At 39.2% G+C, this 142434-nt stretch overlaps 7 protein-coding genes and 5 long non-coding RNA genes across 24 annotated transcripts in view; 4 read left to right on the top strand and 8 right to left on the bottom strand.

Moving 5' to 3' along the window:
* The window catches only part of leng8 (leukocyte receptor cluster (LRC) member 8), a 41226-nt gene extending 5434 nt beyond the window's left edge, over window positions 1-35792 (bottom strand). The window contains exons 1-12 of one of the 9 annotated variants that reach the window (XM_051956746.1): window positions 35429-35743; window positions 29118-29250; window positions 27426-27560; window positions 7610-7687; window positions 6162-6588; window positions 4925-5084; window positions 4683-4853; window positions 3376-3624; window positions 3137-3301; window positions 1722-2016; window positions 1435-1536; window positions 184-252 (exon numbers count right to left, since the gene is read on the bottom strand). In XM_051956746.1, coding sequence (XP_051812706.1) covers window positions 184-252; window positions 1435-1536; window positions 1722-2016; window positions 3137-3301; window positions 3376-3624; window positions 4683-4853; window positions 4925-5084; window positions 6162-6588; window positions 7610-7687; window positions 27426-27560; window positions 29118-29250; window positions 35429-35469 — 2025 coding nt within the window. In that variant the 5' untranslated portion in view covers window positions 35470-35743. Of the gene's footprint in view, window positions 1-183; window positions 253-1434; window positions 1537-1721; window positions 2017-3136; window positions 3302-3375; window positions 3625-4682; window positions 4854-4924; window positions 5085-6161; window positions 6589-7609; window positions 7688-9819; window positions 9958-12816; window positions 12950-14360; window positions 14700-19334; window positions 20033-20386; window positions 20543-20757; window positions 20815-21755; window positions 21822-21916; window positions 22010-22118; window positions 24424-25147; window positions 25262-27314; window positions 27341-27388; window positions 27561-29117; window positions 29251-35428 lie in introns of those variants that run through there. The other 8 variants (XM_051956745.1, XM_051956744.1, XM_051956743.1 and 5 more) reach the window with 8 other exon arrangements.
* On the top strand, window positions 30359-31495 carry LOC127536431 (uncharacterized). The gene is made up of 2 exons (XR_007945423.1): window positions 30359-30612; window positions 30914-31495. It is a non-coding gene; the product is annotated as an uncharacterized LOC127536431 (long non-coding RNA).
* A 4975-nt stretch (window positions 35793-40767) lies between the features above and the next one.
* cdc42ep5 (CDC42 effector protein (Rho GTPase binding) 5) lies at window positions 40768-44373 on the top strand. The gene is made up of 2 exons (XM_022199702.2): window positions 40768-41075; window positions 42815-44373. Exon 2 carries the CDS (start codon window positions 42817-42819, stop codon window positions 43615-43617), a length of 801 nt encoding a protein of 266 aa, XP_022055394.1. The 5' UTR covers window positions 40768-41075; window positions 42815-42816; the 3' UTR covers window positions 43618-44373.
* A 730-nt stretch (window positions 44374-45103) lies between these two features.
* On the bottom strand, window positions 45104-56558 carry grwd1 (glutamate-rich WD repeat containing 1). Its single transcript, XM_051956757.1, has 7 exons — window positions 56312-56558; window positions 54640-54757; window positions 52219-52378; window positions 50856-51066; window positions 49836-49981; window positions 47087-47278; window positions 45104-45623 (listed from the first exon to the last, which is right to left on the bottom strand). Exons 1-7 carry the CDS (start codon window positions 56514-56516, stop codon window positions 45315-45317), a joined length of 1341 nt encoding a protein of 446 aa, XP_051812717.1. The 5' UTR covers window positions 56517-56558; the 3' UTR covers window positions 45104-45314.
* A 4070-nt stretch (window positions 56559-60628) lies between these two features.
* zgc:174888 (uncharacterized protein LOC558116 homolog) lies at window positions 60629-68082 on the bottom strand. Of its 3 annotated transcripts, none has more exons than XM_051956759.1 (5): window positions 67575-68082; window positions 64060-64288; window positions 63899-63970; window positions 62279-62425; window positions 60629-62201 (listed from the first exon to the last, which is right to left on the bottom strand). In XM_051956759.1, exons 2-5 carry the CDS (start codon window positions 64201-64203, stop codon window positions 61833-61835), a joined length of 732 nt encoding a protein of 243 aa, XP_051812719.1. In that variant the 5' UTR covers window positions 64204-64288; window positions 67575-68082; the 3' UTR covers window positions 60629-61832. The 3 variants fall into 3 exon arrangements, with proteins under 3 accessions (XP_051812719.1, XP_051812720.1, XP_051812721.1); XM_051956760.1 differs by having other exon boundaries at window positions 64060-64166; window positions 67575-68078; XM_051956761.1 differs by lacking the exon at window positions 67575-68082 and having other exon boundaries at window positions 64064-64166.
* Window positions 68083-69107: 1025 nt separating this feature from the next.
* On the bottom strand, window positions 69108-71069 carry LOC127536433 (uncharacterized). The gene is made up of 2 exons (XR_007945425.1): window positions 70179-71069; window positions 69108-70047 (listed from the first exon to the last, which is right to left on the bottom strand). It is a non-coding gene; the product is annotated as an uncharacterized LOC127536433 (long non-coding RNA).
* A 459-nt stretch (window positions 71070-71528) lies between these two features.
* Window positions 71529-91617, bottom strand: flcn (folliculin). Its single transcript, XM_022199703.2, is given in 13 exon segments — window positions 71529-71678; window positions 71681-71759; window positions 73326-73428; window positions 78527-78652; window positions 78730-78853; window positions 79978-80091; window positions 82226-82389; window positions 86475-86566; window positions 86645-86811; window positions 88685-88906; window positions 89593-89739; window positions 90394-90600; window positions 91398-91617. Coding segments are annotated over 12 exon segments (1671 nt in total). The 5' UTR covers window positions 91398-91617; the 3' UTR covers window positions 71529-71552.
* A 145-nt stretch (window positions 91618-91762) lies between these two features.
* leng9 (leukocyte receptor cluster (LRC) member 9) lies at window positions 91763-103730 on the top strand. Of its 2 annotated transcripts, none has more exons than XM_051956754.1 (8): window positions 91763-91902; window positions 92163-92312; window positions 95805-95898; window positions 96994-97121; window positions 98336-98662; window positions 98737-98881; window positions 99230-99305; window positions 100610-103730. In XM_051956754.1, exons 2-8 carry the CDS (start codon window positions 92171-92173, stop codon window positions 101228-101230), a joined length of 1533 nt encoding a protein of 510 aa, XP_051812714.1. In that variant the 5' UTR covers window positions 91763-91902; window positions 92163-92170; the 3' UTR covers window positions 101231-103730. The 2 variants fall into 2 exon arrangements, with proteins under 2 accessions (XP_051812714.1, XP_022055396.2); XM_022199704.2 differs by having other exon boundaries at window positions 91763-91964.
* On the bottom strand, window positions 103309-107520 carry LOC127536434 (uncharacterized). Its single transcript, XR_007945426.1, has 2 exons — window positions 106593-107520; window positions 103309-105152 (listed from the first exon to the last, which is right to left on the bottom strand). It is a non-coding gene; the product is annotated as an uncharacterized LOC127536434 (long non-coding RNA).
* On the top strand, window positions 104242-141205 carry ttyh1 (tweety family member 1). Of its 2 annotated transcripts, XM_022199706.2 has the most exons (16): window positions 104242-104441; window positions 104834-104931; window positions 111469-111633; window positions 116033-116262; window positions 120730-120841; window positions 123003-123340; window positions 125688-125783; window positions 129235-129307; window positions 131307-131382; window positions 131467-131522; window positions 132857-132949; window positions 133030-133122; window positions 133206-133345; window positions 135721-135879; window positions 138653-138731; window positions 140267-141205. In XM_022199706.2, the coding sequence occupies exons 3-16, from the start codon at window positions 111499-111501 to the stop codon at window positions 140348-140350; spliced, it is 1764 nt and encodes a 587-aa protein (XP_022055398.1). In that variant the 5' UTR covers window positions 104242-104441; window positions 104834-104931; window positions 111469-111498; the 3' UTR covers window positions 140351-141205. The 2 variants fall into 2 exon arrangements, with proteins under 2 accessions (XP_022055398.1, XP_022055399.1); XM_022199707.2 differs by lacking the exon at window positions 104242-104441 and having other exon boundaries at window positions 104457-104931; window positions 135721-135781.
* On the bottom strand, window positions 134282-138671 carry LOC110954937 (uncharacterized). Its single transcript, XR_002595959.2, has 3 exons — window positions 138552-138671; window positions 135570-136055; window positions 134282-135295 (listed from the first exon to the last, which is right to left on the bottom strand). It is a non-coding gene; the product is annotated as an uncharacterized LOC110954937 (long non-coding RNA).
* Window positions 136980-138102, bottom strand: LOC127536432 (uncharacterized). The gene is made up of 3 exons (XR_007945424.1): window positions 137985-138102; window positions 137588-137751; window positions 136980-137063 (listed from the first exon to the last, which is right to left on the bottom strand). It is a non-coding gene; the product is annotated as an uncharacterized LOC127536432 (long non-coding RNA).
* Window positions 141206-142434: the final 1229 nt, after the last annotated feature.

Below are 142434 nucleotides of genomic sequence, written 5' to 3'. Positions count from 1 at the left end.
GGGGTCTTTTTTCAATAGCGTCTGGGCACATTTATGTCATTTTTGGAAAGTTAAATCATTCTGGACACCTTTTCTTTTGTTTTCAGTCAAGCTTGTGTTGCTTTGGATAAAAAACGAAGATAAGTGGTATCAGAAACCTGCCTGCAGGCTTTGGGGTTGTTCAACGTGAAGAAAAACACTCACCTTTTCCAGAGCGATGCGAGCGTGACACTCGTACACTTCCACTGTGAAGTCGGTACGAACTCCTTGAACCTGCGACAGATAAAAACCAAAATGAATCAGCCACTGGGAGAAAAAACGAAGTCAGACACTAGAAGAGCCCTCAGAGAGCTCAGTACTCCTAAAAGGATCCTCAGCCATCAGATCATTTCTGATGGATGAAAGCTAAAGAACTCATGGTCCTCAGTGGATTTGTAGGGCAGGGCTGTGATCATCAGCAGGCAGCTGACGCAGTATTAAAAAAGCATCCCGTTGCTGTGTATAAGATGACAGCACAGTGATGCTGCAGAGGCAGTATGCTCAGTTTATGCTGATCAGATGAAGCTTTACTGGATTTTAGGTGAAGAGGGGTGGTGTTAGAGAAGTTTACCCTCTGTGTGTGTCTGTCTAGGATTTAATAAATATGAACAGTCGATGTGAAACCCTTTAGCCGCATGGTGGCCGTCAGTAGCAGGAAGCTGGAGGTCTCATGACGACCTTCAGCTCGATGAGTCGGATAAACACAGCAACTCGGCTGCAAAGTTTCTCTTCTATTTTGAAAACACTTCAGTGAGAAGCATTTCTGAAAGCATCTGAGGCAGAAATAAGCAGCTGAACCTGTCCTGTTTAGGTTTAGACGTGGCAGAGTAACTCAAAGTGTAAACAGACAGGAGTTTTTTCAGCAGCAGGTTCTCCAGGAGCTGTGACGTAAACAACTGACTGCAGCTTTTACTTGTACAACCTGTTTACTGAATGGCCAGTTGAAAACAGCTTTTTAAAGGTTGAATGTATAAAAAAAAACGCAGTCAGCACTGACATCATGGAGCAGATACGAGCTTAATGCTATCAATAGTTTACTGGTGTTAGCACCGGGTCCAGTTAGCTGAAGCTACCGATATGCTACGTAGCATTAGCTGGACATCAATATTTAGAGAATGTCTGTTTAACTTGTAAAATCTATTATGAGTTATCTTTAGGTAGTAACTTTTCTCCGGTAAGTCGCTGTCCTATTTTAAAGACGACACTCCTCTGCCTGGACGCTGGACGTCATTTTCAGGGCGACTAATTAACGTCGTATGAACCCGATGTATCAGAGAGTAGATAGTGAGCAGGATAGTTCTCTGTAGTTTACCCGACACAGAGCAGGACTCTGCTGTGAAGACGCAGACATGCGGTGGAGTATTTTCAACAATAAAAAATAAATACATTTTAAAAAAGGAAGAGACTGAAACCCACCGTGAGGTCCTGTCGAATGGACTTCATCTGCTCACAGGCGTAGGCGTAGTCCTGGTGGGTCTGCCAGTGAGCTTTCACAGCCTGCAGAGACTTCCTCAGCACCTGGACCAACACCAGTTCACAAACAGAGTTAAACCTCCGTGATGAAGAGCGTTCAGTCCACAGACCCCCCACAGGGTGAAAAACACAAACTGAGACTCAAAGACGATGATTAAAACGTTTCCTCCACAGATGAGCTGGATGTCCGACAGTATCTCCTGTAAACAAACCGACAGATGAGGACTTACGTGGACGGGGCGCACTGTGGACGGGTCGGGTGCACAGGTGAGCCTCAGGTAGTGCTTGGTGATGTCCTGACAGGTTCCTACGATGGGACAGTCCTCCCAGCTGAGGCCCTCCTGAGTCCCGTCGGGGAGGTCCAGGGCGTTGATGGACAGAACCAGAGGCTCTGAGCGAAGCTGCTTGTGGAAACGAGCCGCTCTGCTCTGCTTCTTCGCCTCCCGGTTCGGGTCGTGGAAGTCCAGCCCGGCGTTCCCCCCTTTCCTCTTCTTCCCGACAGTCGAGTTGGAATCGTCCATGTTCCTGGGAGGGAAAGTTAAAAGTTCATTCATCTGTACGGCAGACTGTTACAGAACAGAAAGGTGATGAAAGATAGGATCTAACATGTTTTTAACCTTCCTGTTGTCCTCATTTATGGGCACCAAAAAATTCAAACATTCAGGAAAAAAAAAATCCACAAATTTCTGAAAATTGGCAAAACCTTCAGGAAGAAAATTCCAATAATTCCTTACAAGTTTCCTTTAAAAGTATTAAATAAAAAAAACAATCCCCCAAATTTGGCAAGAAAATTCTTCTAAATATTTTTTAAAAATTAGTAAAAATCTTCCAAAAAAATCCTAAAAATATCTAAAGTGATTCCATATTTATCAGCAAAACTTCTGATATTTTCTTTAAGAACATTCACATAAAAATCAACCTAAATCCAGTAAAATTCGCTGGATTTTGGTTGATTTTTATGTGAATGTCTTAACCCTTTAAGCTTCAGTCAATTCCAGCCGTTTTCAGTACAAAAAATCGCTAATATTCTATTTTTAAATAAAAAAAATTACGAAAAATACGGGGAATATTGGACGCGCATCGGGAGGTGCATTTCCTTGAAAACGACCGATTCGGGGATTTTATATCGACTTCAGGTCATGTTTTGGACAAAATAGTTTCCTGGCTTGTGTCATCTGATGTAAAAGGTTGGATTATGGCCGTTTTTTGTGGAATCTTTTTTTTTGTGTGTAATAATAAACCCGGAAATGTGAGTCGCGCTGTGTGCGTTGAAGCCGTGTATAGAGAACGGATGGATGAATATTTGTTTTTGTCGGACAAATGTGTTTTTCTCACCCGCTGTGGTAATCACATCTGAAAGTGGTTTATACCGGCGGATTCATGAGAATCTAAGCTTTCCATCGGTGTATAGTGTTTGTATAATCGCGTTTGCACCCGTCGGACATTCTTGAAATTCCTATGCAAATTAGTAGGTGTACCGCCGGCGGTACACTGAAGCTTAAAGGGTTAAAGAAACATTTTTTTTAAACATTTCTTTTATTCCACCCAAAAATGTTGAAAAAATGTTGAAAATGTGGAAGTTTTCACTGTGAAAATGTTTGTTTTTTAAAAATGGCTTAATCTGACGACAGCAGGCTTCACTTACCGCCGTCCTCTGTTGGCTTTCCCTCCCCGTCCCCGTCCTCTCTCTCCAGCTCCACGTCCTCTGTCTCTGTCATTTCCACGTCCACGTCCTCCTTTCTGACTCCGTCTGGACAGCTGAGGTCGCAGGTCGCTGGAGATGCTGCTGTCTGACTGTGAGCCTGAATCACTGCAGCACAGACAGACATTCAGACACAAAGACCTCATAGAAACCCAAACAAACGGCGCTGAACGGCGTCCTACCTGCGTCTGTGTCTCTGGCTGCTGCGGTCTCTGTGTCGGCTGTGAGACGGCGACGGCGAGCGGGACGAGGACCGGGACGAGCTGGAAGACGGACTCCTCTGAGAGAAGATGTTCCTGTAGTGTCCCAGTCTGTGTCCCAGACCTCTGCCTCTGGAGGCTGCAGCCGCCGAGCTTCCTCCTCGGCTAACGGAGCCGTCGGACGTCCTCTGGGCCGGGACGCTTTCCCAACGAGACTGTTTGACCTTCAGTCTGCAACAACAAACGAGACCTCGATGTTAAAAAAAGTCTGATGCATCAGTGGTGTTCGCTGCAGTTAAAACTGAATTCACAAATACAGGAAGTCCTCCATTTACGGCGTTTCGTCTGAGCTGGTTACATGGAACTAGCCGATGAGCTGACAGCACAAATACGAGTAAAGTTCAAAAATGAGGTTAATTAAATTAATAAACAACATTGCTTCTGTGTTTACAAAGTAGAGAGACGTGCATCCAGAAAAGCTAAATATCAAAACAGCAGACAGGAAGTGACAGCTGTCAAAAGACAACTTCAAAATAAAGGCTAATAATTAGATCTAACCCTGGTGTCGTCCTGCAGGTCAAACTGATCCGTTTTAAAGTCTGAAAATGTGGAAAAAATCATATTTTCACAGTGAAACTTCTGATGTCCACATTTCAACACTTTGGGGAAATCTTTGAACATGTTTTGGTGGAAAATGAAAAAGTTAAAAATGTTTCTTAAGAACAATCACATAAAAATCAACCAAAATTCAGCGAATCTTACTGGATTTTGGTAGATTTTTTATGTGAATGTTCTTAAGAAACATGTTTTTGTAAATATTTACAATAATTTTCCTGCCAAATTTGGGGGATTTTTTTTTAATTTAACACTTTTAAGGAATTATTGGAATTTTCTTCCTGAAAGGTTTTGCAAATTTTCAGAAATTTGAGCAACTTTTTTGTTGAATTTCAGGATTTTTTTCAGACAAGAAAACAATATTTTTTGGTGCGGTAAACGAGGATAATAAACTAATTAATAAAACGATGGGAACAGGGCGAAACACCGACGAACCTCGACATTATTGGATCAAGTTGTAAAAACAGGTCAACTTATTCTGTAAATTATTCATGCGTGCATGAAAGTCGCTGGTATTCATGAAGAACTGATCGATACTGTGATGCACACAACGGCTTTGGTTGCATTTTCTCCAGAGTTCTGACTTACGGTGAAAATCTCCTCACATCTTTGTGTACAAACGGAACTGTGAGGACCTGCTGTGTTCACATCAAACAACTCGGCTCTAAACTCACTCTGGCAGCGGCTCTCGGGTCCAGTCGATGGTGTAAGCAGAGCCGTCCTTCAGCCGGTCCTGCAGAACCTCCTTCAGCACCTTCTCCGTGCGGTCCTTGTCCTCCTCCGTCTCACAGGCGGTGAAGCAGCGCTGCACGTACTCCTTCATGGCTTGAGGCCAGTCCTGGGGTCTGGACAGAGAGCTTTAAGGTCAGTATGGGATCTACAGATGACCACTGAACTACTGGAGGCTGCTTCTCACCGTGTCTGAGCTCCTCCAGCTGCAGCGCTGCTGGTCGCTGCAGTAGAAGACGTCTGATTCTGGTCGCCCTGAGCGAACGCCTGATTGGTCATCGGGGAACACTGGACCTGATAAGGCCTCTTGGGAATATTGAACTTCACAGAAGCTGTCCCAGGGGCTTCTGCCAGAGGAAACGGACAGAATCATTAGCGGATGCCTTCACTGAAGTCCTGCTGCTTACTGTCTGCAGAGTGACTCTGAAACACGACTGAACAGCGCTGAATGATTCGAGGACGACGACTAGTTGTGGGTTTTCAGACGTATTTTGGGATACATTTTTTATAAGATGTGCTCAGATGGTATTTTAGGAGACAGTGATGTGCCTAAAGCTAGCGGTGTTGAATGGTCTCTTTTTGCTGCTGTTCTCTCATTTGTCTCATGTTTTTTGTCTCGTCATTTTGCGTCTACTTTTTTGCTGTTTTGGATCTCCTTTTTGTCATTTTGTGTCTTGGTTTTTCAATATTTTGTCTGTTTTTTGTCATTTTGTGTCTTGTTTTTGTGTCTTGTTTTTGTGCTTCAGTTTGATATTCAGTGTGTAGCAGATTTAAAACATGAGATACACATCTCCTGAATCTGCACTTTACTTTATAATGATGTTTAAAGTTTACTAACGCTGCATTCATTCTGTTTCACTTTCATCCTTATACATATTATTATTACTTTTATTCTGTCAAACTGCTGCTGCCATAACGATGTAAACTTCCCCTGACATGGGGAACCATAAAGGATCATCATATTTTATCTTATTCCATCTAAACTGTGACTGTCAGACAAGGAGGACGCATGAATCTGTAGAAGCAGACATCAAAGTTCATACTGAATAACTACAGTGTTTACTGGGTTTTATTGGATGCTTTTATATTGATAGTCTTACATGTTTTTTGTTTGTTTTTAATGTTATCTATTATGCACTCTAAGGACTGCACGTTGAACTTGGTTGTTCTCGTACAATGACGATAAAGACGTTCTGATTCTGACCTCCTGGATCAGACGTGCTGCAGACTGCACATTCATGTTTTCAGTTGTTGTGTTTCTCTAACTGCTCCGTCCTAAACTACTACTTTAAATTCAAACTGACAGTTCGTTTGAATGAGGTGGATGTAAACGTTTCCCTCTGCTGGTGAAATGGACACAGAGAAGCAGAAATAATGTGAGAACAGCATCAGATCTACTGCAGTGAGAAGAGCACAGGTCTTACGTTTCATGCGGTGCCAGAGCTGCTGTCCTTGTTTCTGGTTCTTGCTCTTGTTGGCGTCTCCTCGGCCCAGTCCAGGCCCGTACTGACCCGGCTGCTGCTGGGAGCTGTTCTGGGGGGGCTGGTAGGAGTTCTGGGCCTGCTGGAAGCCCTGGCTGTAGCTGGGCCGTCCCGGGGAATGACTGTAGACCTGCATCTGGCTGGGGTCGCCGGGGGGGTACGGCATGGAGCTGCCGGCGCCGTAAGCGTTCTGTGACGGAGGCGGGGGGTACTGGGAGTTGGGTGGTGGAGGGATGGGTGGAGGAGGAGGAGGAGGGGGCTTCTCTGAGGTGGTGGGGCTCTGTGGGGGCTGGGGGGCAGCTGGGGGAGGAGGCTGAGGCTGGGAGGGGTAGCTGGGAGACTGGTCTTCAGTTCCAGGCACCGGGGGAGGCTGTGGGTAGAAAGCGGAAATGAAAATGAAATAGAGGAGCCGCAGTTCAGCAGGCAGAATGAAACCGATTTACACTAGGGATGGGAATTTCGACTAATTTCCCCACCGACTAGTCTCAAATTTTATTTGCGACTAGTCGAGTAGTCTATAAAGCCACATAATGACAGTGAAGAAAAATTTTCACTTATATTCCGCTCCGTAAGTCTGGATGGGATCTGCAGTGACTTTGCGCATGCGCGATTCACCTGCCGTCTGGCCGCGGAGGGATGAGTCCTCTAATCAGACACTGGGACTGCTGTGGGGTTACTGGACTGACAGCCTGTGCTCTGGGAGGGGGAGAAGCTCACAGCAGCACCTGCTGCTGGTTGAGGACAGTAACTGCAGAATGATCCCAGTTTTCCTGTCAGAGTCTCCAAAACGGCAGAAAAAGTCGCGAGATTTGTTGCTAGTCACTTTTGACAAAAAAAGTCGCTAGGACGCTTTGGAAAGTTGCTAGATTCAGCGAGAAAGTCGCTAAGTTGGCAACACTGGTTTCTGCTTACACAGCCGACAGGCGACCTTGTTGTCATCTGCTGCGTCAAAATACTGCCAAACGGTGCTGATTTTCTTACATGTGAGTGTCACCATCTTCCCACTTTACCTTTCCAAACTTTCTTCCCCAAACTGTGTGGCCCCGCCCCCTGCTACGTGTGCATGTGAGGGGAGGGAGTAATTCTCTGGCTGGCTGCTCAGCCTGTTTACAAAGAAGCCGAGGCAGAGGCGTGAAGAACAAGGAGCGTGATGCTTAATGCAGCGTTTAACCGACTAGTAAAATACTAAACGCTTAATAAATGAGAAGGCGGTTAAACGGTTAAATGACTAGTCGCGCACATCCCTAATTTACACCAAGCACAAATTTAACCAAATGTTCTGGAATTGATCCAGTGACTCGGGAAAAACAAGATTCCTCATCGGGTAGAACATCAGGGTTAGAGTGTCAATGAACAGCTCAACATGTTAAATAATGTGCCCCACTACACACCTGTCCGTTAGAGGCTGGAGTTCCTGCATATGGACCTGGAGGGACACCGTACTGATTGGGTGGATACGCGCCTCCATACTGGAAAATCAAAGAAAACCGTTTCGTCATTTCAGATTCACAATTTGTTCCCACACGGAGCCGAAGAACAGCAGGGAACCGATAATTAGATCAGATATTCACATTGTTCTGAACACTGGCATTGTTTGCCTTTTTATTTTCTTTTAACACTGATCCAGAATGTGTTAGTTTGGCTTCAGTCTGGAGGGAACATTGTGCTCTCAGCAGCAAGACAAAATGAGACAGAAAACAGCAAAAATGAGACAGAAAACAACAAAAACAAGACACAAAACAACAAAAATCACAAAATGAGACAGAAAACGGAAAAAACAAGACAGAAAATATGGTGCCATAATTGGGTCAAAAGTCACCGCGCGTAACATTCTCTCTTTCTCTCGCGCGCGCCTAACACACTCTCTTTCTCTTTGTGGGCGAGCACTGGTATCCGCCCACAAAGGGTCAAAAGTCTTCTCCCCGCGCACATAGATCAGAGCTCTGCACACGCGTAGCAAAGTCTCCGTGCGTGTAGGAGGCTCCTCGCGCGCGGAGACTTTGCTACGCACGCACAGAGTGTTTTTTGCGCCTGTGAAGACTTTTTTCCGCTCGCTCGGGGTACGTGTTTCGCACACGCGCGAGAGAGAGAGTTACACGCGCGTGACTTTGACCCAATTATGGCACCATAGAAAACAAAAAAAACGAGACAAAAAAAACAACAAAAACAAGACAGACAATGACACAAATTACAAAACGAGACAGGAAACGACAAAAACGAGACAAAACGACAAAAACGAGACAGAAAATGAAGACAGACAGACATGTTGTCATTTGGGATTCACAGTTTGTCCCCACATGTAGCCGAAGAACAGCAGGGAACCGACTGTTAGATCAATTCACATTGTTCTGAACACTGGTACTCTTTGTCTTTTTCTTTTAACACTGATCCAGAATGTGTTAGTTTGGCTTCAGTCTGTGCTCTCAGCAGTTCCACCCACAACATTAGAAGTTTAACAATAACTAACACGGAGGAAGAAATGCTAAAAAGCCGTCCTCTGAATAAACTCATGTAAAACAGAAATAAACAGGTATGTCAGCTAAGGTTTGTGGAGGAGTTTGTGTTGGTCTAAATCTTCTCACCAAGATTTTAAAATGTACGGCAAAAGTTCCAAAAATCACTTAAACGTGTAAAAACAATCGACCTCTCCTGTAGGGCCTTCTGTAAATCACTCAGACGGTATTTTAGGAGACACTGATGTACTCAAAGATAACAGTGTTCAACGGTATGTCTTTATCCTCTTTGTTTTGTTTACCTTTTGATATTTGTTTCAGGTTTTTGCTACCTTTTTGTCTCATTTGTGATTTCTGTCATTTTATGTCTCATTTGTCATTTTGTTTAGTTTTTGTCATCGTGTCTCTTTTTTGTCATTTTGTTTCTCTTACCTGCAATATTTTGTCTTGTTTTTTTCCTGACTTTTGCTTCTTATTTTTGTCATTTTGTTTCTTGCTTTTGTCGTTTTGTGTCTTCTTTTGTCATTTCATTTCTCTTATCTGTAATAATTTGTCGTTTTTGATTTTTTGTTTGATTTTTCGTTTTCTTATTTTTGTCATTTTGTTTCTATTGTCTAATATTCTTTTTTGTTGCCTTTTGTCTGATTTGTCATTTTGTCTCTTGCTTTTGTTGTTTTGTGTCTCATTTTTGTCAATTTGGTCTCATATTTGTTATTTTGTTTCTCTTCTATGTAATATTTTGTCTTGTTTTGTTGTTTTTGTCTGATTTCTGTCATTTTGTTTCTTGTTTTTGTTGTTTTTGTGTGACTTGTGTGTCTCCTTTTTGTCATACTTTGTCTTGTTTTTGTTGTTTTAAAGTAAAATCCTCTCTGGTTAAGCTCCAGATAGCTGTTGATGTTGTAATGTGGAAATGATAAACTGAGGAAAACATTGATGAAATGAATTCATTTTCCTAATAAATTTCAGGTTGTTCATGATGTTTTTTAAAAAGATAATTCCTCAAATGTTAACATTTTTGGAATGTACTTATTTGCACTTAAACAAAGGAAACATGTGGAGTTGTGGTTATTTCTAGGCTGCTGTGCTGTGACTTTACTGTCATTTATACCAATACGACCACATACTGATCAGCTCCTGTCAGCACTTACTGGACCCATGGGGTAGTAGTAGTTATAGGGGTAGGTGTATCCAGGATAATGCTGCTGAGTCTGCTGGTACCACGGGTAGTACTGCTGCTGCTGCTGCATGGCTGCAGAGTCAGACACCGCTGGCTGAAACTGGCCGGCCTAAAAAAAATAGAGATATTACAACCCATGTTAAAGCAAAGCCATCTACAGGGACACATATCAATACAGCGAGGACACACAGGAGAACACATTTAAGAAACTAACAGTCCCTCCAGGAATTCAAGATGTTACGATCGCACCAGTTCACAAGAATTCAGCCAGTCTGTGAATTCTGCAATTTTGTCCAATCACTTTTATCATTTTCTATCCAGTTGTTAGCCTAGCCGCGCTAGACCCAGGTCTGAAGACACAAGGGTCTAAGAACTCTCGACAGGGAGGGAGGCGGGCTAAAAGGTTGTCTTTCAAATCACTCTGCAGCAATTGGGTAGGTATACAACCAATCAGCGCAATGAATAGGCTGACGTAGTTCCTAGAGCGCCGGAAATCAGAGGATGCGGGAGTTCGGTGAAGCCTTATTTATACAGTCAATGGGTGAAGCTCAAGTATATTACAGACATGTTAACAGAAAGATTATTCAGAGTCGGTGCTAATGGAGCTCAACGACTGTTGTCGTTTTTGTTGTAAGAATTTAAGAATTGTTTGCGTTTTATCCCATTCGTCGATCATCTACGACAAAAGGAAATCAATTCCCAAAACGTTATCTTGAAAAACCTGGGCAGCCAACATATCTCACCAATCCTTCTGAAGAAGCCAGGAGTCGGGACTCCCAAAAATAAACTGACAACTCCCGCTTCGAATTTCCTTCTTGTCGTCCTTGCCGAGTTGCATTGCTTTGAGACCAAGGTTTTCCGCCTCTTTCACCTGGTCCTCCATTAGTGCAAACAGTGGTGAGACGACAATCACCATTGGATTGTGGCTAAGTCCCATTAGCTTCCCAACCAGCGGAGCCAACTGGTATATTAAGGATTTGCCATATCCCGTCGGCATAAGTCCAAATACGTCTTTCTTCTCAATGAAACACTTCAGTGCCGTCCTTTGTTTATCTTTCAAGTTGAATTTTAGCTTCAAATCTTTAAGGGCTGTGGCCAAAGCCGAGTCCAAAGATAACTGTTTATTGTGCGCCGGTTGTTTCTGTCAGAATCGTCACGCCTCTGTCGTCACTTCGTTACGCCCGCCTTCTGACTCTACACTTCATGGTGATTGGTCCGGCCAGTTTTAGGAGAATCCAGCCTCGAGCCTTATGGAGGGTAACTAGACCCACCCTGGCAGAGAATTAAATTCGTTGCTGTGGGTTGTCTAGCGGCTAGGCTATCTAGTTGTTGTAATTTTGTGTCGTGTTTTTGTTGTTTTCTGTCGAGTTTTTGTCATTTCATGTCTTGTTTTTGTCATTTTCCATCTAGTTTTTGTCGCTTTCTGTCTTGTTTTTGTCATTTTCCATCTACTTTTTGTTGCTTTCTGTTCTGTTTTTGTCATTTTATGTCTCATTTTTGTCATTTCATGTCCTGTTTTTGTCATTTTCCATCTAGTTTTTGTTGCTTTCTGTGTCATTTTTGTCACTTTGTCTTGTTTTTGTCATTTTGTCTCGTTTTTGTCACTTTCTTGTTTTTGTCATTTTGTGTCATTTTTGTCATTTCATGTCTTGTTTTTGTCATTTTCCATCTAGTGTTTGTCACTTTGTCTCGTTTTTGTCATTTTTCATTTAGTTTTTGTTACTTTCTGTCTTGTTTTTGTAATTTTGTGTCTCGTTTTTGTCGCTTTCTTTCCTGTGTTTGTTGCTTTCTGTCTCGTTTGTTACTCTCTGTCTTGTTTTTGTCATTTCATATCTTGTTTTTGTCACTTTCCATCTACTTTTTGTCCCTTTCTGTCTCATTTTTGTTGTTTTTTTGCCCAGATCACATGATTGTGATCCTACTACAAATCCACTGCTGAGGACTTATCAGGACTTATCCGTCACAAATGATCCGAGGAACAGATGATTAAACTGTGGGGGTGTCTCTGAGCCGCCTGCTACATGCTTAGGTCACGTGATCTGGTATCTGAACATAACGCACACATGCAGAACACACGCATGTGCTCGGGTTAAAGTCATGTAATAGACAGTCTTGGTGGACTTCTGCTCTCTCAGTGCTTGTCTTAATTGACGTGACGAGCCGTGAGCGTGTGTGTGTGTGTGTGAACACGCGTGTGCCAGGATATGGCATGAACTTTTTAGGCCACTGACAGACATGTCCAAATATTATTCAATCAGCAGTAAATGATCATTTAGTGCCTTAAATCTACCAAACACTTCATGTTAAACCGGTATCTGACTGCTGCTAAAGTCCCACCGTTGTGTTCCAGCTTTTGTGGAAATGGGTTGGAGCATCTTAAAGAATTAGTTTAGGAATAAATATTGTCAATAAAAATGTCAAAACACGTTCTAAAATCTGAAAAAAAAAATCAACATTTTAGCAACTGTCACTTCCTCCTGCATTTTCATTGCATAAAATACTACAAAACATCACAACTTTCAGCGCAATTTTTTTTAGAAAAGCTGCCGCAAATTCAGGCAATTTAGGACGCAACAGTCTGGAAAAAAACTGTAAAATCCTACAGGGACTGAATAAGAATAAATAAGAAATACTGTATGTTGACTTTTAATACATTAATATTTCAAATTGCAAGTGTTTTGTTTATAGTATTACAGAGCAAGCTTTTTTAAATACATACTAACCTTTAACGTTAATCTGGTTGCTAACCTGCCTATTTTGTCTTTTGTTGTCATATATAAGCTGCTGAATACTTGAATTTCTTTCAGGATTAATAAAATATCTATCTGTATAACAAACCAACATATGACTACATTCTGAACAAATCCCATTTCTGGTCAATTCCCAAAATAAACATCGGTTCGTATTTTTAGATCTCAAGCTGCGAGATGAAATTCAACGCTGGACGTTAACGGAGACAAACACAAACCTCTGCTGTAGTCCGGTTGGCTTGTGTGGTTTTAGCAGAGGTCTGACTCTTGTTAATAGACGCTAAAGCTTGTCTTGCTTTCTCCCATTCCGGGTTTTCATGGACCTGGTTGTCTCCAGCGGAACCGTAGGACCTGCCGACGACATGAGAACACTCGTCAGGTTAACGGGCTTTTACATCAACGGTACAAACTTACCAAGTAAAGCAAAGCTAATGATCTAACAATAATTGCTTTATTATGACAAAAACAAGACATAAAACGGCAAAAAAAAACACAAAACGGCAAAAACACGACACGAAACTACAAAAACAAGACAGAACGACCAAAACTTGGCGTAAACAAGGTACAAAATGGAAAAAAAACAAGACAAAAAGCAACAAAAACTAGACAGAATGACAAAACAAGACACAAAATGACAAAAACGAGACAAAACAACAACAAACAGAAAGCAACGAAAACAAGACACAAAATGACAAAAACCAGAGAGAAAATGACAAAAACAAGACAAAAAACGACACAAACAAGCCACAAAATGACAAAAATGAGACACAAAATCAAAAAAAAAAACCAAGACAGAAAGCAACGAAAACAAGGCAAAGCACTTTCACATGACTAGTTTGGGCTCCAAAATGTACAGTTTCAGCATTAATGTGTACAATATTCACACTGCAGACGTGAAATGAGATGTGTCTTTCTCCAACTCTGATTTAAGGTTTCTTGAATAAACCTTTTTCATTCTAAAACACAGTTTTTTAGCATGCAGGGCACACCTTTGAATAAGACTACGAGGAGCTGGAGAAAAAAACTGAGAGGAAGGTTTGGTTGCGAAAACAAGTCAGTTTTTTTGATGACATTCCTGTTCAGGGTGGATGGTGCTGACAAAACAGGCCCTGTGTCTTACAATCCTTGAAACACAACTAATCAGTTTCAATCCTTTAAATCAACAGGACAAAGCTCTGTTTGACGAGCACAGAGACACATCTGAATGTCCTCCAAAGCTAAAACAGAAACTACTTCGGATGCCTTTACCAGAGTTACACCATTTGAGAACGGCTCACAAAGTCCTCGTTCAGCTCTGTTGATTTCTATACAAGCACACTTCCTTTCAGAACTCATCACAATCACTCCACAATGATCGTTTATGTACAAACACAGAACATTAGGCCGAAAATTCCTGTACTTTCCAGAAAAACTACCAAAACAAAATGCCGCATTGTCAGTTATTTCTTCCAGAATAGTGAAGCCCAAGTTAGGGCTAAGTTAAGATAATATCAGAATCAGCCAAATAAAACAAACTGTAGTTCGAACGTGATGTTAATATACTTTGAAGAATATAAAGAACGAATGGGGTTATCTTCCTGCTAACCGAACCAACGGCCTGTACGAGGCTAACGTTAGCATGCTAACACTGTCAACAATCTAAACTGAGCTAATATCACCACCAACGCTAACTTCAGATTACGTGAAAACTACCCACAACTGACATTACGCAGGCTAACAATGTAGTGCTCCATCCGCCAGCTGGTCAAAAGGTGTGACTTACCAGTTAGTTGTAGGGGCTGCTTGTGTCGTGTTGGCTGCCATTTCGCTACAGATTTCAGTTAGCGTCAGAAAGCTAACGCTAAGCTAGCAGGGCTAGCCGGCTAACGTCGTTAGCTCTCCAACAAACCGGGCAGGAAACAGTGAGTCGACCGAGAACTCCGCTACCTAAACACAGAAATCACACTTTAATACACTTTAAAGCAACGCTGTAATTAAAAAAAACAAAACAAAACACCGTCTAAACTCGCATATTTGTTGGTTCTTCTTCGCCAACGGTCGGCTTCTTTCTGACCGGACTGTGGAGATACAAAATGGCAGATCAATGATACCAGCCAAGTCAGTGACGTCACGGTCTTCTCCTACAGGGTGTTTCCGCCCGGAAGATTGTCTGACAGGAAGAAAAAACATTGGAAAGTAAAAAAAAAATAATAATAATCTTTTGACAAATTTTAGCTTTAATAAAAAAAATAAAAATAAATTTACTATTATTTACAGATTTTTTTTCTGTTTTGTTACAGATGGCTACTCGTCAAATCACAGGAAAAAAAGAGTTTAACTTTACAGGTTAAGTGTAAACAAACAAAACAAAATATAAAAGCTATAAACAATGTGAACATCAAAATTAAGAGTAATTCACTATTTTACAATATTTAACAGTAAAATCCCTCTATTTTTAACTGCATTTAATTAGATTAAAAATAGATTTCTGTTTTAATTTGAAATAAATCAAATGTATGTCATGTTTTTAACAGCTGCTGTTCAGTTGTTTGTTTACATATGGTAATGGTAATGAAACAGAAAACGTGAAAAACAAGACACAAAGTGACAGAATCAAGACAAAACGACAAAAGAAAGACGCAAAATAGAAGAAATGAAAAACAAAATGAGACACAAAATGAGAAAAACAAGATATAAAACAAAATGAATGACAAAAGCGAGATACAAAATGACACAAACAAGAAAGAAAATGACAATGACTCCAGTTTTAACTGCATTTAATTGGATAAAAAAATAGATATTTACTGTGATTTGAAATAAATCTCATGTTTGTTTACATGTGGTATTTTGGTGTTTTCTCTGTTCTTCTTGGGCGGGGCACAACTGTAAAGCCTGTGAGACAAAACACAGGGCAGCAGCACTGAAACTCTGACTTTTCTCAGTGGAAATCAAAGTTTTCTGTCGGAGCTTCATCCTGTGGCTGTCAGCTGTAGAAACACAATCACACTCATTCATTCAACGTTTATTTAAACTCAGAACTCATGGAGGTCTGAGGGCCTCATTTACAGAGATATGATTTAAAATCTAAAACCAGCTGGAAGGGAAATAAACTGATTTTTCCTCTAGAACAGCTGCAGGAAACAAAGAAGGAGTCCCATCCTTTCAGAGCTTTAATCACATGCAGAATGTTTCCATCCTCAGAGTTTTCATTCTACATTCAAGAGGAGCAGCCAAATAAACCACTACTGCATTATTACTGCTCGGCAAAACTGCGTTTGCTGGAAGGTATTGTTTTCACCTGCATGGTCTTGCTTGCGTGTTTGTCTGTAACACTTTGGTTTCCGCGCGATAACTCCATAAAATATTGATGTAGCCTTACCATATTTGGTACACAGGTGTACCATAATAAGACACAGATCAAGTTCGAATTTGGTGACCGTAACCTCATTTTCAAGGTCACAGGGGTCATCTTTGTCGCCGGGCGGTCCAAGTTTGGTAAAACTTCTTGTTATTATTATTAGCACTTTGCAGAATTTTCTCACAAGTTTATCAGCAAAAACATAAAAACAAGTCTTGCTGGAAACAAACCATGTTCTGGCAGCAGCTTATTAAACCTTCTTTTCTTTATTTTTCTTGCTAAAGATGAATTTCTTTGTTTCTTATTAGTGCTGAAACACTGTAAACAGGTTAATGGACAAGGTGCTTCTATCGTATTAAAAATAATTTAGTAAAATGACTTAAAATCAATGAAACTTCACACACGTCAGATAAAACTAACGATTTATTGATTCAGACAGATTCTTTAAGCTGTGTTGACATGAATAACTGCATCAGCATGACGTTTTGTGTCGTTTTCTGTCTGACTTGTCGTTTGTCTCGTGTCGTTGCTGTTTTGTGTTTCCTTTTTGTCTCGTGTTTTTTTGTCTTATTTTGTCATTTTGTGTTTTGCTTCATTAATTGTTTTAAGCATCATTTTGTAGTTTTGTTTCTCGCTTTTGTCATTTTTTGGTCTCGTTTGTCTATTTTATTGTCGCTTTGTAACTTTTTTCTAATTTTTGTCTCATTTTTGTCATTTTGTGTCTAGTTTTTGTCATTTGTCTCATTTTTGTTTTTTCCTCTCGTTTTTATCGTTTTGTGTCTTGTTTTTGTTGTTTTGTGTCATGAATTTGGGAGTTTGAAGAGTTTACAATAAAATAATACCAAAAATACGCTCACCAGAGGATTTTATTCCTTTTCTGTTGCTCTTTTTGAGGCTGCATTAATGTTTTAATGTCTTGTTTTCTAATATTTTGTGTGTTTTAGTGTTTTATAAGACACCCTGTAGCTTCAGTTTTGCAGAAAAATGCATTTTCCAGTGAATAAATACGGTTTCAGACAGTGAAACTGACATCTGTGATTTTAAGCCAGAACAAATCCGTACGTTTTACATTTTTACTGTCTTAAATGACAAAACTCCTTGAAAGTCTTATATTTTTTTTAAGGAAATGCTCCTTCTCATATCAGATTTTAATCTATTGAGAATTTTTATGCGACCAGCAGGTTTCTTCAGGCTGGAAATGTTGTAAAGAAGTGAAAAAGCACTAAAACACAGTAAAAATCCTGGTGGGGGCTGGGGCAGGTGGGATTCGGGCATGAGTGGCAGGTGGGTCCTCCTGCCCTGGGCTGCCTGGGTCGGTTCTGGCATGCTGGGGGTGTCGGTAGCTGCTCCCTCTTGTCTTCGGGGTCCGTGTGGTACACGGTGGCCCCAGTTGCTCTCTGGGGGTGCCGCCCCATGGTTTGCTCTTCACATTGTGTACGTTGTACTACAGAGCCATAACCACATCTAAATGATGTTAATAATGATCAATCTGTCTATGCTGTATATTTCATATAGTAAATGACTCAACCTTTTTAATTTTCTTCACAGATTGTTGGAAACGAGCCTGGGAGAATCAAATTTAGAGACGTGTCATGTTTTTGTAGTCACTTTTGTGACTGCTTCGCTGCAAAGGAGTTTGTTTTCACTCACAGGAAACAAGAAGAGTCTGAAAAGATGATCAAAGATGGAACTTGGGTCCTTGTGGACTACGATGGAGACCGATGGGGACTTACCATCGACTGCCATTCATATCTAACCCCTAACCCAGACCAAAACAATGCCTAACCCTAAAGAAACTTTTTTGCACTTTTACTTTTTTCAGTAACAACAACATGGCCAAGAAAACACTGTTTTCCCCCCGTGGGGACCTCATTTTTGGTCCCCACCGTGACAGCGTGGAGTCAGGTCAATATCCCCACCAAAATAGATAAACACGTACACACACACCTATACTTGTCTCGAACCCCCGTTGAGGACTGTGTGTGTGTCAGTTCTGTTGGGGACTTCAATATTTTTAATGAGATAATTGAATAATTTCAGCACAGAAAGATTTCTTGATTTTTTTGAACCACACTGGTATAGTGCTCACTGAGATTTCTGATTTTTTTTTTCTTTTAAAATTTGTCAGGTCTTTCTGTCTTCATGGGGATGCTCCAATTTTGTAATACCACGATCAACCAGCAGGTGTCGCTGTCATTTATTAGCATTGTCACATAAGACAGCACTGAAAGGGCCATGTGAGACATTTACCAAACATTAACTGTTGATTCAAGTTTGGTTAATACAATACTTTAATTTAAAATATAAATTATAAATGCAGCATGAACAAATGACTCATATTGCGCAGTTCATCACACCCATGATTTAAGGTTCAGGATGTCACTGTCAGAGCTGGAATGAGGAAATATAAGATTTTCCATTACAGCTGTTTCCTGGATATTAAACTGCAGATAAGGATGGCAGGTTGAGCTCAAAGACATAATTTTTCACTAGCACATTTAATAAATGAAGAGACTCAACAAGCTGGTGAGGAGGACCAGCTCTGTCCTGGGCTGCCCACTGGACTCTGTGGAGGATGTGGGTGAGAGGAGGATGTTGGCCAAGCTCACATCCATCATGGACAACAGCTCTCAGCCACTGTACCGGACGGTAGAAGAGCTCAGCCGACTGAGACACCCTCAGTGCAGGAAAGAGCAGGTCCTTCATGTCCACCGCTGTCAGACTGTACAACTCTACTGTATAGAATATGTGCAACAACCCTGGACATTACAATATCCTGCTACCATGGTTACTTTAACCCCCTTAAGAAATTTAACGACACTTTATATACATTCACTCTGCTAAAAACATATTGTATATATTATATATTGTACTATTCTATTTAAAGCTGTCAAATGCTCATTCTTAACAGAATGTCTACACATTTCACCAGTTTTTCATATCCGAACGTAGCAAAACTGTTGTATTTTGACTGTTTTGTTAAGTCTGGTGTAATAACAGGACTGCAATGTATTACGATCTATAGCTCAGGTTTTTCAGTAACTCTTTAATTCTAAATAAAGTTGACCTATTATGAGTTCCCCTCACTCAAAAACTTAAAATTAAAAAGCTGTGCGTAATGTATTACAAACCATAACTACATGTCAAGAGTTCAATTGTCAAAAACTCCATTTATAGATTTCTAATCTCATACTCTGTGGATTCCAGGTTATTTTAAAACATCAATTTCAAATTTTCAGTTTGATATCACAGGACAATTAAATAACATGATTTAATTTTATTTAAATTGTAGTTTCTGTATACACGCATAAAAAAGTATATTCACATACATACATACATACATACATACATACATGTATGTATGTATGTGTCAGAAAGCAGACAACTAGCGACTCACAATATTTTTATCATTTGAATTTAATGAATTTGCCACCAACATCTCAACAAAACATGTTTCAGAAAATCTGGATTTCATTGACAATGCGAGTACAAACATTATCCAGACCCACATTGATTGACTCTGCAGTACACATGGGTTGTAACTATCTCTGATGTGAACACAACACCTGGTGAACACGCTGACTTTCACTACTTTTCCAGTCAGAGCTCTGCTATCAGCAGCAGCTTATCATGGAGGAAATTAAGTCTTGTTGCCTCCATCTCTAACTTCTGTGACTCTTTGTCATCTCAAACAAATTCTATCAGTCAATCAAAGATATGAAAAAGTAACCTCTGAAATACAGCCACTAAACTTGGCAATGGGAACAGAGTTATTTTATCTGTTCACCCGCACTTTAAAAAAAAAAAAAAAAAAAAAAGGCATACACGCAAATTTTCAGCGTGAAACGGGGTGAAGTATAACGGAAAAAGTTCTTACTTCGGTTTCATGGAGCGCTTGGAAGCATCAATGCGGTTCTTTACGTAAAACTTAACTGCTGTCCAGGTCCTCCCTCTGAGCGCCTGTGGAGACGTCTCAATGCACTTCATGCACTGGGCTTGTCCAGGAACCCGACCAGATCTAATGCAGTCCATGAGAGTCTTCTCAACAGCGTCTACTTCCTCTCTTGTCCACATTCTCCTCTTAGGTTTTGATGAACCTGAATAAAACAAGATAATAAGTTAATATTCTCAGCTATTGCCAAAAAGATGGAGTTTAAAATCTTCATCACAACAAGTGTAGTACAGTGTTACTTTAGTTAATATGTAATGTCCTCTGAAAACTGTACGAAGTAAAGCTTTACATCCACTGGCTTTGCTAACTGGCTTCACAAAAATATGAGACAAATGGTTTGCTGCTACTACTGGATATTCCCTCTGGTTGTAAAATACAGGGACAGAGATGAACTTCAGTGGTTTAAGGACAAATGAGGGTAAATGGCAAAATGGTAAATGGTTGTATTTATATAGCGCTTTTATCCAAAGCTGCCTGCAAGGCGCTAACCACGACCCACCAGGAGCAATACGGGGTTCGATGTCTTGCTCAGGGACACTTCGACATGAGCTCGATGGGCCAAAGATCGAACCGGCAACCTTCCAGTCACAAGACGGCCACTCTACCCACTGATCCATGCCACCCAGGGTGAAGTCACGTCTACACCAAGTCCATCCTGTTAATGCAAATGATATCACGACTTAAACGCAGAGAAAGAGGTCAACTATTTAAATTTAAAAGACAGCTGACATGGAGGAAAAGCTGAAAATCATCATCATGGCTGTTTCAGGAGTTTTGCCTCTGAGGTCTTGTGTGGTAAAAACATGAGGCTGTTACTGTGTAATACCCCTGAATAAAGACAGCACATCTTCAAAAACTCAAAGCACTTACCTTCAGCAGCTTCTCCTTCACCACATCTTCCCCCAACCACTGCCGTCTCTGACACGTCTAGTAAGACACAAGAAAACTGATGAGACCACTTTCAGTGCGAATTAGTAATATTACTAATGAGACTTCAAAAGAAACAAACATTGAGAAAACTCAATTCTACAAAATGTCACTCCTGAAATATACATTCTTTAACGCCTTTAAAAATATTTTTTTTCTTCATATTGTTCCACACTAATGGAGTGATGAGAAAACACAGGGGAGTCTTCATGTATGAAAATACATTGGGCTTGTGAAAGCTCATTTCTAGTTCCCACTTCACAGTATTTATTTTAAGTCTTGACCTTACAAAAAAAAGCATAGGCCCTCACAGTCACCTGAGAAATGTGTGTGAGCTCATAGTTCTGTCAAATTTCTTCAACTGTTAAATATGAAGATTTGCCAATTTTCCCACCTTTACTGAAACATGTAAAGATAACTGAAATGGGGGCTGCACACTGAAATTGAAGAAGCAGCATCACATACTCAGAATGAGGAGACTGTTGCTACAAGTCATTCATTATGTCTCATATTTGTATTGGTTCAGTGTCACAGCCCCAAAACCATCTAAATAAACTGGATTGTCATCGTTGGTGCATCCTAAATGATGGGGGTTATTCTTTTCTCACTAACAAAAGATTTCTCCCCCAAATGAAACATTTTACCACTTTTTTCAGCCGGTTTAAATCTGAAATTTGGAACATAGCCTCCTTAAGAGCAGGGTAGCTCTGCAGCATCAGTTACCATGGTGATCTAGTAGGTTAAAAGAGATCCACCTTTGTGATTCTGAAAACTCGACTTCAGGCTGAACGAACTTCGCTAATCCTCTACTCTCGCTTTGTAGTGCCGCCCTCTAGTGTGAACACGTACAGATTCCTGGTTTCCTTAGCATTCTCACAAATACAACTGCTATTAAGGGAAAATGTACAAGGAAACTCTGAAGAATTCAATAAAGAAAATACCTTTGGCTCCTGGTGGATCATTTCCATTCTGACCTTCTCTGCATTGCTTAATCAGTCTGCAAGTGCCTGTCAACATGTAACAATGTGCTCTGAGCAACCAAAATAAGTGACAAACAGTGAAGCCACTTTTATATCAGACCATATGAATAATTAAAGCATACCTGACGACTCTGAAGACGAAGTTACTGCCTCAATCAGACGAACACCATCCTCATCATCACTGTCAGATACATCTGTGTCCACAGATATTTTCTCTGGGGGGAGAAGAGCAATAACATTTGAGTTTTCTGGATCAATCAGATGATGGCACAATTATTTGGAAAAATTAAAATTAAATAAAATGTTTTCTTTCGAATGTTTTACCGTTTGGATCAATGTTGATCTGATCAAGGTTCCTGCCTTCATATTCAGATAGCATTCCTCGCTCCATGGCCATTAGAAGTTTGCTTATCTTGGCCAGCTGCAGTGTACTTTCAGGAAGCCTGTAATTCTGGCGGTGGACTCTGATGTCATGACCAAGTAAGTCAGCCAGATCATCCATTTCATTGTCCTTCAAGTTGAGAACCTTACACATGGTGGCCATGTGTTTTCTAAGTTTTGTTGAAGACAGCATTTCTGGATGCTTTGCACCACAACTTTGAGCACAGTGACGAACAGCATCAGATCCTCTGATGTAAGTTTGCGCTTCTGGTCTTGCAAACATGAAGTCATTGTCATGAGGAACATCACATTTTTGGCGAGTCTTCACAAGCAACTCCATCGAAGCCAACATATCAGATGTCAAGAGAACGGGGACCTTTCGACCTCGTTTACCTCTTATCTCTATAAGCTGGAAATGCTTGCAGAGCTTCTTCTCAAGGTCAGACAAAGCCATTTCCACATCTGGATGAATCGGGGAAGTGTCTCGCATTTCAAAAGCACGAAGGGGCATCCTGGATACCTCGCCTTCTCTTCTGCGATTGAAGAGTATAACTTCACAAAGTGTCAGTTTGGCAAGTTCTGCCCAGTTCTTCTTTGTTGGTTGTTCTTCAAGCTTTGCTTGATACTGCTTCCTTTGCTTGTCGAGATGCAGGTGCATTTTTTTCACATCTTCAGCAAACGGCAGAAGTTTAGGAGCATTCCACTTTGCCTCATTCAGATTCCTCAGTGCCTGGGCTGACACGCACTCATTCCATTTAGTGTCACAAATCTGTTTAAACAACTGCACATCACGAGCAGTGTCCTTATCACCTGTGATCATTGCTTCACATTCAACAATATTAGCCAACTTTTTAAGGTTGTGACCCAACTTAAGTGCCAGAGATGGGGTTTTGTAGATGCCCTTTTTCTCATCAAAGCCAGCAACACTCTTGACAGCTTCTATGACATGGGGGAAATTGGCTGGTACAAAGAAGTCATGTGCTCTGTTCAGTATGCCTCCCAGCTTTCCCTGAAGTATCAGTCTACCAACCTCTCTCATCTTTTGTCTGATGTATTCATGTTTTGTTATGTCATGCCCATTCTTATTGTACAGATGTTCCCCAAACGTCAAAATGCATCTCTCTTTTCGGATAACCCTTGACACTTCGTCTTCATTCATGTTATTCACCAATTTCCAGACAGCTGCTTTAACACCATCTGGGACAGGCTGGGCGTATGCACAAACAGCCTGGACTCGAGTTCTTCCAGGCTTCAAACACGCAGCTTCTTTGCTTAACTGGCATCTTTTCATATGCACCCACAATGATTTTCTCTTTAACAAGGCCTCACAGTAAACACAGTGCAGGTACTCACTGGGGCTGACAGGTACTGTTGACTGCTGTCTTGGGATCAGCAATCCCTTTCCTTTTTTAAGAACTTCAGCATTATGGGCACGGTTTCCTCGATTCCTCAGCAAATTCAACTGTATTCTTCTTTCTTTGGAGCCTTTTGGAAATTCCAATGCTCTCGCGACTTCTGCATGATCTTTGTGTTTTGATTCCAAGTGTCGTGCCATTTTGCTAAAAGGCTTGACACAATAGACACAATAGTACTTCTTATTGTACAGTCTGCCACCATCTTTCTTCTTCTTTAGCATCATTACTGACAGCTGGCATCTTTTCATATGCATCCACAATGATTTTCTCTTTAACAAGGCCTTACAGTTAACACAGTGCAGGTACTCACTGGGGCTGACAGGTACTGTTGACTGCTGTCTTGGGATCAGCAATCCCATCATTTCTTTTAGCACTTCAGCAATACGGGCACGGTTTCCTCGATTCCTCAGCAAATTCAACTGTATTTTTCTTTCTTTGGAGCCTTTTGGAAATTCAAATGCTCTCGCGACTTCTGCATGATCTTTGTGTTTTGATTCCAAGTGCCGTGCCATTTTGCTAAAAGGCTTGACACAATAGACACAATAGTACTTCTTATTGTACAGTCTGCCACCATCTTTCTTCTTCTTTAGCATCATTACTGACACATCTGAACTTTCAGATGAACTACATCCTTTGGAGTTCTCACCAGCCCTTGGTGGTGTCATCTGGCTTCTCTTGTGCTTTTGTTCATTTACTTCCTGTGACCTGACAGAAGCCTTTTTCAGAACCCGTTTCCTCCGTTTCTGTTGCTGGACTTCTGGTACATCTGCCTCCAAATCATCAGTAGTTCCTGGCACATATTCATCCTCAGTGAACTCATAGCTTCGACGCATCTGTTTAGCAAGTTCAAAAAAACAGAGGCATGTTTAGGACACATTACTGATTCAACCCCATAAAACAATCAAACAGTAACGAGGACTACACTGGTGAGTTTGCATGTTAGAGCCCAATACATAAAATGTGTGTACATGTTACTACCAAGCATTTCCCAAACATTCTACTGGAGCAGTGAATATTACAATTGTTTCTCCTGCTTTCCAGGTTGACACTGGTTTCAGTTCAGTTCCAGTTTATTGTTGTAAAAGTCAACCTGCAGCGGCTTGAAACATGTTTAAGCAATCATCAGGGAGAACCAGATATCAGTAATATTCTTTGCTGAAGTTATTAATCCACTCTAACAGAGCTACACAGAAGAAACTAAAGATGGTGAGTGGTACGGTCCTTTAAAGGTGCTTTAAAAATCATTGTGTTACTATTGGACATGCAACTGCTTGAAAAGTGACCCTCCATTGGGCCACCTCCATTGGGTAATAATAAGTAGCAGTAGCAACACATAGCCTCTATAATTATGTTTGTGTGAAGTAGTGTGAAGAACTCAGGCTGGACGTGACAGAAATGTTCAACTAATGCAGCTCTAACTGTGTTTAAATGTGTAGCTCAGGAAAGCCCTGTCAGCTGTTAGTAATTCACCTTTACTGAAACGCACACAGTGGTCAGTGTTAAAGGACAGCTCATGACTGCATACACTGGACAAAGTTATTAGATAAATGAACTCACCACCACACCGTCAGTTCTCTGGAGCTCAGGTATGCCTGGATCCTCAGAAACATCTCTGGGAGATGGCATGACAATGAACGTACTCCCACTGCCACTGGAGCACTGTTCAATGTCCTGAAAAGTAAACATTAGAAATAAGTTTCCATTTTCTTATGCTCTGCAAAACAGAAAGATTTAACAGTGAAGATTTCTTTTGATGTACTCACTACAACACTTTATATGATTAATCAAAGTCATGACTGACCATGGGCCATTAGTGAGCAGACATACCAGCACATGCTTCAGAAGCTACAGCAGAGTGAAAGCTGAGTTTTTATAGCAACAGAGGTACAGGAGTACAGCAAAGTAAAACAAGGAGGACAGTGCTACAGAAAGTGCCTTTTTTGATGGTTCTGTAAATACAGTTAGTGAGGTTAATGAAACTGCTAAAATTTTGTGAGAAGAGACAACATTACAACCACAGTGCAAAGTTTAGGGTTTTGTGTTATACGAGGTACAGGTTAGAGACAAAGAACTCAACTGATTGAAATTTAAATTTCAGACCTACAATCCAAATCAGCATGGCAAAGTATTTGTGAATTGTTTCTGTGTTTCTACATGGACTGCAAACGTCTTTGAAAAGCTGAACCAATCCCATCAGTGCATTTTAATAGATAATAAAACAAATTTGTGTGTGTGTTGGGGGGGGTCCGCACAATGAATAATATCCTGTCACACATCGTTTGCATGCAGTGTTATGTTTTAGGAATATTTTAGTAGAAATATTCTGATTAAACAAGTAATAAGTAGCTGTCAAATAGGTCTCTACGGAGCCCCTAAAGGGACATGGGGGGGGGGGGGAATTAATGGGTGGGGGGAAAAAAAAAAAGGACGAACTTTCGCAAGATCTCGCAAAGGTTGTTTTTTTTTTTTTTAAAAGTAGTGTCAGTGAACTGGAAGTAAAACAGACACACAACGATGGAGGAATACACACATCACCCGTGGGAGAAGTTGATTGATTTGTATTTTGGTATTGGCCTCACATACAAAGATATTAAATCAGTTCTTGGCCGGAGACATGGCTTTGACATAAGTGAGAGACATCTGAAAAGATTACTCAGCGCGAGGGGACTTTCTCGTCGTAAAGAGTACTGTGATCTTGCAGTCCTGGTTGAATTCATCAGCAACCAACTACAGTACTCTGGCCAGCTTCACGGGTACCGGTGGATGTACGCAAAGTGTAGAGAACATGGACTACGAGTAAAGAAGGAGGATGTGCGGTTGGTGATGAAGGAGCTGGATCCCACAGGAGTGTCATTAAGGCAAGCAAGATGCTTACGACGATGGCGCTACTTCTCGAGAGGTCCAAACTTCATTTGGTACATTGACTCATATGATAAACTGAAGCCATATGGCTTTTGTATCAACGGAAGCATCGACGGTTTTTCTGGGAAAATAATCTGGCTTAATGCCTATACCACGAGTAGTGACCCAAAGTTGATCGGAGGTCATTACGTTGAAGCAGTGCAACGTTTAGCAGGCCGTCCTAGGATTGTGAGAGGCAATCTCGGGACCGAAAACGGCCATGTTCGACGCTTTCAGCGGTTCCTCGTCCCCATTCATCCAGACGGCCCTGTTGACAGTTATATGGAGGGAGCTAGCACCGCCAATCAAAGGATGGAATATTGGTGGGGCGTTCTACGCAACCAGTGTGTGGAGTTCTGGTTACCCTTGTTTGCAGACATCAGAGACAATGGGTTGTTTGACGGCGGGTTACTGGACAAGGCCATCCTTCAGTTTTGTTGCATGGGACTCATCCAGGTGAGTTTGTGTGTACGTGTTTATCTATACCGGTGGGGACTTCAACCTGACTATGTGCTATATAGGTGGGGACTCATCTCACGGTGGGGACCTAAAATGAGGTCCCCACGGGGGGAAACAGTGCTTTCTTGGCCATGTTGTTGTTACTAAAAAATGTAAAAGTGCAAAAACGTTTCTTTAGGGTTATGCATTGTTTTGGTGTTGGTTAAGGTTAGGGTTAGGGTAAGGGTTAGGGGTTAGATATGAATGGGAGTCAATGGTATGTCCCCACGGGAATAGCAGAACCAGACATGTACCCCCATGGGGTAGTAGTAGTTATAGAGCACTTACTGGAGCCATGGGGTAGTAGTAGTTATAGAGCACTTACTGGACCCATGGGGTAGTAGTAGTTACAGAGCGATTACTGGACCCATAGGGTAGTAGTAGTTATATAGCACTTACTGGACCCATGGGGTAGTAGTAGTTATAGAGCACTTACTGGACCCATGGGGTAGTAGTAGTTATAGGGGTAGGTGTATCCAGGATAATGCTGCTGAGTCTGCTGGTAGCACGGGTAGTACTGCTGCTGCTGCATGGCTGCAGAGTCAGACACTGCTGGCTGAAAGTGGCCGGCCTAAAAAAATAGAGATAGTACAATCCATGTTAAAGCAAAGCCATCTACAGGGACACAAATATCAATACAGCGAGGACACACAGGAGAACACATTTAATAAACTAACAGTCCCTCCAGGAATTCAAGATGCTACGATCGCACCAGTTCACGAGAATTCAGCCAGTCTGTGAATTCTGCAATTTTGTCCAATCACTGCAACTTTGGCCCGCCTCCTGTCTTTTGTCCTTTTGTTTCTAGTTTTTGTCGCTTTCTGTCTTGTTTTTGTCATTTTCCATCTAGTTTTTGTCACTTTGTCTCGTTTTTGTCATTTTTCATCTAGTTTTTGTTACTGTCTTGTTTTTGTCATTTTGTGTCTCATTTTTGTCGCTTTCTTTCCTGTGTTTGTTGCTTTCTGTCTCGTTTGTTACTCTCTGTCTTGTTTTTGTCATTTCATGTCTTGTTTTTGTCACTTTCCATCTACTTTTTGTCCCTTTCTGTCTCATTTTTGTTGTTTTTTTGCCCAGATCACATGATTGTGATCCTACTACAAATCCACTGCTGAGGACTTATCAGGACTTATCCGTCACAAATGATCCGAGGAACAGATGATTAAACTGTGGGGGTGTCTCTGAGCCGCCTGCTACATGCTTAGGTCATGTGATCTGGTATCTGTACATAACGCACACATGCAGAACACACGCATGTGCTCGGGTTAAAGTCATGTAATGGACAGTCTTGGTGGACTTCTGCTCTCTCAGTGCTTGTCTTAATTGACGTGACGAGCCGTGAGCGTGTGTGTGTGTGAACACGCGTGTGCCAGGATATGGCATGAACTTTTTAGGCCACTAACAGACATGTCCAAATATTATTCATTCAGCAGCAAATGATCATTTAGTGCCTTAAATCTACCAAACACTTCATGTTAAACCGGTATCTGACTGCTGCTAATGTCTAGGGCTGCAACTAACGACGCGTTGATGAATCGTCTGAGCACGATACGTCATCAAAAGCAGAAGTGAGCGCGCAATGCAACAGAAATCACCGTCCGGGAGAACACGGACAGACATCAGCGCTGCATCGTGCATATATTATGTATGCACGATGCAGCGCCGATTTCCATGTTTAGATACAGCTGTATAGCAAACGCTGACATCCGTGCTTACGATAGATCGTGGATGTCCACGCTGCATCGTGCATACACAATATATGCACAATGCCGCGTCGATGTCCGTCTGTGAAATACTGTATGTTGACTTTTAATACATTAATATTTCAAATTGCAAGTGTTTTGTTTATAGTATTACAGAGCAAGCTTTTTTAAATACATACTAACCTTTAACGTTAATCTGGTTGCTAACCTGCCTATTTTGTCTTTTGTTGTCATATATAAGCTGCTGAATACTTGAATTTCTTTCAGGATTAATAAAATATCTATCTGTATAACAAACCAACATATGACTACATTCTGAACAAATCCCATTTCTGGTCAATTCCCAAAATAAACATCGGTTCGTATTTTTAGATCTCAAGCTGCGAGATGAAATTCAACGCTGGATGTTAACGGAGACAAACACAAACCTCTGCTGTGGTCCGGTTGGCTTGTGTGGTTTTAGCAGAGGTCTGACTCTTGTTAATAGACGCTAAAGCTTGTCTTGCTTTCTCCCATTCCGGGTTTTCATGGACCTGGTTGTCTCCAGCGGAACCGTAGGACCTGCCGACGACATGAGAACACTCGTCAGGTTAACGGGCTTTTACATCAACGGTACAAACTTACCAAGTAAAGCAAAGCTAATGATCTAACAATAATTGCTTTATTATGACAAAAACAAGACATAAAACGGCAAAAACACGACACAAAACTACAAAAACAAGACAGAACGACCAAAACTTGGCGTAAACAAAGGCACAAAATGGGAAAAAAAAACAAGACAAAAAGCAACAAAAACTAGACAGAATGACAAAAACAAGACACAAAATGGAAAAAAAACAAGACAGAAAACAAAAATTAGACATAAAGACTCAAAGTGACAAAAAGACACAAAATGACAAAAATGAGAGAAATCGACAAAAACAAGACACAAAATGACAAAAGAAAGACACAAAATGACAAAAATAAGACAAAACGAAAAAAACGAGACAGAAAGCACAGGAAACAAGGCAAAGCACTTTCACATGACTAGTTTGGGCTCCAAAATGTACAGTTTCAGCATCAATGTGTACAATATTCACACTGCAGATGTGAAATGAGATGTGTCATTTTCCAACTCTGATTTAAGGTTTCGTGAATAAACCTTTTTCATTCTAAAACACAAGTTTTTTAGCATGCAGGGCACACCTTTAAATAAGACTACAAGGAGCTGGAGAAAAAAACTGAGAGGAAGGTTTGGTTGCGAAAACAAGTCAGTTGTTTTGATGACATTCCTGTTCAGGGTGGATGGTGCTGACAAAGACAGGTCCTGTGTCTTACAATCCTTGCAACACAACTAATCAGTTTCAATCCTTTAAATCAACAGGACAAAGCTCTGTTTGACGAGCACAGAGACACACCTGAATGTCCTCCAAAGCTAAAACAGAAACTACTTCGGACGCCTTCACCAGAGTTACACCATTTGAGAACGGCTCCATACCTGCCAACTAGGGATGTAACGATTACCGGTTAAAATGATAAACCGCGGTAAAATGTCTGACGGTTAGTACTACCGTTTCAAATTTTAATTACCGTTAAACCGTGTTTGATCGCCACAATCCGGAAAATCTCAGGAATAGGCCTACTACTGTTGTGAGAAGTGCAGCAGCAGGCAGCCGATCGGATACATGCGCACTGCTCAGTCAACAACTCGTAAATATGGCGGAGGACACCGGCAGTGGAGAGATTTTTCCACCATCCAAACGTACCAAGTCCGAAGTCTGGGCGTACTTCGGACTTTATAAAGACGCGCAAGGGAGACTGGTGGAAGAAAGCAACCCAGTCTGCCGAAAATGCCACAAGAAAATATCGGCAAAGGGTGGAAACACGTCCAACATGCTGGCTCATCTACGGGACCACCACCCGCAACTGGGCAGCGAGTTAAAGGTAAGTTAACTTGGAATGAATGCATGTGGGGCTTAGGGAACTGTGCGTGTTCGTCTCGTTTCTGCTCCGGCACAATACTAGCTCCGTGGCTAAAGCTAAATGCACCGTTGTTGCCGACAGAAAGTCCGGTTAATGTTCAGAAGACAGCGTTACATGGTGTGTGTGTGTGTGTGTGTGTGTGTGTGTGTGTGTGTGTGTGTGTGTGTGTGTGTGTGTGTGTGTGTGTGCGTGTGCGTGTGTGATGATGAATAATAATAATTTAATAATAACCATTATAAATTTGCTTTCCTCTTATTTACAGAGGGCGTGTAGTGGACAGAACCAGGACAAATCCTCCAACAGCTTCTACTTCTTCGGTCACAGTGGCACAAACGATAACCCAGGCGTTTGAAAGGAAGGCTGCTTATGCACAGACATCGAAACATTCCAAAGACCTCACAGCAGCTATCTCATATTTTATTGCAAAAGACATGATGCCATTTCAAACTGTTGAGAGGCCTGGATTTTTGAAGCTGATGAAGGTTGCTGTGCCTCACTATAAAGTTCCTTCACGAAATCATTTTTACTTTGTTTTATATAGTAGTGTTATTGTATTATATTTGTAAGACTAGATCTTTCCGAGCACTGAATGTGAAGATAGTTACAATTTGCACAATATCAAGAATGTAATTTTATTTAAATTTTATTTGTTAATCTTTATGAGGCAGTGGCACCATACTTTTTTTGTTGTACTTTGTTATTCCTAATGTTGCTTTCAAGCAAACGGACTACCTCCTGGCTCTTTTAAGGTCCCCTCTTTAATTTTTTAAGCTTATTAATGTTATTTAAGGTTTAAGCTCATATTTTGATTGGTTTTTTTAAAAATAAAAACGTTGTTCATTGATTTAAGTGTGCCGATGAGTACTTTTTAAACATTTTGAACATATTTCACAATACCGTGATAATATCGATAACCGTGATAATTTTGATCACAATTATCGTGATATCAAATTTTCATATCGTTACATGCCTACTGCCAACTACTCCGGTTTTGCCGTAATGATTGCAGTTTTCATGATCCCACTACGGGTTACGGTTTTACTAATCAAAATATGGATCTTCACATAGCTATCAATCAATAAACATGAAACACATTCACAAGATCGCTAAGAACCGTATCTAAATTTCGAACAGAAACAATCGGCACTGCATGCTGCTCATATTACTTCCTGTATCTGTATTGCGCATGTGGGACAGGTCAGCCTTTGTTTTACATTGGAATTGAGAAGGAATTAGGTCAGCTTAGTATGCGATTTCATCATGGAATCTGCCGCAGAAAAATTACAATCGAGCACAAAACCTAAACGAAAGTTACAGTCCTTTCGTGAGGATTACTCTAAGGCATTTCCAGGAATTATTATTCGTTCAAGAAAAGGTGAAAATTACGTAAACTGCACTTTATGCCGACAAGATTTTTCGATTGGACACGGAGGAATCAGCGATGTGAAAGACCACGTGGGAACGAAAAAGACAAGTCAAATGCCAATGCCAGTGACACCAGCAGCAAATTTTCTACGTTCTTCGTTGCTCCATAAGATTCTTTGGAAGTCATCAATGCAGAAGTTTTATTCACGGAGGCAGTTATTGAACCTGGAGTTCCAATCGCAATGGCCGATCACATGGGACAGTTGTTTAGAAGATTGCTTCCGGATTTGAAGATCGCTAAAAAATATGGATGTGACCGAACAAAAACCTCGAACATTATTCAGTGTCTTGGCACAGAATCATCGAAGAAAATCACTGATGTAATAAAAACAGAACCTTTCAGCATGTCGACTGACAGAAGTACGGACTATGATGATGTAAAACTCTATCCCATTTGTGTTCACTATTTTGATAACGAACTTGGAAAAGTCCTGTCAGTGCTTCTTTCATTGAATGTCGCACAGCATCCACGGGGGAAAATATTTTCAAAATTCTTGAGGAAGAAATGGACTCAAATGACATACCTTGGCAGAATTTAGTTTGTTTTGCAGCCGACAATGCCTCTGTGATGTTGGGATCTAAGGAAGGAGTTGCTTCGTTCATCAATGAAATATCTCCATCGACTTACATTGCAGGTATGTTTCTTTTTACGCGAATAATATTTAATTACCAGATTTGTAGGGAATAATATTGACTAGCGCTCTATTGATGACACTGTGCCAATGGGAAGTTGAAAGTCAAAAGAGTGGATTAATAAGTAAATTGTCCACGTTTTTTTTTAATTATTTGTAATAGTGTAGCAAAAATAGCTTAATAATTTAATCTATTATTGACTGCATTCATGTACGTAATTATTGTTTTTTTTACTTTACAAAATATTAGATGAATATTTGGCAAATTTGACTTGTATTTTCATTTCAGATGGTCTATTTGTTGTGATAATTGAAGACATAATATAAACATTAATCATATAATTTACATAATATTTATAATATAAAAGTCATCATAAAATTTGAAGACTAGAGTAATTGGTAGGCACTTTATTTTTCTTAATTTTTTTCTTGATTTCTGTTTGTATGACAATGCAAAGATGATGCTTTATTTCACTTCATTTAAAGCATCAACCGTGCAATGCTTTATCCTCTTAGGTAAAACGAAATATTGGATTAGATTAGAGTTACTCAAGAGACCTATTGTAATCAATTTCTATCCTACATTGTTTTAAACATTTCAACAGATTTCATTTCAATTTCATTTATATTTCCATGGAAGAAAGAATACATTATCAACGAATACATCATTTTATTGGAGGTTACTTTTGAGCATTATTTCCAGTTAACATATACTTAGGTCTATGAGACTAATAGTTTGTTATTTCACGTACATAAACGGGTTCTGTTTTGTAATTGCAGGTTGTTCCTGCCACCTGATTCACTTGGCTGTGCAGAAAGGATCTAAGCAACTGCCTGTGAAGTTGGACGACTTGCTGGTCGATATCTTCTACTACCTGGAGAAGAGCAGCAAACGGAAGCAAGCTCTAAAAGCCTTTCAGGAGGAAGGAGGTTTGCCTCAAGTAAAGATCCTGAAATATGTTTCTACACGATGGTTTTCCTTGGAACACTGCTTGGAGAGACTCCTCCAACAGTGGGCAGCACTGTCCAAGTTCTTCAAGGCTGAGGTGGCAAGGGAAAAGAAAGACAAACCAAGCAGAGGAATTAAACAGCCACTTACTCAAGATGTTGAAGAGAAATCCCAGAAAGAAACAAAGAAAAGGAAGATGAAGCATGACATTTGCAGTGACAAACCCCCTACTGCATGTGACATGAAGAAAACAAACATCCAAGCCAACTCCACGTCGAAAGAATTCAACTTGGCAAGTTATATGTTCAAGGAGAAGGAGTTGGGGGAGAAGGTTAAGAAACAGAAGGAGGCCAAGGCAGCAGAAAAGAGCACACTGGACACGAATAGCAACAGCAAAGCAAGTATAATCGTTGCCAAGATGGACGATGCCAACAGCTTGTTATTTGCAAATTTCTTGATGGCAATATTACCAATTTTTAATGAGACAAACACCTTTCTACAGAAAGACGAACCCTGTATCCATCTTATTCATCATGTGCTATGTGGTCAGTTCAGCAAGCTGGCCATGAGATTTGTGAAGCCACATGTCATCACAAGTGCATCTGACATCACGAAGATTGACTTCACTAACACAGAGAACCAGAAAGAGAATGAAGATCTCTTCATTGGAGCAGACTGCAGGGACTACTTGGAACAGCATGGGGAGAACTGTGACCTGCCTACATTCTTTTCCAGTGTGAGGAAGTTCTACAGCAGCACATGCAGCTATATGCTTGCTGCATTTCCATTTGGAGACCCTGTTCTGGTAAATGCCAGAATACTCGACATAGAGCACAGACAGCAGTGTAAGTTCAGCCAAGTGTAAATATCTTTTCATGAACAGAAGTAGGTAATATTTCCTAATGACTTTACGGTAAATGAAACATCAAAAAATTGTTTTAGAATGAGAAATGTCATCACAATATTGAAAAATGTGATCTGGATGCCTGTGATATTTTGAGTTTAGTATTTGTCAAATTAAAGGAACATTCTGAAAGACTATATATTATTAAGTTTGTCCTTGATCTTTTCCATCAGCATTTATGAATTGACAGTTTAAGTAACATGGAAACATGATTCTTTGCCACATTCTAAGTTGATTTAATGCTAAAAATCATTTGGCGTCGGGGGGCTTCGCCCCCCTGAACCCTCCACCGGGACTTTGTCCTGGACCTACCAGGGCCTGCGGCCCCTGGACCCCGGCTGGCTACTAGGCTTTTCAGGTTTCAAAAGCTGGCAGGTTGCGGCTCACAATGTCCCTGTTCAGCTCTGTTGATTTCTATACAAGCACACTTCCTTTCAGAACTCATCACAATCACTCCACAATGATCGTTTATGTACAAACACAGAACATTAGGCTGAAAATTCCTGTATTTTCCAGAAAAAAAACTACCAAAACAAAATGCCGCATTGTCAGTTATTTCTTCCAGAATAATGAAGTCCTAGTTAGGGCTAACGTTAAGATAATATCAGAATCAGCCAAATAAAACAAACTGTAGTTCGAACGTGATGTTAATATACTTTGAAGAATATAAAGAACTAATGGGGTTATCTTCCTGCTAATCGACTGTACGAGGCTAATGTTAGCATGCTAACACTGTCAACAATCTAAACTGAGCTAATATCACCACCAACGCTAACTTCAGATTACGTGAAAACTACCCACAACTGACATTACGCAGGCTAACAATGTAGTGCTCCATCCGCCAGCTGGTCAAAAGGTGTGACTTACCAGTTAGTTGTAGGGGCTGCTTGTGTCGTGTTGGCTGCCATTTCGCTACAGATTTCAGTTAGCGTCAGAAAGCTAACGCTAAGCTAGCAGGGCTAGCCGGCTAACGTCGTTAGCTCTCCAACAAACCGGGCAGGAAACAGTGAGTGAGTTGGGCGGCTCAAATGCAATTTCGTTGTATACTAAAGTGTGCAATGACAATAAATTTCTCTGACTCTGACTCCGCTACCTAAACACAGAAATCACACTTTAATGCACTTTAAAGCAATGCTGTATTAAAAAAAAAAAAAAAAAAACACCGTCTAAACTCGCATATTTGTTTATTCTTCTTTGCCAACGGTCGGCTTCTTTCTGACCGGACTGTGGAAATACAAAATGGCAGATCAATGATACCAGCAGCCAAGTCAGTGACGTCACTGTCTTCTCCTCTTGGGTGTTTCCGCCCGGAAGTTGGTCTGACAGGAAGAAAGAAACATTGGAAAGTAAAAAAAAAAAAAATCTTTTGACAAATTTTAGCTTTAATAAAAAAAAATACTATTATTTACAGATTTTTTTCTGTTTTGTTACAAATGGCTACTAGTCAAATCTCAGGAAAAAAGAGCATAACTTTACAGGTTAAATGTAAACAAACAAACATACAAAATAAAAAAGCTATAAACAATGTGAACATCAAAATTGAGAGTAATTCATTATTTTACAATATTTAACAGTAAAATCCCTCTATTTTTAACTGCATTTAATTAGATTAAAAAATAGATTTTTGTTTTAATTTGAAATACATCAAATGTGTGTCATGTTTTTAACAGCTGCTGTTCAGTTGTTTGTTTACATATGGTGTTACGGCCACGGTGCTGGTGTGCCGTTTTGTTTTGGGGTGGTGTCCTGTTGGGCCTTTGTGTGGGAGAGGTTTGTGTGTGGGTTCAGCTGTGGTTATTACAGAGTCTTTGGAACCCCAGCTGCCAGCCATTCCAGCTGATGAAAATGGAATAAATTCTGTAATGAAGTAAAACAATATGTGAATGTGATTCGACAGGTTCACCACAAAAAAAGCTGTTAAAACCCATGGGCTTTTTAAAAGATACTGTCCTAATATGACTCTGTGATTTACTGTTTATGTTCTGCACTGTTACAAATGGTAATGAATTGTTATATGCTGTCTGTAATGATACTGCAACCTAAATATTGTGCGTGGGGGATGGAGGGGGGGGGTGTTGTGAGTGATGCTGTGAATGAATGTCTTGTATGTGTTTTGTGATTTTTTTTTGTTTTCTTTCCATTGTATTGTTTAGTGTATTGCTCTTATTTTCAATAAAAGGAAAAAAAAAAAAGCTGATGACAACCTGCACTGCAGTCTGGTTCTCCCCGCCCTTCGACCTTCCTGATTGGGCCACCCTCCAGCTCCTCCTCCTCGGACCAATCAGAGGCAGCCAGGCACCACACCTGCTCCCTGTATAGCTGCCACCATGCCATTAGTTTGGTGGCTGGTACTTTGACCAGTCCACCCTGGTGCCTCTCTGTGTGTGAACTTTGTTTGTACTTCAATGTGTTTCGGTCTGCAGGTACGGTGGTGGGTTGGAGGGTACCGCATACACTTCGGTTGGTAGATACTCCTGGTGGGTTCTGCTGACACTCTGGGTTTCTGTTGGCAGCTGCTATCTTGGTGTGGAGCCTACTGTCAAGTGGAGACTGAGGCTCCAATTAGCAGCCTGCCACTTTAGGAAGAAGCCATTCTGTGTTAGAGTCTTTGTGAACTGTGAAATCAGTGAGTGTGAGGCACCAGTTTTGTTTGGTTCGTTTGTACACCCTTTGTATTTGTTTTTGTTCCTGGTGGTGGGCGTTGCTCCTGTAGTTCGGTTTGGCTAGGGAGTTTAGTTGTTTTCTTTGTGTTAGCATAGTGACAAACTCTGTTAGCCCTCGTTATGTTTTATTCTGTTCTTGGTTTTAGCAACACCCACCAGTCTTGTGTTTTATTGTCGCTTTTATGTTCCTTTGCTACTAAGCAATAAATCCCTTACCTAAACCAATAACACCTGGTGTTTTGTTGCATCCAGCCAACCCCTAGAGGTTGGATCATAACATGTGGTAGTTCAATTCAATTTTATTTATATAGCATCAATTACAGTCAAATCGTCTCAAGACGCTTTACAGAACCCATATGCCTGACCCCCAGAGCAGCCCAAAGGAGACAGTGGCAGGAAAACACCCTTTTAACAGGGAAGAAACCTCGAGCAGAACCCGGCTCTATATAGGGGGGACCCATCTGCCTGCTGGCCGGGGGGGTTGAGAAGGACAGAGGAGGGCAAGGGGGAGGGATGGGAGGAGAGGGAGGGGTGGGAAAGCAAGGAAAACACAACACACATTTGGATACATGTATGACAGGATATGTGACACAGAAACAGAAAATGTGAAAAACAAGACACAAAGTGACAGAATCCAGACAAAACGACAAAAGAAAGACACAAAATAAAAGAAATGATAAACAAAATGAGACACAAAATGAGAAAAACAGGAGATAAAACAAAATTAGTTCAGTTGTAAGGGCGAGCTTTTTCCAACTAAGGCTCCTGAGCAGAGTTAAACCGTTTCTGTCCCGGGCAGATTTGGAAAAGGCTGCTCACGCTTTCATCAGCTCAAGGCTTGATTATTGTAATGCCCTTTACGCTGGACTTAATCACTCGCTCCTCCATAAACTTCAGTTGGTTCAAAACACAACAGCACGTCTCATCTCCAACTCCTCAAAATACTCACACATCACCCCGGTCCTTCAAGCGCTCCACTGGCTTCCGGTGAGCTTTAGAGTCCAGTACAAGGTCCTGTTGTTCGTGTTTATGGCCATAAATGGGCATGCCCCCCCCCCCACACACACACACACACACACACATCTCAGAGCTGTTGGCAATTTACCAACCTGCCAGGACTCTACGCTCGTCTAGCCACACCTCCTCGGTTGTCCCCATGGGTCTCGTTCGTTGTCGCTTTGTAACTTTTTTCAAATTTTTGTCTCGTTTTTCTGATTTTGTGTCTCATTTTTGTTACTTTGTGTCTAGTTTTTGTTATTGTCTAGTTTTTGTGATTATCAGTCTCGTTTTTGTTATTTTGTTTCTCATTTTTGTAATATTTTGTCTCTTTTTATCATTTTGTGACCAGTTTTTGTCATATTTTGTGTAGTTTTTTCATTGTTTCTCGCTTTTGTCATTTTTTGGTCTCGTTTGTCTATTTTATTGTCGCTTTGTAACTTTTATCAAATTTTTGTCTCGTTTTTGTCATTTTTGTCTCATTTTTGTGATTTTTGTCTCATTTTTGTGATTTTATGTCTCATTTTTGTGATTTTATGTCTTGTTTTTGTTATTTTGTTTCTCTTTTTTGTAATATTTTGTCTCTTTTTGTCATTTTGTGACCAATTCTTGTCATATTTTGCGTAGTTTTTGTCATTTTGTGTCTCGTTTCTATAATATTTTGTCTTGTTTTTGTTTTGTTTTTTGTCTTTTTTACAGTAAATCCTCCATGGTTCAGGTCCAGGTGACTAAATGTTGTGTTCCTTTGTAGACACTCTGTGATCTGGAAGTTTAATGAGGAAATGATAAACTGAGGATGAATGGTGATGAAACTGAACTTATTTTTCTTCATAAATTTCAGGTTGTTCATGTTCAGTAAAAAGATAATTCCTTAAATGTGAACATTAGGAACCATGAGGAGTTGTGGGTATTTCTGGGTTCTTATGTTCTGGTTTTACTGGAGATCAAACTGGACTGAATGTGAAACCTGGACTAAGATGAATTTGATATTTCTGCTAAACACAGATCTTCCTGTTGTTTCTCACACACAGTAAACACCGTAAACATGAAGAAGTGATTTCCTCAGACCGACAACAGTAAAAAATAACCTCACATTGCATCATTCTGTCTGATTTCACGACGTTGAGCTCAGTAAAGCTCCACATTTAGAGCCACTTGCAGCTCATTTCTCAGGCTGAATGAATGATTTGTCCCCGTTGTTGTCGTCGGCTGCATCATCGCTCAGACATGAGCAGATCTGAGTCACCGCATTGTTACCTGGATGACACAGAAACCCTGAAAGAAAGAAGATTCCTGCCTGATGATGTAGGAGAGCTACTCATGTAAAAATATGACGCCAGTGTCAACGACGAGGAGCAGAAAAAAAAAGAGGTTTAACTTCATTCCTGAAGAGACCGTGGCCATGTTTTAGTGTGTTTTCTCACCTGTTTTTGTAATTTCTAGTCAGAAGAAACCCGTTGGTCACATAAAAATTCACTATAAAGAAAAAATGGACACAAGGAGCATTTTCTTGAAAAACTGTAAGAATTTCAATGACTTTGAATCATTTTCCACAGTAAAAATATAAAAATACACAGAGTAAAACAGCTAAAACTCATCATTATCGTATCTAACACGGGATTTTAGTGTGTTTCCTTACTTGTTTATGTCATTTCCAGCCAGAAGAAACCTGCTGCTCACATAAAAATTCACAAAAAATCTAAAATTGACATGGGAAGGAGCATTTTCTAAAAAAAAAACTAAGAATTTCAAGGAGTTTTTATCATTTAAGACAGCAAAATGTAAAAAAACCCCACAATTAAATAGGTAAAACTAATCATTAAATTCTAAACACTCATTGATATTCTCACACATTTGAGAGGAAATGTTCCTTTTTATGTCAGATTTACATTTTGAAGTAAGAAAACACAGTAAAGCACAGTGTTAGAGACATTAGAGATGGATTTTACCAGTTTATCTCTGTTATTTATTTTTTTTTTTTACATTTTCACTGTCTAAAATGACAAAAAAAAGTGTGACTAACAGGTTTGTTCTGACTGGAAATGACACAGAAGTGGAAAAAAACACTAAAACATTTTGTTCCAGATGCTGATAATGGAGTTTTTTCTGTATGCTTTTACATTTTTACTGTCTTAAATGATAAAAACGCAGTAAAATTCTTACAATGTTTCAAGAAAATCCTCTTTCCATGTCGAGTTTAGATTTTTTGTGATTTTTTTTTTAATTTGACCAATAGGTTTGTTCTGGCTGGAAATGACAAAGTGAAAAAAAACACTCTAAAACACGGTGTTCCAGATGTTAGGACAGTAAAAATGCAAACATAACACAGAGCGAAACGGGTGAAACTGATCATTAACGTCTCTGACACCATGTTTTAGTGGGGTTCTTTACTTCTTTGTGTCATTTCTAACTGTAACAAATAAACAAAATCCACTATGAGTGCTATTTTCTGTCTCCATATGGATGATTTGTGGGCTCGGGGCCGCTGGAATCGTGTCGGAGCTCCTCTGGCTCTGCGCTCTCTCCGCTTTACGCGTCACTTCCTCAGTCGGAGCCCATCCCTTTGGAAAAAAGAAAATTCACGTTCAGGCGACCGACGGACGGCGAGAAAAGGGAGTGAGAGGGAAAAAGGAGTGAGAGAGAGGGGAAAAAGCTGAGGGGAGAAGCGAAAGCCAGACGCCAGATGAGAAAGTCGGACCTCGGAGACGCAGAAGAAGAAGAAGTTTTACGCGCTGAAGCGACTTTTTCCAAAGTTTGGCTGCTCGGTGGCGCACGGGAACATCTGGAGATAAGAAGCTTTAACTGAGACCCGGACGCTCCTCTAACAGTTCTACCCCTCAGGACGACTAGTTAAGGTTAGTTAGCGGTTATTATTACCGGTTTGTGGGTTAGTCTGGGGTTCCGGTGGCCGTGGAGGGCTGGTCCGGCCTGTAGCCCCCTCCCTGCTCACACTCACTCCAGCTACCAATCCTGCTTTAATCATTAACTGTCTTTTATAGTTTGGAGTCTAGGTTTATGACATTAGGCTATATGTGGGTTATAGTTAGCATTTTCTCTAAAATTTTTGCGAATTTCAACGAGTTTGAATCATTTCGACAGTAAAAATGTAAGAAAAATACAGTTAGACAGGTAAAAATCATCCTTAACATCTGGAACACCATGTTTTAGTGTGTTTTCTTACGTGTTTATGTCATTTCTAGTCAGAAGAAACCTGTTGGTCACCTAAAAATTCACTTTAAATCTAAATTTGTAATGGAAATGAGCATTTTCTCTAAAATATGTGAGAATTTCCATGAGTTTGAATCATTTTCAGCAGTAAAAATGTAAAAAAAAAATCAGTTAAACAGGTAAAAATCATCACTAATGCCTCTATTACCATGTTTTAGTGTGTTTCCTTACTTATTTATGTAATTTCTAGTCAGAAGAAACCTGTTGGTCAAATAAAAATTCACTTTGAATCTAAATTTGACATGGGAAAGAGAATTTTCTTGAAAAAATATAAGAATTTCAATGGGTTTGAATAATTTAAGACAGTAAAAATGTTGCTTTAATGCTTTAATCACTTACTCTCTTTTATAGTTAGGACTCTTATTAACCGGATTTATGACATTAGCTAACATGTGGGTTATAGTTAGCTGCTGTATTAATGATTAATTAAAGATGTGCTCTCCACCAGGATCACTTTCTGCACTAATTAACAGACAGCATCAGCTTTGAAACCATAGATGAGTTTGTGCAGAAGGTTACAGTCTTGTTTGTGTCTCCATCCCGCCCTCAGGCCAGAGAAAAGTATGTGCTAACGTTGCACAGAGAGCTTCAAGTACAAGTCTCAGCATGGCCTTCAGAGCCGCAGCAGAGCGCATTGGTTTCCCACATGATTGCTCAACACGTTGGATGTTTCAGGAGCTGCTCTCTGAAGGCGCTTTTCCACCAGCACCTACTCGGCTCAGCTCGACTTAACTCGACTCGGTTTAGGTCGTTTTCCGTTACAGTTGAGCACCACCTCGTTGTGGGTGGAGTCACAAACACTCCTCGTCCTCCAACATGGTCTAGAATGAAGCCACTCTCCCTCCCGTTGCTCGCCGGTCGGTGCCCTTAAATGGCGTCCATTTGGCTAAACCACTTCCAACACCTCCAGTTTGACCCACTCTGGCCGTTGTGGTTCTTGATGGACCTTGGTTCTCCCGACACTGCTTTATTGTCCTGCTGTATCCATGGGTGGCCGTCCGCTCAGAGACCTCCTGATAAACTTTTCCCGTCCTGCTGCCTCTGTGTTCTTTGGTCCACCACCAAAGACAGAAAAGTCTCAACCTCATCATTCGCCCACGGTACAGGTCTGGTGTGTTGTAACTCCCTGTCCAATCAGTGGCCTGCACTCTGGAGACGTCCTGCACATTATCAGCTCCAATCAGCTTGCTGGGAACCCCGGCTGAGTAGGTACTAAAACAGTAGCTGGTACCAGGTACGACCATCCAATGGAAAACCTCACAGACCAAGTAGAGTTGAGCCGAGTGGAAAAGCGCCATATCTCTATATATCTTTGATTGATTGATTGATTGATTGATAGATATCTCTTCTTCTGGTTTCTCCACAGTCATGCCCCTCCATAAGTCCTCCCGGGCGCCTCGGCTCGACCCCACCATGATCTCCGCCCCGCTGGGAGACTTCCGCCACACGATGCACATCGGCCGGGGAGGCGACGCCTTCGGGGACACCTCCTTCCTGTCCACCCTGGGACCTGGATCTGCCGGCGCCGACCCGGGGAGTCCAGGCATTGCACCGGCTGCAGAACCCGAAGCCTCCGTCAACCACGGTGAGCTGCAGCACTCCGAGTCCGTGTCCTCCTTCACCATGGACCTGGACCTGGACCTGGGCCCATCCATGCTGGGGGACGTGCTGGGGGTGATGGACGGTCTGGGCCTGGACTCCAACGAGGAGGACGTGTTCAGTCCGAAGGCGGCCGTGGAGGTGAACCTGCAGAACCAGCTGAACGGGAAGAACCTGGAGGGGGACCAGGCGGGAGACGGACGGATACCGGACGGCGTCAAACCCAAGGGGCTCCGGCCGAAGGTGAGGTTCAGCGACAAACGCGAGGAGATCATCCGACAGGCATCCGAGGAGGAGGAAGGCCAGAGCTTCGACTTCCAGGACGACGATCAGCTGACGTGCGAAACCCCGACGAGTCCGGAGAACCGAGCAGAACCCGAGTTCACTGGGTACAAAGTCGACACACCGCCGAGTCCGTCGTCCTCTCAGGGCTCCGAGTACGAAGGCGTGACGCCGCTGGACAGGAGGAGGGTGAACAGCCGCCATTCAGACTCAGACTCAGAGGACGACGAGGACGCGGGACGAGGATACACGTTCGAAGACGAGTTTGACGACGAAATCGGCCTTTAAGAGACCAGAAACACTGTTTATCATTTCAGCACCGATGGGAGGCAGAAGGATCTGAACTGGATCTAAACCGCTAAGACGATGTTGCTCAACTGGAAAAGACATTTTCTTGTTTTTACCTACAAGGGTGGCAGATTATAAAGACTTTCTGAATCCGTTCCGGCTGTTACAGTGAAATGTTTGTAGCACTTTGATCCGTTTTGTTGACCTGGAAGCTACCAAACGTTGGTTCAGGCTGAATGAAAGATGTTTGCTTTGTTAATTCTTTCCGTAATCCTCACAGTCGCTGCTGTGTTGTTGAACTTTACCGTATCGTGCCTAAAGGAGGGCTCACCTCATCCATTATCAGTGCCTTCTACTTATTTCTGCATGTTTATTACAGTCTTCTCCCCGCCGACAGCGTCTTCATTGAATTACTGTGAATTTGTCACATTCCAGATCTGAAAATGTGAGTTCCACTGCTTCAAACCAAACCTGAGCTCAGATGTTTTTACATGTTTTAAACTCACCAAAGCTGTTGTTGGGGCTGCGGGGCCGAAACGCTGCGACAATCATGGATTTAAAGGTGGGATCAGGAGCGGTGGTGTATTTTTGTACATGCTTCCTGCTTGTATAACGCCTTTTTTAAGTATTTTATTTGATAATGCTGTAAAAGGGAGAGGCCATTACCTTCGTCTGTTGAAATGCTGGTTTGTTAACCTGTGGTTTAATACGGATTACAGTGAAAACAATAAAGTAATTATTGGGATTTTAAAAGACGACCCAGCCTTGACTTACTTTATTTTTGGTCTGAAGGTCCGGAAATCACTTCCTGCTTGTTATAATATATGTCAGCTGTTTGATTAAAGTGTTTTAAGTGTCAAACCTGAACATTAAGGAGCTTCAAACATTCTCCCACGTCATGTTCACCAATTCCTAATTCCACAGCATTTCACAGGTTTCTTTCCTCTGACAGTAAACTGAAGATCTTTGGACAAAAGAAGACTTTTGAGGAAACTCTGATCCACATTTTTCACCATTTTAAAGACACAACAGCTGATCGATTCATCCAGAAATAATCAACAATTTCAAAAGTCACGTTCAGTCCACCTCCGATTGGACTTTTGTTGTGGTTTGTTTGAGGTAACACGTGATTTTAGGGGAAATCCAAGAGGATTAACTACTATTAAATCTGTATTTTTGGCATCTTTAGACTAACAACCAACAATTATTTCCAGTAATATTTGATCTGCTGATTATTTTTGGATTGTCTCTGGATGGTGAAAACGTCCCTCGGTGTCTTAAAACCAGCTGCATGCTGGTGATGCTGTGTTTTGTGTATTAATGCAGATCAAACTCTAGAGCTTCTATTACATACAGAGTAACAGACTTTTATCTCATCATGTGTTGAAGTAAATCGATTCTGTGCTCTCCTTTAGCAGTAAAAGCCAAACCCGGCGGTCCACCCTCCGTCTTTCAAACAGTAATTCAGCTGAAGCCAACCGAACTGTGACTTTAAACATTTTATTTTCAGCGTAAAACAGGAAATGCCTAAAATAGTTCACACATGTGTAAAACACACAGACCCAGAGTTCAATAGGAGCAACATGTGGCGGCGCTGCCAGCAAATAAACGTCCAAAATAAGAGTTGCTACTCACATAGCAAAGTTCTGTACATTATTACAAGCCGCTCGTTAAACGTGTCGCTGAGAACACGCCTTCTACACGGAGATGGTTCTGAAGACGTTGAAGCCGGACAGCGCCGTGGACACCAGGACGCCGGGGATCTGAGGGTGCCAGTGGACCTCCTTGATCTCCGACTGCCCCTGGTGCAGGAAGAGCAGCTGAGGGGGCAGATCCTTCACCCCCTCTACCCGGGCGCCCGCGTCACATGACTCCACGGACAGATCCCATTGGCTGACCACGTCGTCCGCCCCCGAGGCGGCGAACACACTCGAGTCCACCGGGTTCCACTCCACCGACGTGATGGGGGCGCTGTGCTGCTTGAAGTTGGCCACCGGTCGGCCGCTCTGCAGGAAACAGGAAGTGACACGCGTTCAGAAGACTTCAGGCTACCGAGAAATACTCAACCTGGAAGTCACAAGGTGTGTTCATCAGAGCTGCCAGGAGCCGGTTTATAGATCCTGAAGCCCCATAAAGTGTTCAGAAGTGAAGGGCATAATTACTGAAGTCGCAGAGGAATGAGGTGTGTCAGAAAAGACTGCCAGCATTCAGCTGATCATCAGATGCAACATTATCCAGAGTGCTATATAAAGTTGTAAACAGACGTTTGTACTCTTGTAAAACCTGAATATCATGACAGTCTTGAGTTTCCAGGGACTCCTATAACTCGGAATCTTCTAATATAGAATCATCGAAACTGTCACCAAAAATCAATCTTTTTTTTTTTTATAGATTTATTAAAGGTCTTCTGTAAATATGACAAAATCTGCTGGGTCAGAAATATACAAACAGAAATACTAATATTTGGCCATTTTCATGCTTTGTGCTTCTGGTTTATCTTTGATCCTCATCTTGAACTGAATTTCAGTCTAAGCATTTATTTACCACTTCTGATGTCTTTGTAGCATGATACTGCCACCACCATGCTTGACAGTAGGTTTGGTATTTTCTGAGATAAAGGCCTCACCTCTGAGAACTCTGACTTTTCTCTGATGGAATCATTAAAACTTGTGAGTCACTGATCACCAAAAAAAGATAATTTCTTCTTTTTTATAGATTTATTATAATCTTCTGGAAATGTGACAAAATCTGTTGGGTCCAAAATGTACAAACAGAGATGCTAATGTTTGGTTAAATGTCCTTTGGCCATTTTCATCTCAACTGGATGCTTTTAGTTTCCATCCAAAAGATTCTGGTTCATCTTTGACCCTCCTCTTGACTTGAATTCTAGTTTGGTTGAGTCATTTATTTACCTCTTTTGATGTGTGTTTGCAGCATGATACTGCCACCACCATGCTTGACAGTAGGTTTGATGTTCTTGGAGGTAAAGGCCTCACCTCCTAGAACTCTGAATTTTCTCTGATGGAATCCTTGAAACTCATGAATCTTTACCACTAAAAACAATCAACAATGTTTTATTAAAGGTCTTCTAGAAATATGACAATCTGTTGGGTGAAAAACCCTAAAAAACTCCAACCCTAGTTCTTGGAGTCATTGGAAACTAAAGATCGTCATGATAAACAGGCCCAAACTCCTCCTTTAAAGGGTAAATTAAACATGGATTCCTGCATTAGGAGGGCGGTAACAACAACAGGTACAAACACAGGGGAATCGTTGTGTGGGGCGGCTTCACCAGGCTCTGATGGTGTAACTTTACCAACCCTAAACACTGTTTTCTGTGTGGCCCTAATGTCGGGTTACTTTGATTTAACCCACACTGAAAACACCTCTGAGCTCTGGGATTATCCTTCATGTTTTCAGTGAAACACAATCATTAAATGACTCCTGACAAATCGCTGCCGCCTCCCACCTTGAACTGTCGCAGGTCCCACACTTTGAGGATCCCGTCGTCCCCCCCGGACAGCAGGAATGGTTCGGTCCGGTTCCAGCTGATCACGTTGATGTCGGACGAGTGGGCTTCGTCGGCCGAGAGCATGGAGTTGGGCGGAGCTCGAATGTCCCAGATACGAATGGACCGATCCACCGAGCAAGAAGCAAAAACCTGCAGGAGAAAGTTCCCATTCAGAGATCTGAAGATTTGGATCATTCCATCCAAAATGATCAGCTACTACTCAATCAGCCGACAATTCTACAGCAATAAATCTGGATATTTATAAAAATATTGGTGGAATTTTAGCTTCCTTTATCAAATATGTAGAGTTTTTATCAATTTTAGTTCCCGTTGATCCACTTCCATCAGGTTTATTCTCTCATTAAATGTGTTTGAACAACAACATCTGAGGAACTACTGAAGACAAAAACATGAAAGTTTCTCTCCTATTTCTCATCGTGTCATTGATCCAGAATCTGGAATACTGGACCATAGATCAGTCATCTCTGATTATGGAGGAGATGAAATATGAAATATGTAATAAAAACTGAAGCCATCCTGAAAAGTTCCATCTCTGAACTCATTAACCAAGAATAAATAAATTAATAACAAAACAGAAGTGAACTAGTGAGATTTTCCGAACTGCATGTAGCTGCAGGTCACAATAATACAAACATATAGAATACTTCATCATGAATAATATCAAAACAATTCAAAGGAAGTTATTTTGGTTGAAATTTCAGAACCGATCGAGCAGGTTTGACAAGTTTCCAAAGATGACAAAGAAGGACCTCTTCAATATCTGAAGCTAAACCTTTGCAGATACCGTTTTAAATATCTACAGATTATAATAAAAAAGTTTAAAGTACATCAGAGATGGTGGAGCAGAAGGTTGGAGATGAATTAACTGTTTTGCAAACCAACAAACCAAGCTTATTTTTTTATGCTGTTGCTGGCATTTTCATCTGCCCAGGGACTACAGTTGGAAACTAGCTTTATAGCTAAAACTGGTGCATTTACAGAAATGTTGATTAATGTGCACTGTCCCTGTTCAAATAAACTAATAAAATAAAATAAAAATAAAATAAGTTTGTTTTAGTGAGACTTTCATGCAACTTTTCTGTTTTCTCACTGAAAAGACAAATTTAATAAAGACTGAGTGTGTTGAAGAGTTCCAGGAGTCTGACATAAAGAAAACAGAACTTTCTTGGAAGCAGCAGCCGGTGTCAGTCTGCACAACGAACATCTACATTCCTCGATCTAGTTTGGCAGCAGCTTCAGGACATATTTTAGAATATAGCTCATAGTTGGTGTGTCAGCAGGTGTTTTAAAGTCAGCATTGGTTCATCCATTCCAGTCCATCAACCCCAAACCCAAACCCAACCCTCGAACCAAGTCCGACCCTCGAACCAAGTCCGACCCTCGAACCAAGTCCGACCCTCGAACCAAGTCCGACCCTCGAACCAAGTCCGACCCTCGAACAAACTCCGACCCTCGAACAAACTCCGACCCTCGAACAAACTCCGACCCTCGAACAAACTCCGACCCTCGAACCAAGTCCGACCCTCGAACCAAGTCCGACCCTCGAACCAAGTCCGACCCTCGAACCAAGTCCGACCCTCGAACCAAGTCCGACCCTCGAACAAACTCCGACCCTCGAACAAACTCCGACCCTCGAACAAACTCCGACCCTCGAACAAACTCCGACCCTCGAACAAACTCCGACCCTCGAACAAACTCCGACCCTCGAACAAACTCCGACTGTAACCCCAACCCCAATAATCTAGTTTGCCAGTCATATTAAAGCTCACAAATAGAAAGTTCAAACATTTTTAAAGGACTATAAGATCCAAACATCACTATTTGAAGCAAGAAAACTAATAAGCCAGACGGTCGGAGCGCCGTATTGACATTTAAAGAGTGTTGATTACTTCATGACGTCTACTGACGCACTAAAGCGGGAAATTATTCCACCTGAAAAGTTACTGAAAGCTTTCGGCAGTCATGAATCAAACAGCTTTTATATCTAGTTCATATATTAACCAGGAAAGACTAAACGGCAGCAGAACATCCTTTCATTTGTTTGGCTTGAAAGGGTCATGACTGCACAAAAAAATGACCTCCAGTGAATCAATACTGGGATCTAAAGTCAGGTTGCAACACATTTAACGACCAGAAACGACTTCTTTGGTCTGTTGGCTTATAGTTTGCCAAATATTAGTCAAAATACTGAGATAACATGGATTAAGCAGTTTTTGTAATTAAATGAGCTGCAAAAGGATGAAAGTCTTCATTAAATCCCTCCAACATTTGGTCTTGTGCTTGATGCAAAACAACATTCCACCTTAAAAGCAGCCATAGATGAAGGAGTTTTTAATTAAGTCTATATATTAACTGGTAAAGATGAAAATATAGAGAAATGTCCTTCCATTGGAGAGGCTAAAAAGGTAAAATAACTTAAAGTTGATCAATATTGAGATCTAAATTCACATTTTATCACCAAAAATCGCTTCTTTAGTCTGTTGGATTGCGGTTTGCCAAATATTAGTCAAGTTACTGAGATAATGAGGACTTTATAGGAAGATTAAGCCGTTTTTTTGTAAATACATGCGTTGGAACTTGACTAGTCTTCTTCATGGAGTCAGTCTAAGCTCAGTTTTATCTGATTAGTGTCTGTCAACTCTCCAAATGAGCTTCACTGAGCATTTAAGCTTTAAAAACCACCAACCGTGGCCTCGGTGGGCGACCACTGCAGGTCCTCCACCGACTGGCTGTGGGAGCTGAAGGGCCTCTGGTCGATCTGCCACGACGTTCCTCCTTCTCTGGGCTCCCAAACGTGGATGTTCTTTTTACAGTCGCCGCTGACCAGACGTCCTGTTAGGAGAAAACAGAAACGACTTTTTAAAACACTTCAGCTGAGAGGAGACGCATCTACACCCCCGCTTTTAATTAACTCAATCAAAGGTTCTGAAAAAGACGAGCTGAAAATGAATTCAGGAATATTTTAGTACTTGGAGACTCTGACAATTTGCTTTTTTTTTTAAAGCAAATTTAAAGTCCAAACAGTTTCTGGGTGTTTGTACTCCATTTGTGTTCACCGTGGTTCATTTTAAAGTCCTGCAGCTCAACATGAAGGAGAGAGAACTCAGATGTCTTCTGGCTGTCGGACTGTTTTCTGTTTTGCTCTGAAAACCAAAGAGCTGCTGCTGGCCACGCCCCCCTCAGGAAGAAAACTCTCTGACAGCAGGAAATCAGGACTTTCTAGCTCCTGGACCATTTTTGAGTCAGTTTGTGCAAGTTTCAAAGCATTTTAAACCGCTTTTACCTCATTTGTGGCAGGATTTAAGCTCCGTTAGACAATTTGGAGTCCGTTTTTACTTCATTCTAGAAATATTTTCAGACATCTGGGACAATTTTGAAGTCATTTTGTGCACATTTCAAGGCATTTTAAGCAGTTGCAACTCATTTTGGACGAGTTTCAAAGCATTCAAGTAGTTGCCAACTCATTTTAGACAGGATTCTTGTCATTTGGGGATATTTTGAACATTTCTGTGCAATTTTTGAGTCACTCTTGGTGCGTTTCAAAGCATTTTAGACCATTTGAAAACTAATTTTGGAGTCATTCTGGACAGGATTCCTGTCATTCAGGGAAATTTTGAATAATTTTTGACAGTTTTGTACTCGTCTTAGACACGTTTTAAGACATTCTGGACATTTTTCTGACCAGTCGATGTCTAATCTGACCTACCGGGTACTTTAGGAGACCAGTCGATAGCGAATCCCTCGGCCATGTGTCCTGAGAAGCTGAACAACGGCGAGGCTTCTTTCTGCTCGCTGACGAACGCCGCCATCGCAGCCGAGCTGTGGACGGCTTCCAGCTGAGGACGGAGGTCGAATATCTCCACCTGTCCTTTCTCCGACCAGACGGCAGCCAACGAACGCTCTCCGAGCCGAGTCACCTGCAGGTCAGGGAGGAAAATGAACCGAAAATTAATTTAAAAAGTGAGCGAGGAGCTTGTTTTAAAGCTTGTTTTTGCTCCCAAACAAACTGAGAACATCTACAGCTTCAGTTTTCGGCATCAGGAATCAACAATCTGAAGCTAAACTAATGTTCTTCATGGTTTTAGGAATTAAATGGATAAATCTGGCTGTGAATGAAATATGAACAAACCTTCTGTTTAAATATTTTCCAGTGCAATATCAAGTTTTTATGACCATTTTTGAGTCCTTTTGTGCAGCTTTCAAAGCATTTTAAACCGTTTCTAACTCATTTTGGCAGGATTTAAGTTATATTCAACAATTATGAGTCATTTAGGACGATTCTGAAGTCATTTTGTGCACCTTTCAAAGCATTTTAAACAGTTTTTACTCAATTTGGACAGGTTTCTAGTCTTTGGGGATATTTTGAGTCATTTTGAATGAGCTTCAAAGCATTTTAGACCATTTTTTAGCCAATTTAGAACAGACTTCAAGTCAGTTTGGAAAAGTTTTTGTCATTTTGGACAATTTTTTGAATCCTTTTGGGCAGAATCTCAGTAATTTGGGGAAATTTAAGAACTATAGAACAATTTCTAGGTTAAGTTAAGACAGGCTTCCAAGCATTTTAAACCATTTTATCTCATTTCGGCCACAATTCCAGTCATTTTGACTCATTACACAAATTCAAAAATTGTTCCAAAAGATCCAACTCTGTCCAAAAATGTCTTGAAACTTGCCCAAAATTAATTAAAAACTTCTAAAAGGCTTTGAAACTTGATGAAAATATCTCAGACATTGCCCAAAAGGACTCAAAATTGGTCAGAAAGTTTTGAAACTTGAGATAAACCATTTGATAAAACTCCTCTGCTCTAAAAGCCTCAGAATTGCCCAGATTTACCTAAAGTTTGTCCAAAAACAGTTAAAAGTTGTTTAAAAGGCTTTGAAAATCGTCTAAAATGCACAATGGATAGAATATTATATACACCCCCTGTCAAAAGTTTTGAGACAGATTCTTATTTATTTGAATGAGAAAGTGTCTCAAAACTTTTGACAGGGGGTGTATAATAGTATAAAGCTCTCTCCTATGAATAAAAGGACATTATTCTGTGCGTTAAAGCGGTGTGAGAACGTACTCGGACTCTGTTGATGCCTCCATAATGAGGCGTCATGGCCAGCTCCATCTGAGGCTTCTTATCTTCATCCTCCTCCTCGTCTTCATCGCTCTCTTCATCGCTGCTCTCCTCCTTGTCTTTCTCCGTTCCGTGGAGGTTGTGCATTCTCATGACCAGAAGTCTGAAACCAGGATAATGTTTGACTTTTATTGGGTTTTTTGAGTTTACGAGGCCGTTTAAAGAGACTTTAGAGGTCAGAACGAAACAGAAAGTGAAAAGACAGAAGGGTGATGTTTAGAGAGCAAAGAGCTGCTTCATGTGTTTAGTTTGTGATTTTTATCCACCCTGCTGATAGAAAACATGGAGAACTGTTGGGTTTTTTTACAACAACATGCACTGACAGAGATAAAGCTGTTCTAACATTAAGATTAATGGTTCTTATCACCATAAAAACACTAAAATTAGAACATGAACCAGAAAGTAAACTGATGCCAAAGCTTGGATGTTCTTCTTCCAGACGTCCTGTTAGGAAAATCCAGACATGACTTTTAAAAACACTTCATCTGCTCCACCGCTGTGAACTCCTACAGGCTTAAAGGTCTGCAGAATACGAGCTGCCTGCATCCTAAAATCATCTCATAAATGTCGTCATTTATCGACTAAACACAACTTTCCTGCTGGGTTTGGGTTTCTGAAGGTTACACCAAACTCCAGATGAACAGTTAAGGTAGTCTGTTGGTTTCTCCATTCATCTTAAGGTGGAATTCCACTCTGAGTTGTTGCATATAGATTTATATTCTTTAAAACGACCCTAACTGTGGTTGTGAAGGTTTGTGCATCATCTTTAACAACAACTTGAACTGATTTGAAGAAGATTTTAACAGTGAAGAAAAAGAAAATGGATCTATTGATGATTCTGGTGATTAATGGAGGAATCAGATTCCACGCTGGACGTGTGTCACAGCATCAGGAGTGGAAGTGAGCGCTGTGCAACACAAATAACCGTCCTGGACACCCACTCTACTCCCACTGATACATGTTTGGTTTTCCCTCATTCCACTGGTAGATCAACTGTTGGTAATGAAGTCCTGTCTTCTTTCTTTTTTCTGAATTCCGGCACGTTGCCTGAATACTCACAGAAAACACACAGTAAAGCTCCGTGTCCACTGGATGTGTTGTTCCCGTATGTAAATGTACCACATCTGAAAATCACACCCATGCTGGGCGGTCACTAGAGGTCACTAGAGGTCACTAGAGGTCACATGACCGCGCTTTCAGCAGTCCGGCAGATTTGTCGGATAAAACACAGAGGCTCGGCTATAAACTTTCTCTTCTATTTCAAAAACACTTCAGAGAAAAGTATTTCTGAAAGCATTTGAGGCAGAAATAATCTGGTTTTAGTTCACTGATGGCTAGTTTAGACCGTTTACACCGTGGACTGGTTGGTTCTCCTGCCATAAACAATAGAAAAGCTGCTGGTTAAAACAGAAGCATCCCGTCAAATTTAAGGACCCGGTTTGTATCCAGTGAAGTCTGGGTCCACCGTGGTCCACCGTGTAGCTCATTAAACGAAGCCTCGATTCAGAGAATTTTAGTAATCAAATTCCTGGAATAAGTGGAGGAATGGTTTCAGCCCAACTGATCTCCAGCTGAAGGTGAGCTGGATCGATGGAAAGCTGCCGGACAGACCTGGTAAACCCAAACATGTAGTGAGGGTGACCTGAGAACATCTGGTGGAGAACCCCGTCTGTGTGGTGGAAGGAGCTCTTTGAGGAACTCCTGAACCCAGTAAACACGTCCTCTGTGGGGAATCTTCATCCAGATCCATGGCAGAGGTCACAGAGGTAGTTAAGGAGCTCCTTAGTGGCTCCAGGTGTGGATGAGATCCTCCCTGAGATGCTGAAGGTTCTGGACATTGTTGGACCGTCTGGGCTGACACGTCTCTACATCTCATGGACATCAGGTACCTGTGGAGCTTCAGACCAGGTGCTGGCTCCCATTTTCAAGCATGGAGTCTGATTACTTGATTAATCGGCAGAATAATCGATAAAATACTCGATTATTAAACTAATCAGCAGCTACAGCCCTAATTAAAGGAAACCACAAAGGACAGTCTGTGCTGTAATTTCATCTTAATTAGTTTCATTAACGTTTGGCTTAAATGCAGAATCTATGTTTTAAAGTTACTGTGTTGTGAGACTTCAACAGTCGACTTCTTCTCAGCTTCACCTGCATCTCCTTTCTTGGACCAGAGGCTCACCGTTACATACAGTTCAGAACAGATCTAAAGCACCTTTAGAGATGACGTCATAGATCACACATGTAAACTGCTCTATCTGTGATGTCCAACATGTGAGGACCTCGCTTTGCAGAAACCACAACGTCCCACTTTATGTTCTAGCGACCTGAAAACTGTTGAAATGAGCTGCTGAGGTTCTCTACCTGTTCTTCAGGGCGGTGTCAGCCTGGGTTCCTGCACACAGCAGCATGGACAGAGGGAACCGTTCCCTCCCGGATCCATCAGAATCTGGAAGAACGTCGAAGCTCAGACACGGAGCGCCTGAAGAAAGAAACCAGACATGAGGAACCCGAGTCACACCGATCTGATCACTGATGGACTCCAGGAGGTTCTGGAAAGTTCTGCTAAAATGTAACAACAAGTTCTGTTTTAGTTCCCAGAATGTTCTTCTTCAACATCAGGATCTTTAGAAAACGTTCTAAAAATGTTCGATGGTGATGCTGAACTTGTTGCTCTGCTCTGATTTTCTAGAAGAACGTTCCATCAACAAAACGTCTCCTTAAATACATCACATTATTGGAACGTTACAACACGTTCTGCAGAAAAAATAGTTTGAGTCGTCCGAAGGTTCCCGAACATCTGGAAAACATCTTTTAAGAACGGTCCTCTTTTGTTGTCACGGAACATTTTGGAAATATAAAATTCAATGTTGCGCTCCTCAAGAACGTCCTCAGAACATTTCAGCCAGAATGTTCCTCCTTTGTCAGGATCTCACATTACGGGAACGTTTTATAAACGACATCTGGAAAACATCTCTTTAGCTGTTGGTTTAAGAACGTTCTCACTTTGCTGTCGTAGAACATCGTCTGAATGTTGGCATTAGAACATTATATTAACTTTACAGGAACATTAGTTTTAATTAAAATATTCTCTGAAGGTTATTTAAACATTTAATTAAAAAGTTTCTGTATAAAATCATTAAAACTTGCAGACAATGTTGGTGAAAGTTGTCAGAACCTGTTTTTGAATTTTAAAATTAGTAAATCTAAAAACTATATATTTTTAGACATCTATTAAATTTATTATATTAGATTTTGTCATTATTTTCTGTGCCTTTATAAGATAATTATCTGTCTCATTGACTCATTTTGTGCATTTTTATCATCATGTTGTGTCTTTCTGTGGTTGTTTTGTGTCTTTGTGCTCATTTTGTTTCTTCTTTTGTCATTTTCAGTCTGTTTGAGGGCATGCTAGGCCTTTCTGTGTCCATTTTCTGTATTTTTTTGTAATTTTCAGTCTGTTTGTGACAAGTTTAGGTGTTTTTGTGCTCATTTTGCAACTTGTCATTATTTTGTGTGTCTCTCGGTCATTTTGTGTCTTTATATGATGATTATTTGTCTCACTGAGTCATTTTGTGTCATTAATATAAATTAAAAAAATTATTTAAAGGTTATTTAAACATTTAATGAAAACATTTTCCATATAAAACCGTTAGAACTTCTATTCAGTGTTGTTGGAACCTTTTATTTTGAATGTTGACATTATTAAAACACTATATTATCTTCACAGGATCATTAGTATACATTTTAAATAGTATTTACAGGTTATTTGAACATCTTATTAAACTGTTTTCTCTATAAAACCATTAGAACCTGTAGATAATTTAGATGAGTGTTGTTGGAACCTTTTATTTTGAATGTTGACGTCATTAAAACTGAAATCTAGACTTTATATTAACTGTACAGGATTATCAGTAGCATTTAGGATATTCTTTAAAGGTTATTTAACCATCTTCTGAAGTCATTTTACCCCTAAAACCATTAAAACTAGTGGATAATGTTGGTTAAATGTACTCTCCAGCCTCGGGACACTCGCCTGTCTGACACTCGTGGTACATGCGGTAGGCGGACCGGTCCATCTCCAGCTCCTCTCCGGGCTGCAGCGGCTCCATCCCGGGTACATACACCTTCCGTTGGGCTTCTCCTTCCTCCTCCATGTCCTCTCCTCCGTCCTCGTCGCTTCCCACCGCGTCCATCGCCTCCTCTTCCTCGGCCAGCGTGCGCTCTTCGGGCGCCGACATCTTGGATCTCAGCTGGGTCTGGTTACTTCCGGCCACGTGGTTCCAGCTCCTCCCACCCTCCCCCTGCTGTCTCCCCTCTTTCCTCTCTCTCTCACCCCTCTCTCCCCCCGTTTACGGGAATCCAGCCTTCCCCTCCAGCTGCTGCTGCCAAGAATCATCTCACATCCAGATCTCCATTATGTTCGTATGAGGGGCCTCTGCGCATGCTCAGTGCCTCAGTGGGTCAATATATAATTGAGGGACTTTTGAATCAAGCAATTATATATTGACCCGTCCAGAGTGGCTCAAAAATTGTTCAGAATGACTGAAAAATGATCTATAGTTACAGAAAATGACTCGAAAAATATCCCTGACACAAAACTTGTCCAAAATATTCAAAATTTGGCCAAAATGACTCAAATATTGTCCAAAAGGACTAAAAACTTGTTCAGATGGCTCAAAAATGATCCAAAATAACAAAAAAAGATACAAACTGACATAAAACTTGCTGAAAATGACAAGAAAATTGTTCAGAATGACTAAAAAAAAGTCCAAAATGGTTCAAAAATTGTTCAGAATGGCTTGAAAATGATTCAGAATTATGGAAACTTAGTCCAGAATGACATAGAATTTGTCCTAAATGACTTGAAAATTATCCCAAAGACACAAACATTGTCCAAAACGACTTGAAAATAATTATCTGTCTCACTGAGTCATTTTGTGTTTTGCTGTGGTCATGTTGTGTCATTTTTTTGTCATTTTGTGCATTTTGTGGTCATGTTGTGTCTTTGTGCACATCTTGTTTCTTTTTTGGTCATTTACAGACTGTTTTGTGGGCATTTTGGGTCATTTTGTGATTGTTTTGCGCACCTTTGTGGCCGTTTCCAGTTTGTTTGTGGTAATTTTAGGTGTTTTGTGGTCATTTTGTGTATTTTTTTTGGCCTTTTGCACATTTTTGTGGTTGCTTTGTGTGTCTTTGTGCTCATTTTGTTTCTCTGTGGTCATTTTGTTTATTTTTTGGTCATTTGCAATCCATTTTGTGGTCATTTTGTGCCTTTTTGTGGCCATTTTCAGTCTGTTTGTGGTTGTTTTGTGCGTCTCTGTGGTCATTTTGCATTTTTTGCAGTTATTTTGTGTCTCTCCACATCATGTCATTTCCTCCTGGAGAACAGACTAACCAGACTCCAAGGCTTTCTCAGTTATTTCACATTAAGTGTTCAACAGGTTTGCTGCAAGATCTTCAGAAAGAACTTTACATTTCAGTTTTACTCTGTTGCAAGTATAATATTCAGAAGAATCTTTCTGTAAAAATGCCATGTGGTGTTTGGTTATAGGCGGTTTTTACCTGATCGATCACCTGATAGATCACCTGATCGATCACCTGATAGATCACCTGATTGATCACCTGATTGATCACCTGATTGATCACCTGACTGACTGGAGCTGGTCTGCAGCCTGGCGGTGATGTTTTGAGGTGCTGGTACCGCCTGGTGTCGACCCGGCGCCGTTAGCTCTACAACACGGAGCCGTTCTGGAGGACAAACACTCCCAGAAGCCCACATGAATCCAGTTGTGTTGCCGTAGCGACGGCAGCAGCAGCACACATCTGCAGCTGACTGATTATGAAACTGGGCCCTGGGAGGACAATGGAGCACGTTAGAGCGTGGGCGTGAGCACGGAGAGCAGCAAGTAGAGGCAAGAACCAGACGGAGAGTTTTAGAGTCTGAAGATCCGTGTGCAGCTCAGCTCTGTGGCCCTCCTTCATTCTAATGGGTCCGGTTTAATGATCCAGAAAAACACCACAGTGTTCTTTAGCTCTCACAGATCACCATTCAATGAGGAGAATTCACTCGTTTCTTAAAAATAGTACCAATAAAATGATGAAAAATATTTTTAAAATTAGCAGAAAAATGTAAAAATATAGATATGTAAACTTTTTTTGCTAAATTCTTCTATAATTGAATTTATAAACCCAATTAAATATATAAGTTTTGCTACATCTTACTATTTTTTTCTATATATCTCGGAAATATGTATACACATATATATCTATATCTATATCTATATATATATATATATATATATATATATATATATATATATATATATATATATATATATATATATAGAGAGAGAGAGAGAGAGAGAGAGAGAGAGAGAGAGAGAGAATTTTTTGCTCTTTTTTCCTATATTTGGGTTAAAATTCTTTTGTAAAAAAACTTCCACTTCAAACAGTTTTACATGACGCAGATTTTTTAAAATTGTATTTCACATTTTGAATGATCTTTTCTTTTCATGGAGTGATGCTGATCAATAAACAAATATGTTAAATGAACCATTTTCTGTCATTATTTTCTTTATTTAGCCTTTATTTATACAGGTCGTCTCATTCAGACACTGAGTCTCATGCAGAATAAGTTTAATACCAACAAAAATACTTTTAACTCTTGTAAATTAGTTTTTCTTTTCTATTTCTACCCTCCTGTTATCTTTGTTTCTCCTGGGTCTGTTCCTGGGTCTGGTGGAAGTGTGAAAACATTGTGAAAAAACGTGCTTATTTGCTTTCTTGCGAGGGCTTAGGTGGGATGATGGATACCGTTCTCATATATGTACACTAAATGAAGCTGGATATTGTAATTTGGCATTTTAATACTTTTTTAAAAAATGTACATTGGAAAAATGTACAGATAAAATATTACAGTTTATTTTCTTTAAATTTATTTCACATTCTGAATGATTCTTTCGTTTCATGGAGCTCATAAACAAACTTTTTCTGCTCAGAGTGAAAACATGAAATGATCTACTCTATATGTTGTTTACAGTCATGGAGCAGAAGACGTTCCACACCAATAAAACACTTCTAACTGCTTGTTTTGTGGATTTTTTTACCTTCAAACGGGCCATTTTGACCCACAGCGTGACAGGAGGGTTAAAAAGGAGTGGAGCGCCGAGGATCCAGACTCTTACTGCTGGAATGCAGACGATAAACAAAAGTCTTAAAGGAAGAGCAGAAAAAAGTGGAGGGAAAGTTTGAGGAGAAAAAGAACAAAAGTGAGCTGTTAAAATCCAGACACAGATGTGGGAGAAAGAGCAGAAAAATGTGTTTTAAACTGATTTATGGGCAATAACTGAACACTTTCCCTGCTGCTGTTTGTGCACATAATTCTGTATTTACTGGATTTGATTTCTTTATGTGTTCTTATATCCAGATTGTGATTTCCTGAACAACTCCTGCTGTGTTTTCATGTACTTTAATCCTAAATTCATCTTAATCTTATGGCTGTCATGTCAGGTTAGTGTTGGTGGAGCTGGATTTAAAAGCTCAAAAATGCATTGATCTGGAAAGTTTCCTGTCAAATAAATGAAATAATAGAATATTTCTCTAAAAAATGCACTTTTTCTAGAGTAAACTTAACAGCTGCCACAAACTCATTAATCCTGGAAAACCTTCTGCTGCAGAAATACAAGTTTTTTAAATAATTCATATTTTTGAATCATATATATAATTTTGCTCTTTTGTTTCTAATTTTATTCTATATAGAAAAAAATAGCCAAAAAATATATATAAAATATTTGAAAAATAATATACATATATATTTATATTCTTTTTGCTCTTTTTTTTTCTTATATGACAAGAAATTTTCTGTAATATAATATATACATATAAACCCAAATATATATGTAATTTTTGCTATTTTTCTTTCAGGGCTAACATGCTGTTTTAATCCTAATTCCACTAATTAATACTAATTCCATTGTTTTAATACTAATTCCACCGTGCTGCCTCCTTAACCTCTACTTCTTTGTTAGATTTTTAGATTTATTTGCCGTTTTAATTTTAATCTTGCACTGTGTGGGGCTCAGAGAATTCACTTCAGTTCAGTTCTATTTTATTTATGTAGCACCAATTGCATCTCAAGATGCTTTCCAGAACCCAGATGAACCCCAGAGCAGCCCTAAGGAGACAGAGGCAGAAAAACACCCTTTAACAGGAAGAAACCTGGAGCAGACTCTTTATGTGGGGGAACATCTTCTGCTGGACGGCATTTATTTTTTCATGCGTGCAAATAAAGCAGGAAACGGCGATAAGCTAATCCTGAATACACTTGAACCACAAACGAACGATGCAAAAATATATCTAAATGTCTTTAATTTACATTTATGTACAAAAACCCATAGACTGTACCATCTGACATTCACCCCACATTCATTGTAAACAGTGACGGCATAGCATATGTGCACGTAGCTCGACATCGGTTAGCGCGACAAGCTCCACGATATACTGGAGGTTACATCTGGGAGATCAGCTGATCCTGCTGGACGGTGAGCTGCCGGCTCGTTCCACAACTGGACGACATTTTACACCAATAATCTACGTAGAAAATCCTCAAACATGAAGTAGTGTGTAAATGTTCTTCTCCTGAGACCAAATCTTTTAAAAAAACTGGAGAAAACAACGTTTGAAATATTTAAAATACCCAAAAATTCTGAAATGTCATTTTATGGAAACGAAAATGACATTTTTTAAAGAATCAAATAGTTAGAAAGTCATAAAGTTAAAGAATCAAAGAGTCAGAGTTAAAGAGTCATAGAGTTAAAGAGTCAGAATTAGAGTTAAAGAGTCAGAATTAGAGTTAAAGAGTCATAGAGTTAAAGAGTCATAGAGTTAAAGAGTCAGAGTTAAAGAGTCATAGAGTTAAAGAATCATAGAGTTAAAAGAGTCAGAGTTAAAGAGTCATAGAGTTAAAGAATCATAGAGTTAAAGAGTCAGAGTTAGAGTCAGAGTTAAAGAGTCAGAGTTAAAGAGTCATAGAGTTAGAGTCAGAATTAGAGTTAAAGAGTCAGAGTTTAAAAAGTCAGAGTTAAAGAGTCATAGAGTTAAAGAGTCAGAGTTAAAAGAGTCAGAGTTAAAAGAGTCAGAGTTAAAAGAGTCATAGAGTTAGAGTCAGAATTACAGTTAAAGAGTCAGAGTGGACTGTTTTCCATCAGTGGTCAGCAGTAACAGCTAGCTAAATATCTAGCTTCTACTGCTGAGAAAAAGATCACAGCATGGATTAGAGTAGGGTTAGCAACAACACACAAACATGGAATAAAAATGAGCCAATCAATACCTATTATTGATCAATATGGAGCAGAAAGCTGGAAGAGAGACGGTGGATTTTTAAACGTCCTCCAGTTGTGGAACGACCAGTTTAGCAGTTTGGACTAACTTTGGACGTTAAATGCAACCCGTGCACGTGACTTCATATGAACAAAGCTTCCTGCATTAAAACACAAACAATCATTCAGTGCCAGGAAACGTCTTGCATTCTGTGTGCAGCTTCTGGAGAAGATCCTTTAGGGCAGCAGCCACCAGTAGAGTCTGAACATCAGGGGGCTCCACACCCAGGCAGGAACAGGCGAAGGAGCTCCACTGGTCGGCGACTGGTCCACCATCTTCTTAGCCCGACCTTCCTCCTCCTCCTCCTCCTCCTCCTCCTCCTCCTCGCTGCTTACAGCTCTGGTGATCAAGAGTCTGGCCCTGGACGGACCAAAGTCCTTCCTCTCCACGGTGGGCTGCAGTGTGGGCAGCGAGCAGGTCTCCATGGAGGCCGAGCAGTCCATCTCCAGCCACCGGGTGAAAAGTTCCGACGTCAGCTTCAGGAGCTCCTCGGGCGAGGAGGTGGACGTGGAGAACTGGGCCAAGTCGGTCTCCTCCTGGAACCTCTGAGGAGGACAGACCAGGGTCTACAGGTTAGACAGCAGCAGGAACATCAAGCAGAGACCCTCAGAGGACTTCCTACCTCCGTGTTCTTGTTCCCCCTGATGATTCTATCCAGTGTCTGCTTCAGGTCGAGGATTAAGGAGTGGTTCAGGTGCTCGTCCCAGAGGTTCCTCAGAAGAACATTCCAGGAGTCCAGGAGGACGACTGCAGCGGGGAACACACAGCACTGCAGGGGAACATCAGATTCAACTTTACTGTCGTTATACAGACTGGCATCTAACGAGAAGGGAAGCTTATCTGCAGAGCACAATTCACACACAAGATGGACGACAGTTCAGCGTGCTTCATAAGAATAAGAATAACTTTATTTATATAGCAGCCTTAAGAATAATGTTGTGTGGACATCTGGTACGGTTCCTGTGGAGTGTCAGACCGGCGTGGTGGCTGACATGTTCAAGAAGGGAGACCAGAGAGCGTGTTCCAATGTGTTGGTGTCATCAACACGTCATCACACGTCATCAACATGTCATCACACGCCATCGACATGTCATCAACACATCATCACACGTCATCACATGCCATCGACATGTCATCACACGTCATCAAACGTCATCACACATCATCAACACGTCATCACATGCCATCGACATGTCATCACACGTCATCAACACGTCATCACACATCATCAACACGTCATCACATGCCATCGACATGTCATCACACGTCATCAACACGTCATCACACGTCATCACACGTCATCAACACGTCATCAACACGTCATCACACATCATCAACACGTCATCACATGCCATCGACATGTCATCACACGTCATCAACACGTCATCACATGCCATCGACATGTCATCACACGTCATCAACACGTCATCACACATCATCAACACGTCATCACATGCCATCGACATGTCATCACACGTCATCAACACGTCATCACACATCATCAACACGTCATCAACACGTCATCACACATCATCAACACGTCATCACATGCCATCGACATGTCATCACACGTCATCAACACGTCATCACACGTCATCAACACGTCATCACATGCCATCAACACGTCATCACACGCCATCGACACGTCATCACACGTCATCAACACGTCATCACATGCCATCGACATGTCATCACACGTCATCAACACGTCATCACACGTCATCAACACGTCATCACATTTCATCAACATGTCAGATGACTCTATAAGGAGGACTGCAGCTGTCGTCCAAACATGCCAGCAGGTAAAATGATCGTCTTTACTAACTTTGCTGGATAAAAAGAACGGCTGATCTAATACAAGAAAACAACAAAATGGTCATCAGTCTGCTGGAACAGCGTGTTGTCATCAACATACAACACGGAACTGAGCTCCAGTTCATGTCTAGAAGCTGTTCTCTATAGAAGATGTAAACATCACAACATGTCATGAAGAAGCATCATCATTTCTAATGTGAAGCCTCAGGGCTGCTCCAGGTTCAGGTGTCTGGGATCGTATATTACGGCTCTACAGAAATAAAACTGAAGGGAACTGAAAGGCTGAGCAGCAACAGAACTCCCACAAGAACCACATCAATTACTCAGAGACTAACAAGCCTGTTGTGAAAGTTCACCCGGATCTGTCTGATCACGAATACAGAGGAGAGAGCAGAAGAAAAGGCGTGAGAAATGAAAATAAACTCACGGGATGAGAGTCACAGAGCATGCTGCTGCTGTAGCGGTGCTCCACATAGTAGTCTTTAGGAAAAACCATCCGCTGGAGGAGGAAGCAGACACAAAGGTTCAGCTTTCAGGACAGTCTGGAAGCACAGCTGATGGACTTTCTGTTCTCTGGTCTGGACTTACAAACCCGGTGGGATTGGAGTCGATGGTTGCCTTAATGTTCCTCACGCCTTCCTTGTCAAAGTCACATCCACCACGAACGACAGTCAACAGCGATAGCAGCAGAAGCACTGCTCTCACACGGAGACACAACCAAAAACACATCATCGGTGGAAACTTTCTGTGGTCTAGCAGCTTCTTCTGACTGCATACCTCCTAAAAAACATCATTTCCTGCGTCTATCAGCCCAACTCTGCAGAAAAACAACAAGAAAATGTTCTTCTGGTGCTGCTGGGACACTTGTGATTGAATTAAGACAGCAGTGGAGCAGAACGAGATCAGAACCACAACAGAGCAGATTTAGGAGTCAAGGAACCCTGAGGTTAAAAACTACAGAACACAGAGGCTCTAAAACAGGTTCTAAATGAATCCTGCTCACTTTACTTTGGGACTTTATCCAAATGAGAACAGATGTGACTGAAGAGTCTTTAACCTCCTGGTAGGGAAAATACAGTAAACATTCTTTATATCCCTGAAAGACCCAAACATAGAAAGAAATGTAGCCAAAACATAAAAGAAATAAACAAACAAGCAAAAAAACAAACAAAAAAACAAAACAAAAAAATCCAACTGTAGAAAAAAAGCCAAAAAACAAAACTAAAAAAATATAATAATAATAATAATGATATATAAACCAAAAAAATATAAAAAATAGAAAATATACAAAACTAATATCGAAAAAAATAACAAAAAATTTTATATACAAATATAGAAAAAATATAGGAAAAAAAGCTAAAAAGGAACTAAAAATATAAGTAATAATAATAATAATAATAAAGTCCAAATATAGAGGAAAATGAGCAAAAAATTGAAAAAATAAAACAAATATAGTAAAAAAATAAGTAAAATAAAGAAAAAAAATTATACACAAATGAAGAACAAATATACAAAATAATGTAGCAAAAAATTAACAAAAATGATGCAACAGTGGGTTTTACAGGACATCCCATGAATAACTGCATTAATGATCATTTCTGTCCACATTCAGCTCAGTGTTGTTCTTTATTCCTCAGATCACGGCTCAACGAGGACAATTCATAAAAATGCAACTTGGAACTGTTTGTCACTGACCCAGATATAAAATAATGAGAAATAAACATGTTTATTTAGATTTACATCAGAATGGATCCTACCAGCAGGTTAAAGTCACATCTATTGTTATTATTGTTATTTGGAAAAAGTCCCAAAACATCTTCTGGTTTTCTGCAGGAAACGTTCTAAAAGATTTTTAAAATTCAACCTCATGTGAAGTTATTTTATTTCATTAAAAAGAAAAAGATTTCCGGTGTGCTTTTAGTCAGGTTTCCTTTGCCTCATAACATTTTACTCATGAATCTGGACTTCTGTTGTTCTTTTTACTGAGACGTTAATTCAATCAGAGCTCTGCAGAAAAACACTTTGTCTTGTTGTTTTCTGCAGAATTCAGCTCATAGACACAGGAAATGATGGTTTTAGGAGGTAAACAGCCTGAGCAAGCTTTTCTCTGCAGGAAAATCTTTTTAAAAATCAATGTCATGTAAATTTGTGTTGTTCTTTAACTCTCACAGATAAAAACTGCACCTTTAAGCTTTTTTTTTTAACCTTAAATCTGAATGACCTCCATGTAAAATAAAACAGCTTTACATGAGGTTGATTTTTAGAAATATATTCCTGCAGAGAAAAAGAAGAAAACGTGTTTTTGTAGCTTGTTCAGACTGTTTACCTCCTAAAAAAACATCATTTTCTGCTTCTAGTAGCTGAATTCTACAGAAAACAACAAGAAAATGTGCTTTTTTTCTGCAGAGCTCTGATTGAATTCAGACAGCAGTGAAGTTAAACTGCATAACAACGACAGCAACAGTCAGATTTATGTTCAATGAGGCTTTTTAATTGCCCCCCTGAAGACAAATACATTTTTCTGAATAATTCACTAATTTGCTCATAAAAAAATGCACCTCAAAACTTTTTTTTAACTTAAATCTGAATGACCTACATATAAAACACAGTATTTTTTATATGAGGTTGACTTTTAGAAATATTTTTCTGCAGAAAACAAAAAGAAAACGTGTTTTTCTGCTGCTCAATTAACATCTCAGTGAAGTAAAACCAAATAAGAACAACAGCAACAGTTCAGATTTATGAGGCGAAGGGAAGCTGACTAAAAACACAACTTACTTTTTTTTAACTTAAATCTGAATGACCTACATATAAAACACAGCATTTTTACATGAGGTTGATTTGTAGAAATATTTTTCTGCAGAAAACAAAAAGAAAACGTGTTTGTTTCTGCAGAGCTCTGATTGAATTAAAGTCCCAGTGAAGTTTTAAAAATCAACCTCATGTAAAATTACTTCATTTTATATGTAGGTCATTCAGATTTAAGTTGAAAAAAGTTTTAAGGTGTGCTTTCATGAGAAAATTAAACGTTGAACCATGATGTGAGAGCTAAAGAACTCTGAACTAGTGAAGTAAACCAGGTTTCCTTCTCCTCATGACGTTTTACTCATAAATCTGGACTGGTGTTGTCGTTTTTTTAGTTTTTACTTCATTGGGACGTTAATTCAATCAGAAGTGTGCAGAAAAAACACATTTACTGGTTGTTTTCTGCAGAAAAGTTCTCTTCTTTAGCTCACAGATCACGGTTCAATGAGGATAATTCACTAATTTTCTCATAGAAAATGAACCTTAAAACTTTTTTTAACTTAAATCAGAATGACCTGCATATAAAGCAGTGTATTTTTTACATGACGCTGATTTTTAGAACTATTTTCCTGCAGAGAATAAAAAGAGAATGTGTTTTTTCTGCAGAGCTGAAGTGAAATGAAACTAAAACAGAACAACAATCCAGATTTATGAGTAAAACGTCATGAGGAGAAGGGAAACTTAAAAAAACACAAAAGTGTTTTTTAACTTAAATCTGAATGACCTACATATCAAACAGGCTGATTTTTAGAAATATTTCCCTTCAGAGAACCAGAAGCAAACGTGTTCTCTTTTTGTTTCTGCAGAGCTGTGATTGGTCGAAAAAAAAAAAAACTATTTTCACAGAAAAACTTCTGATGTCCACATTTTCAACATTATTGAGAAATCTCTGAATATTTTGTGGTGTTAAAAAAAAGACATGTTTCTTAAAAACATTCACAAAAAAATCAACCAAAATCCAGTGAAATCTGCTGGATTTTAGTGATTGTTTTGAAAATTTTCTTAAAGAAAATATTAGAAGTTTTACTGAGAAATATGAAACCATTTTAGATATTTTTTAGAATTTTTTTGAAGATTTTTATTCATTTTTAAAAAACATATTTACAAGAATTTTTTTTGCCAAATTTAGGGGATTTTTTAAAATAAAACTTTTAAGGAATTATTGGAATTTTCTTCCTGTATTTTTGGATTTTTTTCAGGTAAGAAAACTGTATTTTTTTGGTAAATGAGGACAACAGGAGGGTTAAACCAGCAGCGCTATGAGCTGTAAAGGAGTCCTGGATGTGGACGTTTCTCACCTGGCAGTGACATCCTTTTATCTTTCTAAGAATGGACACGTCTCCATTTCTGTGGTGGACAGTAAAACACTGTGCAGGCTGCTCTTGTTGTTGTTGTTGTAGTTGTTGTTGTTTTGTTGTTTTCCGGCTGAACTTTTCCTCCTTCACGGCGTCATGCTGACATTCCTCTCTGACTCTCTGGCACTTTCCACCAAAAGAAAGGAAGAGAAATCCCCATCTGTCCCGTCAGGCCATGCCTCCACTCTGTCCTCCGGGTTTCCCTTCAATGCTGAGCTGGAATCCTGCAGCCGCTCTGGTCTGTGCGGGTCTGGTCTCTGCTGGTCCCTGCTGGTCTGGTCTCTGCTGGTCCCTGCTGGTCTGGTCTCTGCTGGTCCCTGCTGGTCTGGGGCCTGCTGGTCTCTGCTGAAGGCTCCGGCCTCCTCCTCCTCGCCTCAAAGTGAAAGTGCTGCTGGGTCTGCTGGTCTGCTGCCTTTAAGTCCTGGTCCCTCCCACCAGGAGTCTACCTCACTGTGGACGGCCCCCTTCCCCCTCCGGTCCCCACATTCCCGTCTCCCCCGTCCTCCTCCTCCTCCTCCTCCATCAGGGCTTAGTCATGCCTCTGGAGCGTCTGGTTTTCATTTGGCCTCCTTCTCATCCCGGTTAATCATCACATGATCGCAGGTTTTCTAAATAAACCAACAACAGAGAGGCTTCTTCATCTGTCCTCCTCCTCCTCCTCTTCCTGTTAATTATTAATGAGCTCAGACAGGAAGTTGCCGGGGTCAAAGACAGATTGTTCTTTCTCCCCAAACTGCCGTCAGGAGGACAGAGAGGGAGTTTAAAGCTCAAACCGGAAACCTCCTCACCTCCAGTTTGGCTTCGAAACCTCCAGCCTCAGAGGGGAACTTTGAGGAGTTTGTTTGAGAAATGGAATCCAGATTGGATGCAGCAGCAGAGATTACTCAACACCAGCAGAACATTCCTGAGAGGGAAAGCTGCAGAAAAAGCCCAAATTTATCCCAGTTTCTAACTAAAGCTACATCTATAAAAGCTGCTCGCTGATGCTCAACACGAGGAAAACAGCAGGAGTCTGGAAGGACGAGAAAGTCTGTTCAGTAAAGTTATTTCCTCACTTCAGACCAACGTCCAACGACTTCCAGCTGTTTTATGAACATCGGACCTGGAATAAAACCACACAGATCAAATTAATGAACCCTCTGCTCTGAAAAGCATTAAAAAAAATCATCAAAATGACTCCATGAGCAAGAAACTGTAAAAACACACCAAATGTGGCCAAAAAGGGCAGAAATTTGTGCAAAATTATTTAGAAAATTCTTAAAAATGACTCAAAAAATTGCTGAAATCGCATATAGTTTAAAAAAGTTAAAAATAGTTTTAAAAAGGAAACCAAAGCCACTGGATGAACAAAATTATGTTAGCTCTGGAAAAAACCCACAAAGAGCAACTTTAACTAATTTAGAGCAACTTTAATACAGAGCAACCTTAACTATTATAGAGTAACTTCAGCTAATAAAGAACAACTTTAATATAGAGCAACTTTTACTAATGTAGAGCAACTTTAATATAGAGCAACTTTAAGTAATATAGAGCAACTTTAATACAGAGCAACCTTAACTATTATAGAGTAACTTCAGCTAATAAAGAACAACTTTAATATAGAGCAACTTTTACTAATGTAGAGCAACTTTAATATAGAGCAACTTTAAGTAATATAGAGCAACTTTAATACAGAGCAACTTTAAGTAATATAGAGCAACTTTAATACAGAGCAACCTTAACTATTATAGAGTAACTTCAGCTAATAAAGAACAACTTTAATATAGAGCAACTTTTACTAATGTAGAGCAACTTTAATATAGAGCAACTTTAACTAATATAGAGCAACTTTAATACAGAGCAACCTTAACTATTATAGAGTAACTTCAGCTAATAAAGAACAACTTTAATATAGAGCAACTTTAACTAATGTAGAGCAACTTTAATATAGAGCAACTTTAACTAATGCAGAGCAACTTTAACTAATGTAGAGCAACTTTAATACTGAGCAACTTTAACTAATGCAGAGCAACTTTAACTAATGTAGAGCAACTTTAATACTGAGCAACTTTAACTAATGCAGAGCAACTTTAAATAATGTAGAGCAACTTTAATATTGAGCAACTTTAACTAATGCAGAGCAACTTTAAATAATGTAGAGCAACTTTAATACAGAGCAACCTTAACTATTATAGAGTAACTTCAGCTAATAAAGAACAACTTTAATATAGAGCAACTTTAACTAATATAGAGCAACTTTAATATAGAGCAACTTTAACTAATATAGAGCAACTTTAATACAGAGCAACCTTAACTATTATAGAGTAACTTCAGCTAATAAAGAACAACTTTAATATAGAGCAACTTTAACTAATATAGAGCAACTTTAATATAGAGCAACTTTAACTAATATAGAGCAACTTTAATACAGAGCAACCTTAACTATTATAGAGTAACTTCAGCTACTAATAAAGAACAACTTTAATGTAGAGCAACTTTAACTAATGTAGAGCAACTTTAATATAGAGCAACTTTAACTAATATAGAGCAATTTTAATACAGAGCAACCTTAACTATTATAGAGTAACTTCAGCTAATAAAGAACAACTTTAATATAGAGCAACTTTAACTAATGTAGAGCAACTTTAATATAGAGCAACTTTAACTAATATAGAGCAACTTTAATACAGAGCAACCTTAACTATTATAGAGTAACTTCAGCTAATAAAGAACAACTTTAATATAGAGCAACTTTAACTAATGTAGAGCAACTTTAATATTGAGCAACTTTAACTAATGTAGAGCAACTTTAAATAATGTAGAGCAACTTTAATATTGAGCAACTTTAACTAAAGCAGAGCAACTTTTACTAATGTAGAGCAACTAGCTGATCTTAGAGCCCCTCTAAGTCGTGCACAGGGTGTATCTACGGCGTATGGTGTCCGTGCATAGAAAAGCTGTTGTAGTTTTATAAACAGATCGGTGTGTTGCTCAGTCTAACTGCAGCTCTACTAACGTGGGATCGGTCGGCCTGAGGCTCGTTAAGGAGCTGAAATCCTGCTGATGTGGTCGGACTGCGGCGAGGCCTCGTTATGCAACCGACTCGTACATTTCAGAACACCAGAAAACATAAAAAGTGTTGTCTGGCTGACAGCCACCCAAACAAGTGGAGGGATGAAGGCCCTCCTCCTCCTCCTCCTCCTCCTCCTCTTGTTGGGAAACGTTCTGCCCGACCGCCACAAGATGGAGCCAACAAAAAAGGCTGAAAGTTCACATTATTTATTTCATGTTTGGAACAAAGTTAGTCAGAAGTTAAAGTTCACATGAGAGAATTCCCTTCTAGAACAGAGCTTTAGTACATCAATGGAGCGGCAGAATGCGTCCTTTCAGGCTCCTCTTCCTTTGAAGCGGTGATGAAAACACTCCCTCCTCCTCCTCCTCCTCCTCCTCCTCCTCCTCCTCCTCCTCTCTCCTCCTCCTCCTCCTCCTCCTCCTCCTCCCCTCACTGGCTGGGGCTCCTCTCTCCTCCTCCTCCTCTCTTCTCCTCCTCCTCCTCCTCCTCCCCTCACTGGCTGGGGCTCCTCTCTCCTCCTCCTCCTCTCTCCTCTCTCCTCCTCCTCCTCTCTCCTCCTCTCTCCTCCTCCCCCCCCTCCCTCCTCCCCTCACTGGCTGGGGCTCCTCTCTCCTCCTCCTCCTCTCTCCTCCCCCCCCCCCCTCCTCCCCTCACTGGCTGGGGCTCCTCTCTCCTCCTCCTCCTCTCTTCTCCTCCTCCTCCTCCTCCTCCCCTCACTGGCTGGGGCTCCTCTCTCCTCCTCCTCCTCTCTCCTCTCTCCTCCTCCTCCTCTCTCCTCCTCTCTCCTCCTCCCCCCCCTCCCTCCTCCCCTCACTGGCTGGGGCTCCTCTCTCCTCCTCCTCCTCTCTCCCCCCCCCCCCCTCCTCCCCTCACTGGCTGGGGCTCCTCTCTCCTCCTCGTACCGCCGTCATTAAGTGGCTCTTGTAGGTTTTGCTCAGGCCGGTCATCCAGTACTTGAGCAGCCGGACGTTGTCCTCCTCGCTGGGCCCCGTGGCCCCAGCAGAGCCAGGACCTTCTGGGTGTCCTCCCGCCCTCGGCCGTCCACTTTGGAGAACTTGAACAGGACTTTGACTTTACTGGAAGAGCGAGAGCAGAGCGTCAGACGGGAAAACAGAGAATTAAACTGGCGGGAGGTCTAGAAATCTAATTCAAACAGTCAGACACAACAGAAAATAAGAGCTTTTATCAGCGAGAAACGCCTAAATGTGCTGCCCCTAAATGCTGTGTAATTATTGAGTTAAATTCTATTTATATATTCATCACCAATTCACAACTTAAAAATAAAATAAAGTGAAATAAGATAAAAGTCTGAATAATACAACATGAAAGAAATCAACAGAATAAATAAATACATAATAATAAGACAACACAGAATATTAGGATGCAAAATAAAATGACAACAAAATAAAATAAAATAAAATAAGTGAAGGTAAAATAAAAAAAAATCATTAAAATAAAGTGAAATAACATTAAAAATATGTATAATATAACATCGATGAAATCAATAGAATAAATAAATAAGACAGCACAGAATATTAGAATGCAAAGTAAAATGAAATAAAATGAAATAAAAACTAAAATAAAATAAAATAAAATAAGTGAGAGTAAAATAAAAAACAATTAAAATAAAATAAAGAGAAATAATAATTAAAATATGTATAACATCGAAGAAATAAATAATAATAAATAAATAATAATACAGCACAGAATATTAGGATGCAAAATAAAATAAAATAAAATGAAATAAGTGAAGGCAAAACAAAATAAAGTGAAAATAATAAAATAAAAATAGAAAATAGAATATGGAAGAAATCAACAGACTAAATAATAAAGCAACAGAATATTAGGATGTAAAATAAAATGAAATGAATAAAAGTAAAATAAAATGAAATAATTGAAGATAAAACAAAATAAAAATGAATACAATAAATAAAAATCTAATAAATTGAACAGAAAATATAAGAAGAAATGGAAGAAACCAACAGAATATTCATGCTTGTTCCAGCAGCATGAATGTTCAATGAAGGATTAAACAATGAGACAACACAGAATATTAAGATGAAAAACAAATAAAATAAAGTGAAATAAGATGAAAAAACAGACATAAAATATAATGTGGAAAAAATCTGCAGAATATACAAGAGTGACAGAATGTTTAAATGAAAACAACAATGAATAAATTGAATAAAGTATTTCTGATTCTGATCTCAGAGCATTTAATGGTTATTTTCACTGTTTTTACTGAATTAATCTGTGAGTTTTTGATCTCTAAAATGTCAGAAAATGGTGGAAAACCATCTGTTAGTGTTTAGAAAATAATTAGTTTTTTCCAACGAGAGAATCTTGTTAGAAAATGTCTGTTTTGTCTTTAAAGTTAATCTTAGATCAACTATTTTGGAATAATAAACAGACACATTTTAAAGAAGATATGTGGGTTTTGTAAGTCTGTGAAATAAAACAGGATGTTGTGGTATTGGTGGAAACAATTAGTCACTGCAGCTAAAAATAACTGGAATAAATGTCAGCCTCCAACTCAGAAACAGATGCTGAGATGTTTCAGAAAAACAACCCCACCAGGAGTCCTTTCAGTTTGTCTGTTCTGTAACAACGTTTAAAAGTGTTAAATGAAGTCATTTCCTCACTTCATCCACTCCTCCTTCAGACACAGCAGACAGTGAGACACAACGTCCACCGACAGGTTCTCGTTGGATAAAGCCACTTCCAGCTTGTTCAGCAACGTCGGACCTGGAAAAAAGCCACAAAGATTCAATTAATGAACCCTCTGCTATTAAAAAAAATCGTCAAAATGACTCCATTTATGAGAAGAAACTGTAAAAACACAAAGATTCATCAGCTTTAAATCACATTATTTCATCACAATCACTAAAAATTCTCTAAAAAATTACGATTTTGCATTAAACAGATTCTGTAAAAAACTAAAAATTCTGAGTTTCTCTGCGAAAACAATAAACTAAGACTGACTCTGCTGTGACCAACAGTCAGGTGATGAAAATTCAGAGAGTTTTAGGTTGAACTGCAGGCAGTGTTTTACAGAGAAAAGTAAGAAATAAGATCGTTGTTGAGACTTTACCAAACAAGTTCAAGTATTAGGGTTAAGATTCTCCATTAGCAGTTAGCTGGTAGTTGCAGCATTAATTATAGTTTCTCTATGACATCACATTTAAAAGGAAAATGCAGCAAAATGTACAGATTTCCTTGTAGAGCTGTAACGACTGGCTAATTGATAAACCAGTTTGAGTCATATTTTAAATAAAAATGATCTAAATTCAGTCATTTCAGCTTCTTCAATGTGCATATTTTCTGGTTTCTTTAAGTAAACTGAATATTTTTGGACAAAACAATACATTTTTCACCATTTTATGGAAAAGTATATAAAGTTAACAGAAGTAAATCAAACAAGTTCAAGTATTAAGGTTAAGATTCTACAATATCAGTTAGCTGGTAGTTGCAGCATTAATTATATAAAAAATAGGATAATTACATCTCAATAAAGCCTCTTTGACTACAGACTATAACAAGCTGACCTACAGAATAAAATAACTGACATTACAGGATCTTAACCTTTTTTATTGAAACTTGTTTGGTAAATTCTGAACATCAATATGTTGTTTTCAATGCGCTGTATACCCGACTTAATAATTATTTCCTTTGTTCATTAATTTGTGGACATTTTTCAGGATTATTCGATTAGTTTGTTGGTCTAAAAATGTCAGAAAATGGTAAAAAAAAAATAACATCAATTAGTGTCTCTAAAACGTCTTGTTTAGCTCAAAGATCTTTAGTTTACTGACAGAAACCAGAAAATATTCACATTTAAGAAGCTGAAATCATAGAATTTAGACGGTTTTTGGTTTTAAAAATGACTCAAACTGATAAATTGATTGCAGTTTTAATTTTTTATGTATTGTTTCATGAAATAACACAAAAAAGATGCAAATAATCACGTTAGAGAAGCTGGATGGAATGCTTTTTACTAAAGAAATGACTCATTACAACAGCCGACAACTGATTAATCAATTAGCAAAATTGCCTGTGAGAAATATAATTAATAATAGTAACTTCTATACTATTTTCTGGAATAATCGATTAGTTTTTGGTCTCTAAAATTCAATTCAATTCAATTTTATTTATATAGCGTCAATTAAAGTCAATGTCAGAAAATGGTGAAAAATGTCAATTAGTGTCTCTAAAACATCTTGTTCAGTCCAAAGATCTTCAGTTTACAGAAAGAAACCAGAAAATATTCATTCTTAATGCTGATACTTGAACAGCTGTGACCAACAGGTAGGAGACTTTCAGGTTGAACTGCAGGTAGTGTTCAAGAACCAAATCAAACACGGAAATAGTTAAATATCTGTCATATGTGTCATTTTTTCCAGTGCTGCTAACAGCTGTGGACACTTGAAAAAGCTGGAGATGTTGGGCAATTTTCTTCTCCATGATTTACTTTTTGTTTTTTTTCTCAGACATTTCTTCATCCTGTCTCTCCTTCTTTTTGTTTCCGTAGAGCTGCAGGACTTTAGATTGAACAATGGAGCCACGGTGAAGAAAAAACGAGCCAAAAGCCTCCAGAAAGTGCGGCTGGAGTTGGAAGGGTTAACGTTCTGACAGCTCCTCACATGACTGCTACTCTACAGAAACTATTTCAACCTTTTCTCCACATTTCTAAAAAAAAGCTGCTGACATAACAGTTGTGTTCCAGGGAGTGGATGATTAGTTCCAGATCTTGGGAATTTTCCTTTTTTTTAATTAATTCCATGACATCGCGGACATGCCTGAACATTTTTCCTGCTTTGACGTTTCTAGCTGCTCTGACTTCACCGTCGGCTGTTCTCAGAGTCGCTGCTTCGCTTTAAGCTCTGATCTGTGTTACTGTAAAGACTAAACATACATGTTAGAGCCTGTTTTCTGCAGAACACTCCCAGCTGTTCAAACCTTCCATCATTTCATAAGACAACACTTGCATGTTAGCCTTTATGTTGAGAAAAAAACTGATTTTGGATTCAAAACTTGCATGTATCCCACCATAAAAGAGGTTTAGTTTCATAATTGTTTGGAGGAAATTGTCTGGAATGAGTTAAAATAAGCCCCACTGAGTTTTTATACAGGATTTAGGAGCAGCACACTTCCAAATACTTAGTGATATATTCAATAGCTGACAAATAATAAGGAAATCTGTACATTTCGCCCAAGTTTTCCTTTTAAATGTGAAACTATAATTAATGCTGCAACTACCAACTAACTACTATTGTAGAATCTAAACCATTAATACTTAAATTTGTTTGATTTACTTACTTTACTTAATTTGTGGACACTTTGCTGGATTATTTGATTATTTTTTGGTCGATAAAATCTCAGAAAATGGTGAAAAATGTCTTTAGTTCAAAAATATTCAGTTTACTGAAAGAACCCAGGAAATATTCACATTGAAGAAGGAGAAATAAGAGAATATAAACTGTTTTCATTAAAAAATGACTCAAACTGATAAATCAATTAGCAAATCATTGCAGCTCTATTTAAGGAGCTGAAATCACAGAATTTAGACTGTTTTTGGTTTTAAAAATGACTCAAACTGATAAATTGATTGCAGCTTTAATTTTTTTTATGCATTGTTTCATGAAATAACACAGAAAAAATGCAAATAATCACATTAGAGAAGCTGGAAATGCTTTTTACTAAAGAAATGACTCATTACAACAGCCGACAACTGATTAATCAATTAGCAAAATAGGCTGTGATAAATATAAAAGTTGATATTTAATTGATTAATCATTGCAGCTGTACAAGGAAATCTCTACATTTTGCTCAAGTTTTCCTTTTAAATCTGATGTCATAGTGAAAATATAATTAATGCTGCAACTACCAACTAACTACTATTGTAGAATTTCAACCCTAATACTAGGGCTGGCCCGAATAGTGGTTTCCGGCCTCCGGATATTCGGGCCTTATTAAAGACGAATATCCAAATATTCGATCCGGGGGGGTGGAGGTGGGGGCTTGTGGCACCAGAGACCCTTGAATATTTGGATCCGTTCGTCTGGTCTCCCGGGTCCAAATTTTGCCTTTGTTTTGTCTTCAGTTATACTGAAGAATTCCCAAACAGCGGAGGTCTTCAGCATCTTGTGTTTATGCAACGAAGTGAAGCGTGACGTCAGAGTCAGCAGCAACCCGGACATTCAGGTGGTAAGAAACACAAATGGAGGAGCCGAGATGAGCCGAGATGAGCCGAGATGAGCCGAGATGAGCCGAACATGACGGGATGCGCTGAAGTGGGCCGAAGGCGAAGGGAAGACAGTAATGCGAGCGAATATTCAGATACCAAAATTAATATCCGGATACCGCCGTAGCGAACTGCTATTCGGATATTCGGGTCTAGCCCTACCTAATACTTGAACTTGTTTCCTAAATTCTCAACAATGATCTTATGTCTCTCCTTAAAAGCATTTATTGCCACTGTCAAAGTCATTTGTATACGATTTTCTGGAATAATCGCTCAGTTTTTGGTCTGCAAAATGTCAGAAAATGGGAAAATACGTGGTGAACAGAAATAAAAGCCCTCATGTTGTTAATGAAAGTGGTCACACACAGTAGTGGAGGTGGACATTTTCATGAAGTGACTCGACTGCAGAAATATGTTGAGGTCTAAGTGTGAAATTACTGTGGTTTCATGTGGTTCCTTTAGTGTGTTATTTAACTGCTTTTTGGTTCCTTTAGTGTGTTATTTAACTGCTTTTTGGTTCCTTTAGTGTGTCATTTAACTGTTTTTTGGTTCCTTTAGTGTGTTATTTAACTGCTTTTTGGTTCCTTTAGTGTGTCATTTAACTGTTTTTTGGTTCCTTTAGTGTGTTATTTAACTGCTTTTTGGTTCCTTTAGTGTGTCATTTAACTGCTTTTTGGTTCCTTTAGTGTGTCATTTAACTGCTTTTTGGTTCCTTTAGTGTGTCATTTAACTGCTTTTTGGTTCCTTTAGTGTGTTATTTAACTGCTTTTTGGTTCCTTTAGTGTGTCATTTAACTGTTTTTTGGTTCCTTTAGTGTGTTATTTAACTGTTTTTTGGTTCCTTTAGTGTGTCATTTAACTGCTTTTTGGTTCCTTTAGTGTGTTATTTAACAGCTTTTTGGTTCCTTTAGTGTGTCATTTAACTGCTTTTTGGTTCCTTTAGTGTGTTATTTAACTGCTTTTTGGTTCCTTTAGTGTGTTATTTAACTGCTTTTTGGTTCCTTTAGTGTGTCATTTAACTGTTTTTTGGTTCCTTTAGTGTGTTATTTAACTGTTTTTTGGTTCCTTTAGTGTGTCATTTAACTGCTTTTTGGTTCCTTTAGTGTGTTATTTAACAGCTTTTTGGTTCCTTTAGTGTGTTATTTAACAGCTTTTTGGTTCCTTTAGTGTGGTTTTTAACTGCTTTTTGGTTCCTTTAGTGTGGTTTTTAACTGCTTTTTGGTTCCTTTAGTGTGGTTTTTAACTGCTTTTTGGTTCCTTTAGTGTGGTTTTTGGTGTGTTTTGGTTCATTTTGTGTTATTTAAGCTACTTTTAGATTCTTATAATGTGGTTTTAAGCTTCTTTTTGGTTCTTTTAGTGTGGTTTTTAGGTGTATTCCATTCATTTTGTGTTATTTAAGCTACTTTTAGGTTCTTATAATATGCTTTTAAGCTGCTTTTTGGTTCCTTTAGTGTGGTTTTAGGTGTGTTTTGGTTCCTTCAGCTGCTTTTTGGTTCGTTCGGTGTGTAATTTAACTCGTATGAAATAACATTATGGGTGTTGGACTGGTGTGTTTTTCTGGATTATCTTTGGTAGTTAGGAGCTAAAATCTCCATTTCCTCACCTCTGTCGGTAGGCTGGGTGTTTGCACTGCTGAGGGAGAACTGATACAGAGAACCCACGTCGTCTTCACCTCCAGCCGACGTCTGACAGCTCCGGTCCAGAACCACGTCCACCAGAACCGAGAACTCTGCAGGAGAAATAACCAGGAAGTGACCTGAAGGTGAAGTTTTCATCAAGATGAAGAGTTTAGAGGATGTTCAGTACCTGAGGAGCTGACGTGAGCTGGAATCAGAACATCTGGCCTCAGACCCAGGAAGTTACACTTGTAGGCTTCTTCATACTGAGCGCTGTAGGGAACCGAGCGGACACAGCCGACCGGCAGCAAAGACTGATGGGAAAACAGAAAACAGAGTCACGTTATAGACAAGAAGGATCACACGTGTGTCATTTAGCAGCTTCCAGGTTCTGCATGTTCAGTACAGTTCAGTATGATTTTAGGTGCGTTTTGGTTCCTTTAGCAGTTTTTGGGTTCCTTCAATGTGTTATTTAGCCATTTTTTGTTTTCAGCTGCTTTTTGGTTCTTTTTGTCTATTATTCAGCTGCTTTTAGCTTCTTTAGCTGCTTTTTGGTTCCTTTAGCTGCTTCTAGGCTCATTTAGTGTGGTATTTAGCTGTTTTTTGGCTGCTTTAAATGCTTTTTGGTGCCTTCAGTGTGTTATTTAGCTGCCTTTTATCTTCTTTAGCTGCTTTTTGGTGCCTTCAGTGTATTATGTAGCCATTTTTTGTTTTTTCAGCTGCTTTTTGGTTCTTTTTGTCTATTATTTAGCTGCTTTTTGGTTCTTACAGCTGCTTTTTGGTTCCTCTAGTGTGTTATTTAGCTGCCTTTTAGCTTCTTTAGCTGTTTTTTGGTTCCTTTAGCTGCTTCTAGGTTCATTTAGTGCATTATTTAGCTGTTTTTTGGCTTCTATAAACGCTTTTTGGTTCCTTCAGTGTGTTATTTGGCTGCCTTTTAGCTTCTTTAGCTGCTTTTTGGTTCCTTTAGCTGCTTCTAGGTTCATTTAGTGCATTATTTAGCTGTTTTTTGGCTTCTATAAACGCTTTTTGGTTCCTCTAGTATGTTATTTGGCTGCCTTTTAGCTTCTTTAGCTGCTTTTTGGTTCCTTTACCTTCTTTAACTATTTAAGACCCACATAACACGCTAAAGGCAGGTGTTATGTGACTGTTTTGCTTCCATGTTTATTTGTAAATTAGATATATAATTAGGTAACATCTGGAATTTACAGAAATAAAATGACAGAAAGTGAAAATGTTTTTATTGAGAACAATATTGACATGATAATCTGTCTGACAGTGTGGAAAAACTGTCAATGAATCTGTTTAATAAATCCTCTTCTAAAGTTTGACAGCATAAATCAGGGATGTTTGGTCACCATGATGTCCCTTCCAGGTGTGGCTACATGTCACATTTATAATTTACCAACATCACAGTGAACCTGGTGTGTCAGCAGAGCACCTTGAGCACGGTGAAAGCTGATTGGATGAGGCCGGGGTCCGCTCCTCTCCATATGACCTGGTTTCCCATCAGGACATGCCACGATAGCTGTCTGAAGTCAGCAGCTCCGAGGACCTGCAAAAGAAAAAACACACAATGTAAACCTGCAACAGCTCAGATACACAACACGAGCTGCCAGAATAACACCTGGACTAACTTATGTCATCATTCTGCACCATTTAGGAAGCAGAAGAACACAATCAGCTACAAATTCCTGCAAGAACTCCTGCTTTTTTTGCCCTATATTTAGGGCTGAGTACCGAACTTCGGTTTTTAATGGCACCGACCGAAATGTTTCTGTAGTAATGAGTATCAAAATAAGCCTCGTCTTTCGATTCCATGTTCCGGTACTTATCACGTGATTATGATAAAGCAAACCTGTGATTGGCTGTAACATTACACGTGATTGTGGCAAGCCGGAAATAAAACATGCTGCCCATTTACAAACAAGTTTCACGTTAGGTACATTGACTTTACTGCAGTTGTGTAGCGTGTCGTCGAAGTGGGAAAAGATGCCTCTGAGGTCTAAAACGTGGCTCTACTTTTGTAAAATGGACGCCAATAGTGCGCGGTGCAGCATATGCCAAAGCGGGTGGTAAACTCCATCTAAGGCTAAATACCGGCACGAGACCGATAGTCGACAAGTACCTGAAGGGAAAGTTGAAAAGAACTTTGAAGAGAGAGTTCAAGAGGGCGTGAAACCGTTAAGAGGTAAACAGGTGGGGTCCGTGCAGTCCGCCCGGGGGATTCAACTCGGCGGGTCAGGGGCGGCCGCCCGGGGCGGGAGGGTCCCCTCGCGGGACCTCTACCCGGGTACGGGCCGTCCCCCGCCGGGCGCATTTCCTCCGCGGCGGTGCGGCGTGACCGGCTCCGGGTCGGCCAGGAAGGGTCCGGGAGCGAAGGTGGCTCAGTATGTACTGAACTGGACATTGCTTGCAAATGTTCTTTTGCACTGGAAAATTAAACTCAAGATGTGAAAAGTAATGTGTAATGCAATTTTCATTCTGTTAGAGTATATATTGTAAAACTGGCATCGAAAAAAGTATCGTTTAGGAACCGGTATCGAAGTGAAGGTATCGGTATCGGTACCGGTGTCGAAACTTTTAGACTGATACCCAGCACTACTTATATTAGTTAAAGTTGCTCTATTTTGATTAAAGTTGCTCTATATTAGTTAAGGTTGCTCGATATTAAAGTTGCTCTATACTAGTTAACGTTGCTCTATATTAGATAAAGTTGCTCTATGTTAAAGTTGCTCTACATTAAAGTTGATCTACATTAATTAAAGTTACGCTATAGTAAAGTTGCTCCAAATTAGTTAAAGTTGCTCTATATTGATAAAAGTTGCTCTACATTAGTTAAAGTTGCTCTATACTGATTAAAGTTGCTCTATACTGATTAAAGTTGCGTTATAATAAAGTTGCTCTATATTAGTTAAATTTTGCTCTATATTGATTAAAGTTGCATTATAATAATGTTGCTCTATATTCATTAAAGTTGCTCTATATTGATTAAAGTTGCGTTATCATAAAGTTGCTCTATATTAGTTAAAGTGGCTCTACAATAAAGTTGCTCTATCTTGATTAAAGTGGCTATACATTAGTTAAAGTTGCTCTATATTCGAGTTGCTCTATATAGTGCAACAGGTGGGGCGGCATGGATCAGTGGGTAGAGTGGCCGTCTTGTAACTAGAAGGTTGCCGGTTCGATCCTCGGCCCGTTGTGTTCATGTCGAGGTGTCCCTGAGTAAGACATCTAACCCCTAATTGCTCCTGGTGGGTCGTGGTTAGCGCCTTGCATGGCAGCTTCTGCCATCAGTGTGTGAATGTGTGTGTGAATGGGTAAATCTGACATATCATGTAAAGCGCTATATAAATACAACCATTTACCATTTTATATTAGTTAAAGTTGCTCTATATTATTTAAAGTTGCTGTATGTTGATTAAAGTTGCTCTCTATTAGATAAACTTGCTCCATATTAGTTACTGCTGCTTTATATTAATAAAGTTGCTCTATATTAGTTACAGTTGCTGTATGTTGATTAAAGTTGCTCTTAATGAGGTAAAATCTAGATAAAAAATAATAAAAAATAAAGTGAGTAAAATAGGAAAGGATTTCGGAGGAAAAACTCGTATTTTCCAGTTTCCTGTGAACTTCTACGGTTCAGTTCATGTAATGACTCAGTACAGGTGAACACCTTCTAGCTGTACCTGTCTCAGGTGTCTCAGTGACCTAAACTTCAGCCCAGGTAAGTCACACAACGTTGCGTCCTCACACAGGAAGTCGTGTCCCAATCCGCTCTCTGATTGGTGGCGCTGTGACTTGGCCCCGCCTCCCTCTGCTCCCTCCCAGCAGCTCATCTCCTCCTCCTGCTCTGTAGGAATGAAAAGAGTTTGTTTCTCAATGCAGGGAATTTCCATGGAATGATCACCAGAGAAGCTGTCTGCTTCCAGACCAGACATAAAGAATACATGATGATGATGATGATGAGGATGAATATCCAAAACAAACCATTACTGTAAAGTCTCAGCTCTGATCTGTATCAACAGATATCTGGTCATACGAGTCATGAAGCTGCCTCCCACACATTTAAACACATTTAAACCTCTATTAGTGCAGCTTTTCTCCTCTTCATTCCTGTACGGCTGATTTAAACGCCAGCGGGAAAAAGGGAATTAAAATTCCACAACCTGAGAGCCAAGCAGCAACCAGGAATTATCTGAAAGTCTGTTAATCTCTTTCTAAATCTGAACTGAACTGTGTTTCTGGAGCGCTGGAGAGAGTCACCGTGTTCTGAGAGCAACTTTAATTAATATAGAGCAACTTTAGTGAATATAGAGCAACTTTGTTATCGAGCAACTTTAACTAATATAGAGCAACTTTAATGAATATAGAGCAACTTTAACTAACATAGAGCAACTTTAATATAGAGCAACTTTAATGAATATAGAGCAACTTTAACTAACATAGAGCAACTTTAATATAGAGCAACTTCAATTAATATAGAGCAACTTTAACTAATATAGAGCAACTTTAATGAATAAAGAGCAACTTTATTATCGAGCAACTTTAACTAACAGAGTAACTTTAATTAATATAGAGCAACTTTAATTAATATAGAGCAACTTTAACTAACATAGAGCAACTTTAACTAACATAGAGCAACTTTAACTAACATAGAGCAACTTTAATTAATAAAGAGCAACTTTATTATCGAGCAACTTTAATTAATATAGAGCAACTTTAATTAATATAGAGCAACTTTAACTAACATAGAGCAACTTTAATTAATATAGAGCAACTTTAACTAACATAGAGCAACTTTAACTAACATAGAGCAACTTTAACTAATATAGAGCAACTTTAATTAATAAAGAGCAACTTTATTATCGAGCAACTTTAATTAATATAGAGCAACTTTAATTAATATAGAGCAACTTTAACTAACATAGAGCAACTTTAATTAATATAGAGCAACTTTAATTAATATAGAGCAACTTTAACTAACATAGAGCAACTTTAACTAACATAGAGCAACTTTAACTAATATAGAGCAACTTTAATTAATAAAGAGCAACTTTATTATCGAGCAACTTTAATTAATATAGAGCAACTTTAATTAATATAGAGCAACTTTAACTAACATAGAGCAACTTTAATTAATATAGAGCAACTTTAACTAATATAGAGCAACTTTAACTAACATAGAGCAACTTTAACTAATATAGAGCAACTTTAACTAACATAGAGCAACTTTAATGAATACAGAGCAACTTCAACTAATATAGAGCAACTTCAACTAATATAGAGCAACTTTAATTAATATAGAGCAACTTCAATTAATATAGAGCAACTTTAACTAATTTAGAGCAACTTTAATGAATAAAGAGCAACTTTATTATCGAGCAACTTTAACTAATATAGAGCAACTTTGTTATCGAGCAACTTTAACTAATATAGAGCAACTTTAACTAACAGAGCAACTTTAATATAGAGCAACTTTAACTAATATAGAGCAACTTTAATGAATATAGAGCAACTTTAATGAATATAGAGCAACTTTAACTAACATAGAGCAACTTTAACTAACGTAGAACAACTTTAATGAATAAAGAGCAACTTTATTATCGAGCAACTTTAACTAATATAGAGCAACTTTGTTATCGAGCAACTTTAACTAATATAGAGCAACTTTAACTAACAGAGCAACTTTAATATAGAGCAACTTTAACTAATATAGAGCAACTTTAATGAATATAGAGCAACTTTAACTAACATAGAGCAACTTTAACTAACGTAGAACAACTTTAATGAATATAGAGCAACTTTAACTAATATAGAGCAACTTTAATGAATATAGAGCAACTTTAACTAACATAGAGCAACTTTAACTAACGTAGAACAACTTTAATGAATATAGAGCAACTTTAATTAATACAGAGCAACTTTAATTAATATAGAGCAACTTTAACTCATTTTAGAGCAACTTTAACTAATATAGAGCAACTTCAATTAATATAGAGCAACTTTGACTCATTTTAGAGCAACTTTAACTAATTGTAGAGCAACTTTAACTACTAGGAAATATCTACACATCTTTTAATCTCCTTGTAAATGTCAGCTGAAGTGCTTCTGGAGCGTTGGGGTGAATCACGGTGTTTTTCTGACTCTCTGCTCACACTGACCCGGTGAATCAGACTCAAACTCATGACAGGAGCTGAAATCATCCGTCATCATGAGGCCAAACTTTCCCCAGGACGACGGACGTGTCGGAGAGTTACATCGGTGAAAGATTTGGGATTTTTTTATCCCTGGAAAATGTTCTGTCATCGGCTTTGATGTCATCTTTAAATGCCTCAATGACTCCATAAATGAGATAATAGTCACATGTGAACTAATCATCAGTCAGTCAGGAAAAAACAACCAGAAATAGGCTGAAACCTGTGATATGTCACACTTTAAAATACGTCAGAAATAGACATCTGGAAAAATGAAGGCTCCATATCCTTTAGATGTTTAACTACCTCATTTTTGCAGCTTTTAGAAATACTAGGATTCACTTTTATCTCCTTTATGTCATTTTTTATGGCAGTTATTCGTTTCTTTGGGACAGTTTTCTCTCATATTTGTCATTTTTTTATCAAGTTTCTTTCATTTTGTGTCTCATTTTTCTTGTTTTATGTCTTGTTATGGTCTTTTACTGTGTTTTGGGGACAGTTTTGTCTCCACATACGGCAGATATTTAACTATTTACAGACAGTTTTATCTCCTTTATGTTGTTTTCTGTCTTGTTTTTCTTGTTCACTTGTTTTACGTGTCTTTGAGACAATTTTGTGTCATATTTGTCATTTTTGAATCTCCTGTCTCTTATTTTGTGACTAATTTTTGTCTTTTTGTGTCTCATTTTTCTTGTTTTGGTCTTTTAATGAGTTTTTCAGACAGGTTTGTCTCCATATAAAGTTGATATTTAACTATTTACAGCTGGTTTTAGCTCCTTTATGGTGTTTTCTGTCTTGTTTTTATTGTTTTGTGTCTTATTTCCCTTGTTTTACATGTCTTTGGGACACTTTCGTCTCATAATTGTCATTTTTTATCTCCTTTCTCCTGTTTTGTGACTATTTTTTTCAATCAATCAATCAAAGTTTATTTTTTTGTCTTTTTGTGCTTTGTTTTTGTTGTATGTCTTGTTTTGGTCTTTCACTGTGTTTTGGAGACAGTTTTATCTCCACATACTGTAGCTTTTTAACTATTTACATGTTTAAAGTCTCTACAAAGACAGTTTTATCTCTTTTATGTTGTTTTCTATGCTGTTTTTCAAATTTTGTGTCTCATTTTTGTCTTTTTGTGTCTCATTTTTCTTTTTTTGTATCTTCTTTAGGTCATTTATTGTGTTTTAGGGACAGTTTTATCTTCGCATACTCTAAATATTTAACTATTTACAGGTTTTATCTCTTTTATATTGTTTTTCCAAAATTTTGCGTTTTTGTCGTTGTCGTTTTACGTGTCTTTGGCACAGTTTTGTCTCCTTGTGGTCATTTTCTCTAATATTTGTCATTTGCTAATCATTGTTCTCTCAATTTGTGACTAATTTTGCAGTTTCTGTGTCTCGTTTTTCTTGTTTTATATCTTGTTTTGGTCATTTACTGTGTCTTTTGGAAAAGTTTTCTCTCATATTTGCCATTTTTTTAATCTCCTTTATCTCATTTTGTGTCTCATTTTTGTCTTTTCGTGTCTCGTTTTTCTTGTTTTATATCTTGTTTTGGTCATTTACTGTGTTTTGGGGACGGTTTTGTTTCTTTGTGGTCATTTTCTCTCGTATTTGTCATTTTTAAATCGCTGTGCTTTCATTTTGTGACTAATTTTTGCAGTTTTCCTGTCTCTTTTTCTTCCTTGGTGGAGTAATGTGAGGAAAACGAGCCAAACTGAGTTGAGAAGGTGAAATAAGAACGCTGCTTCTACCTGTCTGTCTCTCTATGAGGACCAGAGTGTCTTCGGTCGGAGCTCCTTCCAGGAGTTTCTCCGTCAGTCGACTCCCGCAGGCCTTCAGCAGCCTGGAAATGAGACAGAAACACACATTAGACACCACAGAGAGACGGAAACAAGCTGAAGACGTGGTTGTGAGGACCGACCAGCTGAAGGAGGAGTGCAGGCTGGCCCAGAGGCTGGGATGTTGGGTCAGAGAGGTGAGGGATCGGGCAGCGTTGCCACTACGCTGGTGAGGAAATACGGCCGGAGAAAAGACGCTGTTCATCCTCACAGCTCTCTGAGGACAAACGCCCTGCTCGCTGTCAAACACCTGCAGGACGGAACAGAGACGAGAGACAATAAGACATCCATCATCTGTACAAAGCTTAGTCTTCATTACAGCAGCTGGAGTCTATCCCTGTTGTTGTTTCATTTTAGCCATTTAACATCTCAGTCTGCGTTATTTTCTTGCTTTAGTATTACAAAAAAAAATGCCATTTTGTGTCTCATTTTTTCCCATCTTGTGTCTTTTTTTTAGATATTTTGTGTCTCATTTTTTTCATCTTGTGTCTTTTTTGGGTATTTTGTGTCTCATTTTTTCATCTTGTGTTTTTTTTATATTTTGTGTCTCATTTTTCTCATCTTGTGTCTTTTTTGGGGTATTTTGTGTCTCATTTTTCTCATCTTGTGTCTTTTTGGATATTTTTCTCTCATTTTTCTCATCTTGTGTCTTTTTTTTGGATATTTTGTGCCTCATTTTTCTCATCTTGTGTCTTTTTTGGATATTTTGTGCCTCATTTTTCTCATCTTGTGTCTTTTTTGGATATTTTTTCTCTCATTTTTCTCATCTTGTGTCTTTTTTGGATATTTTGTGTCTCATTTTTCTCATCTTGGGTCTTTTTTTGGATATTTTGTGCCTCATTTTTCTCATCTTGTGTCTTTTTTTTGGATATTTTGTGTCTCATTTTTTCATGTGTCTTTTTTGGCTATTTTGTGTCTCATTGTTCTCATCTTGTATCTTTTTTGGGTATTTTGTGTCTCATTTTTCTCATTGTGTCTTGTTTTAAGTATTTTGTGTCTCATTTTTCTCATCTTGTGTCTTTTTTTGGATATTTTGTGCCTCATTTTTCTCATCTTGTGTCTTTTTTTTGGATATTTTGTGTCTCATTTTTTCATCTTGTGTCTTTTTTGGCTATTTTGTGTCTCATTGTTCTCATCTTGTATCTTTTTTGGGTATTTTGTGTCTCATTTTTCTCATTGTGTCTTGTTTTAAGTATTTTGTGTCTCATTTTTTTTCATCTTGTGTCTTTTTTGGATATTTTGTGTCTCATTTTTCTCATTGTGTCGTTCTAAGTATTTTGGTTCTCATTTTTTCCATTGTGTCTTGTTTTAAGTATTTTGTCAGGGTATTTTAACCCTACTTCCTGTTTTCTGTCGTTTTTCATTATGATTGTGACCTGATTTTTCTACATTTGTGTCTCATTTGTCACGTCTTGTGTCTCATTACGGCAATAATGTGTCTTGTTCTGCTTGTTTTGTGACGAACCTCTCTTATTTTTTGCATCATTATTTATTTTGTTGTTTCATTACAGCCATTTAGTGTCTCATTTTGTGTAATCTTTCTTGTTTTGTATGAGAAAAATGTGTTTTGTTCTTCATTTTGGAGATGAATAGTATAGTTTAGTTTTTTACAGATACAGAAACATGACAGGAGTCGGGCTGATTGATTGATCAGTTTGAAATAATATCTGATCCCATAAATGCCGCATCATGAGTCAGAGTTTAAACAAACGGTCACACATCTGATCCATCACATGATTTAGATGTGAACTGAAGCTTCACTCTGAGAACGTTCTTAGGTAAACTGGGTTTATCTGCGTTTTTAACCGTTCAGCAGATTAAACTCGATGTTTGAGGATGTCAGCAAGACTTCAAACTAGTTTTCTGTTCGATTAATCACAAAAATTCAGTAAATTACTGTCAGTTTTAGTCCAACAGCGACCACACAGGTCACTTAACCCTGGAAGACCCAAATAAAGGGAAAAAAATAAAAAATAAATGTTGTATTTCTGCCACAGTGGGCTTTACAGGTTAAAGGGTTAAATCTAAATTATTCAGATTTTCCATAAACTTCCAGTCCTCATTGGTCCGTTCTGTATTTATTTAATCAGAGTGAACAGAATAGAAAGCTCCTGTGTTTGAACCTTCAGGGCGGTGCTCTGAAGACTCTGGATGGTGAGTCTGAGGTGTCGCAGCAGGAACGGCCACGAGTTGATGAGGTAGATCCGGTCCATGGCCACCATGACGATGCTGTACCAGCGCTGGAAGCCTCTGGCCAGGCTGTCTTTGATGAAGAAGGTGTGAGAGAAGACGAAGCCGTGCTGCTCATCGCCAAAGAAGATCGGTCCTTCACGTCCAGGACACACCTGGACGAGGAAACAGCAGGATGTCATTCTGAGAACGTTGTACTCACTGAGGACACAATTTGACTTTATTTTGGACACATTTGAATCATTTTCAATGTTTTTCTGTCACTTTGGGTCAATTTAGGACAAACTTGACTCATTTTGGACAGTTTTCACCTCATTTCAGACAAATTTGAGGAATTTTAGAAAAGTTCAAGTAAACAAAACGGCTAAAAAATGCCCAAAATAATCCAAAGCTCATTTAAAAAAAACCCAAAATAAATCCAAAATGACTAAAACTGATCTAAAATTCTTAATTTTTTTCCAAAATGTGACCAAAATTAGGTGAAATTTGTCCTAAATGCATTAAAAATAGTCCAGAAATACCCAAATTAGTCCAAAATGTCATTTTAGAGTCATTTTGAGTGATTTTTAAATGTTCCAGTCATTGAGGACACAATTTGACTTTATTTTAGACACATTTGAGTCATTTTGGACTTTTTTTTAATGTCATTTTGGATCAATCTGAGTCATTTTGGACAAATTTCATCGCATTTCAGACACAATTTAGACACATTTTAGGAATTTTAGAAAAGCTCTGGTCATTTTGGAACTATTTTTGGGTAACTGTTGACCCCATTTGTGTCACTGCGGACACATTTTGAGTGTAGTTTTGTGTATTTGCAGTGATGTACGTCAGCGTTTACCTCACAGCTGAGACTCCGGACACAAGCCTGGCGGACCACGCTGAACAGCTGAGGCTGTCTGGGATGCTGGTGGCTCAGAAATCTGATGCCCGTTTCGTCATCGATGCTCACAAAACCCGGGTGAGACGCAGGAAGAGACCGACAACCCTAAAGAGGAAAAAATACAACTGTAAGACAGAGCACCTGCAAGCTGGAAAACTGCAAAAACAAAGAGATGAAGATCAAGCTATCTGATCAGCGTGGACAAAAAGGAGACACAAAAAGAAAACACCAAAAATGAGACAATCGTCAAAAACTAGGCACAAACTGACAAAAACAAGACTGAAAATGAGAAAAATGAGACACAAAACAACAAAAATAAGACTGAAAATGACAAAAATGAGACACAAAATGACAAAAACAAGAATGAACACAACAAAAATGAGACACAAAATGACAAAACAAGACACAAAACGAAAAAAATGAGACACAAAATGACAAAAACGAGACCAAAAACAACAAAAAACAAGGCACAAATTGGAAAAAGGGAGACACAAAACAACAAAAACTAGACAAAATGACAGAAAAAAGACAAAAATAAGACCAAAAACACCAAAAATGAGACAATCGACAAAAACTAGACACAAAACGACAAAAATAAGACATAAAACAACAAAAACAAGACTGAAAATGACAAAAACCAGACACAAAACTATCACATCTTTCTACTGATGATGAGCAGAGTAGAGAGGAAACATGGAGATAGAAGAACATCTGCAGGATGAGATGGGAGGTGGAGATCAAACGATGTGATCAGCTCACCTCACACATCTCTCCCCTCTGCGAGGCTGAGCTGTTGGCCCTCATCGTCAGCCCTTCTCCCTCCCGGTCTCCGTCTCGGTCCCCAGACACCGGAGCTCCGGCCTGGGACGAGGGGTCCGGGGACGGGGGGTGGAGGGCCTCGGTGCAGAACAACGTCCGAGGACCGTGGAGCTCACAGAAGTGACAGAGAGCCACCAGAGCGTTCATCTGAGAGAGAGAGGACGAGTTACTGCATCGAGTGATGAAGGCTGAAAATGACTCCTGGTTGGAGTAAACTTTACATTTAAAGTGAGTTTTATTTGACCAACAAATAAAAACAAACTATTGAATTTAATTGCAAAGTAAAGATTTTAAAGATGATTTTGAACTATTTCCATGTTGTTTTTTTCCCCACATTTTACTGTCCAAAATTTTTCATAGTTCTCACAATATTTCTTCAAAAATGCAGCTTCTATCTGATCCCAGATGTTCCTGTTGGTTCCTTCCATGTTCTATCAGGTTCTAGTCCTCTATAAAGGTAGGACAGCTGATGCAGTAGTTCTATAGTCAGTTATAGTCCCAAAAAAGAAACCAAAAGTATTCCTCCTAATGCCAAATATACATTTCTAGTGATTTTTTATTTGACTAAACGGTTTCTCCTGGCTAAAAAATGACATGAATAAGAGACTAAACTCAGTAAAACATGTTGACTGTGAACTAAATCAGAAGGAACTGGTTATGTAGATAATAAACTGGCAGCCAAGTATCTTTACAATCATTTACTTGAAAACAATAATAAAATGATGAGGCAAAGAAGAGAAAACAACATTAGTCTGTCGGATTGTTCGCATTCCTGAGTCACTTCCAGCCAGAAGATACCTGCCGGTCAAATAAAACCTCACTTAAATTTACATTTGACATTAAGAAGAATAATTGATGCCATAACGGTAGATGTCAGAGTCATTAAAATGCCAAAGTTGAGTTAAAGCTCAGTTATTACAGCTGCGAGCATCACAGTTTCTTACCTTCGGCGCAGACTGGAGCTCTAAACTGCTTCACAGAACAACATTCATCGGTCCTACGGTTAAAAAACGTTAAAGTAATAGTAACAGCGGCGCCGAAATAAATCTGGATTCAGTTCATTTTACAAACACTCTTGTTTTTAGCGTTTAAATCGAGTTTTTCGGCACTTTATCGTCTCCTTCTGATCGGCTGCTAACTGCTAACTGCTACCAGACAACAACACACCGGGTCACATGACGCGTAGTCACCGGTTCTGACTACAAATCACGCGATAATTTAGAGTTTAAACATTTTAACAGTTAAATTGGAAAGAAATCTTTGATAATTTTAAAGCGATGAGAAATTGATTTTCTGCCCTTTAGATTTCTTGTTAATACTGACCTTTTCGTAATAAACAAAGGACATTTTTCAGGGAAACGTGTGAAAACAACATTACCCACAATCCCCGCTGACGTAACAAGCCAGAGGTTAAAGGGCGACGACAAGTCAGAAGCGTTTTCTTTGCCGGTTAGTGCCTGAAATAACCGAGAAACTCTGTTCCCTGTGGTTTAAAACACACGTTCGTATTTGTAAGTGTATGATCTTCATATTGATGTATTATTTTTTCATTAAATGTTTAGAATTTTATCGTAAATCGCCATTATAGGAGCCACTTCCGCGCTGAGAAGTGATTTTTCTAGTTTTAGGAGTGTCACACAAACAAAGCTTAAAACAGCTCAGAAACACGGCAGACTTTTCTGAAATAACACGTTTTTTCTACATCTCAGATCTGAAAATGGCGTCAGGTGGATCAGCGGTGATTTCAGCTCCAGAGGAGGAGACACATGGTGGGACTCACCTGACAGACTCACCTGGAGCAGAGGACTCACCTGGAGCAGAGGCAGAAGTTCCAGCTGACAACCAAAAACCCTCAGGAGGTAGATCTGTCTGTCAGGTTCACACATACTGGTATACATTAACTTAGAGATGAAAAAGTACGTTTCTATGTTGTTTTTTCTCATGTAGAACACATCTGACCAGGTCCAGATCTAAAACCACTATATTCAGATTCAGAAAACTTTATTTGTCCCCAGGGGGGTATGTAGACGAGTCAAATCTGGACTAGAGTGTTCTATAGAGGCTAAAGATTCTTTAAAAGTCTATTTTTGATTCTTGAAGCCTTTATTTTATTTGTAAAAATGCAAAAAAGGGAGATTTTAGTTTTTTAAAATTATTTTTTATATAAAATGATGGAAAATATGGATCAGTGTTTCATTACTCAATTATTATTTCCATTGTCAGTTAACTTGTGGGCTTTTGTCAGGATTATTCAATTAATTTTTGGTCGCCAAAATATAGAAAAATGGTGAAAAATGTCTTGTTTAGTCAAAAGATCTTCAGTTTACTGTCACAGAGCAAAGAAACCAAAAAACATTCACATTTAAGGAGCTGAGATCACTGAATTTAGACTGTTTTAATGAATAAATGAATCATTCTGATTGTAAAATCTGCTGGAGGCGACCAAATTGGAGCTAAAAATGAGGATTTACTCATAAATATTCTTTGTCTGGATTAAAAACTAAACACTTTTTTGAATGGAGTTTGGTTTAATGAGGGTTTATTAAAGATCTAAAACTAAGGATTATTTTAAATATTGATTATAAAATTGGTTTCTAAAATGTCTTTAAATGGTGAAAAATGTGGATCAGAGTTTCCTCAAATGTCTGGTTTAGTCCAAAGATCTTCAGTTTACTGTCACAGAGGAAAGAAACCAGAAAATATTCACTTTTAAGGAGCTGAAATCACTGAATTTAGACTGATTCTGGTTTTAAAAACTCATAAACCGACTGTTAAAATCATTGACAGTTGTTTTAATAATTGTACGTATCAAGACTCATTAGACCAGGAGTGTCCAACATGAGGCCCGTGGTCCAAAAGTGATCCTCCAGAGGGTCCAATCCGGCCCTCAAAGTGTAAAAATACCAGAGAAGACATTAACTGCAGATTGTAAATTAGTAAAACTATAAATTTAAAATCATTTCTAGACCATGACAAGTTGTTTGGATCAGAAAGTAAAATACTAGATTGTTCATTTCTCATTTTTTGTGTCACTTTAGTCATATTTTGTCTTGTTTTTGTTGTTTTTTTGTATTTTTTGCATAATTTTTGTTGTTTGTCCATTTATTTGTCAATTTCGAACATTTTTGTGTAATTTTTTGACTCTTTTTGTTTTGTTTCGTTTCATTTGTCCCGTTTTTTTTGTCACTTTGTGTCTCATTTTTGTCATTTTGTGTTTCCTTTTTCTCTTACTTGTGTTGTTTGTCTATTTTCTTGTCATTTTGTTTCTCGCTTTTTGTCTCGTTTGTCCCTTTTTTGTCGTTTTCTAACTTTTTTGTCCTAGTTTTTGTCTATTTTTGTTTCTGTTTCGTGTCGCTTGTCTCATTTTTGGTCGTTTTGTGTCTCATTTTTGTAATTTTTTGTCTTGTTTTTTTTGTTGTTTTTTGTTTTTTGTCTGACTTTTGTCATTTGTCTCCTGTTTTTGTCAATTTTTGTCTCATTTGTGTCATTTGTCTAATTGCTCCTGGGCTGAATGTTTAGCCTGGACTAAGATGAGTTTGACTCTCCTGGGTCAGTGTTCATTCATGTGGCTGGAGATGAGTTTATTTCCTCTGTAACAGACGGTCAGCGGGTTTCTGGGTGACTGGGAGTGATTAGTATTCTGGTAAGTTCTGCTGTCATGCGGTTGGAGCTCCTGAACCGCTGCCAGACTTTCTCCTTCCACGTAGAAAGTGAGTCAGGATCTGTCAGGTTGAGTTTCTGAGGAATGAAGAACATCCCCGTTCTTCCAGTAACGTCTGGAAAGTCGTAGCGGCTGATAATCGAGTGTTTGAGTCACGCTGGGTTCTGTAAATAGATCGACCGGGTGTGGTGGAAGTTCAGGAACTGTTTGGCTGACATCTGAGTGTCCGGGGCAAGACGTTACCACCTGTTGGTTTACAGAGAAACTCCTCCCACTTATCTCAGTTTCAGATGCTTTACTGGACCGTCAGACTTGATTAAGATGGGGAGGAATCCAGTAAAAGATTCAACACAAAACGACAAACGAGACACAAAGCAACAGAAACAAGTCAGAAAATGACAACAACTAGACATAAAATGACAAAAATGAGACCCTGAAGGACAAAAACGAGAAACAAAATGACAAAAACAAGTCAGAAAATGACAAAAACTAGACAGAAAATGAGACGGAAAACAAGAAAAACGAGAAAGAAAGCGACAAAAAGACACAAAATGACAAAAATGAGACAAAATGAAAAAAACGAGACGCAAAACAACAGAAATGAGACAAAAAGTGACAAAACGAGACACAAAACAACAAAAATGAGACACAAAATGACAAAAACAAGTCAGAAAATGACAAAAACTAGACGGAAAACAAGAAAAACGAGAAAGAAAGGACAAAAAGGACACACAATGACAAAAATGAGACACAAAACAACAAAAATGAGACCCGAAATGACAAAAATGAGACACAAAATGACAAACACTAGACAGAAGACAATACGGAAAACAAGAAAAACAAGACGGAAAACAAGAAAAACCAGAAAGAAAGTGACAAAAAAGACACAAAATGACAAAAATGAGTCAGAAAAGGACAAAAATGAAACCCTAAATGACAGAAACAAGACACAAAATGACAAAAACTTGACAGAAAACGACAAAAACAAGACACAAAATGACAAAAACTAGACAGAAAACAAGACGGAAAACAAGAAAAATGAGAAAGAAAGCGACAAAAAGACACAAAATGACAAAAACGAGACAAAAGGACAAAAACGAGACAAAACAACAGAAACGAGACACAAAAAGACAAAAATGAGACACAAAACGACTAAAACGAGACAGAAAATTGCAAAAAGTTTTTAAAAAGGGCTGATGACGACAATAAACATGTAGTTTACAGAGAAGAGACACGATAATGTAGTTAAGCTCCAGAACTGTTCATATCCACGACTCAATCAGATTTAGAGGGAATTCATATTCAACCAACAGGTGTTTTCTGCCAAAGCAGTTAATTAGAGATGTAATAATGAGTTTTAACTGCTTCTAACTACTTCCTGTTGGTTCCCTCCATGTTCTATGAAGGTGGAACAGCTGGTGCAGTAGATCTATTGGCAGTTTTTAGTCCAGAAAAGACCCAAAACTGTTCCTCTTCATGCCACATTTAGAATTATAGTGAATATTTATGTGATCAACAGGTTTATTCTGGCTGGAAATTACATAAATAAGAAACAAAACTCAGTAAAATGAGATGTTAAAGATGAATTTTCAACTATTTAACCTTTTTTTTTTTTACATTTTACTCTTCAAACATCTTCGTATTACTTAAAAGTTCAGTAGTTTTCTCTTTGTTGTTCTGTTTTTCACAGATTCTGCTGAAGTCGACGTGGACGGAGTTAAAGTCTGCCAGTTTTTCCTGATGGGAAAATGTCGTTTTGGACAGAGATGTCGTTTATCTCACAGGTGTGTTCGAATAAAAGCAGCCGGCCGAGCAAAAGGGAACTTTTTTTTACTGGTTTATTTATGGTTCCATCATGAAAATCAGCCAAATAGAAGCTTTAAAATGACAATATTTCATCAAAATAATTACATTTTTCAGCCAGAAACACGAAAAACTGAAGGATTTCTATTGTACCGACGGTTCCTGAATGCATCACATTCAAAAGGAACCAAATCTAATCTTAAGCTGTCAATATTTCATTAAAATAATTTTAATTTCTACATAATTTATCAACCTGAGAAAGTAAAAACTGAACTTTTCTAACTTACTGATGGTCCCTGAACGCATCACATTCAGAGTTAACAAAATCTAAGCTTAAAATTCTGATGTTTTATCAAAATAATTTAATTTTCTACAAAAATTATGAGCCAGAAACAGCAATAACTGAAGGATTTCTAACGTACTGATGGTCCCTGAATGCATCACGTCTTTCCATCATGAAAATCAAACAAATCTGAGCTTTAAATGACAAAAACAAGAGACAGAAGACGGTAAAACATGATGAATTTGAGCTGTTTTTATGATTTTTTTTTGGTCAAAAATAATCCATGCCATTGAAATGTTCAATAAAAGGTTCTATTTTAGTCTAAAAAACGTTTCTATGTTTCATTTCTTCAAGATTTTATGTCGTCTAAAAAGCAGCTTTTACACCAAATATTCATAATTGTTATTTTTGTGCCGTTTTAATGTGACATAAACAGAACATTTGGACAGAGATGAATGGCTTTATGGTTTATCTCACAGGAAACTTCCCAGCAGAGCAAAAAGATTTTTTCAGAAGAATTCAAGGCAGATTTTATTTTTATTTTTAGTATTTCTTCCGTAAATCGTTGTGGTAAAAGCTGCTGCTTTGCCTGAAACAGTAAATCATTCTCAGCGTGAATCAGCTCCATGTGGAGATGAAATGATCCTCCAGGGTCAGATTATGAAACTGAAACGTCTTTATTTTTAGTATTTTTTCATTCCTCAGTGTGAAGCTGAATGTTTCAGAGATGAGTCGAGTCCTGATGAAGGTCTTAATGTCAGAGAGAATTTACGTTGTTCTCGTTGTTTCTTAGCGAGCCGCCGGCCGATGATTCAGGAGCTGCGTGTCACGACTCGGACGACAAACAGGACGCAGAAAAACACAAGAAGAAGAAAGGCGGCGCCAACAAAGCAGCGAAGCCGAAACACAGCGAGAGGAGAGGTGAAGGATCGAATTTAACTTCCTCAGAGGATGACAGACTGAGTCCTGTCAGTTCTAAAAAAAACATCCAAATTACACCATTTATCAGCCAGAAACTGTAAAAACTGAACGATTTCTAATTTACTGATGGTCCCTGAATGCATCACATTCAAAATGAACTAAATCTAAGCTTTAAAATTACAATATTCCATCAAAAATATTTTTGTTGTATCAGCCAGAATCAGTAAAAACGGAAAGATTTCTAATTTACCAACGGTCCCTGAACGCATCACATGTTTCCATCATGAAAATCAGTCAAATCTAATCTTGGAATTACAATAGTTCATCAAAATAATTTTATTTTCCAGCCAGAAACAATAGAAACTGAAAGATTTGTAACTTGCCAAGGTCCCTGAATGCATCACATCCAAAATTAATCAAATCTAGGATTTAAAATGACAATATTTCATCAAAATCTATTTATTTTCCATGTGATTTATCAACCCGAAACTGTAAAAACTGAAACATTTCTAGCTTATTTATGGTACTTGAAGGCATCATGTTCAAAATGACCCAAATCTGAGCTTAAAATGACAACATTTTATCAAAATAATTTTATTTTACAGCCAGAATCAGTAGAAACTGAAAGATTTGTAACTTACCAATGGTCCCTGAATGCATCACGTGTTTCTGTCGTGAAAATCAACCAAATCTGAGCTTAAAATGACAACATTTCATCAACATTATTTTATTTTATCAGCCAGAAAAACTGAAATCACAGTCATGGTGTCATCAGCTGATGTCGTGTTCACTGGTTGTCATGGTTACAGTGACGCCGTGCCGCTATCTGGCAATGATACAGAAATCTTTAGCAAATCTGTAGATCCAGACTATAAGCTGCATCACTGCCAGAATCTGATCACCTGGTCCTTGAGTCATTTCTGAGCCTGAAGGAAAATTTCATCCAAATCCGTTGGTCTGTTTGTGGGAATTCTGCGGACAGACGGACTTTGATCTTCACGTAACTCCACCGCATTCTTTGACGGAATAAAAGATGCTGCCTTTCTGATGATGCCGTATGTGGGACTGAGCAGCCTTGGAGGAGGACTTTGCTCTCTGAGGGTTTTTCTTCTTCTAACTGTGTTTGTTCTGTTTCCGTAGAGCTGCAGGACTTTAGATAATGATCCGATGAGTCTTTTTCTACATTAAACCGTTTCATCTCTTTGTCTCCTCAGAGGTGAATAAAAAGCCTCGGATGCGGACGGCCGACGACGTCATCTCCAGGATCCTTTGGGACCCGTCGGTGGAGGCCTCAGACTTCGTGGTCGGCTACGTGGATCGGTTCCTCGGCGTTCTGGAGCGTCCGTTCTCCGAGTTCAACTGGGACACCGACCCCTGCGACTGCGACTACGCCTCCGAGCTGGCCCTGCCCCGACACCGGATCCAGTACTTCACCTACAGGGGCCACCGGGTCTGGGACCGCCACACCAGGACCGACCGGGTCTTCGGCTCCACCGGGCAGCCTGTGGCGCCCCCCTTTGGACGGGAGGAGGAGGCGGCGGGTGAGACTCTGCTGCTGCTGCGCCTCGTATTCACCAGACTCTGAGTGAAACCTGACGGGTTCTGTTTGTTTCAGAGCAAATGGAGTGTGAGGATCCAGAAGAAGCAGAGCAGCTTCCACCTGAGCAGGACGGAGGAGAAACTGAGACTGATCCCAAACATCTGGAGGAGGACGAGAAGAACGAGACCAACGTTCAGCCTCAAGAATCAGCTGCAGACAGGTCAGAGTTCATCCTGTAGTTTAACCTCCAACACCCAGTCTTTAAAAAAAGCCTCTGTATGAAATGAAACACAAAGCAACAAAAATGAGACAGAAAGCAACTAAAATGAGACCAAAAACAACTAAAATGAGATACAAAAGGACAAAAATAAACCCGAAAACGACAAAAACGAAACACTAAACCGTCCCTAACTGACAGAAGAACTGGAATTAGAAGATGATGAATCTATTTTCTGAACTTAAACGAGCGTCAAACACAACATTTTCTGTTTAATAACTCGGCTGTGACTCGGTTTAGAGTCTAAACTTTATAAATGAGTTCTGATGATGATAAATGTTCTGCTTTCAGACTTCAGGCTTCAGAGGAAGACGAGGAAACTCCGGCTGAATGGGAGGAAAACTGGGAAAACAACGGAGACTCTGAGGTTGGTGCTGCTTCAAAACATGCTGATTCCAGCTCCTTAAATGTGAATGTTTTCTTTCCTCAATGACGGTAAACTGACGATCTCTGGATGAAACAAGACATTTGATGAGATGAAAAACGACCTGTTTGTTGTTTCATGAATCTTTGGGGTGTTTTTTGCGTGTCTCATTTTTGTAATTTAGTGTCTCATTTTACTCGTTATCGGTCGTCTTTTAAAGCTGCTGTCTGGAGTTTGAATCTCAGCGTCTCCTAAAACACTGTTGGTCCCTCCCTCTGATTTTGCCCCTTTATTTGTGCACGCGCTCAGTACATGAGAGAAGTGCCCGGAGTGCTGCAGCATCTCGCCTGTTTTGCTGTTTTCCCCTCTTCTACGTTTAGTACATTTAGTAAATAATAAAGGAATTACGTTAGAATGCTGTATTGAGTCTAACTTGTCCTAATACCAAAATAACATGAATCTGCTAGGACGAACTAGTAAAGTTTCAATATGTGATTACACTCGTGTATCCCTCTGGATGACGTTGTTTATCAAACTTAGTGCATTTACGCGTGTATATGTGTTACATTGTTTATTTATTTCTATCTAGAGTTCAGAATTGCATGACTCCTCTGACGAAGAGTATGTCCCAGACGCCCCAACATCTTCCTCCAGAGGTCGGGCATCTAAACGAAGCCGTCAGGCGGGCTATGGAGGCCGTGGTCGGGGAGCGACGCGAGCACCCCGAGCCAAAAAACGTCCTGCAGTCTCTTGGCCTGACAAGCCGTGGGATTGGTAACTTTTCTGGAAGTTGCTGATCCCTGATGCTCTCTCCTCCTCAAGCAAAACAAATGTGCGCGCGGTTGCGTAGTGCGTAGCTCGCCCACCTCTGCATGGGCTTGCTTGCTGTGCGCGTAACCGTTGATTGACAGCATGACAAAGCTGAAGCTCGAACTTGATTGTTCGGCAGCGACCGGCGCTTTTTGGAATAACATGGGGGTCTATGAGAGGAAGGCGGAGCTCAGGAATACATTTTCATATCGCGTTATACTAACTTTATATTATAGTATCGAACTAGACTAACACATTTAAGCTTTGTTAAACAATGATACATAAATTGAAAACAAACGGAAACTCCGGACAGCAGCTTTAATCATTTTCAGTCTCGTTTTTGTCATTTTCAGTCTCGTTTTTCTTGTTTTGTGTGTTTTGGTGCTCATCCTGTAGATGTTTTTCTGTCTTCTAGCTTCTTCTTCGTCTTCTTGGACTTTGGAAAACTCTGGTTGCCTCATAATTTTCAGTCTTTACGTTCTCCTCCCGTTACCCAGAATCCTTCAGTCCCTCTGGAGAAGCGAGGCGGCCGTCCTCCTAAAAAGCGTCCGACCCACTTCGTGTGTTTCCGGGCCAACACTCCGTCCATCCTGTCGTGTTTCCAGCAGCTCCAGGAGGACGTGGTGGCTCTGCTGCCTGACAGCGCCCCCTACTGGCGGCCGGCCTCCAGCCTCCACGTCACCCTCTGCCTGCTGGTGCTCCGCGGCCCGGACCAGGTGGCCTCTGCTGGGGAGATCCTGCGGCGCTTCGCCCAGCTGGACCGGAACCCTCCGGTGTCGGTGACGTTCCCGGTGAAGCTGAAGCACTTCAGCGGGCGGGTTCTCTACCTGAGCCCCCAGCCTCAGCTCCACCTGCAGCAGCTGAACGCCGGCCTGCAGGACGCCTTCAGGACGGACGGCCTGCTGCACCGCGACTCCTTCAACCCCCGCTACCACCTCACCCTGGCCAAGCTGGACCGGCCCGACGCCGACCGGCTGTTCGAGGGCGTCGCCGACCTGAAGGCCGGGAAGAGTCTGAACTTCGGCCGGCTGCCGGTCAACACCTTACACCTGTGTGAGATGGGCGGAGCCAACGTGGACGGCTTCTACCGGACGCTGTGCACCGTCTCTCTGAGATGAGGACGGACGGTTACATGAAACACTACTCTGCAGGTCAACCAGGACAGCATCACTTACAGCTGCAAGAAGAAGTCTGTGAAGCCTTCGGGATCCGTTGGATTTCTGCAGAAGTTGGCCCTAAAATGTTCTGATGTTCATCTAAGATCAACAGACAAACACAGTCTGCTGAAGACGGACAGAAATGTCTGGCACATGCTAACATTTCTGTCCAAAGTTTGTCCAAAATGACTCAAAACTTATTCAGAATGACAGAAAATTCATCCAAAGTGATTTAAAATTGGTCCAAAAGGAGCCAAGACGTGACAAATGACTGAAAACTGTCAAGAATGACCCAAACATTGTTCAAAGTGACAAAAAAAGTCTAAAATGACTTAAAATTCTTCCAAAATGACTCAAAACTTATTAAGAATGACCCTAACCAGCGCAGAATGTACAAATTGACTCAAAAATTGTCCAAAAAGACAAAAAAAACACCTAAAACGACTCGAAACTTACTCAGAACAACCCCAAAATTGTCCGTTTTTAAATTATGCAAAATGACTCAAACTTTGTTGAGAATGACCCAGAAATCGTCCAGAATGACAAAAAAGATCATTTTTAGCAGACGGTGTTTGTCTGTTGATCTGAGATGAAGATCAGAACATTTTAGGACCAGTTCCTGCAGAAATCTCAAAGAATTCAGACTTTTTATTGTCCCTGTATAAACTGACTGGTTTCTGTTGGTTACAGCTCATTCTGCTCACTTTCCTCAACAAACCTACAAGAAACATAGAAACGTATTTTTAAGGGGCTCAGAATGATTGAAAACATTCAGAGTTTGGAAAAAAAAAAAACCTGGTGTTTTTCAGTCAAACACATTTTAACCCTTTTTAGACCTTTTTTAACGATGCTCTGGGGCTGCAGGTTTTATGGGTTCAACATCAGACTTTATTTTAGGGCTGGTCCCAATACTGGTTTCTGGCCTCCGAATATTCAGGCCCTATTAAAGACGAATATCCGAATATTCATTCCACCCCGTAATGTCCGAAGGGGGGGTGGGGGTTGTGGCGGAGACGGCCCGAATATTCGGATCCGTTCGTCTGGTCTCCCGGGTCCAAATTCTGCCTTCGTTTGTCTTCAGTTAAACTGAAGAATTCCCAAACAGCGGAGGTCTTCAGCATCTTATCTTGTGTTTATGCAAAGAAGTGAAGCGTGACGTCAGAGTCTGCAGCAACCCGGCCATTCAGGTGGTGGTAAGAAACAGGAATGGAGGAGCAGAGATGAGCCGAACACGACGGGATGAGGAGATATGGGCCGAAGGCGAAGGGAAGAGACGAGCTCCAAATATTTTCGTCTGAGGGGAGGAAGGAGTGATCACAGAGACATATGTGTATATGTTTATGTGATCACAGGACGAGATGAGCCGATATGAGCCGATGTGGGCCGAAGGCGGAGGGAAGACAGTAACGCTGCTTATTCTTTCTGCCCGGTAACGTCTGACGGGGGCGAGCGAATATTCGGATACCAAAATTAATATCTGGATACCGCCGTAGCGAACGGATATTCGGGTCAAGCCCGTACTTTATTTTATGTTTTATTTTTGCCTTTTTTCCCATAAAGTGTCTTACCGTGAATTATTTCTATTATTATTATTGTTATTTCCCATCGCTAAAGAAATGTGTCCAACAGAAGATCATTCAATCCGATTTAAAATTTTGCCGCTCTGAGCTCCTGAATGTTGTAAATTATAGAAAATGATGTGGTAGAGTGTGTTTTCGTCACAGATATTTAAGTTTAAACGCGTTTTCCAGAATGACCCCACATGAGGAAGCTTCAAAACGGCTTTTTTGTTGTTTTTTTCACATTCATTTTATTTTCTCTTCCCCAGAAAATCAGCCCGCTCATTCTTCAGATCCAGATGAAGAAAAAAAGGGAAACATTTAAATATATATATTTTATATTTTTTTTCCCAAAAAATTTTATATATATAAACCCAGCTATAGACAAAAGGAGCAAAAAAGACGAAAATTATATATGTGTATAAAAAATAAATAACAATAATAAAAGTGAAATCGATCTGATGTTTTTGTGCATCAGTGGTTTTCAGGTTAAACTCATTCGTTCTTTCTAAATGAAGTTCTTCTCAAAGTTTCTGCTTTTTTTTTTCCAGCGTATTTTGCAGAAAAAGTCGTTTTTCTCCAACACGGTGTCGTCCTGTTTTCTACCAAAGCTGCTGCTGGGTTTGAAGTTTCTAAGTTATTAAGTCACTTTTTTAAAAATCTGTTTTTATTTAAGGGCTTAAAGGTGTAAAATGAAGATTGTTTGTTTACGACTTGTTATAACTCTAATATGATGACAGTTAAATGTATTTTAATGCATTTCAAACAGTTTCATTCTGTTTTTATTCATATTTTGACATAATAAAGGGAATTGACAGCTAAAATGATCATATTTTTCAATATTGGGTGAGGTTGTGCAGCATTAGCTGAGCTGCTACACGAATAAATTAGTTGATTAATCATTTCTGCTGCAGATTCATTGACTCTGCCTGGATTATTCTGATTATTTACTTTTTAACACATTGGAAATTCATGCAGAAACTGATTTAATTGTTGATTTTATTCAGTTTTCAGCTTTTAAAGTCTTTGGAGATGCACTCTGCTGTTAGTTTTTCTTCATATTTTATCTAAATGAGGCCATCTGGACCAACTTTTCTGTAATTTTTCCTCTTTTATCACCACACAGATCAAATTCATTCTGACTTTTTATGCTGTTTTTTCAGTTTTCTGCATGATTCTTTGATGCTCTTTGTTCTTTTAGTCATTTATTTGTGTACATTAAAGCCTGAGCTGCTGTTATTTATCAGTAATGATGATGGTGATGGTTCCTTCTTCTTCTTCTTCCCAGAGACTCCCTCCATGTCCCTCTATAGATAGTCTATATGAGTCAGTGCTGTTTGCTGCTTCGTCTCCCTTCCCCCACTCGCTCCTCTTTTCTCCTGGTGACACAGAAAAGCCAACGCCGCCCCCTCCTCCCGATGCTAAACCCCCCTCCATCCATCCAACCATCCATCCAACCCTCCATCCATCCCTCCGTCCGTCCGTCCGTCGGCACACAAACGTTCTTTTCACTCTCGGAGCATCTCCATCCTTTCTGCTCATTGTTGCATCCATCTCAGCATCTTCTCCTCCTCTCTGGTCTGAACCCGGTAGCTTCTTCCACCGGGGCTCATGTGAGTGGGAATAAAAAGCTGTTGTTGTTTGGTGTTAATCCTTTGCTCTGGATGGGGGTCGAGTGAAGCAGAATGAGGGGCTCGACCGTCGCTAATCCAGCTAACAGATTAATTATCTTTGCATCGTGTTGGTGAAGTCGCTGTAATGCAACGATAAAGAGTCCCTGAGGGGAGTCTCCTCACTCTTAATCCCTCTCTCTCTCTCTCTCTCTCTCTCTCTCTCTCTCTCTCTCTCTCCCTCTCTCTCTCTCTCCTCCCATCCATCAACTCAAGCACCTCTCCTCTGACAGCCTCACAATTATCGCCTCTTTAATATTTCAATAACTGCTCCTGATTTACCACCATCTTCTTCTTCCTCTTCCGAGCTGCTGTTTGTTGCTTTTTCATCCCAGGATGATGTTTTTTTGTAAACCTCTCTGAGCTGGTGGATATTTTCCTGAGAGACGAGCCAGAAGGAAGAGAAGGAGAAGCTCCTGAAGCAGCGACAGCGGTAAGGTCTCCCTCTGCTTTTTTTTCTTTATTAATTAGGAGCGATTTAAAGCTCGTAAATCTTTTTGCATCGCCTCTGCAGCTCCTCCAGCATCAATCCAGACGATGCAGTTTGACAATCACAGCTCCAAATAAAAAAAGAATCTCTTCTCGTGCATTTTATCCCCGCTGGTTTGCAGCGACTCCCACCTGCCCTCCATGCATTTCTGCAAGATTTGCAACCTGGAATTTAAAAATGAAATGCAGTTATTGCTCCTTGATTCCCCACCCAGACCAACTCTTACAGAGATGTTCATTATTTCCTCTTTGTTGATGTCAGGACGACGTAAAAGCAAAATTTATGAACTGAAATCTTATTTTTTTGCGTTTTATTCCCACCTAGACATTGCATTTCTGCAATATTTGCAATGCGGAATTTAAAAATTAAATGCAGTTATTCCTCTTATTTCCCGCCTACATATCTTCTCCGACAGAGAAATGAATTATTCCTCTTTAGACATCATCTGTTAAATTTGCAACCTGAAATCTGATTATTTTTTCATTTTATTCCTCACCTAGACATCTTTTTGTACAAAGATGTGAATTATTTCCTCCTGGTTGATGTCAGGAGGAGAGAATTTGATAAATTTGCAACCTGAAATCTGATTATTTTGTTGTTTTTTACCATCTAGACATCTTCTTTGACAGAGATGTGAATTATTCCTCTTTGTTGATGTCAGGAGGACATAAATGCTAAATTTGCGACCTGAAATCTTCATTTTTTTTGCGTTTTATTCCCAACCTAGACATTGCATTTCTGCGCGATTTGCAACCTGGAATTTAAAAATTAAATGCAGTTATTCCTCTTTTATTTCCCGCCCAGACAACTACTCTTATAAACATGTGAATTATTCCTCTTTGCTGATGTCAGGAGGCCATAATCTGCTATATATGTGACCTTACATCTGAATTTTATTCTTTTTTTTTACCACCCAGACATCTTCTTTGACAAAAATGTTCGTTATTTCCTCTTTGTGGATGTCAGGAACTTGAAATCGTATTTTTTTTGGGTTTTATTCCCCATCTAGATAACTTGTCCGACAGTAATGTTCATTATTACCTCTTTGTTGATGTCAAGAGGTAATATTCTGCTAAATTTGTGACCTGAAATTTAAAAATTAAATGCAATTATTGCTCCTTTATTCCCCACCTAGACATCTTCTTTGACAGAGATGTGAATTATTCCTTTTTTTTTTTACTAGTTTTCTTCTATATTTGGGTCTTACAGGGTTAATTCCTCCAGGCTGGTGTCAGGAGGTGATAATCTGCTAAATTTACGACCTTAAACCTTATTTTTTGGGCTTCATTCTCCACCCAGACATCTTTCTCTACAGAGCTGTGAGTTATTTCCTGCTGGCTGATGATGCTGCTGTCGCTGCTCCATAAATTTCCTCCCCGTTAAGAAGCTGTTAGTTTTTTTTACGAGGCTCGTTGTTGTTCATCCAACCGGCCGCTGCATTACTCATGTCCTTTGATTCTCGTTAAAATAAAGAAAAGGTGGAGAAGAAGCTCCGTCCTCGTTAGCCGCCTCACAAAACAAAATGGTTCTTTTTCTTTACATCCAGACATCATGGAGTCTCTATCAGAGACAGAAAACAGCTCTCTGCTTTTTCTTCCTCTCACCGTTCGCTGAGAGTCTACGGCGTCTTTTTGAGTCAAACAATCCGGTTTGCTCATCTTTTAGTCGTGCTGTTCTTCTAAAAAGCTTTCAGGGGGCGTAGCGTCAACTTGAGGCTTCGTTTCCGTGACGACCGAAGCTTCATCAGCGTCTAACTTTCTGATTCCTACCTGAGCTCTGACCTGACGTCTGTCACAACTCTGTATTGATTTAGTCTCAGAACTGACTCAGGTTACCAATAATTCACATTTATTCATCATTAACGGTTTCATAACAGGGTCTAAGCTGTTTAAATCGGTGATTTCAGCTCCTTAAATGTGAATATTTTCTGGTTTCTTTCCTCTGTGACAGTAAACTGAAGATCTCTGGACTAAACCAGACATTTGAGGAAACTCTGATCCACATTTTTCAAGAGACCAGAAAACTAAACATTTAGTCAATATTCAAAACAATCTCTAATTTAAGCCCATTAATAAACATTTTTCAAACCAAACTTCATGAGGAAAAGTTCTCATTTTAATTCAGAAAGAGAATGTTTAAGAAGAAATCCACATTTTTTGCTCCAAGTTTGGTCACCTCCAGCAAATTTTAGAATAAACTGTTAATCTGTAGATAAAAACAGTCTAAATTCAGCCATCTCAGCCCCTTAAATGTGAATATTTTCTGGTTTCTTTCCTCTGTGTCAGTAAACTGAAGATCTTCGGACTAAACAAGATATTTGAGGAAACTCTGATCCACATTTTCACCGTTTTCTGACATTTTAGAGACAAAACAATGACAACAAATTGTGGTTTGTTTGTGGTGTAACATGATTTCAGGATAGATTCAAGAAAAATACTTATAAAACTGTGATTTTGGGGCTTTTTCGTAGCCTAGCCGCGCTAGACCCATGCTCTGAAGACGCAAGGGTCTAGGAACGCTCGACAGGGAGGGAGGCGGCTAAAAGGTTGTCTATCAAATCACTCTGCAGCAATTGGGTAGGTATACAACAATCAGTGCAACGAATAGGCTCCTAGAGCGCCGGAAATCAGAGGATGCGGTAGTTCGGTGAAGCCTTATTTATACAGTCAATGGGTGAAGCACAAGTATATTACAGACATGTTAACAGAAAGATTATTCAGAGTCGGTGCTAATGGAGCTCAACGACTGTTGTCGTTTTTGTTGTCGACCCTGGCAGAGAATTAAATTCGTTGCCGTGGGTTGTCTAGCGCGGCTAGGCTAGTTTTTTAGGTCAACAACTGACAAATATATTTATATACTTTGGATTATTTTCATATTTTTGTCTCTAAAACGTCTCTAGATGATTAAATGTTCATCAGTCTTAAAACCAAAGGTGATGTCTTAAAAAGACTTATTTTGTTCAACCATCAGTCAGAAACTCAACCAACCGTCTAGTGGTGAGTGTCTAAAGGACGAACTGTCTAAATTCATGATGATTCGTACTTTCAGCTGCTTAAATGTGAATCTTTTCTGGTTTCCTTCCTCTGTGACAGTAAACTGAAGATCTTTGGAGTAAACCAGACGTTTTTTCAGACATTTTTCGACATTTTAGAAAGATTGCAGCTTTGGAATAAACTTTAATCTGACCAAACTTCATTTTTAAAAGTTTAGGTTCTGGATGAATCCCGACTTTTAACTTCCAGAAGATTTTATTATCAGGGGGAGTTTCATTCTTTCCTTGAGTAAATTGAGTATTTTTGGACAAAAGACATTTTTTAACCATTTTTCGAGATTTTCTGACTTTTTAGAGGCCAAACTGTTGAATTAATTAACTGATTTGTCATTTAGCTGAAGTTTGTCTGATGATTTCATGAATATTTCCCATTCTTCTGTTTTATATCATCTTAAATCGTACATTTTTAGGGTGGTGGACTGAATATTTGTCATCTTGGACTTCTTTTGGACATTTTTCATCATTTTCTGACCAGAAAATAATCATTTACCATCCAGTTCACCTTCAGTTGGAGTCTTGATGTGCTTTGCTTGTGGTGATTTCAGCATGAATTCAAGATAAACTACAAATAAATCATTTTTTTGTCTATTGAAAGCAATGACTAATAACTATCTTCATGAGTGAAAAGTTGTTAATGTCACTGGCTGAAATCAATCATATCAATGAAATACAGATTATAGATCATCGTACCCTACTGAACTACATTTTACACCGTTTTCTGACCAAACAGCTGATGGATTCACCCAGAAACTGATCAATAGATTGACTGAATATCCTCGTTAGGAAACTCTGATCCACATTTTTAATCATTTTCTTCCATTTTAGAGACCAAACAACTGATTGAGGACACTTATTTGAAGTTTTCTTAAGAAAAATTAACTTTTTTCTAAATTTCATTGGCATAGCCCTTTAAGCTTCAGTCAATTCCAGCCATTTTCAGTCCAAAAAATTGTTAATATTGTATTTGTAAATAAAAATATGATGAGAAATACAGGGAATATTGGACGCGTATTGCGAGGTGCATTTCCTCGAAAACGACCGATTCGTGGATTTTATACGACTTCAGGACATGTTTTGGACAAAATAGTTTACTGGCTTGTGTCATCTGATGTAAAAGGTTGGATTATGGCCTTTTTTTGTGGAATATTTTCATCTGTGTGTAATAATGAACCCGGAAATGTGAGTCGCGCTGTGTACGTTGAAGCCGTGTATAGAGAACGGATGGATGAATATTTGTTTTTGTCGGACAAATGTGTTTTTCTCACCCGCTGTGGTAATCACATCTGAAAGTGGTTTATACCGGCGGATTCATGAGAATCTAGGCTTTCCATCGGTGTATAGTGTTTGTATAATCACGTTTGCGGCTTCAGACATTTAAGGAAATGCTTATGCAGATCTCAAAGTGTACCGCGGGTGGAACACTGAAGCGCAACGGCTTAAGCCAATCATATGATTAAACTACAGACAAATAGATCATTGTTGTCCTCTGAACTACATTTTTTTTTCAGTTTTCTGATTGATAGATTGATTTAGGAAACTCTGATCCACATTTTTAATCATTTTCCAACATATTAGAGAGCAAACAACTCATTGAAGACACTTTCTTGAAGATTTTTTAAGAAAAATCTCGTCTTTTCTAAAATTAAATTGGCTGAAACCAATCAAATTAATAAAATACAGATTATAGATCATTGTAGTCCTCTGAACTGCATGTTTTAACCATTTTCTGACCAAACAGCTGAGCGATTAACCCAGAAACTGATCAAATAGACACTTATTTTGAAATTTTCTGAAGAAAATTGACAGGATGTGATACTTTATCTGTCATTTCTAAATGCCATTGGCTGAAACCAATCATATCAATAAAGCACAGAAAAATAGATCATTGTAGTCCTGTGAACTACGTTTTTCACCATTTTCTGACTTTTTAGAGACCAAACAACTGATCGATTCACTCAAAATCTGACTGAGTTGACACTTTTTTGATTTTTTTCTGAAGAAAAATCACTTATCTTTTTAACAATTTGACTAGCTGAAACCAGTCATACCAATAAAATACAGATTATACATCATTGTAGTCCTCTGAACTGCATTTTTTTTAACCATTTTAGAGACCAAACAGCTGACGGTTTCACCCAGGAACTGATCGATAAATTGAATATCCTCGCTGACCCACTTTATCGTCAACAGGTGCCGGTTAGAATTCCTCCTTTCCATGTTTACTACGCCTCTCAGGAATCTTTCAGCCTCAGCGTCTGACCGAGTGCAGCTCTGGAGCCGGTAAACTGGATGGACTTTAATAAGTGAAATGGAGTGTTGGCACTGATGTGATTTGTGACAGTCGGGCTGCTGGGACCATTAAGGTGAACGGGCTTATTGTAATGGGCTTAGAGGCGCCCTGTCTGGACGAGCTGTTAACTGCTTCTGGCCTCAAATCTGCTGCTGTTTGGCTCCTAAAAGCTAAACTTCCAGCGGCATTTGGAGGCAGTAAAAAGCAGAACAGTGAGCTGGTTTACTGTTTTCTGTCTGAATGGAGTCGGTCTGAGGTCAGAGTCTTTATTTTAAAGCGTCAGACAGCCGTTGTGTCTTAAACACTGCTGCATTAATCTGAAGCCGTCATTGTAAGGAGGATTTCACTGTTTTGACTCCCTGTGTTTACCCCACTTTCTCCCCCTTTGACCGGCTTTATTAAGAAACACTGAGTGACTTCTGTTGGCAGCTTTGTTCTCACTGTCCGTTATTTTCTGATGAGTCTATCAGCTGTTGGGTCTCTAAAATGTCAGATAATGGTGAAAAATGTGCATCAGTGCGTCGTTTAGTCCAAAGATCTTCAGTTTACTGTCACAGAGGAGGAAAAAAAAAGGAAAATACTCATATTTATGGAACTGAAATCACAAAATTTAGCTGTTAGCTGTTTTGTGTCTAAAAAGTCTTTAAATGGTGAAAAATGTGGATCAGAGTTTCCTCTAATGTCTGGTTTAGTCCAAAGATCTTCAGTTTACTGTCACAGAGGAAAGAAACCAGAAAATATTCACATTTAACGAGCTGGAATCACTGAATTTAGATGTTTTCTTGAAAAAAGTCAAATATGGGGCTTGTTGGTGATCAGTTAGTGAGTTTCCAAATAATTGATAAATCGTTGCCTTCAGTTTTTCTGTTTGTCTTCTTCCTCCTGATCTCAGGTGATCACTTCATGTCGACATCAGCCTCCTTCTTTAACTTCTTCCTCTGCTCTGAATTATTCTTCTTCTCCTTCTACTACTCCTTCATCTTCTCCTTCTACTTCTTCTTGTTCTTCTTCATCTTCTTCTTCTCTAACTTCTTCTTGTTGTTCTTCTTCTCTATTTTTTTCTTCTTCTTTGACCCTTTTCTCATCCTCCTCCTCCTCCTTCTTCTAACATTTTCTTCTTCTGTGGTTCCTCCTGCAGGGTGGAGCAGGGCTCCAGTGGTGGTAGACGATGGCTGCCATGACGACGGTGCCCAGCTACGCCCCCTCTCTGTGGGTGAGGGTGTGCCACGCCCTGCCCCGGCTGGACCTCACCATGCAGATGAGGGACAATGTCTTCGTCCCGGACAGCTGGGAGTACCAGCAGGTAACAGCACACCTGTCTGCAGCCGGCCAATCAGAGACCTCGTTCCCGATGACAGCAGCAGGGTTGTTATCTTCTAATCAGGAAGGAGGCGGTTTGGTCAGAATCGCTACGGAAACGGCTCCAAAGATCACAGAGCAGCCCGGAGATGAAGCCGTTGACGACATTTACACGACGCGTTTTCATTTATCAGACTAATTATTGCACTTAGAGCTTCTAGACTCTGAAAACCGGAGAGATTTTATTCAGTTTGGAGCAGATTCAACATGACGAAGGTCCAACAGGAGGTTATTATGGTCTGCTCAGCCACGTTTCTACAGCATCCATCCATCCTCTATCCACCGCTTTATCCTCACTAGGGTCATGGGGGGGGGGGATGGGCGGGCGGGGGTGGAGTCTATCCCAGCTGACTCCGGTGAAGGCAGGGGACACCCTGGACAGGTCACCAGTCTGTCACAGGGCTACATATACAGACACACAATCACACTCACATTCACACCTACGGACAATTTAGAGTAACCAATTAACCTCAGCATGTTTTTGGACTGTGGGAGGAAGCCGGAGTACCTGGAGAAAACCCACGCATGCACAGGGAGAACATGCAAACTCCATGCAGAAAGATCCCAGGCCCAGGCCGGGATTTGAACCGGGGATCTTCTTGCTGCAAGGCGACAGTGCTAACAACTGCACCACTGTGCAGCCCCTGTTTCTGCAGAAAAAAAGTAAAAACATGGTAATATTTAAGCACTAAACAAAAATAAACTACATAAAGTGAGATATGTCACAATCTTATCCTGTTAGTATTAAATTCGTACATGTTTACCGAGCTAATTGTTGCCTGTAGAGCGTGTTAACTGTGCAAAATGTGGTGCAGATTCATCATGGTCGTCCTCTATCAGCTTCCTATTGTCTGTTTCTGCAGAAAAAAATGCAACAGCAACAAAAAACAAAATGGTAGAACACAGAAATAGTGTGAACTAAAAGCTGCTCCATGAAGCTCTATCTGTAAGAGCGACCTGCAGAAGCACGATGACGGCATTTACAGGCTTGTTTTTCTATTTATTGACCTAATTATTGCACCAGAAGCTGCTCAAATTGGAGATATTTTAATGCATTTTGGTGCAGAGTGAGATTTAACATCATGTCAGTCCTCCAGCAGGTTATTCATGTCTGTACAGCTCTGGTTCTGCAGTGGGAAATGCAAAATAATTCTTAAAAACTGTAGAAATACGGTGTGATTCCAGCAAAAAAGCAAAAACTAAAATTTCTCCATAAATCATTGACTGTAAGAGCGACTTGCAGAGCCACAACGATGCCATTTACAGGCTTGTTTTTCTATTTATTGACCTAATTATTGCACCATAAGTTGCTGAAATTGGAGATATGTTGTGCAATCTGCTGCAGACTAAGATTCGACGTGGCTACAATCCTCCAACTGGTCGCCATCGTCTGTATGGCTCTGGTTCTGCAACAGAAAAAGCACAATACTTTCAAGAAAAACAGTAAAAACACGATAATATTCCAGCAGCTGGAGCAAGAACAACCCCCAAAACATACAATGAGTCAGATATATCATCCTGTAATTAAGAGGACTGCTCCGTATTTTTCTGTAAACTGCTTCTTTTTCTATTTATTGACCTAATTATTGAGCCGGAAGTTGCTGAAATGGGAGGTGTTTATACGTTTTGCCGCAGAATGAGATTTAACATCACGTCAGTCCTCCAGCAGGTTGTTGGTGTCTGTAGAGCTCTGGTTCTGCAGCAGGAAATGCAAAATAATGTTTTAAAACTGTGGAAATATGATGTGATTCCAGCAGCTAGAGCAAAATAACAAAAACTAAAATTGCTCCATGACTGTAAGAGCGACCTGCAGAGACGCAACGATGCCATTTACAGGACACTTTTTCTATTTATTGACCGGATTATTGCACCAGAAGTTGCTCAGATTGGAGATATCTTTATGAATTTTGCTGCAGAGTGAGATCCAACATGGCGCCAGTCCTCCAGCAGGTTGTTGTTGTCTGTTTCTGCTGCAGGGAAACTGTAAAAGCCTGAATATTCTGGCAGTTTGTTTCATAAATCCCTGAGTGAGACCTGTTTGCTGCACCTGAACGTGCTCTTTCTGTTTCGTGCGTTCTGGCGGCAGGCTGAGCAGCCGGAGAGCCAACATGGCGTCAGGATTGTACTGTTTCTGCAGCAGAAAATGCGAGGATTCATCCCCTCCTGCACACAAACACTCAGCTAACAGGCTCCCAGTGTTTGTGACTTCTCTCTGCGGTACAAAGGGGGAGTCGGAGGGGAGGAGGGGGAGACGCAAATTATCCCGCAGAACAGAAAAGACAAAAGAGAGTGAAAGTGCTGCGAGAGAGGGAGAGAGAGGGAGAGGGAGAGAGAGAGAGGGAGGCTGGCGAACAGAAAACCGGGCAGAGGCAGCGAGAGGCAGTGAATGTATTTAAGTAGGTCACAGATTATTAATAGAGATTCAGTGGTGTGGATAGAAAGGAGAGGGAGAGAGAGGGGAGGTAGAGGGGAGAGAGAGGGAGTTTCAGGGAGCAGGAGGTGAGGCTGGGAGGAAGGTGGAGGAGTGACAGATGGACGGAGGATAAAGCAGAAATGTGTTGAATAAAAAGCATTTTAGTGACATCAGAGGTAAAATCACAGGACGGAAAACCAGAGAAGAGCGGCGACACGTCACACGTTCTACACATTATATATGAATATATATATATATATATAATTATTATTATATATACTAAACTGTGGTTCATAATTGCATAATATTTTAATATGAAATGCTTTTTAATGTATATAAATAACATATATACTTTTTTATGGAAACATCAGAACATTATAATCTCACTAAATTCATTTTCTATAATCAAAATAAAGCAAGCCTTAATATTTTTGTCTTTTTAACGTTAGTTATTATTATCATTATTGTAATTATTATTTTAACTAAAATGTGGTTGATAATTACATAATATTTTAATTATAAATGTTCTTTTAAATATACATCAATATTTTTTGTACATTTCTTTACTAAAGGATCCCGTTCAAATACAGAATAGATTTATTATTATTATTATTATTTATTCAAATTCTATAATATTTCGGTCACTCTTTAAGTAATAAACTGTAATTGTCCGTCATAAAGTATTCTATATTTTTATTAGCATTTTCAATGGATTAAAATAAATAAAAAAATAATTTTAAAAACTTTATACTGTGTTATACTTTATACTGATCACATGAATTTGATTGTAATATATAATATTATATGTATATTTTAATATTTATTATTGAATTGATAATAATTTAATAAATAATTTCATGTAATAATAATTGTCATCATTTATAGTTCATTTAGAAATATATTTCTGTTATTAAGCTTAACTTTAATGGTTGCATCTATTAACAAGAGCAATCCGAGATTTCTGACCTCCGCCAAGGGAAGATGATACCAAGTTGGAAAATCTAAATCCGGATCCAGAATCCAGATCCTTAACCGGATCAACACAAAATTTGAATGGAGTCTTCCCTGGGCCAAGATCCACCTCTGGTGCGAATTTCATAAAGATCCGACAAGTAGTTTCCGAGAAATCCTGTCCACAGACACGCGCACAGACAGACAAATAAATAAACGGACCCGATCGCAAAACCTCCTTGGCGAAGGGTAATTAAAGGTGATGTAGGAGCAGATTTGAAATTGCTCTAATTATATTGGTGTCAGTGGGTTTCACTCTGATTTAATTGATCAATTTTACCATAGACTCTATATAATATTATGGACTTTACCTCTGTAAGGTAGGAACCTTTGTGGCTGGGTCAGGTTTCCAGCCCAAAGGGACAAATCAGTTTTTGACCACGGAATGCTAAACGCTAAAGCGGAGCGCTGTACGCTAAACGCTGAACGACAACTTGTAAATGAGAATTGGTGCAGTTTGGAGTTTTTTGGGAAACCAATGAAGACACTGTTTGCAAGACAAGTTAAAATGAGTTGGACTTTAATTTATTATTACAGTTATTAAGCGAATCAGTTACGTTTTTATGATTCCCGGTTGGATGCTCTCAGTGGCTTAAAGCATTGGCTTAGCCCCTTTAAACTGGTAATATTATAATAAAGACCATAAATATGTGAATGTTTGTGTCAAGAAACAGTTATTACAGTTATCCACAGCTAAAGTTTTAAAAAAAAATCTATTTGATGTCTGTAAAAACATTAAAAATGGCAAAATAAGAAAGGAAAAGACGAGTTAAATGCCGTATTTTTATGACGGTGTGAATACTGAAGCTCAGAATTCTTCTCCTCACACCTTTTTCATCACCGTCTCTGCTGTTCTTGTGGGCGGGTTCCTGTGAAAGTGGACTTAAAGAGCTCTTTCCTCTGTTCTCCTTCTGTCCAGACGCTGCTGGTTCTGTCCAGCTTGTCGGCCATCGCTCTGGTCGTCTCCCTCCTGGTCATCCTGTCCTTCCTCATACACTACTGCTGCTGTCACCGTGGCGACCGGAGCGAGGGCTCGGAGGAGGAGGAGGAGGACGAAGATGGCAGCACGGGTCACGGCTACAGCGGGAAGAAGGGGCGGGGCATCTGCTGCGTCACCTGGGTGGCGGTCGCCGCGGTAACGCTGTGCTGGTGAGGAATCATTTAACAACAACGCAAACACACAAACGTGTCGCTTTAGAGAAAACGTCGAGGTCATCGTTGGATGTTTACTCAAGTAAAAGTGCAAAGGTACCTCCAGTGTTTTATAAGCTACTAAAACTAGCCTCTGGGACTGACATACAGGAAGTCCTTGGTTTAAGACGTATGGCGTTTCGTTGTTACACTGTTCGTATTTATAGGTGTGTCCTCGGTGTACGATGTACCGCGTTTCATCATTACGTCGTTCGTATTTATAGGCAGGTCCTCGGTGTACGATGTATGGCGTTTTGTCGTTATGTCTTTGGTATTTATAGGTGGCTTCTTGGTTTACAATGTATGGCGTTTCGTCGTTAAGTTGTTACATCGTTCGTATTCATGGGCCGTCATCAGCTGATGAACCAAGTCAGAAAGAGAACAAATGTAGAGGAACTGAACCAATTCAGACATAAGTCAATGAAATTGATAGGATAATGATACTGCCATTGTTATTTTGCGTCTTGTTTTTGTTGTTTTGTGTCTCGTTTTTGTTGCTTTGTGTTTTCTTTTTGTTGCTTTGTGTCTCGTTTTTGTTGCTTTGTGTCTCGTTTTTGTCGTTTTGTATCTCGTTTTTGTCGTTTTGTGTCTCGTTTTTGTCATTTTGTGTCTCGTTTTTGTCGTTTTGTGTCTCGTTTTTGTTGCTTTGTGTCTCGTTTTTGTTGCTTTGTGTTTTCTTTTTGTTGCTTTGTGTCTCGTTTTTGTTGCTTTGTGTCTCGTTCTTGCCATTTTGTGTCTCGTTTTGTCGTTTTGTGTCTCATTTTTGTTGCTTTGTGTCTCGTTTTTGTTGCTTTGTGTCTCGTATTTGTTGCTTTGTGTCTTGTTGTTTTGTGTCTTGTTTTTGTTGTTTTGTGTCTTGTTTTTGTTGCTTTGTGTCTCGTTTTTGTTGGTTTGTGGCTTTTTGTTTTGTTTTGACGTGGTAAAGAAATGGTTCCATCAGGCTAGCATGAAGGTTCTAGACTGGTCTCCCCAAAGTCCTGACTTAAACCCATAAGAACCTGAAGAACCAAGTCAGAAAGAAGCACACATTTAGTTCCACTACATTTATCGTCTTTCTGTCTCCGACTTGAGTCAGCTAAATTGATCGTATAATGATACCGCCACCTCCATGCTTGGTAGTAGGTGTCGTGTTCACAGAGATCAAAGACAAACCAGAAGATTAAAACCAAGACGACCAAAAACATTGACTTTTTTCACCAGATATTAGCATGTCTGTATGTATATTTATCACCCAACAGATTTTATTATGTCTCCAGAAGACCTTTAAGGAGGAACCTATTGCCAGTTTTTAGGAGACGTTGATGATGTGATGGTCTTTACAAGCGTTTGATGACTGTACTCACTGTTCAGTAGAAGTAAATGTACTCTATTACTTTCTGTGACTCAGTGTCCGTCTCCTCCACAGTCAGGAGTTTTTTATAACAGAAGGATGCTGGATGACGGCTGACCGTCACGCCACACCGACCTGTGTGTGTTTGTTTAGTGTGTTTCTGCATCAGTGTTTGTGTGAGGACGATCTCGTGTTACGTCGGTGCTCCCCTCGGTGTCCATCCAGTCGGTACATCGTGTTTCTCATCTGTCCAACACGCTGTAGAGTGAGTCAGCTCGCTGAGAATGCCACGGTGGAACAGAATTATAACGCAATTTAATGCTTCGGAGCGGCTGTTATCGTTTCCCAGACCGCTGCTGCTGCATCACAGAACATAATGTACTGCAGATCTGATTTCAGCTGCCATAATGTCATATATGGAGAGTGGAGGCTGATGAGGTGTCTCCTCCTCACAGATCCTCATGTTTATGTCCTGGAAATAAAGTTTATTACAGGTCTGATGGATGAGGACTAAACAGTAGCTCCACATAAGAAAATGTTATAAAATTATCGTTTCAAGAGCAGAATGTTATGTTTCCTTGAATGAGATGAGATGAGATGAGATTAGATTAGATATGATAGGATGAAATAAGATGAGATTCAATAAGAAAAGATGAGTAAATGATCATTTCAAGAGCAGAACGTTGTTTCCTTGAATGAGATGAGATGAAATAAGCTGAGGAGAGGTGAGATTCGATATGATATGTTAAGATAGGATTAGAAAATATAAAATTATCATTTCAAGAGCAGAACTTTATGTTGCCTTGAATAAGATGAGATAAGCTGAGATGAGATAAATTTAGATGATACAAGAAAATATAAGAAAATTATAATTTCAAGAACAGAACTTTATCTTGTCTTGAATAAGATGAGATATTATAAGAGGAGCTAAAATGACATGAGATGAGATATGATATGATAAGATTACAAAATATAAAATGATCATTTCAAGAGCAGAACTTTGTTTCCTTGAATAAGATAAGCTGAGATAAGATCAGATCAGATTAGATAAAGATGAGATAAGCTGAGATTAGATACAATTAGATGAGATGAGATGAAATAGGCTGAGATACAAAGTAGAAAATGTTATACAATTATCATTTCAAGAGCGGAACCTTGTTTCCTTGAATGAGATGAGATACAACAACAAAATTTTTAAAAATTCTTTTCAAGAGCAAAACTTTGTTTCCTTGAATCAGATCGATGAGAGAAGATAACATATTAAAATATCATACAATTATTATGTCAAGAGCAGAACTTTGTGTTGCCTTCAGTGAGATGAGATCAAACTTCTGGTGTCAGACATTGCTCAGTGCAGGGCTGAAAAAGCAATGAAACATAAAGCATTTCTGGAGTTAAGCTACAATAAGACAAGAGTAGAAAAAGTTTATATTAAAAAGACTTCTAATACAGATATACTGAAAATAAGAGCAGATCAGATTAGAATCAACTTTCTTGTCATTGCACAGAGTACCAGTTCTAAACGTGTAAGCAGACGTGGAAAAACAGTAAATATGAATAAAAATCTTCAATTAAAGTAGGAAATAATGATTTTGATCCTTGTTTTCTGATCATATTTTCGATTACAAAAGTGAAATATTTCACATTTAATTAAAATATTGCAAAATATTCTGAGATATTACACATGATGATTAAATTTTGCACATGAAAAACAAGACAACAATGAACAAATGAATGACAAGTCTAACACATTCCATGGACAATGTTGTGCTCGAATATTGGACATTTAATCAAAATATTACAAATAAAAATTCAATATTAGACATGAAAAATCTGATAAAAATGAAAATATTTCACTTTGCATCAACAGTGTTGTACATAAAAGTGAAAAATTTCACAATTAATGACAAAATTCAAATGAATATGAAATATTTCACATAATAATGAAATATTGGACATGATAATGAAATACTGCACCTGAAAAATCTGATAAAAATGAACAAATGAATGAAAAATATAACGCATTATATCGACAATACTGTGCATGAAAATAAAATATTGAACATTTTTTACAATATTACAAAATGAAATATTGCACCAGAAAAAATCCAATAAAAATGAAAATATTTCACTTTGCATTGACAATGTTGTGCATGGAAGTGAAATATTTCACATTTATTTAAAATATTGCAAACAAAAATGAAATATTAGACATGAAAATGAAATATTGCACCAGAAAAAGGAGATAAAAATGAATGAAAGAATAAAATATTTCACTTTGCATTGACAATGTTGTGCATGGAAGTGAAATATTTCACATTTAATTAAAATATTGCAAACAAAAATGAAATATTCAAAATAAAAAGGAACTATTGCATTTGGAAAATGAGACAAAATTAAATGAATAAACTAAAATATTGCCTTTAAGTGAAATATTTGACATTTAAGTAAAATATTGCAAATAAAAATGAAATATCAGACGTGACGACTACATTTTGCACGTGAAATGAAATGAACACGTCATCCATAGGCTGACGTTGCATCAAACATTGATAGCAGTGATGTTACAGATGATGTTTGAGCTGCAGAGAGAGGAGAGTGTTAAACATTATTTCAGACGATGCTCACGTCGTTTTCCATTTCAGCCGCATTACTCCGGCTTCACATCTCGTTTGAAATGCGAGGCACACAGCGGCAGCCTCACATTCCTCCTGCCTCTAATCTGGGTCACAGACTTTGTGGGAGATTGGGTCGTACCATTCCTCCGGGTTCGAGGGGATTTGACGAACATCTGGCCCGAGCTTTAATCTGAATATTTGAATACCGGAATAAATGTGTAAACACGTGGCTGTGGTTAACCTTCTGGGAATATTTCTCCTGTTTGCCGGAGCTTAAAGCGTCTGTTTCCCCGTCCACTGTTCGCCGTTTCCCCCCTGAGCTGCTGCTTGGTCGCGCCGTCCTTCCATCCTCTGCAGCTCCATTTAAAATGTACATCCACACTGAATTAAACATCACATTTCTGCCTCTCTGTCTGCTCTGCTCTCCCTCCCACAGCGTTTCCATCACGCTCTCTCCTCTCTCTCTTCTCTTTGCAGTGTTGCCATAGGCATCGGTTTCTATGGCAACAGCGAGGCTAATGATGGGATGTATCAGTTGACCTCGTCTCTTCTCACAGCCAATTACACGCTGGCTTCCATCGATCTGCTGGTGAGTGCAGAGAGAAAACAGAATCCGATAGAAAGTTGTGTCGCATCGATTGCTCAGTTTGTGTGTCAGAGAGCTGCAGGAAGCAGGTCAGCCGATGAAAAGCACACCTGGACGAGAGAGAACACGACAGGAAGCGGACCGGGGAGGGAAATAAAACACTCAGGATTCAAGATTTACCGTTTCAGCACAGACAGACAGTCCAGGAATTCTAGTGACTGCACATGAAAAATGAAATACAGCACCAGAAAAACGAGATAAAAATGAAAACACTGCACATGAAAGTGAAATATTGCACATTTATTTAAAATATTGCAAATAAATATGAAATATTAGACATGAAAATGAAATATTTCACCAGATAAAGGAGGTAAAAATGAATGAGAGAATAAAATATTTCACTTTACATCAATAATTTTGTGCATGAAAGTGAAATATTGGACGTGATTAAAATATTGCATCTGAAAAACAAAATAAAAATCAATGAATGAATGAAAATACTGCACATTATATCGACAATGATGTGCATGGAAGTGAATTATTGCACATTTAATTAAAATATTGCAAATTAAAATGAAATATTAGACATAGTAATGAAATATTGCACCAGAAGAAATGTCCAAAATGACTCATTAAGTTTCCAGAATGACTCAAAAAGTTTTAAAAAGGACACAAAAAGTGTCCAAAATAACCAAAAAAAATCTCCTATAGGACTTCGGTTTCCTCAAAATATCACAAAAAAGGCAGATTTTACATGTAAGTGAGGTAGAAATGATGATATTGTTAATTAGATGAGAAACAATATGGAAAATATATGCATGTATTAGCAGAAATCCAACACTGTTCCTCCTCCAGTGCAGCATTAGAGCTCAAATATTAGACAGAAGCGGTAAATCTGCTCATACTTACAGAACATTCAGCTTCCAGAGCGACGGTGTTCTGATCACATGGTTATTTATACGTCTGAGTCCACTAGCTGAGGGATTTATCCTGAACATTACATTTACACAGAAATATCCACATATATGATATGGATATTTACACATGAAGACAAGGAAATTCAATCTCTGCTTTTGTTTAATCAACAGTGCCTAAACTTCAGTTTCCCTCCATCTGGAACGCGCTTTAACAGGAATAGAAAATTTATAAATAGAGATGAAACATCGGGTGATTTTACAACCAGAACTGGAGAAATAAGGAATTCTGCAGCTTGTAAATAAGCCAGAGACATGAGAAATAAGACATATAAAGATGAATAAACTAAAAATCTGTGAGATCGCTTCTGTTTCTGAAGCCACTGGGAATATTTTCTCTCTTAAAGTGAAAATAAATCGCATTAAAAACATGTGAAAACACGTACATTTCAGCAGGAGAGCAGGTTACAGAAGGAAAACGAGAGTTTAACTACGATGTACAACTACTGGTACCAAAGTTTAATTCAAATGACTCATTAAGATTCCAAAACTCATCCCAAAGGACTCAAATTTGTTCAAAATGTCTTGAAACTTGCCCAGAATGAGTTAAAAAAAATGTCCAAAACACATTGAAACTCAACCAAACTGTGTTAAAACTGCCCAAAATGACTCAGAGGTTTGCAAATGACACAAAAAGTGTCCAAACTAACTCAAAGATTGTCCTAAAAGACTTATATTTGCTCAAAATATCTTGAAATGTGCCTAAAATGAGTTCAAATGTGTCCAAAATATCTTGAATCTTGTCCAAGCTGAGCTAAAATCATCCAAAATGTCTCAACATATGTCCTAATGGACATGAAATAGGACTAAAATGAGTTAACTGTATAAAAGTACTCAGAATAGTGCCCAAAACAACTGAAACGTGATCCCAAATGACTAAAAACTGTCCTTGAGAGCTTAAATTGTCCATAATTACTTAAAACTTGCCTAAAATGAGTCAAAATGTGTCCAAAATATCTTGAATCTTGTCCAACCAGAGTTAAAAATTGTTCAAAATGATTCAGAAATTGTCGAAAATCACTTCAAATGTTTCTCGAAAACTTAGAAATTGTCCCAAAGAACTCAGATTTGTCCAAATGTCTTAAACTTGACCAGAATGAGTTGAGAAGAGTTTGGGAGGTTTTCTGAGGGACGTCCATGAACGTCCTTCAGATCAAACCCTCTGGTTTAACGTCCTGCTTCCTGTCCAGATTTCAGACACCATCTCTGGGCTGCAGCTGTCCGTCTCCGGCCCGCTGTCCTCCATGGAGGAGCTGTTTACGGGCAGTAAGCCCTTCCTGGTGTCCACCAGGAACTGCCGGCGGCTGTCCGAGAACGTCATCAACCTGCTGTCCTCCATCTCTCTGTCCCGGTCCGGTCTGGACGCCGGTCTGGGCAACGACAGCGGCGTCAGCGGGGCGTCCATCACGCCGCTCACCCCCGTCCCGCCCTCCGTGGCCCCGACCATGGTGCCCAGCGGAGGCCTGATGCCCAACCCCTTCTCACCTGGCTGGGCGGCCAACACGCTGATGGTCAACGAGGACTACAGGTGAGCAGAGAGGTCACAAATACACCAACTATACTAGAAAAGCACTCAGAGTGCAGTACTCCGCCAAGGCTGCTCAGTTGACGTATTATTTCCAACGGATGAACCAGAAAAACGAGCTAAAAATGAAAATACTGCACATGAAAAACTGTTGTCTGTGATTACCTTTTTCTTCTTGTCTCTTTATTGTCAGTGTTTTTAAATGTTGTTATTTCATTAGTGATGTCTTGTTTCAGGTGATGTGGTCATGTGACCTGGTTCTCAGCCCTTATCTGGCACACCTGTGCCCTATTGCTGCATTATGTTCTGACGAAGGCCGTGTAATTATTAAAGGACTTTTAGGAACTCGGAGTGCCTCGGATCTCTCTTCTTCTTTTTGCTACTTAAATGTAGATTTTGATTTGTTTGTGAAAGTGTGACCAGAAATGTTCAGAAAATGAGGGTTAGAAGCTGTTTACATTCTTTTACTGCTTCCTGTAAGACTTTTATTGTCTCGGATCATGAAGCTGTTTAGGTTTTAGTGACAGCTGAATGATTCCTGAACTCACACGATGCCGTTTCCTGTGAAATGAAGTTGATTTTTTCACGTAAATCGGAGCAGAGTTTACAGAAACCCTCAGAAACATCAACATGTGCAGCTGGACATGAAGACATCGTATACAGACGTATAAAAGACGTCCGTTTTGGAAGATTTATTTTAAAATGACGAAATCTTTTCAGTGGATTCATGGGATGTTTTTAAATCCCAGACTCCTTAATGTGGACATTTTTAGTTGCTAATAAAAGTGGAGATGATGAATGAACTTTGTTGATTGATAACAAAGTCCTGATAAACGAACCAGAGCAGACGGAGGAGAAGGAAGAGTCACGAAACTCTGGAAAACTTAGAGATGAACTCTGATTAAACAGACTGAATGAAGACAGAAATAGATTGAGACTCATTTCATTTTATTTCATTTCATTTTAGGTCATGTTATTTCATTTCATTTGACTTCATTTTGGATGTTTTTAGTTCAGCTTAGACAAGCCTCAAGATATTTTGGACACTTTTGAACTCAGTTTAGGCACATTTCAAGATATTTGGAGCAAACTTAAGTCCTTTCGGACAATTTCTGAGTTAGTTTGGACACTTTTTGTGCCATTTTAAAAACTCTTTGAATCATTTTTGGACAGATTTAACACAGTTTGGATGAGTTGTAAAATGTTTTGGATGTTTTTTTTTTTAACTCATTCAGGGCAAGTTTCATGACAGTTTGTGGGTCATCTGGGATGATGTTTCAGTCATTTTGGGCACTTTTCTGAGTAATTTTGGACAGTTATTAACTAATTTTAGTCATGTTTCATTAGGACACAATTTGAGTAATTTTGGATGATTTCAGCTGTTCAAAATGTTTATATTTTATATATTGGACACATTTGAACTCCTTTTAGGCACATTTCAAGATATTCCTTGAGGACAACTTTTGAGTCATTTTGAACACTTTTCAACGGTTTACAGACAAGTTTCAAGATATTTTGATTCATTTCAGATGATTTTAGTTTAGCTTGGACAAGATTCAAGATATTTTGGACACTTCTGAACTCATTTTAGGCACATTTGAAGATATTTTCAATCATTTTTGACTCAGTGGAGACATAAATAGATTTTCTACGTCTGCAGCATTGCCAGAATCCTAATAATCTTATTAAACTTCTCAGCAGATTTATTCCAGGGATCAGTCGGTGAGTTTTAATCTCAGAGCAGGTGGAAAAATCCAAACGTCATGAGAGGAACAAGATAAAAAGCCAACATATGAAGGTGGACATTTAAGTCAACCCAGAATGATTTATAGCCGCACCGTGTTCAGATTTACATCTGACCAGCAGGTTTGGTTCTGGCTGGAACTGACAAAAGCAAAGAAATAATAAGGATGAATTAGAAGCTTTTATGTATATTTCTGGAAACAAGGGCGACAAACCTTTAAACGACGATTAAAGAAGTGTCCAAAATGACTCTAAACTCGTCCCAAAGGGCTCAGATTTGTCCAGATTATCCTGAAACTTATCCAAGAATAAGTTGAAAACCGTCCAAAACATACTGAAACTCAAACTGTCCAAAAGGATTCAAATAAGTTTTAATTAACTTAAAATATCTTCAAACTTGCTTAGAATTAGTTGAAATTGTCCAAAAGGATTAAAAATATCTTGAAATGTGTCTAAAATGAGTTCAAATCATCCAAAATGACTCAAAAGTTTAATGATAAAATTCTTAATTTGATGAAATTATTTTGAAAGTAACATAACTTCATTGTGTGTCTGTTTGTGTTTATGTTTGTGTCTGTGTGTGTCTGTGTGTGTGTGTGTGTTCCAGGTGGTTGTCCTACGTGTTGCTGCTGCTGCTTGACCTCATTGTGTGTCTGTTCATCCTGCTGGGCCTCGCAAAGCAGGCAAGATGGCTGCTGATACTGTAAGTACACAACTACACAACTGCTACACAACTACACAACTACTACACAACTACATGACTGCTACACAATTACACAACTACTATACAACTACAACTACACAACAGCTACACAACTACACAACAGCTGCTACACAACAGCTACACAACTACACAACAGCTACACACAACAATACAATTACAAACCCGTAACTAGCACAGCCACACAGTTGTATATTTTTTCTGTATTTGGAGTTGTGTTCTGGTTGTGTTCTAAAAAGTTGTGTTGCTGGTTGACCGTCCTGTTGCATGTTTTATGAATTTGTGTAGTTGTTGTTGTAAATAGTTGTGTTGTTGTTCCAGGATGATCGTCTTTTTGTATATTTTGTGTATTTGTGTTGTTGTTGTTGTTGTTTTAATAGTTGTGTTGTTGTTCCAGGATGACCGTCTTTTTGTATATTTTGTGTATTTGTGTTGTTGTTGTTGTTGTTTTAATAGTTGTGTTGTTGTTCCAGGATGACCGTCTTTTTGTATATTTTGTGTATTTGTGTTGTTGTTGTTGTTGTTTTAATAGTTGTGTTGTTGTTCCAGGATGATCGTCTTTTTGTATATTTTGTGTATTTGTGTTGTTGTTGTGGTTGTTTTAATAGTTGTGTTGTTGTTCCAGGATGACCGTCTTGTTGTTTATTTTGTGTATTTGTGTTGTTGTTGTTGTTGTTGTTGTTTTAACAGTTGTGTTGTTGTTCCAGGATGACCGTCTTGTTGTTTATTTTGTGTATTTGTGTTGTTGTTGTTGTTGTTGTTTTAATAGTTGTGTTGTGGTTCCAGGATGACCGTCTTGTTGTTTATTTTGTGTATTTGTGTTGTTGTTGTTGTTGTTGTTTTAATAGTTGTGTTGTTGTTCCAGGATGACCGTCTTGTTGTTTATTTTGTGTATTTGTGTTGTTGTTGTTGTTGTTTTAATAGTTGTGTTGTTGTTCCAGGATGACTGTCTTGTTGTTTATTTTGTGTATTTGTGTTGTTGTTGTTGTTGTTGTTGTTTTAATAGTTGTGTTGTTGTTCCAGGATGACCGTCTTGTTGTTTATTTTGTGTATTTGTGTTGTTGTTGTTGTTGTTTTAATAGTTGTGTTGTTGTTCCAGGATGACCGTCTTGTTGTTTATTTTGTGCATTTGTGTTGTTGTTGTTGTTGTTTTAATAGTTGTGTTGTTGTTCCAGGATGACCGTCTTGTTGTTTATTTTGTGTATTTGTGTTGTTGTTGTGGTTGTTGTTGTTTTAATAGTTGTGTTGTGGTTCCAGGATGACCGTCTTGTTGTTTATTTTGTGTATTTGTGTTGTTGTTGTTGTTGTTTTGATAGTTGTGTTGTTGTTCCAGGATGACCGTCTTGTTGTTTATTTTGTGTATTTGTGTTGTTGTTGTTGTTGTTTTAATAGTTGTGTTGTTGTTCCAGGATGACTGTCTTGTTGTTTATTTTGTGCATTTGTGTTGTTGTTGTTGTTGTTGTAATAGTTGTGTTGTTGTTCCAGGATGACCGTCTTGTTGTTTATTTTGTGCATTTGTGTTGTTGTTGTTTTAATAGTTGTGTTGTTGTTCCAGGATGACCGTCTTGTTGTTTATTTTGTGTATTTGTGTTGTTGTTGTTGTTGTTTTAATAGTTGTGTTGTTGTTCCAGGATGACCGTCTTGTTGTTTATTTTGTGCATTTGTGTTGTTGTTGTTGTTGTTTTAATAGTTGTGTTGTTGTTCCAGGATGACCGTCTTGTTGTTTATTTTGTGTATTTGTGTTGTTGTTGTTGTTGTTGTTTTAATAGTTGTGTTGTTGTTCCAGGATGACCGTCTTGTTGTTTATTTTGTGTATTTGTGTTGTTGTTGTTGTTGTTTTAATAGTTGTGTTGTTGTTCCAGGATGACCGTCTTGTTGTTTATTTTGTGCATTTGTGTTGTTGTTGTTTTAATAGTTGTGTTGTTGTTCCAGGATGACCGTCTTGTTGTTTATTTTGTGTATTTGTGTTGTTGTTGTTGTTGTTTTAATAGTTGTGTTGTTGTTCCAGGATGACCGTCTTGTTGTTTATTTTGTGCATTTGTGTTGTTGTTGTTGTTGTTTTAATAGTTGTGTTGTTGTTCCAGGATGACCGTCTTGTTGTTTATTTTGTGTATTTGTGTTGTTGTTGTTGTTGTTGTTTTAATAGTTGTGTTGTTGTTCCAGGATGACCGTCTTGTTGTTTATTTTGTGCATTTGTGTTGTTGTTGTTGTTGTTTTAATAGTTGTGTTGTTGTTCCAGGATGACCGTCTTGTTGTTTATTTTGTGTATTTGTGTTGTTGTTGTTGTTGTTGTTTTAATAGTTGTGTTGTTGTTCCAGGATGACCGTCTTGTTGTGTATTTTGTGCATTTGTGTTGTTGTTGTTGTTGTTGTTGTTTTAATAGTTGTGTTGTTGTTCCAGGATGACCGTCTTGTTGTTTATTTTGTGTATTTGTGTTGTTGTTGTTGTTGTTTTAATAGTTGTGTTGTTGTTCCAGGATGACTGTCTTGTTGTTTATTTTGTGTATTTGTGTTGTTGTTGTTGTTGTTTTAATAGTTGTGTTGTGGTTCCAGGATGACCGTCTTGTTGTTTATTTTGTGTATTTGTGTTGTTGTTGTTGTTGTTGTTTTAATAGTTGTGTTGTTGTTCCAGGATGACCGTCTTGTTGTTTATTTTGTGTATTTGTGTTGTTGTTGTTGTTGTTGTTTTAATAGTTGTGTTGTTGTTCCAGGATGACCGTCTTGTTGTTTATTTTGTGTATTTGTGTTGTTGTTGTTGTTGTTGTTGTTTTAATAGTTGTGTTGTTGTTCCAGGATGACCGTCTTGTTGTTTATTTTGTGTATTTGTGTTGTTGTTGTTGTTGTTTTAATAGTTGTGTTGTTGTTCCAGGATGACCGTCTTGTTGTTTATTTTGTGTATTTGTGTTGTTGTTGTTGTTGTTGTTTTAATAGTTGTGTTGTTGTTCCAGGATGACCGTTTTGTTGTTTATTTTGTGCATTTGTGTTGTTGTTGTTGTTGTTTTAATAGTTGTGTTGTTGTTCCAGGATGACCGTCTTGTTGTTTATTTTGTGTATTTGTGTTGTTGTTGTTGTTGTTGTTGTTTTAATAGTTGTGTTGTGGTTCCAGGATGACCGTCTTGTTGTTTATTTTGTGTATTTGTGTTGTTGTTGTTGTTGTTGTTGTTTTAATAGTTGTGTTGTTGTTCCAGGATGACCGTCTTGTTGTTTATTTTGTGTATTTGTGTTGTTGTTGTTGTTGTTGTTGTTGTTGTTTTAATAGTTGTGTTGTGGTTCCAGGATGACCGTCTTGTTGTTTATTTTGTGTATTTGTGTTGTTGTTGTTGTTGTTGTTGTTTTAATAGTTGTGTTGTTGTTCCAGGATGACTGTCTTGTTGTTTAGTTTGTGTATTTGTGTTGTTGTTGTTGTTGTTTTAATAGTTGTGTTGTTGTTCCAGGATGACCGTCTTGGCCTGGCTCGCTCTCTTCCTCAGTTGGGGATCTCTGGGTCTGGAAACAGCGACTGTGGTGGTGAGTTCATCCTCATAGAGAACCAATGAATGGATGGATGGATGGATGGATGAAGAAACGGATGGATGGATGGATGAACTGATGAACTGATGAATGAATGAATGGATGGATGAATGAATGGTCTGTCTTTGTGCTGAGCTGTGAAGGAAGAAAAGCAGAGTGGCTGGAAAACAGAAACTGGGACACAGATTAAAGATTCAGGCTGAGTCTGAACAAAGTGTGTTTGTGCAGCGGAGTGTGTTTTACATGAGGAGAAGAGGAGGAGTACAGAGGAGTACAGAGGAGTACAGAGGAGTACAGAGGAGTACAGAGGAGTAGAGAGGAGTAGAGAGTACAGTGTTATAATAACTCAAGAAGTTTCCCAAAGGACTCATATTTGCCCGAACAGTCTTGAAATGTGACTAAAGTAAGTCCCCAAAATGTATTAAAAGTTTCCTAAAATGACTTAAAATTGTCTAAAATATCTTTAAACTTGTTCAAACCGACTTTAAACTGCTCAGAGTGACCTAAGAATTCTCATAAATGACTTGAAACATGGCTAAGATCAGTTAAAACTCACCAGAATATACTGAAATTTGTGTGAAAAGACATCAGAATGGTCTAGAATAAATTGAAAATGATCTGAAGTGAATTAAATTCATGTAAAAATGATCCAGAAACAGTAAATGACTCGAAAGCTGCACAAAAACAACTGAAAAACCGTCCAGAACATGACTGTAGAAGTGTAAAAGTGTCAGATTCTGGTGATCCAAACAGAACCAGCTGACGGCTGATTTCCCGTCAGAACCTGTTTACAGAAGTTCTGGTTCTGGAGGGAGACGTCCCAGAGCCTCCGTCCACACAGAGCTGCTCTGTCTCTGGGCTCTGAGGGGGAACAAAGACCCGGCTGTGGTTCTGACCCGCTCTCTGCTCTGTAGGGCTCTGACTCCCTCTAACGGTGGCCGGACCCGGATCAGACTCAGTGGGTGGAACCAGAGGAAACATGTTAACCCTCCCAGGCCCAAAGCTGGGTTTAAAGGGACTGTTACCTGTAAGACTGAGAATACTGTCCAAAATGAGTTAAAGGGGCCTCAAAAAGTGTCCTCAAGAGCTGAAAGTTGTCCAAAATATCTTGAAACCTGTCCAAACTGACGTAAAACCGTCCAAAGTGACTCAAAACGTGTCTAAAATAACTTTTACAGTGTCTTAAAGGACTCAAAATTGTCCAGAATGACTTGAAACATCTCTAAAATTAGTTAAAATTGTCTTTAAACTTGACCAATTAGAGCTACAACTGTCCAACGTGTCCTGAAAGCTGTCCAAAATAAGTTGAAGGGTCCTCAAAAAGTGTCCAAAATGAATCAAAAATTGTCCTAAAGAACTGAAAGTTGTCCAAAATATCGAGGAAATTGTACAAACTGAGGTAAAACTGTCCAAAGTGACTGAAAATTTGTCTTCAAGGACTCCAGTTTGTCCAAAATGACTTGAAATGTTTTTCAAAATATCTTGAAAACTGTCCAAACTGAGGCAAATAATAAACAACTTAATAGTTGTTAAAAGACTCAAAAATTGTCTTAAAGGACTCAAATTTGTCCAGAATGACTTAAAACTTCCCTGAAATTAGCTAAAAGTGTCCAAACGGTCTTTAAACTTGACCAAGTAGAGCTACAACTGTCCAGCATGTCCTGAAAACTGTCCAAACTGAGGTAAAAAGTGACTCAAAACGTGTCCAAAATAACTTCCCAGTGACTTAAAACTGACCCTGAAGGACTAAAACCACCAGAGCAGACCTACAGGAGATGATCTGATGGAAACTGATCTCAGATCTTTGCAGGTTTGAAGAGTCTGTCGGTCAGTGTGTCGCTGACTTCCTGTTCCTGATCCTCACTCTTTAGTCTATTTATTCCTCTTTGTTTTCTTCATTCTTCTTTATTCTATTAATTCTCTTTATTCCTCTTTATTATATAAATTCTCTTTCTTCCTCTTCCTTCTACCTTTTTCTGTTTATTCCTCTTTCCAGGCTCTCAGTGACTTCTGCTCAGATCCGAACGCCTTCGTCCTGAACTCCACCCAGTTCTCCTCTGGGACCAGTGCAGGTAGAACATTCTGGAATCAGACGTTTGCTTCGCTCTGCAGAATCTTTCATTGTGTTCTGATCTGTTGTTGTGCTGCTCACTCAGATGTTCTGGATTATTACCTGACCTGCAGCCGGCGCATGAACAGTCCGTTCCAGCAGGTAAACATCTGGAAACATCTGATCTACTGGAAAACACTGACATCTAGAGAACGGGGCAGCAGCACAGATCTACTGGTTTACTGAACATTATTAGCTTCAGACTCTGTTTTTTATTAACACTATGACTGAACATTGTGTGACTATAAACTGAAGATTCTGCATTAATTAATTTAAAACAAAAGTCAATAAATGAGTTTCATTTTTCTGTAGGCGAGTTCAGATTTTACATATTTAAGAATTTGTGTTTATGCTGCAACTTATTCATTATTTAGTTCATTAGAAAAATATAATGTAAAGAAGAGACTGAAACATGCTGGGAACCAGTTTAAAGGATGAAACAGTGGTGTTTAACGTCTCTCTTGGTTCTGCTGAGTCCAGGTTTGAGTCGATTAATAGATTTTTTTTCTTTGCACATGTTGAGGTAAAAGTCAGTAAATGGAGTCTGAGTGTTCTAAAGTGAACATCTGAGGTTCTGCAGCTTCAGCTGATGTAAAAAAGAGAACAGGTTGACTTCCAGACTTCCTGAAGGGCAGCTAGGACCATGTTCTGTCCTCAGCTACTCTTAGCATGTTAGTATGTGATCAGTACTACAAAATAAAAGCTCTCAGCATGTTAATATGTGATCAGTACTACAGAATAAAAGCTCTCAGCATGTTAGTATGTGATCAGTACTACAAAATAAAAGCTCTCAGCATGTTAGTATGTGATCAGTACAACAAAATAAAAGCTCTCATCATGTTAGTATGTGATCAGTACTACAAAATAAAAGCTCTCAGTATGTTAGTATGTGATCAGTACAACAAAATAAAAGCTCTCAGTATGTTAGTATGTGATCAGTACTACAGAATAAAAGCTCTCAGCATGTTAGTATGTGATCAGTACTACAGAATAAAAGCTCTCAGTATGTTAGTATGTGATCAGTACTACAGAATAAAAGCTCTCAGCATGTTAGTATGTGATCAGTACTACAGAATAAAAGCTCTCAGCATGTTAGTATGTGATCAGTACTACAGAATAAAAGCTCTCAGTATGTTAGTATGTGATCAGTACTACAGAATAAAAGCTCTCAGCATGTTAGTATGTGATCAGTACTACAGAATAAAAGCTCTCAGTATGTTAGTATGTGATCAGTACTACAGAATAAAAGCTCTCAGCATGTTAGTATGTGATCAGTACTACAGAATAAAAGCTCTCAGCATGTTAGTATGTGATCAGTACTACAGAATAAAAGCTCTCAGTATGTTAGTATGTGATCAGTACTACAGAATAAAAGCTCTCAGCATGTTAGTATGTGATCAGTACTACAGAATAAAAGCTCTTCCTTCCACCTCCAGCTGCTGACCCAGTCCCAGAGGGCGCTGTCCAACATCCACACCCATCTGTCCAGCCTGGAGAGGAACGCTCTGCCACAGTTCCCCAAAGCCGAGGTACGTAGCACCGTCCATCCATCAACAAACGCAGCTTCTGGACACGCTTCCTCACTCTCTGTGGTTTTGTGTTGCTGCAGAAATCACTCAGGGAGGTTCAACAGATCCTCAACTCCACGGAGGGAAACTTCCACCAGCTGGTGGCGCTGCTGAACTGCAGGGGGCTGAACAAGGTGGAACTAAAGAGCTGGAAGTGAAGCCATGATCCGTGCTCCTGTCCGTCGTTCTGCTTTATTAACTGGTGTTTGTATCTCAGGACTACATCGACTCTCTGAAGGGTTTGTGCTACGATGGGATGGAGGGGCTGCTCTACCTCTCCCTCTACTCCTTCCTCTCAGCTCTGGCCTTCACTGCCATCCTCTGCTCTCTGCCTGGAGCCTGGAGGAGCTTTCCCAGGTGAGGAAGCTTCTTATTCACTGTTCACTCTGTAATCTGAGACACAAATGTGGATTTATTTGGGTTGAAGTTAATGCATGTGTTTGTCCCACAGTGAAGTTTAAGCCTCAGTTTTCTATCTGATCTTCTACAAGCACCGATGAAGCTCGGTCTGCAACGCTCAAAAAATTACTGGAGAGTATTTTCCAGGAGAACCTCCAATTGATTTATGATCAGTTTTACAATTTCTAATTCATTTCGGACCAGTTTGAGTCATTTTGAACAATTTCTGCTTGATTTACAAACTGTTTTAAAACCATGTTTAATTCATTTATGGCCGGTTTTAGTAATTTTGAACATTTCTTAAGAGTTTTTGATTCTTTTTGGACCAGTTTGAGTCATTTTTCGCAAATTTTGATTGATCTGCGATCAGTTTTACAACCAAGTTTTGATTTATTTTGGACCTTTTTTTTAGCAAATTGTGATTGCTTTATGATGTGTTTTACATATTTTGATTAATTTATGAGCAGTTTAGGTCATTTTGAGCAATTCCTCACAATTTCTAATTCATTTATAACCAGTCTAAGAACATTTAACAACTTTTGATTGATTTTGGAACAGTTTTAGACCCTCTTAGCAAATTATGATTGATTTATGATCAGATTTAGTCATTTTGAATTTCTGCTTGACTTACAACCAGTTTTACAACCAATTTTAAATCATTTTTGGCCAGTTTTAATGAATTTGAACATTTTAAATGAATTTATGACCAGTTTTAGTCACGTTGAACAATTTCTGCTTGACTTGCAACCGTTTTTACAACCAAATTTTGATTTATTTTGGACCAGTTTTTGTAATTTTTAGCAAATGTTGATTGATTTATGATCTGTTTTACATATTTTGATCAATTTATGACCAATTTTAGTCGTTTTGAACAATTTCTGCTTGACTTACAACCAGTTTTACAACTCATTTTTAATTCATTTATGTCCAGTTTTAGTCATTTTGAACATTTCTTAAACACTGAAAGGGATTCTGCAGTTGGTAGGGTTAACCCTAACAGTTTGGTAACTCGTTCCACCACCGGGAACCCAGAGGAGAAGGTGCCAGCTGGCCCTGCTGTGGTTGGATCAGGTGTCTTTTGTTGGCCGAGTCATTAAAGTTCATGTGAAGTCAGACGTCTCGATCTTTTTGGCAATTATTTGAATATTCATAACTCAGAACCACATTTGTATTTATTTATTTATGGTTAATGAGCTTTTATCCAAAGTGCCGTACATCTGAGAGTAGATCCGACACCAGGTAGGTAGAAGGGGCAGCACTAAGGACGCTGATTCACGGAACGTGTCCTCAGGATCCGTCAGTTTCTAACATCCCATTCATGAAGTTAAAGCAGGACAGATTTAGCTGCTTGTTTCTCACCTCAAATGCTTTTAGAAATATTTTTCACTAGAAAGACAAAGTTTGTGAGTGAGCCGCCATGTTGGTCTGTACCATTAAAAACTGTTCAGCTGAAAGTATTTCTGAAAGATTTCAGACAAGAAATAAGCTGCTCAATCTGTCCTCCATTGAGTTCAACGATGGCTGGTTTAGACGTTCTACCAAAGTTTCGTAAGGCGTCAGACCTCTGCTCCTCGCACAGAATTTCCATAAAGTAGAAGTCAAATCTACTTTATGCAAATGTCTGAGAAGATCAGACATCTGGAGGGAGCTCGGAGTAGAGCTGCTGATCCTTCACCTCTAAAGGAACCAGTGGAGGTGGTTTGGACATCTGATTCAGATCCTCCAGGGAGACTTCCTTTGGAGATTTTCAGAACACCAGGGAGGAGACCCCGGGGTAGACCCAGAACCCTCTGGAGGGATTATATATCTCATCTGACCAGGGAACGCCTTGGGAAGAGCTGGAAAGTGTTGCTGGGAGGAGGAACGTCTGGAATGACCTGCTTCATCTGCTGCCTCCACAACCCGACCCTTGGATCAATGGATGGTTGACAAAACAAGACACAAACAAGACAGAAAATGACAAAATGAGACACAAGATGACAAAACGAGACATGAAATGACAAAAATGATACACGAAACAACAAAAACTGATTGAAAACGACAATAAGACACAAGATGACAAAAGCGAGACATAAAATCGATGGATTGAATAGAAGTCAAATCTACTTTATGCAAACGACGCAGCTTGAAACACATCCAGCATAGACGATGTGACTAATTGACGGACCCTGTGGACATGTACCTTTACAACCAGGACAACCAGGTCCTGACTGGGGTTTGAACCTCTGATGTTCGGGGTGTTGGTCTATCCAGTAACGTCCGTAGAAAGCCGTCTTTTATTTACTGCTCATCAGTCCTCTGTTTCTGTTTCTGTCTTTCATGGCCGGCGGCAGCGAATCGGAGGAGTACGAGGACTCGGACAGTGAGAGTGAGGACCCCTTCACCTCCCATCAGGCACGTAGACAGACGCCCTCGGGGCCTCAGCGGGGGGCCTTCTATAATTACCCGGGGGCCGGCTGGACTCCCCCGTTTTCTAGCGCGCCGCCTCTTCCGTGAGTAACACCGACACACAGACACCCAGACAGACAGACAGACAGAACACCTCAGAGGTCCAGAGTCGGCTTCATCCACGTCCAGCTGCTGGTTCTGTTTTACCCCAAAGACCAGATGATCCACCACAGTCACACCTCAGCAGACAGCACTTCCTGTGCAGACACGTAGCTACTTCCTGTTTAAAAACACACAGCAGCACACACAGGTGACAACAACAACACTTCCTGTTTATACATGTAGCTACTTCCTGTTTACAGACACACAGCAGCACACTCAGCACATGCACTGCAGACAGACACACAGACAGGTGAATATGGACTCAGGTGTAGGCAGCAGAGAAACAGACACAGCTGCAGGTCTGTCTGTCTGTCTGTCTGTGTGTCTGTCTACCCGTCTGTCAGCTGTTTCCTGGACAGACGCCGTAGGCCGCTCGCTCACCACAGATTCTAAACGTCGGCGTCGCTCGTAAACACTCCGGCCAGGCGAAGCTCAGGTTGTAGGTAAAAACCCGGCGCCTCCCCCTGCATCGTCCTGCTCAGCCTCTCCTCCTCCTATCGCCTCCTCCCTGGTTCTCCTTCCCTCCCGTCTACATAGTGATGCCAGCTGCTCACACTAACACAGAACCTCTAGACCAGGGGTGTCCAACACACTTCAGCTCAAAACGAGACACAAAATATTACGAGAATGAGACAGAAATGACATAAAATGAGACAAACGACAAGAAACAAAATAAAAAACTGACCAAAAAATAAACATTGAAGTTAGAGAGTGACAAAAACTGGACAAATGACAAAAAGGAGACAAAAAATGACAAAAGTGAGAATCAAAACGACAAAAACATGAGACAATCGACAAAAGTCAGACAAAAACAAGAAAAAATCTGAGAAAAATTTGACAATAAAATGAGCAAGCAAGACAAAATACTGCAAAATTGAGACACAAAATGACAAAAACTAGACAGAAAACGACAAAAACGAGACACAAAATGACAAAAACTAGACACAAAACGACAAAAACGAGACACAAAACGAGACACAAAACGACAAAAACGAGACACAAAACGACAAAAACGAGACACAAAATGACAAAAACTAGACACAAACGACAAACTAGACACAAACCACAAAAACTAGACACAAAACGACAAAAACTAGACACAAAACGACAAAAACTAGACACAAAACTAGACACAAAATGAGACACAAAACGACAAAAGCGAGACACAAAACGACAAAAGCGAGACACAAAACGCCAAAAACTAGACACAAAATGACAAAAACGAGACACAAAATGACAAAAACGAGACAAAACGACAAACTAGACACAAAACAATAAAAACTAGACACAAAACGACAAAACTAGACACAAACGACAAACTAGACACAAAATGACAAAAACTAGACACAAAACGACAAAAACGAGACAAAACGACAAACTAGACACAAAACAATAAAAACTAGACACAAACGACAAACTAGACACAAAATGACAAAAACTAGACACAAAATGACAAACTAGAACCAAAACACAAAAACGAGACAGAAAACGACAAAAACTAGACACAAACGACAAACTAAACACAAAAGACAAAAACTAGACACAAAACGACAAAAACTCGACACAAAACAACAAAAACGAGACACAAAATGACAAACTAGACACAAAAGACAAAAACGAGACACAAAACGACAAAAACTAGACACAAACGACAAACTAGACACAAAATGACAAACTAGACACAAAACGACAAAAACTAGACACAAAAGACAAAAACGAGACACAAAACGACAAAAACTAGACACAAACGACAAACTAGACACAAAATGACAAACGAGACACAAAACGACAAAAACTAGACACAAACGACAAAACTAGACACAAAATGACAAACTAGACACAAAACGACAAAAACTAGACACAAACGACAAACTAGACACAAAACGACAAAAACTAGACACAAACGACAAACTAGACACAAACGACAAACTAGACACAAAACGACAAAAACTAGACACAAACGACAAACTAGACACAAAACGACAAAAACTAGACACAAACGACAAACTAGACACAAAACGACAAAAACTAGACACAAATGACAAACTAGACACAAAACGACAAACTAGACACAAAACGACAAAAACTAGACACAAACGACAAACTAGACACAAAACGACAAACTAGACACAAAACGACAAAAACTAGACACAAACGACAAACTAGACACAAACAACAAACAAGACACAAACGACAAAACGAGACAAAACGACAAACTAGACACAAAATGACAAAAATGAGACACAAAACGACAAAAATTAGACATATACCGACTAAAGAACAATCGAGTATTTTACTTTATGTTCAAAACAACTCATAGTCTCGAAACTATTTTAAATTCATAGTTTTACCATTTTACAGTTAATGTCTTCCCTGTCATTCTTACACTTTGAGGGCCGGATTGGACCCTCTGGCGGCCGGTTTTGGCCCACGGGCCTCATGTTGGACCCCCTGCTCTAGACCTAGCGCCCTGCTCTGAACCGGCTGTAGAAGCGGGTCAGGTTTTTCTTGGCTGTGAGGATCAGCAGTGGACTGTAGCCGGCTGCACTTTAGGAGCTCTACGGTGTTTTTCTACACTGTATTTCTAATCGCTCTTTCTCCCCCTGTCCTCTACCTGTCCTCGGGTCCCGTCGCCCTTCTGTCCTTCTCGATGTGTCCTCTTCATCCTCCTCCTGCCCCTCTCCTCTGTCCTTGTCTCTTTCTATCTCTACACAGGACTCCAAACGTTTCCTCCAATGGCAACCCTGGCTATGAGAGCCTCCCCCTGGCCGACAGGCAGTCCCCACCCCCCTCTGTGAGTTCCTCTGTGCTGTGACGCCATCGCAATCTGCTCCATCTCCAACCGTTATCTTTTTTAGCCGTTAGCCGCTCAGTTTAGCCGCTCTGCTAGCCATCGACTTGAAGCCTCCTGGTCCACCACAGCCGATCGGAACATGTCTGGGGTCACCGGGGTAGATTCAGGATCGCCAGGAGGTTAAAGTCGTGGACTTCTAAGAAAAGTTCTAATCACAGGCGCAACACTTCATCCGACAGGTTGTTTTCCTGAGCATATGGACGCACACTGGCATATAAAAATGAAACAATCTGTTAAAAAATGAGCTCAAGTTGCTCTACATTACTTAAAGTTGCTCTATATTAAGTTGCTCTAAGATGAATTAAAGTTGCTGTATATTAGTTGAAGTTGCTCTACATTAGTTAAAGTTGCTCTACATTCCTTAAAGTTGCTCAAAGATGAGTTAAAGTTACTCTACATTAGTTAAAGTTGCTCTGTATTAAAGTTGCTCTAAGATGAATTAAAGTTGCACTATATTAAAGTTGCTCTACATTAGATGAAGTTACCCTAAAATCAGTTAAAGTTGCTCTGTATCAGTTAAAGTTGCTCTATATTACTTAAAGTTGCTCCAAATGAGTTAAAATTGCTCTATATTAGGTGATGTTGCTTTATATGAAAGTTGCTGTATATTAGTTAAAGTTGCTCTATATTAGTTAACGTTGCGCTACATTAGATAAAGTTGCTCTATAATAGTCAAAGTTGCTCAGAAATGAGTTAAAGTTGCTCTATATGAGTTAAAGTTGCTCTATATTATGTTGTTCTCTCTTAAAGTTGCTCTAAAGAAGTTAGTTTCTCTATATTAAAGTTGCTCTATATTAGTTAAAGTTGCTCTACTTTAGCTTAAGTTGCTCTATATTAATTAAAGTTGCTCTATATTAAGTTGTTCTCTCTTAAAGTTGCTCTAAAGAAGTCATAGTTGCTCTATATTAAAGTTGCTCTATATTAGTTAAAGTTGCTCTACTTTAGCTTAAGTTGCACTATATTAGCTAAAGTTGCTCTATATTAAGTTGTTCTCTCTTAAAGTTGCCCTAAAGAAGTTATAGTTGCTCTATATTAAAGTTGCTCTACATTAGTTATAGTTGCTCTACTTTAGCTAAAGTTGCACTATATTAGCTAAAGTTGCTCTATATTAAGTTGTTCTCTCTTAAAGTTGCTCTAAAGAAGTTATAGTTGCTCTATATTAAAGTTGCTCTACATTGTAGTTGCTCTATATTAACATTGCTCTATATTAAAGTTGCTCTATAGTAATTAAAGTTGCTCTACATTAAAGTTGCTCTATATTAATTAAAGTTGCTCTATAAACTGTAAAACCAGAGTTTAAAAAGGATTTATAATCTTTTCTTTCAGAATATAAGTGAATTTCTAAACCTATGAATTATTAAACACTGAGTTAAACATTTTTCTCCTGAATAAATAATGAATGTGTTTTTCTTCTGTTTTTATTTCATGCCGGCCGCCTCGCCGCCGCCCCCTCTGGCCGCCTTGTGGAAGTGCAGTACTCTCCCAGCATGCTGACTGGATACGGGGGAAGTCAATCACACCCAAACCCCGCCCATTCGAGGAACCTGTACTCACGTTGATTTTATTTTTCTGTTTTTTCTTTTTTGTTAGAAAAAATGTATAGAAAAAATGTTTAGTTTTCATATGAATGGACACTTTAATGAAAAAGAAACTAATCTGAATAAAGCGAATGCTAGGTGTGATAACTGAGTATTATTATGATTATTATTCTGATTATTCTGATGATGAAAAGCACTTACAGGAGCAGCTCTGATCCTTCCCCTCGTCTGTGTAAAGTGTTTTGAGGCGGACGCTGTCGTAGTTTTCTATTCTGACGTGTACCACCGCTTTATTTTCACGTTTTTATATGAATATTGTTGTAGAAGAGGCACGTAGCAACATGACACTTTCTTTTATTTTCTGTGAATGGTTATGCAGTTCCTTCACTTGGTCTGATTTTTTTATTCTTATGATAATTATTCTGACTTTTTATAGGTGGATATTCTGTATTTTCCTTGTATGACCTGATCTGTATATCTCACTGTCTATAATATCTGAGTAATCATGAAAAAAAAAAAACAACCAGAGGGCTACAAAGAGAGCCTGTTCTAAAGGAATAAACGGAGAACTACAAATGGACTACAAATCCCATGAGAGCAGGAACATAGCAATATGGCCCTTGCTACTGGTGCTCAGTAGCCCTACCGTAACGAGCAATAAGAACAACTCTGTACAGATCTGAGGCGAAATGAGATCTCTCCAAGGTGTTCTGTGTATATATGGTTCCGTTTGAGATTTCATTGACCCCTTCCTCCTCCTCCTCCTCCTCCTCGTTAACCCTTGAATTGAGTTTCTATGGTTACCAATGCTCCTTTTGAATGGCATCCTTTTACACTCAAGAGTCTAATATAAATAAAATAACTTCAATAACCTGACGCTGGTCTCGTCTCCCATAGTCACAAAAAAACCTCCAACATCTGTGAGTTCAACTTTTTATCTCTAAAATCTGGATGTTTATAAAGGTATGTGTGAAATTTTAGCTTTATATATATATATATATATATATATATATATATATGAGGCCATATTTTTAAAGTAAAAAAATATTTAAAATACATTTTAAATAATACAATTTTTAAAAATGCAGATAAAATGTAAATATTAGTTATTTTTTGCAAATGTAAAATGTATTAAATGTAAAATTTTAGAAATTTTACATTTAATAAAATGTTTAACTTAAATACAGTTTAAATAAAAAATTAGAATTCATTTTAATTAATAAAAATTTGTATTTTATTTTATAAATATAATAAATAATTTAAAAATCCAAGTAAAATTTTAACATCTACATTTTTTGCATTTATTTTTTTCTAAATGTAAAATGTATTATATTTTAAATTTAAAACATTTTACATTAATAGAATTTAGATTTTAAATTTAAATTGTAATACAATTTAAATAAAATTTTATTTGTTCATACATTAATTATTTATATATATTTCATACATGTAGATACGCTATATTGCCAAAAGTATTGGCTCACCCATCCAAATAATCACAATCAGGTGTTCCAATCACTTCCATGGCCACAGATGTATCAAATCAATCACCTGGGCATGCAGACTGCTTTTACAAACATTAGTGAAAGAATGGGTCGCTGTCAGGAGCTCAGTGAATTCCAGCGTGGAACTGTGATAGGATGCCACCTGAGCAACAAATCCAGTCGTGACATTTCCTCTCTCCTAAATATTCCACAGTCAGCTGTCAGCTGTGTTATAAGAAAGTGGAAGTGTGTGGGAACGACAGCAGCTCAGCCACCAAGTGGTCGGCCACGTAAACTGATGGAGCGGGGGGGTCAGAGGATGCTGAGGCTCATAGTGCCAAGAGGTGGACAACTTTCTGCAGAGTCAATCGCTACAGACCTTCAGACTTCATGTGGTCTTCAGATTAGCTCAAGAACAGTGCTTCAGCAGAGAGCTTCATGGAATGGGTTTCCATGGCCGAGCAGCTGCATCCAAGCCGAACATCACCAAGTGCAATGCAAAGCGTGGGATGCAGTGGTGTAAAGCGGCCGCCACTGGACTCTAGAGCAGTGGAGACGCCTTCTCTGGAGTGACCAATCACGCTTCTCCATCTGCCAATCTGATGGACCAGTCTGGGTTTG

This window comes from Acanthochromis polyacanthus, chromosome 12 (genome assembly GCF_021347895.1).
Source record: "Acanthochromis polyacanthus isolate Apoly-LR-REF ecotype Palm Island chromosome 12, KAUST_Apoly_ChrSc, whole genome shotgun sequence".
Taxonomy (NCBI): Eukaryota; Metazoa; Chordata; class Actinopteri; family Pomacentridae; genus Acanthochromis; species Acanthochromis polyacanthus.
This window is presented reverse-complemented; position numbering and strand designations above follow the sequence as displayed.

Coding starts and splice junctions, on each gene's coding strand:
- grwd1 (XM_051956757.1), bottom strand. CDS start 56,516: ATGTCGGCGCCCGAAGAGCGCACGCTGGCCGAGGAAGAGGAGGCGATG. Junction 51,067..52,218: donor GAGGCATCAACAGAGTCCGA/GTACGTTCTCAC, acceptor CCTGACCTGCAG/GTGACTCGGCTCGGAGAGCG. Junction 45,624..47,086: donor GGGACCTGCGACAGTTCAAG/GTGGGAGGCGGC, acceptor TGTTTCCTGCAG/AGCGGCCGACCGGTGGCCAA.
- zgc:174888 (XM_051956759.1), bottom strand. CDS start 64,203: ATGATGTGTTTTTGGTTGTGTCTCCGTGTGAGAGCAGTGCTTCTGCTG. Junction 63,971..64,059: donor ACTCCAATCCCACCGGGTTT/GTAAGTCCAGAC, acceptor TTCCTCCTCCAG/CGGATGGTTTTTCCTAAAGA. Junction 62,426..63,898: donor TGCTCTGTGACTCTCATCCC/GTGAGTTTATTT, acceptor GTTCCCCTGCAG/TGCTGTGTGTTCCCCGCTGC.
- ttyh1 (XM_022199706.2), top strand. CDS start 111,499: ATGGCTGCCATGACGACGGTGCCCAGCTACGCCCCCTCTCTGTGGGTG. Junction 111,634..116,032: donor ACAGCTGGGAGTACCAGCAG/GTAACAGCACAC, acceptor CCTTCTGTCCAG/ACGCTGCTGGTTCTGTCCAG. Junction 125,784..129,234: donor GCAAGATGGCTGCTGATACT/GTAAGTACACAA, acceptor TTGTTGTTCCAG/GATGACCGTCTTGGCCTGGC.
- cdc42ep5 (XM_022199702.2), top strand. CDS start 42,817: ATGCCCCTCCATAAGTCCTCCCGGGCGCCTCGGCTCGACCCCACCATG.
- leng9 (XM_051956754.1), top strand. CDS start 92,171: ATGGCGTCAGGTGGATCAGCGGTGATTTCAGCTCCAGAGGAGGAGACA. Junction 95,899..96,993: donor AGATGTCGTTTATCTCACAG/GTGTGTTCGAAT, acceptor GTTGTTTCTTAG/CGAGCCGCCGGCCGATGATT. Junction 99,306..100,609: donor AAAACAACGGAGACTCTGAG/GTTGGTGCTGCT, acceptor CCCGTTACCCAG/AATCCTTCAGTCCCTCTGGA.